Here is a 133,649-nt window from a genome sequence, read left to right as displayed (position 1 = left end):
ACAGAGTGAGTATTCGACGTTTAGGGTCGTCATAGCAGAAGTGATAGCGGATGTGTCAACGTTGTTGAAAGCGCCCAGGAAGCCAACCATAGTATATTCCTTTTGCTCTAGGGAGTATTCTATAGTTCTTACCAGAGTGTGCAAGGCTGTTTCTACCGATTTCTCTTTGCAGTAAGCATGCTGAGACATTGATAGTCTCTTTTTAATGCTATTACGTACATGGATATATTGGGAAGTTGAAATGAAGGATATGTTTTGAAAAAGGAAAGACGAACAGCAATTAAGCCATAAGCGTCCCAGGAGGGAACCAGTTTTTCCTCTTTTTTCAAATGAGTGAATGCATTGAACTAACGAATCGAAAAAAATCCATCTTCAAATGTTAGTTCACGCACTCACGTCCAGGTGGTGTGGAAAACGATCTGTCAGCTGTCAGGAGCTAATAGAAAAGTAAAATGAAGTAACCACTAGTTTATTATCTCCCACTTTCGGGTTTCGACAAATATCTGCCTGCCTCTGCTTTTCTGCTTTATGAAAATGCAGATACATGTAAATCCACTTTAGAAGAATATAATTGTTTTGATTTTTCTTTAATATTCTTATTCTTCTGTACCCAATTTCCCCTAGAAAAGTAAATAACTTACAGCACATCAGCGTTGTATGCTTAAGCGTGTGGCACAAAATTTTAAACGATTTAATAAAATGCTTAATCCATCTTTAGCAACTTACTTAGCATGTTTCGATGCTCGTTATTTAATAAAAGGGAATTAGCACTTTTTTAGTTAGCAAAACAAAAAAAAAAAGGTTGCAGCTTCTAACTTATGATTTCAACAACTGTCGTATCTTGAGAAAAAACATTGTACTAAAAAGATGTACAAAACCCTATAGAAAATACGCTACTGTATGGAAACCATATTTTTAAGAGTGGATTTTAAAATGTACCTTCAAAATAAGAGTGTCAAAAATTTAAGTGTCATTTGGTTGAATAAAAAAAACTTCTTTGTTGTTTTTAAAAATCCAAAAAAGAATACATTTTTTACCATCATATATTATGTAGAGAATATAAAATCGTGTTCAGAAAACAATATTTATTTTTGAGAATAAGGTGTCATAAGAATTTTTCAAGAAATAGGCATAGGTATCATACTCTAGCAAAACTTTTTAAAACAATAGCATTCTTCGAGAGAAAGTTCTTCGCGTAATCTTAGGCCCCCTAAAGATATAAGACCCAAGCTAGCCAACCCCTCATAACTCAGAGCGTCCCAAACCAATAACCCAAAGCGTCCTGAACCATTAGCGAGCCAACCCAATAACCCAGGACGCTAGGATTCCATGCTCTCGAAAACGATGAGACGAGACGATGCGAAAATCCAAGAAGCTATCCCCCAAGTGCTCCAACCCCCGATAAGATTTAGAATTATTGATACTCGGGCCTAATTATTCATCAGGGGCTCTTTTTAAAGTTTTTGAAAAATTAAATGTGTTCATTTTGCAATCGCAAAGAAAAAGTCGTAAGCCCAAAAGTTTAAAATTCTTAATAATTCGGATTCGATTGCTAAACGGGTTAAAGATGATAATCTTTCATCCAACATCGAAGATCGGTACATATTTTTTATTTTTTATGGACTGAGAAAGATCTTTCTGCTTCACAATTAGATATAGGTACTGTTATGTTTTATTTATAATGCATACAATTTAAATTGAAAGAAAATACATATTATTATTCAATATTCGAGAAAATTCTTTACGGAAAATATTCTAATTGAAAAAAACGGCCAACCTCTTTCACAGACGACGATGAACTGAAAAACTAGCAATAATGAGTGTACGTCGTATGTGTAATTTATATAACAGATTTTCATAGATTTATGTGCATGTATAAAGTGTATAACAGAATGTCATAGCAACAATTGAATGAATACAGGATACGTACTTAGCATAATAGTTAGCAAGATGGTATTTTAGAAATACAGTGTATGAATACATTATAGGTACTGTTACGAATATTCTAAGGGCTATAAAAACATAAACTAAACCTGAATAACTATAAACATAGAAAATGCTGTGTTCAAATAATTATTATCGCAGCCACATTTCATAAGTAATTTTTGTTCTTGCATAAAAAGTAATTCATGACAAATAAATGTTACGTTAACACTAAGTTCCACAAAATATCGATTGATATTGCAATTGCAGAAGATATGGATACTTTATATAAATATTCCCTATAAAGTGTAGAACTTTATTATTTCCGCCTTTTTTAATTCAATGTAAAATAATTCAATGCAGTATATTTTAGATAATACAGTAGTTAAGTTATTAGTTAAGGTATTACTATTGAAATAAACATAACATACATTTTTAAAAAACGTGTACTCGTGCATATGTACAATACAAATAAAATCCTCGTCTGAAAAACCTTAACCTTGTTACACTCTTGCTGAACACATCCTTTCTTGTTTTGGTTGTTAATGCCATCTATCTGTTACTCAGAGAAAGAAAAGGGGAAAACAAATTCACCACGATCTACCGTTATAAAGCTTACCGTAACTTATTGACAAACAAAAATGTTTTGCTAGAATTAATTTGTAAAAACGTTTTTGAGTAAAATTGTTAAATTTAAGTTTTCTTTCAAATTATTTAAACAAATATATTTATAAAAGTGTACAGTGAAGTGATACTTATATAAAAATTAGCAATGAAAAGTCGAAAAGAAGGAAAAGCGAATGTGAATTGAATTGCATAGACTTTCAAATGCCTGCATGGATTTTATTTAGTATACAGTTTTGGGTTAATAGCGACTTGGGCTTGGGTGGGTTTGACTTCTTCGATATCCAAGTTAAACTAGGTGTGTTAAAAATTCATGGAATTAATTGTGAGTTGGGCTATATGGGTTTAACCTTTTTAGGGTATATACCTATGTAGCTTTCGAGTTTGGATTTTGTGGGGTCGACAAATTTTGGTTTTTAATTTTTAAGGATTATTAAATTGTACAGTTTGAATATCACTGTTTTACGGTTTAAATTTCTTAATGGGATGGGAGATGGGACCCTCGTTTGCGCGGGGCCCAGGGCTGCAGTCCACCTTACCACCTATTAATCCGGGCCTGTGTACGTGCTATACAGCGACGTAGACTTAGCCAGATCACGTCTAGCTAGGAACTGAGCTAGAACTGGAGAAGTTCGTTGGTGAGGCTCTCTTTTACAAAGAACAGTAGCGCCACCTTAAGTAAGTAAGTAAGCCTTTATGCATATTCTTTGGAAAAAACATGTATTTTTTTGTGGTCCTAAAAAGTTGTAGTAGTTAGTCTTTCATATAATTTTGTTTATATTTTTACAGACAGTTAACAAACAGAAAAAAAGATATACATAACTTTCCAAGGGCCGTTCCTGGCAGGTTATTAAATTCAAAATTTACATTTTTATAGATATATGAAAATAAAATTAAATTCAAACATTTTGACCAATTTACCATCTAATAGGGGGGGGAGTATATGAGCTATAAGGTTTATACCGGTAAGTTGTACAAGTAAAGATTTCATCTGAAGATTGGTTAGTAATTTGAATAAGAAGATCGCTTATTTGATACTAAGTTGCCTTTAAATTCCTGAAACTTACCTTCAATTCCATCGTATTTTTTTACCTAAATTAGTTTTAATTAACAATTTTTTAAAATCCAAGAATCAAACAACATTTTTATTCTTCGTTTGTAAAGCTTTGTCAATGGCGGATCCAGGGGGGGGGGGGTTGACGAAATTTAAATTTAAAATGTTCATATATTTATAAGCTCTTTATTTAGTGCTTATACCAAAAATATTTTTAAGACAAAATTTAAAATGATTTTCGAAAAAAAAATAGGTTAAACTAGATTTTTTGACAAATAAAATGGCATTTAAATTGTTTGAGAAAAACTTATTTTGCAGGTAAACTTTTAAATCTTGAAATATAGGAAATATTTTCAAACAGACTTTTTGGAATAAATTATCAAGTCTAGCGACCCAGTCGTGCATTTCATTTCTTTCAAAGGTATGCTCTTGAACTGAGATTCAAACACGAATTTCAGTAATACAAATGTCCCAAAAAAATCAAGTGACACTTTTGTTAAACTAATGGCTAAGTGAAAAGCTTTAAAACGTGTAATTTGTGAGTACTACAAAACTATTTCCTTAAATTCAAGAACCAAACCGTTTTATCTCCACAATTTTTAAGTTTTGTTGACGTCTTTATAAGATCCAAATACGAGTTAGCTGATTGAAACCGATAGTAATAAGAGACTCGAAATTGAGTTCGAAAAAACTAGGTCAAAAAAGGCCGACATTTTCCAATTCAGATCCTTTCTCATTTTCTGAATTTTTAAATTTTTGCAGCGTTCTTCGCATTATTAGAAATGAAAACAAGAAAAGTGTGTTTTGTTTTTAAAAAAGCAACGTTTCAAAACATTTTCAATCAATAAGCTATTGTATTTTAGCTTTTTAGCTCTTAAATATGGCATATTTAGAAAACTGTTGGAATCTTGGAATGCTTTCATATGAGTCTTCCAAATTAAATAGTTAGACCATAACTTGCTGGACAACAGTGTTCTAAATAATTTGATAACTAAAGTTGTCATTTTAGCAATTAATGAACATTTTTAAGCGGTGAGTAAAAACTCATCTAAGTGTGTGACCCCCCTCCTGATGAAAAGTCTGGATCCGCCCTTGAGCTTTGTTGACTATGATCGAAATACGAGGCCGAATTTAGAGGCCCAGATGCCCCTCGCCCCAAATCATTTTCAAAATAAAGTAAACCATTTTTTTTTCACTCCAGTTTTTCAATGAATAATACCTTGTGAAACCAAGTAGATTCCTTTAGTATTGAACAAATACATATAAATAGAAACAAAATACATATCTGAAATTAAATTTTAGGGTTAACGAACGGAACCTTTCGAGCAGAAAAACCGTTGATGATTTCGTTGAAATCCAGTTTTCGGGGTAAAACGCTTTCAATGTTCAGGGGAGAAAGCTTTGATAGACGGTTTTGTCCCATCGTGGTTGGAAGCCTTTTTTTATAATTTTCATTTTTGAACTTAGCGCACTCCAGTGCAATTTGTTACCATCAAAACTTTATACATTCTCAATGCAATTTCGAGGTCTGGGAATGTAGCTCTAAAATTTTGATTTTCGAGAACTTGGTAAAATAGTTATGGTGATTGATCTGTTCCATAGTCCTTTTCCTTTTTAAATCATAAGCCAATCAAAGACAACCCATTACCAGGACTAGTCCTTAATCATCCGGATACACTTTCACCAATGCCTCCGCTACGTACAAATTTTCAGCATCCATCTTCTTGATGCTATTCAGTAATGCAAATCTCTTTCAGTAAGAGAGAGAGACTGGGATTAAAGTGGATACTTTGTATTTTGCTTGGGTTTGGATTGAACGAATGATTTTCATGATTGTGGTGCATGCATTTCCAATTCAAGAATCATTTTCGGGTCTTGCATCATCTTGTTTGTAGCGTTGAATCGCTTCAAGATATTGTTCCAAAATGTTGCAAACAAAGAGGATTCTACACCACTCATCTTCTGTAGAAGGTGCGTTGCTTTATTTCTTACGATGTCTTTTTGCTCTTTATAGGAAGATATGGTGGTTAGAGCTTCTTCGATTTCTGAATAGCCGTTGACAAAGGCTTTCGTAGCTTCAGCTTGACAAGACCAGTGAAATGTCGCTGAGCTTTTTCAAGACTAAATACTAGTCACTTTTCTTCTCTGATAATTTCTCAATCAGAATTCGGTGCGCTCTGTACTGGCTGTGAAAAACGTGTAAAAATTCTGCACGAAATCAAAAAATTGAGCAGCCGATGAACAAGAATTAGCAGCTGCCCTTCCCACTAAATTCAGAGAATGGGCACAACAAGGTACGAACACCGATAAATGATTTTGCTCCAAAATAAGAGCCTGAATTCCGTTGTATTTGCCATTCATGTTTGCCTGATTGGAGTGATCAAATATAGATCAATGATTTCTGTTGTTTAAGATTAATATAATTAAATAACCCTGTATGTACAAAGTCCTGTAGGCTGCTGGTAAATGTTAAAGAGCAAAAAATAATACATATCAAAGAAAAAGATGTTTACTAGTTGAAATAAGAAACAAACATTTTCCAAAGTCTCTATTGTGGAGGCCCCTGGTTTGTGGAGGCCCCGGGACTTCCGTCCCGGTCCCTCCGGTCCTGTCGAAATATTTGAAAAGCGTTCACTCAAAACAGTATTTTTTTAGGATTTGTCCTCTAGCAACTGCTTCAACTAACTAGTAAGCAGATTGACAAATGACAGTGAAAAAAGGCCTTCGAAAATTGAATCCGAACAAAATACGTCAAAAAAAGTCAGAAATCTTTCTCATTATCTGGGTTTCTGCATCTGAATTTTTGAAATATTTTAAGCTTCTATAGAAATATCAACAAGAACAGAATATATTATTTTTGGAAAAAAGCTACTTTTCAACATCTGATTAAAAGTCTGGATTCGTCCTTTAGTGACTTACAACTCCCATTCCTGGTGATGAAATTACAAAAACAACCCAAATTACCGTGAAAAGTCCAACATTTTTTTCAGAAGCGTGCCAATTTACTATTTTAAGCCTTGGTTGTTTTGGTTCAGCTGGAGGATACACATTATTTTAACACGCTTTAACTAAAATTACTGATTCTGATCGCTGTTTCAAGAACCTCTAGCATTGAGGCCCTTAGGAAATTTTGTACGGCGCGCGTGCACTTTCGAACAAAAAACAATTCTGATACTTGTATTTTAATTTATGATAAATCATTATTCTTAATTTAACAACGATACATTCATTCCTTAACTTTTAAATAACCCTCTGAAAAACGCTCAAAATTCAGACAGTTATTTGTACATGTATCTCCCCCCTCGCAATCGCAATATTGTGTGATACAAAATTTAGAAAGACAGACAGTGTTTTGTCCATTAACAATTGCACAAATTAAATTGAATTAAATTTTGCATAAGTTAAATTAAATTTAAATTATTCCCTTTAACAAAAATAACATTAAAAAAAAATATCCAATTCAGACTTTGAATAAATTTGTTACAAGTTGTTCTTTATCTTTTTTTTTAATAAATTTCGTTTTTGTTTACAATTTTATTTTCTTAAGTGCACTCACATCTCCTTCCTGACTTTTTAGTAAACAATTACCTTCGAAACTAATTTCAACTGCGTTTGCTATTATGGGGTCATTATTAAACGGAACTCTTGCTACTTTAGGGTTTATTGGGTAGAGGGATCTTGTCTTCTGGTCGAGTATAGGTAACCTTTATTATGTTAATGGAACGTTTAATATTACTGAGGCGTAAAATTGCTTGACAGTTGACATTCTGGCTGAACATCAGACACTTTGAAGACAATAATTGACGAGTCCTATTGTAATTATATGTTCCCTATTTGTTTTATTTTTGTTTTATACAATTTTATTATTTATACGTATTGCGATTTATTAAATAGAACTTGTTAATAAAAATATATGTAGGTACATACAATTGTAAGAAATTGGAACTTCTCACATAATAAGCGTTAAAACTACCCTTTGACGGAATACCTAAAAGTAAAATAATTATTTTGAATGAAGGTTTTTTCGCATTTTCGTTCGATTTTCTTCTTAACTTTTTATTATATTTTTTGTTCCCCAAGATGATGTTTCAGTTTTAAGATATAATTATCAAATCTCTGAATTGTAAAAATGAGCGGTCATAGACTTTTTGAAAATATTTTTTACGAAATAAAGAAACTAACTAAAATAAATAATTATAATAAAATTTCCCAATTATGGATACAATAATGGTTACGAAAAACATCTGGCTTACACTAGATTTAAGGCTCTTAAGATTCTTGCTATCTCTAAGCAGGTCGCATATAAGCTCGATAATCGGTGTCATAAAGCACGCATAGGTTAGGCTACTGTGTGTCCTATTCCATCACGGACCCTATCCTAATTCAACCTATACAAAAATGATGTGACACTACACGATTTCACCACTTGTGTAAAATTTATTTGCCTTTTTTGTTATCATTTATAAGCTATCAACCTTTCGTTAAGTTTAATGGAGATTTAATTAAGTGCAACGCTTAGTCAAGACATAAATGGCTGCAACAATAAACTTTTGATTTATCGTTTGCGTTTAATTGTAAGGATGGGTGCAGAGAGTCAAAAGGGGGTTTCAAACGCTTCCCATTAAATGAAATTTGTGTATACGTAGAATAAGTGCGAAGGTAGTTATAGAAAATAAGACTTATTTCTACTTATTTACTTAATTTGGTACAGGCCTGTGTGAACTAAGTGCCTCATCCAACAAACTTGTCAAGCATCTAGCTCGGTCCCTAGGTAGATGTCTGCATTTGGAACCAAGGTGGAAAATTTCACTCTCGACTTGTGTGCGCCATCTGATGTTTTAAAATAAATTTCTTAATTTTTTTTTTTTAATTTCAAATTTGTTTGATTTATTATATCAACAAAATTGAAAAACATTACAGCGAAAAAATAAGCTTTAAGTAACGGCTACGCAATGAGCGACCGAGCGACGAGCCGCTGGGCGATTCAAAAAATTAAGAACACATGAAATCGTACTTTTAATGCTCTGTTATAGCTTCTTGTTTGAGAGTTCTTGTTTTGCAAAAAGTTATAACAGGACCATTACAAGTGTTGCATTTGTTTTATAATAATATGTTTTCTGTTTCAAGTTTTTAGAAAATTGCCCCTCCAACCTAAACGAGGGACAATAGAACCTCCCTATATATAATATGTATGTACAAGGAAATAATAATTAATGCAAAAGATTCTGAGCATCTTCACTTAGTGGAACGGATTCCTTTGTTTTCGGTTCAGGCATTAGATACGTAATTTTGGGATCAGAAGCTGAATAATGTCCTCATTAGTTGCCAAGCGGGAACACTTCCTGGTGTTATGGATTCTGTATAGTGTCTATAATCTTTGTTTCGGCTTTCTTGTGCTTCCTCGAATGTGATCCTACTGGTAACGCAGCTGCTTTTATTATTTCAGCTCCGTGTAGTTAAATTTTGTGCACAGTGGCTGGCATATAGTACCAAGGATACAGCTCAAGCGCCAAAATAGCGGTTTTCCGTATAAGATCCAAACTTTTCTGGCTCAATAGGAAAAGTGATGCATATAGTCTCTAGGATTACACTTAGTCAAAGTCCTTAACTACCTCAAAGTTATAGCTGTCCATGGTGACGTTTTGTCCAAGACGTCGTCGTTCAGTGTCCTTTTTTGATGACAGCATATACTTTTTCTTGCCCTCATTGACCACTAAACCCATCTTCTTCGCTTCCGTCGCAATGCTCAAAAACGCTCCACTGACATCATGCTTTGATCTTCCAATTATGTCAATATCATCTGCGTATCCGAGTAATTGGTGATCTTTGGAAGATTGTGCCTCTAGTGTTGACGGTTGAGTTTTGCACAATTCTTTCCAGAACGATGTTGAAGAAGTCGCATGACAGTGCATCGCCTTGTCTAAAACCTTTTTTGACATCAAATGCATCGGTAAGATCATTTCCGACCTTGATAGAGCAGCGTGCATTCTCCATCGTCATTCTGCACAAACGGATAAGTTTGACAGGGATGCTAAAACTAGACATTGCTCGGTAGAGCTCTTCCCTATAGATGCTGCCATACGCGGCTTTAAAATCGATAAAGAGATGGTGGGTATCGATTTGAAGCTCCTGGGTTTTTTCCAAGATCTGCCGTAGTGTGAATATTTGGTCGATAGTGGACTTTCCTGGTCTGACGCCACACTGATAAGGACCAATCAGGTTGTTGACGAATGGCATCAGACGTTCACATAATACGGCAGAGAGGATCTTATACGCAATGTTAAGGAGACTGATGCCTCTGTAGTTGGCGCAGTTTAGAGGGTCTCCTTTCTTATGTATCGGGCACACTATGCTGAGATTCCACTCATCGGGCATGCTTTCTTTCGACCATATTTTGCAGATGAGTTGGTGCATGCTCCCTACCAAGTCATCGCCTGCTGCTTTGAATAGCTCGGGAGCGATGCCGTCAGATCCAGCAGCTTTGTTTGACTTAAGTTTAGATATAGCTATCTTCACTTCGTCATGGTCGGGTAGGCGGAATTGTTGATCTGCGTCGCCGAGGTTGAGTAGTTCTATCTCCCTTACAGCGGAATTCGGTTCGTCATCGCCGTTATATAATTTGGAGAAGTGATCTTTCCATATTCTCAGCATCGACTGCGGTTCTACTACGATGTTCCCCTGATCGTCTTTACAGGCTTCGGTTCGTGGCTGGTACTCTTGGGAGGTTTTTTTTACCTTTTGGTAAAATTTACGAACCTCATTCCTGTTGTGACATCCCTCTATCTCCTCGATCGCGCGCTTCTCATGCTCTCTTTTTTTCCATCTAAGAAGCCGGTGTTCCTCTCTCCTCTTCTGCTCGTAGAGCTCACGAGCAGCTCTAGTCCTTCCTTTTGTGCAGCGCCGTTTTGTATGCCTGTTGTTTAGCTGCATGCGCTTGCCGGCATTCGTCGCCAAACCAGGGGTTTCGCTGTGGTGGCCGTGTGAAACCTAGCACTTCAGAGGCGGCATCTCTGATGGCTGCAAAGCAATGTTGCCACTGGTTTTCAATGCTTAATGCAGGCAGAATAGGACTCCTTAAGAGGTTATTAGAGAATCGATTTGAAAAGGACATGGCTGTCTCTTGCGATTTAAGCCGTCTAACGTCGAAACTGCTCAGAGAACTTCCTTGTTTTGGCTTGGACCGGGATATCCGTAGCCGTACCTTGGCTACAACGAGGTAGTGGTCCGAGTCAATGTTGGCCTCTCGGAATGTTCGGATATCCTGGATACTGGAGAAGTGTCGTGCGTCGATCGCAATGTGGTCAATCTGGTTGACAGTTGATTGATCAGGAGATTTCCATGTAGATATTGAGATGCGTGAACTGCGTACTAGCTACCAGAACGTGTCGCCCCGCACCGAAATCGACCAGCCTGAATCCGTTGTCGGAGGTGGTGTCGTGCAGGCTGTATCTCCCGATTATCCCACCAAAGATGTCTTCTCTTCCTAGCTTGGCATTAAAATCTCCTAAGACAATTTTAATGTCATAGCCAGGGCACTGCTCATATGTCTTGTCTAAGAGCTCGAAGAATATGTCTTTGGTGTGTTCATCTTTCTCCTCTGTTGGGGCATGCGCGCATATTAGGCTTATGTTTGCGAATTTAGTCCACACTGTTGAAACTCAAGACTTTTTGCCTGAGCCTAGTTCGAACAACAAATCCACACCCAAATAGACGCTGTCTTTGTTCTCGGTAGCAGTCGCCGTAGTAGATATCGCAGTCTTATAGTTTGCGTTTGCCCGGTCCATTCCATCGCACTTCTTGGATGGCCGTAATATCTGCCTTGCAGCAGTTTAGGGCTTCCGCTAATTGTTCGGCTGCACGTGGTCAGTTAAGGGATCAACATTCCACGTACATATCGGAAGTTCGTTGTCCTTATTTCGTCAACAGTGAATCCGTCCGTATCCGAGGCTTGTTGGTGCTTCGAAACTTAAGGTATTTTTACGTGGCCAGGAAGTCACCCCGACGGCACAACCCCCAACCTGGAGGGCCAGGTTAGTATAACTTCAAGGAAGGGGAGCCGGATAAACCGCTCCTTACAGGCCTGGGCTCCGAATATGTCGAAGAAGCCCTATAAGGTGTTCACTAAGTAGTTCAACCTTACTGGAACTGTAGACGCCACCGTTGATTCTATCTCGAGAACTCGTCAGCTGCCGCCTGGGTAAGGAGGGGTGCCTTAGTGGAAACACCTCTCCCCCCCTCTCTCGTTTGCTGCCCCCAACAACTTTCCACTGGGGTTGGAACCCAATCTCCAGTTGAGGTACTAGGCACACGATGTTCACCGCGGGGAGGTGAGAGTAGGAGTTGATAGACAGAGGTTTCATATCAATAGTTGATTTTATGGTTCTCCAAGTCTTAAAATTTAAGTTTAAGCATAAATGCTTTATGCAAATTGTTCATATCGGTCGGCTTTGCGACACAAATAACGCAACTACTTAACGAAGATGTATTCGTCACTGCCTGATCCACCTTACCATCTATCATGGTAAAATGTAATTCATGCTAAACATTAATAACTTGGGAGTCAAAATGTATTATTGTTTGATGTAAATTGTTTAATTCATTTTCTACTTTTAGTTTTTCTTCGCGTTCAAAACATTAATTTTTATTTGAAATTGTAAAGTTTATTTAAAATTAAAGTTTGGTAAGAATCTTTTTTTGACTTCAGATATAATTTGGGCAAATTTATAAGGTTCTAAATTAGGATACCTTTCATTTAAAAAAATTCCGAGGGAGTTAATCTTTTGACTGAAAAAGAAATCACATAACACTCTTTTTTCTATCGCAAAATTAGACATTATGAGACTTTCAAAATTAATATTAACTCAACCAATGCTTAAGCAAAACTGCATGAAGATCCTATTGATCTATTAAACTCAACTTTGAGTGCTTTATGAACAATACGCTCGCCTGCACTCAAAAACATCTTGCGAGCAAAGTGACTAAAAGTGACGTTTTATTTTTGAACTATGCATAGTTCATGGAATAGTTTCTCAAGAAATGTTAGTGTCAACACTTAGCAACACTTAGCTCTTTATGTAAAGTCCAATAATTAACAAAAGTTACTCAATCTTGATGGAGTTCTATTTTAAAGCAATATATTTTTGTATTGGTAAGGAAATTTAACAAACGGTAAATGAGATATTGAAGCAAAGTATATAATTAATAAAATAAACCTTTTTTGTTAAACTAAAAGCGGTCATTATACTAAAAAAAAGCACATGAAAACCAATGAAAAAAATCTTTAAATTCTTTGAATCTAGAAAGAAGCCGCTTTGGGTTAACGGTTTTGCGAATTAGAGTGATAAAAAAAAAATACAAAATTGAGTGCATTCTTTATTTATGTGTATATATGCAGAATCGAAAAATCATATTAAATTTTGCTGTGCAAATTCTTTGACATTTGGGGTTTTTCCACTTTGAAACCACTGTGCGACGTCGATCTGCAATCAAATCTGTTTTAATTTTTCAGTCGATTGCTGAGGGACGTACGTGTTCAATGCTCAAATTCCCAAAAATATTGCACAAGCTCATTTCTTGTATTCAACCCATTGCTTCAGCTTCTGTTAAAACGGGACAGTTCTTCTTTTGTGGTTGCAATTGTTTGAGCCAAGCCATTTATGGAGGCAAGTTTTCTGTTTGACCATTTAATTTTCTCCTTGGATAAGGTATTAGTAAATAATTTTTCAAGGGTAAGCCTCATCTCCGATTAAAACATTTGGAAGAACACTTTTTGATTGTGGTAATGCTTGTGGAGGTGGAACGTTAAATTTATTGGCTTCAAGTAATTGTTAGAAACTTTTTGTCAGCATCAGCTACAGCTTGCATTACAATAGAAAAATAATGCAGGTAGGCAAAATAATGAGAGCCAGAATTCGTAGGACACTGAATTTGTAAATGTCTACCATCAATACTGCCAAAACAGTTAGGAAATTTCCAGCGCCGTTAGTAATCGTTAATAACATTTTGAAGGAAGTCAGTTTTAGGTGTAGGCATAATATTCTTCCACAAGTTGTTCCCGTATGATAACATAGTTACTAACTGTGCTTCTGCCCATTCGAAAAGCAAACGCTAAATCTCGAAACAAATGACCTGTTGCCAGAAATCTGAAAACATTGAGGATACAAAAATTGTAAATAGTATACGTATAATAATATTTAAAATTTCAGGAGCCAATATAAAACTAAAGTGGAAAACCCTAAAAGAATATTTTCGAAGGGTTCTTCCAAAAGCTCCACGTTCATTATCGGGATCCGAAGCTGCACCAACAAAACTGAGATGGCCATTTTATAAAATGATATCCTTTACGAAGCAGACAATTGACCCAGATTCAACTGAGGGAAATCTTCGAGAACCAGAAAGTTAATCAATAGTTCAAGATCGTTTTTTCTCTGAAACAGTATCAGAATTAATGGAAGAAGAGGATGTAACTCTTTCAAGTGTCAATACGCTTACAAACAACACTCCTGCTACGAGCACCAGCTGCCCCAAACCGTGCGGAAAAATAAAAATAAGAAAGCGTCAACATACAATTTGGACTTAGAATTTCTCGAGTAAAAAAAGAAAGACTCCAAATCTTAAAGCAAAAGGAGCAAAAAAAGAAGAGGATAGTGACGACCTTCAATTTTTCAAAAGTCTTACTCGACTTAAAAAAAGAAAGACTCCAAATTTTAAAGCAAGAGGAGCAAAAAAAGAAGAGGATAGTGACGATCTTCAATTTTTCAAAAGTCTTTTGACATTTATGGCTGGCACAATTTAACAATTTTGAAAAACTTGAGATAAGAACTTGAATTCAAAATATTATATTGGAAAAACTTAAGAATGCATATAAAGATTAAAAAAATTAAAAAAACTAACCTTAAATAAAACCAGCCTAATTGATTTCTTTTGTGTTGTTAATTTTGGTCGAACTTTTTCCAACGGCAAATCAAAAGATGGTACGACAATATTGCCAAAATCGATCTGGAAATCTGCGAAGATTTAGATATAAATGATGAAATTCACCATAATTTTCCCTTTCACGATTTATGGGGTGTATACCAAATCTACGAATTCTCGATCTTATTACAGATCTATTAATATGAACGCGACTTTCAACAAGTAAGCCATGGCGAACCGCCCATTTTTCCTACTAATCGCTCAGCGACGTGTCATTTAGTAAATGGCCACCTATTGCTCAGATTGGTCGCTCAGTGACTCGTCACTCATTGCGTGGCCGAAGCCTTAACACCTGAGCCTGCGAGTTGTTGATTTTTAAATATATGCGCCTTACAAAAATATATCTTTAGAAAATTTACAGAAGTATGGCCTCTTAAAATTTAAAATGTTTGATGTTTAAACCTTTAAGAATACTTTTAAAAAAACCCAAATTTTGATGTTCGCTAAAACTAAAATGATGGTAAAAGCACTTTAACCTTATAAGAACTACATGGCCCCATGAATTCTCCCTCCCACTGGATCTATACCATTAATAGATAGTTGGCGGTTAGTGCTCCTTATCAAGGTATTTGAGGTTCTTTGACAATATTTCAAACTTCATTAGTCTATAAAACTATATAATTGTAGTGTTAAGCTTTTTGCAAGTTAATGGCGCAAAATTTTAAAGAATCTATTGTTAAGGGCTTCACATTTTACTAAGTAGCAAATAACTAAATATTTACCAATATACTTAGAAATATATGGTTTGCATAGACCCCTACACAATCTCCTGATTTAAACATTTCTAATTGAAAGTTTGTTACAAAATTGGAATTGATGGTTAGTGCGTTGGACGTTGCGTTGCCAGAGGACTTGAATTTGATCCCTTCCTAAGCCATCTAAAGTTCTTTTCACGGGTTCTGCCTCTTGCGAGGAATTGAAAAATTCCCCAAGTGTAAATCTTTTTATGAAGTGTTTTCTAAAATTAGCGTTCGGATTCGTCTCAACATTGTAGGTCCCCTCCATCATTGTCAACATTACTCGCACCTAGGAATGGAGGAAAGTTGTTAGTCACTAGGCCCTAGTTCCTAGGCCCTAGTTCCTAGGCCCTAGTTCCTAGGCCATATATAAGGCCCAACTAAATATAATAGGCATAAGCTAGCATATGCGCGCATAAGTAAACGTGCGAATACAAAGAATCTCAATACGAGTGAACATAATGGAGTCTAGCTCCGTTTCGTTCAATTTTTCTCAGTTTCGTTAATTTAAGCACACTTAGCAAAAGAGCGATCCCAGTCGCTCGCCGCATAAGTAAAATCTGACATGTAGATACGTGAGCAAAATTGCATTATGGCTATGCAGTAATTTCGCAAACTTAAGTGAATTTTCGTTGGGTTTTTGACATTAGCTTATGTTTGCTTATGCCTATTATAGTTGGGCCTTTACCCTCGTCCAATACCAACAAAACTTATCGAATCGTTGTAGTTTTCGTTTTGAGCTATACTGAAATAGATGATTGTGACAGATGATTAGAAAAAATCTTCAATATTCAAACACCTGCTTAAGGAAAGGCTCCCAGCATCTTATATTAACTTCCCATAGGAAGTTATTGTAGTCCGTTCGATTCGTCACGACGTTTCAAGTAGAGTCGAAATAAAAGACTTTTAGAGAGATGTCTGTGCGTGCGAGTCTGTACGTTCCGTACGTTGGAGAAGTTTTTTCTTCGTCCATAGCTGAAGAACCAGTAAAGATATCGACTTCAAATTAATTTTGTTATACCGATAATAAAGCAGAAAGATGCAGAAAGGAGTCTCAGAAAAATTGAGTGGGTGGTGTTTTTATCATAGCAATTAAAAAAAAGAGTACAAATTAGTAAACCCAAAATATCTCATGAACCAATAACGCTAGAGACTTGAATTAAATTTTAAATTATATATTAACGTGATACAAAACAATAATATTTTTGGAAAAAAATCCAATTAACGATTTTTTATACATCAAAAAAACTGAAAAAAAATTGTCACCTCGAAAATTTTACCACTAAAATTTGATTTCATCTCCAAAACAATTTGGTGCAACGAAGAATAATATTTTTTGACATCTGATTAAATTTTGAGAAAAATCTAATTCGTACTTTTTTTATGAAAAATAAAAACCTAAACAAAGTTAATAAAAGTTGGTAAAAATTTGATTTTCGACTCAAATATATTTTCAAATCTCTGAGATTTTGGCTTTTAACTTTTTTTATCTTTTAAAAAATATTGTTGTAAACATTTAGTAAAATTTTGAGAATATTGAATATGCATTCCATCTACCACCCCAATTACACCAAGAATTCTTGATTTTTGTCAAAAATAGCATTTTTTACTTTCGTTTCTCTTTCTCATTTATTTCAAAATTCTACATCAGCGACAATTTCGATTGAAGTAATGAAGTCAAAACTTGGACAAGTATTTTTGACATGGTTTTCTGTGCAATTCCAGCGTTCTTGTCACCACCGATTTGATTTTGGTAACCTCCTGTTGCCAAAAAATTCAATACTGCTGATAAATTAATGATAATCGGAACAGCATTTTGTCTTCTGCGAGTAGTCATGTCGGATGATATGGTGTTAAGTAAGAACATAAATCCGTCTTTAGAAAGACGATACCTCTTAACAAAAGTATACATTTTTCATTAAGAATGCGTTCAAATATTTTACTGTATAATGTATATATACATACATACATATGTACAAACCTCTTCTCACTCAGCTCCTTTATTTTGGAATTATCTCTTATTCTTCTGCGTTCAATTTACTCGTACCGTTCTTCATTTCCTTGCAAATTGAACCAAATTCCAACGGTGTCTATTTTTGTAGTAATTATTCTTGTCCAAAAATTTGACGTTTTATTTTTGTTTTGTTTTTAAAACTTTCAAATAACTCGATACTCTTTCGGAAGTACAAATTTTCCGTTTCTACTTTCATACGTAGTACGATTTAAACGTAAAATCGGAAATGAATTTCAAATAGAATCAAAAGTAGAATCGAGTTACATAATAGGGCCCCAGAACTCCAATTTATATTTTGAATCGATTTCAATTTCATTTCGAGTGTAAGTGAAATGTAGAACCTCTCTGCACTAACCATACCACGGGCACTTTTAAATTATAAAAAATAAAAACCTAAAAAAAAAACATTACTAAAAGTACATTACTCAAATATATTTTCAGTAACTGGAGACATTGGCTTTAAACTAATTTTATCTTTTAAAAATATTATTTTCAACATTCAGTAAAATTTTGAGAAAAATCGAATAAGATTTTTTACAAAAAAATAAAAACTTAAACAAAAATTAATAAGAGTTGGTAAAAATTGATTTTCGACTCAAATATCTTTTTAAAATTTTGAGATATTGGCTTCAAATTGAATTTATCTTACAAAATATATTGTTTTCAATATTCAGTAAAATTTGGAAAAGTTAAATTGACAGTTTTTTTACAAAAAAAGAAAAATAAACTCTAAAAAAAAAAACAATACTAAGACTTGGTAAAAACTTTTCTTTCGACTTAGACATCTTTTCAAAATTTAAAAATATTGGCTTCAAACTATTTTCATATCACAGAAAATATCAGTACCTACATTTTTTATAAAAAAACAGTCAAAATTGGTTTTTAACTAAAAACAAAAATAGATCTTAAAATCAAACTATTTCATATATGCAAAATATTGTTGGTAATTGTTAGTTTATTTCTTAGAATAAATCAATTTTTATTTTGCGTAACGCCATTATGCTTCAATATCGATTTTTGTGAATTCCTAGAAATCGATTAATTGGGATCAACAGCATTCACCAACAATTGCATTTGAAACAGCAATATTTTTGATTGAGCGAGCGTGGATTACAAAATTGGATGATGCACAATGCATACGCAGAGGCCTTAAAATTAGGACTTTAGTAATGCTTCCACTTATGTTAAATTGCTGCACAATCCCAATTTGTCTCCTTATATCATTTTTATAAGCCGAGACTTATGAGTTTAAAGATAAAATATAACATTTCTGGCCATAAATACGTTTGCATTGTGTTAACCTCTCTCCATTTCAAAGCTTTAATTTATAATAAATTAAAAGAATATAGAATCAAATAAGCTTCCTATGGATTTTTAATTGTTTACCCAATTAAAGCAGCATTTATCAAATCGCAAACATAAACATAACATTTTTGTATGTGTCGATGACCAATTTTGTAGACCTAATGGCATTCATCTTTATAGCCTTCATAAAAATTAATAACAAATTAAAAAAAAAAAAACAAATCTGTCGAATTTAATTTGAATGCTACGCATACACAATTCAATTAACCAAATTTTTCCAAACATGAAAGTTAGTAGGTACTGCTTTTCGATATTTATCTTCGTTAGGTCTAATAATTTCCCGAATACATTTAGTCTCATTAGTAAACCGATTTATAAGCATTAACCGCAACCCCATTATACTTTATATGCATCATAGTTTTCAAATAACAATTTTGTTCGAGTTTTATCTTAAAAATTTCATCGGACATATTCTGTAGCATTTCTATGTTTCTATGTTCTAGTGCCTAATAAAAATATTTTTTCAATAGTACTGTGCATAAAACAAATTGTATTTTTTTAGCACGGAAGTATAAGAGCATTGTGAGGAGGCCAAATTTAGAGCTTGAAGATATAGTCTTAAAAGTTATTAGTGCGTTGGTTTGAAAATAGTGTTCCGAGCTTTAATGAAGTTATAATAAATGAAGCGATAAAATTGTGTTTACAAAAGCTGAGATTAAGGAAGAAGTAAATTTTCATCTCCTTTTAAATTGTAAAGTCCAAGTTTCTTAGTCTCCGGCCACATATAATAAGCGACGAGCGACTGAGTGACGAGTCGCTGAGAAAATTAAAACTCATGAAATAGTTTGGAGGTGGCGACATAAAGCTTATGCGACTGAGCGTTTTTTAAGCCTCAAATCTGTTTTAATTTGTCAGTCGATCGTTGAGCGACCGCCATTTATTACTTAATGAGCCAAATGCACATTTAACGTATTTTTGTTGTGATTGAAATTTTTTTGTAGAAGTTTTCTGTTTGAGCATTTAAGGTTTTTCTTGGATATGGTCTTAATACAACATTTGTAAGTGGGTTAGCCTTGTTTGATTCTGGTAATGCTTCTAAAGATAGAAGGTTATATTTATCGGCTTCATATTGCTTTGCTTTGCTCTCCCACCCACCTTAATTCTTAAAAACTTTTTACTATCGTCAGCTACAGCTTCCAGTACAATAGAAAAATAATGCCGGTATTAAGAATAATGAGAGCTGTAGCATGTGCTAAGCACACACTTCGTCATCAAGTCATCAATACTGCGAGAATAATTAGGAAATTTTCAGCACACGGGAGTAATTATTTAAAACATTTCAAAGGTGGTTATCTGCTGTTTATAGGCATATATTCTTCCACAAGTCCACTTCTGCCCAATCGAAAAGCAAGCCCGAACCAGAATATTATTCAATTGCTCAAAACTTTAGATAAACTTTATTTTTAGATAAACTTATAATAGCTTGCACACCAAATTATGATTACAAAATTTGAAGAAGTGTCCTGCTGATTTCGGCTCCTCGTAGTTATTGGATTTAAGATAAACCACATTACCAGAAAAATAAGTTCCACAGCTTACAACTTCAACTTTGTACGCCTCCAGTGACGCCTCTTAGCGTTGTACCGGAACCATTTCTTTTTTTAGCTATTTTTTGTTTAATACGAAACGATTTGTGGGCACCCATTTCGCCCGCTTTTGGCAAAGATAGGAAAAGAAAAAAAAAACTGAGCGTCAGCAAAAAATTTGCACTCAGAATTTCTAGAGAGAGGTAAAAAAAAGTAGAGGATAATGATGACCTTCAATATTTGAAAAGTCTTTTGCCATTTATGGGACAATTTAACAATTTCGAAAAACTTGAGATGAGAACTGACATTTGAATAAGAAAAGAAAATCAAAAAAAAAAACTAACTTTAAACATAAAACCAGCCGTTGTTAGGACTAATTGCTTTCTTGTATTTTGTTAATTTTGGTCGAACTTTTTCCAACAGCAGATTAAAAGATTGCATTCGAACTGGGAGTCTGCGAAGATTGTGATATGAAAGATGAAATGAAATTCATCATAATTTGCCCTTTCACGGTTTTTGGGATGTACACCAAATCTATGGATTATAGATCTATAAATTTAAACGCGACTTTCAACTAATGAGCTGCGACGAATCACACTTGAAGATGGAATTTTCCCGACGTCCGCGTCGTTTAGTATTATTAACTTATATTAAATGAATATGAAAATAACGTATAGCACTATGCACCAAACATTTCTTATACTCTCAAGACTATAAAGACCAGTTTTTGAACTTGTTGGACAAATAGAAAATGAGAATTCTGGTAAACTACATTTTAAAAAAAAATAGAAAAACATTAATTCTTTAAATCATTATAAATTCTGTGAAATGGAAGTTTATTATATACACGATAAAAAACATGGTAACTACTTTTGGTTCGAAATACCGGAAAAGACGTTTACAAAATTCCCAAGTATGCTGTAATTGTTACATTTTCTAAAAGATTTTTTTTAAAGTAATGTAAATGCTATATTCATAGAATTTCTCTTTAAAATAAGTATAACTTTTCACTGCTGGATTGTAATGAAAACTGGCCCCAAGAAGCATCATCAGGGGCTTCTGGTCTGGGCTTGAGGCCATCACTGACCTGTGATCTTCATTGTTCTTTGACAAGATGAAGTAAGTTAAAATTATATGTTTTAAATAAGACCAACTTATTTTTAGGGTAAGATATGCTTTGGCACATTACAGGATTTGGGGTAGGTGCGAGGTTGAGTGTAGCCAAAGTGTTTTGGATTTGTAGCAAACCATACTGTTCAAAGTGAAATAAAACTAATTTGGCTTTATTTCACTTTCTCTAAATGTCATAACACCATATGTTGGAAATTAGCTTTAATACACTTTACAAAGGTGAAATAACGCCAATTCTTGAAATTTGTCCTTATTTTAATTGCAATTATTTGACGACACCCTTCATGGACACAGTCCTTATACATTTCTAGCATAGAATCTATCCATCGTCTTTACTTCAAATTACTATTCATCATTATTTGTCTTTGTATTCTTTTTAAAATATCTTACGAAACAATAACGCTATTGACTTGAACTAAATTTAATATAATATATTGTGACGTGATTTCAAAGAAGTATGTTTTTGGATAAAATTCAATCAACGGTGTTGGTTAAGTCAAAAAACCTGGAAATAATAATTGTCACCTCGAATATTTTACGAACAAACAATTATTATTATTTATATTTATATTACTAAAACTTGGTAAAAATTGTTTTTTTTTTTGACTCAAATATACTTTATACTAAATAAAGATAGCGGCTTCAAATTACTTTCATCTTATAAAAAATATTAAAATTAAAATCTTCAAAAAATAGTACTCCAAAGTAGTGAAAATTGAATTTTGATTCTCGATATCTCTTGAATAAATGAAGGTATTGAGTTCAAAATGATTTCATATTGTGCTAATTTTTCTTATAAAAATCCCATCTGTGTTTGTTTTGTATAAAGAATATTACAAATTTTTTAGACTTTTGACTAAAAAACTCGTTAACAAAAATAGATTTTGAAATCAAAATATTTCATTATATGCAAAATATTGTTGGTAGTAATTTTAAGTTAATTTTTAGAAAAATTGAATTTATCAAAAATCGAAAACCTAAAAAAAACAACAAAAACTGATATAAAATGGTTATCGACTTAATTATCGACTTTCGTTTTGTGTCTCACACAAAATGTAGTTATTAATATTTTGTTAAAGTTATAAGCAAGACAAATTGACAGACCAGATCTATGATAAGTGTGGGTAACATCCCAGCTATGAAACTTACTTACGGATATTCACAAGAAAGCTACTTTCTGTCAAAAACAACTAAAATCTTTATTTCAGCAAAATTTATAATTTCGAAAAACTTTGGTAATATGCTTTAAATTATTTTCATAAGATCTTTTCTGAGAAAAAATCCTTGAATAAAAGATCACCAATTTGACATTAAGTTCACTTCCAATTTCTGAAACTCGTCTTCAATTCCATCTTATTTTTTTTTTGACGCGGCTTTAAGATCTCAAAAAATTAAAGAAATCAAATTTTTAAATTTAATTTACTTTGTATGCTCTCGAATTAAGATTTAAACACGAATTTCAAGAATATAAATGTCTCATAAACGGCTAAAGTAACACTTTCGATAAACTATGGCTGATTGAAAAACCATAATAAATAAAACGTTGATTTCAATTAGCAATTAACTTATTAATTTAATATAAAAGCTTTGAATATTTCAAGAATTGAAGTGAAAAGAGATTCTGCAATGTGTAATTTGTGAGTGCCACACTAAATTTTGCTCCCAACTTTTTTGTTTACTTTAATTTGTTTTTATTTGATTTTAAGAGAATTTATGTACTCAAATGCAACTATTTCCTTAATTTTAAGAACCAAACATTTTTTCTCTACAATTTTCAAGTTTTGTTGACTCCTTTAAGATCAAAATATTTTCAAAAAGTCCACGCAAAACAGTCATTTTCTAGAATTTTTCTTCTAGCATTAGCTCCAATCTACAAGTAAGCAGACTGATAAAGATAGTAATAATCAACTCTCGAAAATTGAGTCCGAAAAAAATACGTACAAAAAAGCCATATAATCCTACATATCAGATTCAGTTTTACTTTTCTATGGTCAAATTTTGTTGGCTAACTTTCTCATTTCCTGGGTTTTTGCATCTATATTTTTGTAGCGTTTTTCGCATTTATAGAAATGCCTTAGAGAACAAAATTAAACCTACGTTTCAACACAATTTCTAACATTTCTGCGTAAAATACACATAAAACCCTACTTAACTATTGTATTTAAGCTCTTAAATAGGGCATATTTAGAAATATACTGGAATCTTGGAATGCTTTCATGTGTAGGTAGTCGTCCAAATCAAATAGTTCGACCATGCCTTGCTGGATAAAAGTGTTCTAAAATAATCATTAAAGTTGCCACTTTACCCTTTAAAATATGAAAATGTAAGCTTTTAAATTGTCAGTCTCCTTTAGAGAGCATTAAAAAACGTTTTAAGCTGTTTTCAACAACTTGTCTTTATGTAGATAGATAGATGGATAGATAGATATTTATTATTTCCATATATAATTACAGTTTAGATGAGTTGCCATTGCACAGTGAACAAAGATATATGACATTACGAGGGTTAGGGGTTTGAGAATCGGAATAAACTTAGCTAATTTCCATTTGTAAGGACAGTATTGCAACTTTAAACAAGAGCTTACTATGAAGGCACTAAAGGCAAAACAACTATTTGGAAGCATGCCTAATTAATTCATCTTTAATTTTATTAATCTCAGCTGATTTTTTGTTTTGAAGATTGTAAGCAATATATTCAATATACTCATTTCACTCACTGGAAAACTGATTGTTTTTTTATTTTATTTATTTACACAGTCATTAACCATAATTTCAACCAATAAAAGTATCGGCAAGTAATTCATCTTTTTCTTTATAGCTGGGTAATTAAAGTATGTACTAGAAGATTCAAGATCAGGCATAGAGAAGTTTGCATTTCGTATTAAAATATATAAAAACCAATAAAAAATCAGTTTTGTCACAATATTTATGGAATAGTCAATGCCAAAAACATATCTACGATGCGACCAATCTTCATCGAAGAACGGGCCAAAGCACGGAGGGCTGATTGGGGTCTTTGTCTTGTTGCCACCAGTGGCAGGCAGCTTGTTGTGCAGGGCAGTGATTCCAAGAGTCTTGCATTTTTCAGCAACATCTTGAGCGGCCAACAAAGCAGCGTATGTTGAAGCTTAATCACGATCAGCCTTGACTTTTATTCCTCTGCCTCCGGTGACAAGGGCAATGGTTTCACGGCCCGACAAATCAGTAACATGGACGAAGGTGTCGCGTCGTTGGAATAGATGTGAGCAACACCAAATACGAGCTCACCATCGCGCACTTGGGGTCCTAGGGAAACCTGGACTTCCTCTTTTTGAACTTTGTTCTTCCGTATTTCGTATTATTTTGTTAATATTAAAAAATTATTTCGTGTTAGGAAATAGGGAACCCCCGCTCGATATAACGAAATGCGGGTATCTTTTCTGATATCAATTTATTGAGCAGTTTTATTTCATGCACATCATCCTGCTGTTAATATCGTTTGCCAGTTTCTTGTTACCCAATCTCGCGGGGTAAAACTATGCTTCTTTTGTTCACATTTTTTCGTGAAACTGCTATGTCAAAGCTTTCAATAATTATTTGAATCAAAAGCTGTACTCAACTTGTACTACCAAAATTGTTATTTTGCACAAATATTTCACAGCACTGTACTAAAGTAAAATTATGGACTGCTAATGTTATCGTAAATATTGCTTGAAAAAGTATCTATTTTACTTCTTTTACTAACATTTATCGTTATGTAATCAAGAAACTTTTACATTCAGATGAATTTTGTTAAGGTAACCAAAAGGATCACAGCAGAACTGTTCCTATATTCAAAAGAATCCCTAATCTTTTATTTTCATTGTGTATAATTATAGTTTTTCGAGTACAAAGTTAATTGTGCCTTATAGTTAAATACCTCCAAATGATCAAATTTTTCCAACTTACTTCTTCTGTGTTAATGTTAGGCATAGGGGTATACTTGCGTACCTACTTCAATTAAGTATAATTTGCCTGTCAATTTTTATCTAAATGTTTTTGATCTTTTCTAATTTGTCCCTTCTTTTTGTGAAAGTAAACGGGTAATTAGGTAGGTAAGGTATATGCTCATAGAAATTTAATCTTTTGAAAAGCTGGTTTCATTTCTAAAACAAAAGTAGTACCTACTGTATACGATATGCACATTAGATTTGAATAGTTTCAATTATTTCCGCTTATGAGAGAAGGAAATTAAATTGGGCCAGAGTCAGAGGAAAGAAAAGGAGTCCAACTTCAACTTCCAACTATTTTGTACATTTTTCCATCAAATTATTTTTTAAGAAGATACTAATTTCATATAATTAAGCAAGTTGATTATGATGATTAAATAAAACAGAATGAAAGATTAAATAGTTTTATTTTAAAATAATTATGGAAGAGATAGGGTTGTTAAGGCGCGTTCAATGACTTGTTTAAATTCAATTCGTTTTAATTACTAATATTTATTATTTAAAAATTTTGTTTACTGTAAGAGGTGTTTCACCGCCTTGCCTTGAATTGGCAGATATTCCTATTGAGGATGTCCAATTTTTATATTAAGCTTGGGGTTTCGAGCCTAATCTTTTTCGTGACAGTTTTATCCTCGTACAATCAGCGAATAACACGCAACGCGCAAATCACCTACAATAATTTGTATTGAATACTGAATATAGAGTGGGCAGTAAATTCATAAGTAAATAATATCCCATCAGCAACATGTACCTAACTAGGTTGGTTAGGTCCGTATATTGTATAATTTAGATCGTACGCAACTAATGCTAACTACAGCCAATTTAATTCACGTCCGAAAATAGTTTGCTCACGTCTTGAGAACTCAAGAAATGAAATGCCCGCGCAAAACATACATGATGCAGTTCCAGTTGCTTTACGAATAAGAATATGGTGCACTTACACGAAGAGCACTGCTTGTCACAGGGACAGCGTACGGACACATTGCGCAGATTGCAGCAAATGTTGCACGTACAATATTTTGCTGCAAGAGTTGATACTTCGATTGCAGAAACCAATAACGTAACCTTGTTTATCCCATTGATTAAATAAATAATTACGTGTATTCGTCAGTAAAGCCAGGACTTGCTAAACATCCTTCCTTGATGCCACCAGCCAGTCCAGCCACTCACTATAGGAAGGTTACTATCCTATACTCGACTTATACATATCCACCGATACCACTACACATAAGAGCTAAAAAAAAGACGTTTTGCGTAATGCATGAACCGAAAGACCGAAACTAATTTAAAATTGATAATTGAAATTTATGAATTATTCCTCAGACCCTGCAGTCTCCGTGGAATCGCATCGATCAAATCAAAACAAACAGAAACTTAAGATGAACAGGAAATAACGAAGCGCAAGTCATGGCGCTTGCGCCGAAGGCTCAATAAAAAACAAACTCACCCCTCTTCTTCTCTCCGACTTTTTCCTCTTCCAAGTTCTAATATTCAATGGCTCTGTGGATATGGCTGTAGCTAGCTATGGCATCAGGCTATATGGGATGGAATGGAACTGTTGACTGTTGAAGATTTCTGCATCGCGCAATCGGCATACAGACAGATTGAGTTTTGAAAATAAAAATTTACTCGCATTCGCGCAGTCCCAGTCGCAGTCTCAGTCTTAGTCTCATTTCTCTTAAGTCTTGAGTCTGGCTTGGTCTTGGGGGGAAACAAAATAATTCAATGAAACATACACACCTGTCCCTACATAATCAACATCTTATGGGTAATTTAATTTTCCATGATTGTTTTTCGAATAAATAGGCAGACAAAACCAATATAAGCTGATTAAACTCGGATATTAACACATTCTGATAGTTATTTATTGAATAAAACAAAAAGTGTAATAATGGAATTTCACCAATACTTATGAACGTACAGTTTAGTGGATGCCTTGATACTGAAGAGCCTGATGGAAAACCTTTTATTTTATGGCCTATTAAATAATTAATGGCTCCCAAAGGAATAGATTTTGGAAATGAATACATTTATAACATACTAACAGGCTATCCATTTTGCGGTTTCAAAAATATACGGCTAAAATTTAATATCTGTCAAACTAAAATGCTAAATCAATTTTTTTCAGTTGATAGCCAAAAACTTTCAAAAATGAACCATTTTAGTACCGCACAGCGCAATGCGATTCTGAAGTCAGCTGACCATTTACATCGTCTTAGATACGCGGAAAATGTTCTTCAGCGACTAAGCCCATTGCTCACTTGGTGTAGGTGGGTGTGTTAATAAACAAAATTGTCGTATTTGGGGTTCTGAAAATCCTCAATTAACTGTTTGGTGCGCTCTTTGGTCCAGAGGACCTTACTTCTTCGAAAACAACGATAAAACGACTGGTATAATATGATAACTGACTTTTTTTGCATGTTATTCAAGAATATGTGGTTTCAACAAGACGGTGCCACATGCCACACGCAACACAACTCGAGCGAATATGGCTTTATTGCAAGAGACATTTCCTGGCCCCGTAATTTCTTGTCGGGGCGATATCAACTTGCCACCAAGATCTTGCGATTTGACAACGATGGATTTTTTTTTGTGGGGCTACCGTGTTTATACATTTAAACCTTTAACTCTTCAGCACTTGAAAACCAACATTCGTCAAGTGATGGCTGAGATACCACCCAATATTTGTCAAAAAGTGGTCAAAAATAACCTCAAAAGAATCGATGCTTGTAACAATTCGCGTGGTGGTCAAATCAATGATGTAGTGTTTCATACATAATGTCAACGTTCAAACTTTATAATCAAGAAGAAAAAACATGAACAGAAATATTTTATATGTGTTTTATTGACGTTTACTTTTCAAACCCCAAAATTGAGATCTCTGTAAATATTTCCACCTCCGTTTTTAAGCAAGGTGTCTATTCGTGAACGGAAAATGAACCAACCTAATTATATGAATTTTTGTTTTGACAGTTGTTGTTGACAAACAAAAAATTGTTTTTGTTGATGTTTTTTAAGTGTTGTAAAAAAGTACACAAAAAACAATAAATATATTAAAATTCTAAGATAGCCATAAATGTCCTTCGGCTTCACCTGACGTTTACGAGTTCAGTTATATAGAAGTTGAATGCATGCAATCACAATGGAGCTTCGACCTCACGTTTCGTTTGACAATCGTAAGGAAGAGAACGTAATGTAACGTAATGTGACTCCAAACGGAAGCTCTAAATCAATTTTCTGAAAATTTGTTTTGTCTGACAGCTCAACAGCTGTAAAAAAATGTCAACAAACAAAATATTTGCGCTTTGGAGGAATGAAATAATAGAGATGTCATTAAAAGCAACCTCGAAGCAGGAACACAGTAACACATACGAAGCCGAAGCTGAAACGCGTTTGTGATTCAGCCAAAACTATTGTTATAATAAAATTAAACTTTCAACTTCACTTAACCTCTAATAACATAACTTTCCAATTTCAACAGCTTGAGGGAGTTACCAAGTCAACTTTAAAGTATTTGCTAGAGGTCATAACCACCGTACCCCTAAACTAACAATCTTTCGGAATTCCACCATCATAAGACTTGACGCTTGTTTGCTTTTTTTTAGAGAATGGATTACTTAGTTTCGATTAGGACAATCATCTGTGAGTGGCCTACTTTCCAAAGTTCTGAATATAAATATTTGAAGGAGAGCTTTGTCCACACTGGATTCTTTGGCCAACACTGGACGATACAACAACAAACAAAACATTTTTTTATTAAATAATTGCTAATAATAAACAATTTCGTCGAAAAACTTACATTATAGCGTTGTTTTCGTCCTCTTAGCCTCTAAAATTAAGTTGAAATTTTAAGCTGTCAAATGTTTGACATTTTGCAGCCCGAATTTAGTGCTCGTGATAAGAGGAATTTTTCGAACATGAATTTTATTTCGGACGAAACTTTAGGAAAGGGAAAATATAAAGGATGGAATGACGTTCGGGTGAAACTTCTGATAGGGCTGAATATTTATAAACATGTAGTAAATTCATAGCCTGTAGTGGTTATTAATTTTCAATTGAAACCACTATACCGACAAGATCATAGGAAAGTGATGCTCTTCTCAATCGAGCTATGCCGTTCAAAACTATGCGTTGGACAGTGAATATAATTGGATTTATTTTTACCTATATTCTCTAACACCATTAAAGTTTTTTTTTCTTTCAGAATTCGTGAAAAGTTTGCATAAAAAATCTAAACAGTTTAAGGACGAGAATTTTGGCTAGTATGTATACGCTTAATTCTTTTGAGCTTATTTCACAAGCGTTCGTCATGATAAAATCCGTGCCGTGAACCATTGATTCTAATCAAAAATACTTTTTATCAAGATAGCAATCCTTGGCAACCATCTTGCTGTGTCTATGAGCTAACTAAATATTTGATTAAGGAGTTAATTTTATGTATAAATATGCGTGTATAGTCGAGAAGTTCAAAGACACTTTATTTTTTGGTATTGACATTTTTTTATCAACAATACGAATACAACAAATGTTAAATAATTGATTTTGTTTTATGTTGTTTTTTTCCGGACACTGTCTAATAGGAAAGCACGCCACGCGGCTAGGCGAATTCTCAAATGACTTTCGCAGAAGCTGTATGGACGAGGAAGAGGAGGAAACAATTCTTCATCTTCTTTAACGATCTAAATCATATCAGCATAATCAGCCTCTCACGTTTCGTAAGGGACTCAAACTGGTTCCATTGAGCTTAGTAGGAAGCCTAAAGATTCATGTGGTATCACAATGGGCCATTAAACTGGCCTAAGTGTGTCCGTATCCATCATGGACAGCCACTTTAATCTAACCTAACCTATCCTGTTTTTGCTAATAATAAACTGTTCAGTTGCTTTTAGTAATTTATTACGAAAGCTGAGATGACCGTGTCTTCACCTTCTTAAGAGTTTTGTACATAAGACAATAAGACACGAACTAACAATGGTTTTGCATTTGTAATTTCTTGGCGAATAATTATAAACGCCAGAATCGTATTCAATTTGGTAGAATTGAAAAGATGATTTCAAGTCTACTTTTGGTAACCTCAGGTGTTCACCAAGGATGGCTATTGGGCCACTTCTTTTCCTAATTTTGATAAATGACTTACCTGATATTTTCAAAAATGTTGCTCAACTTTTATTTGCTGATGAGTTTAAGTTTTGTAGATGTACGTATATAAAGTCAATTACGGATTGTCATCCGTTGCAAAATAATCGTCGTAAATAATCGGAATGACGCATAAAATATTCCGGAACATACTTACACACGAACATCTAGAAATCTTTGATTTCAAATTTAGGAGCTTTGAAACTTAGACAAATTTCAACTGCAAAATTTAAATTCTATCAAATTTGAAGATCTGTTGGGGTTACCCCCCCAGCTTGTCGACGAACCAACCCCAATTCCTGAAGTCGTATTTCAATCCGCCAAATGCAACGCCCTTGAATGTTCTTTAATGTTCTGTAAAGGAGTCTAACAAAATTTTAATAATATAATGTGTATCTTAAACTTACATTTCTAGGGCTAAATTGACAACTTTATAGTTATTAGATTATTTTGGAACACAGTTTTCCAGATAATTATTTAATTTGGACGACTCCCTATATATAAAAAGCATTCCAACGATTCTACATATCCCATATTTAAGAGCTAATATACAACAGGGACGCTACAAAAGTAGAGCCGCTATTTTGAAATTTCTCTTCAATAAGGTTTGCCATTTCATGATAGAAAGATATATGTACGAGCCAAAAACGATTCGAAATTATTAAAATTTACTACCGAAATTCGAAATCAGTAGCCTCAACGTTAAGAGCGCTACGTCCAATTTATGGTCTAGGGGAAAAATTTGAATCCACAGCCACAGTATTATGACTGTGAGACAAAGAAGTGCCAGTAATGTAGAGAATATTGCTGCCGCTGAGGCTTCAAACAAAGCTCAGATGTGTCTCTCACACATCGTTCTTAAGCGTCGGGCATCTCTGTGACGTCGTTGGTGCGAATTTTGCAAAAAGATCTTGGCTTACGTCCTTCCAAGATTAAATTCACGCAAGAACTGAAGCTACTTGACCACCGGAAGAGTCGTATGTTCGTGAATTGGGCTCAGCAACAACTTGAAAATGATTCGTATTTTCATGGAAAATTCATCTCCAGCGATGAGGCTCATTGCTAGCTGAATGGCTTCATCAATAAACAAAATATGTGGTATTGGCCAGGCACCAATCCACACGTACTACATGAGTCATCATTGCAAAATTAAGGTTTGGTGTGGTTTAGGGGCCGGCTGCCTTCTTCCGTGATGATCAAGACCGGCACGTTACTTTCAATGGAGATCGCTACCGTTCAATGATAACCGAATATTTTTGGCCCCAATTGGATGATATGGACTTGGAGGACATGTGGTTCCAACAAGAAGGCGCCATAAGCCACATAGCGAATGTCACAATCAATTTATTGGAAACCAGGTGTGGAAAACGAGTTATCTCACGAAATGGGCCAGTCGCTTGGCAGCCTCGGTCGTGCGATTTGACGCCGTTAGACTATTTTCTCTAGGGCTACGTTAAGTCTATGGTCTACGCCAACAAGCCACCGACGATTGATGAACTTCTTACGAATATCGAACGTAAAATTGAAACAGTATACGAAAACCGTCGAAAGTCGGGTTTAGCGTCTGGACTTCTGGAAACGTGCCCGTAGTGGCCATGCAAAAGAAATTGAGTTCCATATACATATTGGCATCGAACGTACTTTCACAGAAATACCAAATTTCGGCAAGAGTACGGTAACTCAGGCTACAAGATATTATTACGGATTTGTATAGAACAGTTAAAAACAAGCGTTTTTTACTATGGGTGAGGGGGTCTATCTATCCCGTTTAGACAGGGGGGTAATTTAAAAAAAATATTACTTAAAATGGAAAAATAAATAGTTACAAAATAATAACAGTATAATACTTACAATTAAGTATAATACGTTTTTTAAAAGCCAACATTCAAATTCAACAATTAGTAGTTTTTAAAAAATTATAATTGTTTTCCATTTAACGTACATATTTTTTTAAATTGCCCCAACCACCTAAATGGAGGGAGATCGACCCATCTTCTATAAAAAATGTTTATTTTTAACTGTTCTATTCAAATCCGTCATTAAACTTTGTCGCCTGAGTTATCGTACTCTCCCCCAAATTTCATTGATATCCAGAACGTTTTTATTTCATTTAAAAAATTTTTTTGTAGCACTCTTATTGAAGAAGCCGATACAATAGCTTAGAGGATTTTTGATGCATTTCAGCAGAAATGTTTGAAATTATGTTGAAATGTGGCTTTTTTCCAAAAATAATATATATTCTGTTCTTGCCGGCATTACTATGCAAAGAACGCTACAAAAAAAATAGATACAAAAAAAAACAGAAAATAAGAAAGTTTCCAAGAAACTCGTGATCGTTGGAAAATATAACAGAATCTGACATGAGGAAGTTTCTGGCTTCTTTTTGACGTAGGTATTTTTTCGGACTCAATTTTCGGAAGGCTATTTTGACTATCGTTATGACTCTGCTTACCCGTAAATTGGAGCTGATCCTATAGAAGACAAATTCAAAAAAAAATATTGTTTTGCTTAAACCATTTGAAAATATTTTGATCTTAAAGATGTCAACAAAACGTAAAAATTGTAAAGACAAAAATGTTTGGTTTTTGAATTTAAGGGAATAGGTGCATTAAAGTACTTTTATATTCTTAAAATTTGAGTTTAAATCTCAGTTCTAGAGCATCGAAAATAAAAAATTAAATTGTGTGAAAATAAATATTATGTGTAGTTGGTATTGATATAGCAAACCGCTTCTCTACTTATATAACTTAACTGTTGACCTTTATAGCTCATATGATTTCCCTGGATCGTTTGTTGACCAGAAGTTGGTGAACTTGTGTTGAGCAATTGGAATTGGTCTGGATTTCGAACAAAAATTAAAAAAAAATAATATCCAAGGAGGTTCTTGGCTTATATACTGAAAACCTTTACGGTGTCTGCCGTTGTTCCAGGAATACATACAATCTACCATTTTCCACATAAAACATCACAATAACGTTAGCAAAAATTAGTAAGGTACTAAAGTGGGTATTACATTTCTTATTTAATTTATTTAGTTACTTGATTAATAATAATAAACATTCCAGTTGAATATCTTAAAAACTCATCTTTAGAATATAAGCAATATCTTCTTTCTTTTTACAACAACTGGTACGATTCCGCTTGCGTTCCCACGAGCTTTAATTAATCTGTTATATTTTCAATATTTAGGAAACGTGATGCTAGCGTACCTGGGAATTACAGAGGTATTTCAATACTAAATTCCATTTGCAAAGTATTTGCTAGAATTATATTCAAAAGACTTATCAATTGGGTATAGATTCAAAAGACCGCTAAAGTTTGTTTCAAGCTGGTATTCTTTAGGGCTTTTCAACGGTTGACCATATTTTTGCTTTATCGAGTATTGCTAACAAATTTATCCACAAGAAAAAGAAGATTTATGCTTGCTTTATTGACTTAAAAGCTGAATTTGATACCGTCAATCGACAAGTTCTCATTTACAAAATGGACTCACTTGGTATATCTAGAAAACTTCTAAATATATACGAAAAATGTGTATGTAAAACTTTTGCTACAGTTTGGGATGGGGCCGAGGTTTCAAATTTGTTTCAAACGACGCACGGCAGCTGTTCCCCAAGGATGTATCCTCAACCCAATCTTGTTTGCCCTTTAGGTACATTGATCATATTTCAGATAAATGGCCCGGTTGTTTTTCTGATATTCGTATAAAAGTACTTCTTTACGCGGATGACTTGGTTATGCTAGCGGAAAACTCATCTTCTCTCCAGCTATAAATCAATAGGGTCCAAACGTTCTGCAATATCTGGGATATTAAAATAAAGAAGCTAAAGTAGCTCTTAACATAATGTGGCCAACTTTCTTCTCAGCCTAAAACATAGAATTATTCAAGTTTTTTGACACACCTATTTTGAAGAATTTGAGTTGATATTTTGGTTACCTATAATTCGACTCCAACCTACGCAATTAATTTTGAGCCTGATATCGCGCCGATTTATATTAAAATTTTGAAATTGCATGCAGATTTTCTAACAAGAGTAATGAGTAAACCAAGTTTGAATCTTCACAACCCTATTTGAAGGTTCTTTTTCGAACAGAAGCATCGCCATATTTAAGGAATAGACTCAACTTAGCCGATCGCATAATGTTTCTCTTGAACTGAATGAGTTTAACATAGATAACTGGCAAGATATCTTCTCGAATGTTATCGCAAAAGTTGATGAAAATATACATCTTCAACATCTAAATAGAGCATCATCATCGTCAACAAGAGAAATATATAGAAATCTATGCCACTCTTAATAATAGACTTTCTGCGAGAGCTTAGGTACAATTTTTAGAGCAAGGGTTGAAATATAGAACTTTAATTATATTCCACATCGGTCAAATCTACCTCTCATTTGCAATAATGGTAACAGAAATGAGCTTGACGATATTTACCATTTCATAGCTATTTGTCCGATACTACAAGAAACTCGAAGGCTCTATTTTCAATGTATAGTGTCCTCTCTCTAGAACAAATGTTTGGTCTAATGAACGGATCCGTTGGGTGGACTTAATGTCGGATAGGGGGGGGGGGGGGGGTAGAACAGCAGTCCCAATACAATTTTTTTGGTTAAAACATGTGATTTTTCTAAAACTTTCTCTAAATTGTGTGTTCTTAATTTGGCTTCTTTCTACAAGAAAAATATTCGTATTGGTCCAGAAGGATACCATTCAAAAAACCTTAATTTTGTTTTTAAGTTTTCTCAAGAACTAATGTAACGATTTCAAAATTCTTCTTTTTCTGTGCAAGCTCTTGTCAATGATCAAATTCATGATGATTTTTATGATCAAAAATGTATTTATTTTTATTTTTAATAAAATACTAATTTTGTTTACAAAACTCGATATTTCAGAAAGGGGACAACATTTTTTGAAAATTTAATGCAAAATGTTCATATATTTATAAGCTCTTTATTTAGTGCTTATACCAAAAATATTTTTAAGACAAAATTTAAAATGATTTTCGAAAAAAATAGGTAAATCTAGAGGTACATTTTTAAATCTTAAAATATAGGCAATATTTTTAAACAGAGTTTTTGAAAGATATTATCAAGTTCTTGCGACCCAGTCATGCATTTCATTTCTTTCAAAATTGGTTTTCTTTTGAATACAAAACATCTTACAAAATTTAATAAATCTACTTTTGAAGTGAATTTGCTTTGGATGCTCTAGAACTGAGATTCAAACATGAATTTCAATAATACAAATGTCCCAAAAAAATCAAGTGACACTTTTGTTAAATGAATGGCTAAGTGAAAAACATAATAAACGATAAAAACGCTTTGAAACGTGTAATTTGTGAGTACTACAAAACTTTTCCTCCCAACTTATTTGTTTACTTACCTTACTTTGTTTTAATATAATTTTTTTTATAGGAAAATTATGTACTTAAATGCAGCTAAAGGGTGATTTTTTTGAGGTTAGGATTTTCATGCATTAGTATTTGGCAGATCACGTGGGATTTCAGACATGGTGTCAAAGAGAAAGATGCTCAGTATGCTTTGACATTTCATCATGAATAGACTTACTAACGAGCAACGCTTGCAAACCATTGAATTTTATTACCAAAATCAGTGTTCGGTTCGAAATGTGTTTCGCGCTTTACGTCCGATTTATGGTCTACATAATCGACCAAGTGAGCAAACAATTAATGCGATTGTGACCAAGTTTCGCACTCAGTTTACTTTATTGGACATTAAACCAACCACACGAATGCGTACAGTGCGTACAGAAGAGAATATTGCGTCTGTGGTTTGTACGCTGGTGGAATCATTGGACCGTATTTTTTCAAAGATGCTGTTGGACGCAACGTTACGGTGAATGGCGATCGCTATCGTTCAATGCTAACAAACTTTTTGTTGCCAAAAATGGAAGAACTGAACTTGGTTGACATGTGGTTTAAACAAGATGGCGCTACATGCCACACAGCTCGCGATTCTATGGCCATTTTGAGGGAAAACTTCGGAGAACAATTCATCTCAAAGAATGGACCGGTAAGTTGGCCACCAAGATCATGCGATTTGACGCCTTTAGACTATTTTTTGTGGGGCTACGTCAAGTCTAAAGTCTACACAAATAAGCCAGCAACTATTCCAGCTTTGGAAGACAACATTTCCGAAGAAATTCGGGCTATTCCGGCCGAAATGCTCGAAAAAGTTACCCAAAATTGGACTTTCCGAATGGACCACCTAAGACGCAGCCGCGGTCAACATTTAAATGAAATTATCTTCAAAAAGTAAATGTCATGGACCAATCTACGTTTCAAATAAAGAATCGATGAGATTTTGCAAATTTTATGCGTTTTTTTTTAATCACCGTTTATTTCCTTTAATTCAAGAATCAAGCCCTTATGGTCTCTACAATTTTTAAGTTTTTTTGACGCCTTTATAAGATCAAAATAAAAGTAAGTAGACTGATAACGATAGTAAAAAGAGACTCCCGGAAATTGAGTTCGAAAAAACTACGTCAAAAAAGTCCGACATTTTTACATATCAGATCGTCTCTCATTTTCTGGATTTTTAAATTTTTGCAGCGTTCTTTGCATTAATAGAAATAAAAACAAGAAAAATATGTTTTGTTTTTGGAAAAAAGCAACATTTCAAAACAATTTCCTACATTTCTGCGCCAAATGCACCAAAAACCCTCTAAGCTATTGTATTTAAGCTCTTAAATATGGCATATTTAAAAAACTGTTGGAATCTTGGAATGCTTTTATATGAGTCATCTAAATTAAATAGTAAGACCATACCTTGCTGGACAACAGTGTTCTAAATAATTTGATAACTAAAGTTGGCATTTTAGCAATTATTAAATTTTGCTAGCATCCTTTAAAAAACATTAAAGAATATTTTTAACCGGTGAGTAAAAACTGATCTAAGTGTGTGACCCCCCCCCTCCCTCATGAAATGTCTGGATCCGTCTGGTGGACTCATGTTCTGTGACCATGCTTAAATTATCGAAGAAGTTTTTCAACCCTTTTAATTTTTTTGTTAATTCTGTTTTATTAAAAATATTAATTAACAAGTTTCTAAAAAAATTTATAATATGAATTTAAAAACATAAACTAAAACGCAAAAATTAAAAAGATCTTTTTTTTCTGTCTGAGCAAATTGAAAATAATAAATTATTTTTTTTATAACAAGAAATCTAATGGAAACCTACCAAATATTTATTTTATTGTTATTTTCTGGCAGACGGCAATCTTGCCATGTTCATATATTATTTTATGATTTATTGTAAAATAAATTAAATTAATGAAATAAAATAATAATAATAATAATAAACCGAAGTTACCCCTACCTACCGCTTCGCTTTAACCTTGAAATACGTCTTTAGCTTTTCCATAGTCTTTTTTTTAAACATCGATTTTTTTTACTTTTTCAATATTTATTTGTATTAAACTTAAAGTTTTATGTCTATCAAATTTTAGAAACAAAATACCAATCAACCCAAATAGTCAAACTCTTTTACCTTCTTAATAGGTATAAAACTTTTATCTAAGTGCTTTGGGAAAGGGTGATTTTTATTTTCCTTACATAAAATAGACAAATAAAAGTCTGAGCTCACCTTCCCTTATAAGCTTATGATAAGCAGAGCGTGCAAATTTAATAAAGTGCCATCATTACCTACTACCATTTACTTATTAGGAACTGGGTTGCAAACGCACATAGAATGCAGACCATTGTCCGTCCTAAAACCCCCCACCCCTCCCATACCATTTCAACTAAAAATCTCATCTAATTTGTTTACCACTTAAACATTGCCTAATCTATAAAACCCCACACCCACGCCCCCAATAAAAACACACCACCAATTAGTGAGCTTGTGACATTTTTCCTCTCTCTCACTTACCTACACGACTTCTTATGGCTAAAGGTTTATTAAGTGACAATCTTGAAGTGATTCCAAAATGGCGAAACAAAGTTTTGACTTTCAATTCCTCTAAAGACTTATTACTCAATACACGCACCGCAAAGTGTCAACTTATAAATAATATAGAAAGAGTCAAATATAGTTCTCAAAAAAGATTCACTTACCATTGCTTTGATGGGAGGAGCAACAAAATATAAAAATACAAAACAGACAAAGAAGGCGTTCCCAATAAAGTCCCTCTCGCTTGCACTTTTATTAAAAATGGTTGTCATTTTTGTGTTTGAGAATATTGGCAGTATTATGAACCTGTTCTTTTGAATAGGAAGGTAGGTAGGTACTCGCCTTTAGTTTCAACTGGTTTAATTCAGCCAGGTGGCAGTTGATTACCTTGATTCGTTATTATTGTATGCAGTTAGCTAGCGGCCTTTAGAGCGTTCGGTTGTGTTTTCTGTTTTTAATATTCATTGCGTGTTTTTAATTACTTTACATTTAATTTGATATTTCGGTTTGTGTTTTTGTTTTTACTGCTGTAATAACTAATAAAATGAAATGTATTGATTTCTTGTGTGACGTATTTGACACTTATTGTTAGTTGACGTTATTTTGGTTTGTTTGATATCGTGCATTATCGCGCGGGCTTGAAACTCCTGCGTTCGTCTTCCGATTTCTTATCACGGGGAAATTAATTTTTAGTGTTTTTTTTATTTCTTAAATATCTGTAAATAGAAATAAGAGGTGTGTTAATCAAATTATACAACTGGTATACATTTAGGATCAATGTATAGGATTCTCTTTTTTTCGTCCTAGTTGAAAAGTTACTAATTTGAAAACAAAACAGTTTAATTAACGTCGTATAATTGAAACCTTCCAAAACTTATATTTACAAAAAATAGAGCGTGTTGTTCACTTTTTCAAAACAGTTTTAGTTTGACTTGTGTGTTGCATAAAATAAAAAAGAATATTTTTTCAATCAAGCTGTTTTACTATAAACCTGCCTAAGTACTGAAATTCTTTCCGACGGAATAATGATGAAAGATTTGAAGTTGTTAAATAAATAATAACGGAAAACATTGAATTCAAATTATTGGTGAGTTTTAATTAAGCGCATGTTGTGCTTGTTATAATTTTTGTTTTAATCACATCAGATCTCTCTGAAAACATTTATGCCATGTTATCTTAGGTATTCAAACGAAACTCTCAAGTGCTTATTTAATAAGATACCTATGTACATAGGTATCTATGTATAAATGTGTATAAGCGATAGTGATATTATTCAAGATCTATGATTAAGACTTATTAATCTGGTACAATTTAGTATAGTACCCGTGGCATGATGGTTAGTGCGTTGGACTGTCATGCCAGAGGTCTTGGGTTCGATCCTTGCCTGTGCCATCTAAAGTCTTTTCACGGATAGGTATTGCCACTTGCGAGGAATTGACAAATTCGCCAAGAGTAACTCTTGTCATGAAAAAGTGCTTTCTCAAAATTAGCCGTTCGGATTCGGCATATAAACTGTAGGTCCCCTCCATTCCTGACAACATTAATCGGATACAGGAATGGTTGAGAGGTGTAAGGCCCTAGTTCTCAACGGACTGTTGCACCACCGAATTTTTTTATTTTTAATCTGGTACAATTTTACTATACTCTACTACATTTTTGAATTTTTTTGGAGAAATACACATTGCATTAAAAAACATTTCCAAGCATTCACTAAAAATCAGCTTGAGAACCTGTCAATAACTTAATTCCTTCCTGGGAAAATATGAATAATTTATCACCCGTGGCGTGCGATGGTTAGTGCGTGGAACTGTCGCGTCAGAGGTCTTGGTTAGAATCCCTTCTTGTGTTACCTAAAACTTTTTTCACGGGTACTGCCACTTGCGAGGAATTGAAACATCGTTCAAGAGTAATTCTTGTAATAAAAAGTGCTTTCCCAAATTAGTCCTCTGGATTTGACATAAAATGTATGCATAGGTCCCCTTCATCGTAGACATTACTCGCTCACAGGAATAGTTTTTTTTATATTATGCGCGCACTAAAGGGGTTATGAATACCCTTATAATAATTAGACACTGCGCGAGCAGCTACAGGAAAGGATGATAAGATTAGAAAGAATGCACATTGGTTTTTAATATCTAATGTGGAATACATTCGTGTAGTGCGGCAAAAGAACTTAACAGTACGTCTGAAATTGGGCTCCGGGGTAAACTGGTGGGCATTCCTAGAAGTACAGGAGGGGAATGCAACTGGCTATTTCACCAGAGCATTGTTTATAAAAATAACGATAAAGCTTTGGTATGTATTGAATATTTTCTTAACCCCCAAAAGTAAAACGAGAAAGAAGAACCACACTGTAGAATTGACGTCCAAAGAATGCCTTTGTTATATCAATTATGACAGCTAGTATAGTTTAATATTAATTCACAATTGCATGTTAAGAAATTCATAATATAATTCACAATAATAATTCATATACATTATGTAACAGTATGCATGAAAATTTGTTCAAGATAAGCAAATGTCTCGCTGAGAGAACCATCGTCTATCACTTTATAGAGCTATCTTTCAATTCTATCCAGAAGACTTAAGTACGTTTTTAAGGCACCAGCCCAAATATGGGAACTATACTCGAGTTTGGGACGAATAAAAGCTTTGATAATTATAGCCAGATCAAACGCTGTAAAAAACTTCTTGCATCGTCGAAGAAAACTTTAACACTAAGCAACATTTTTGGCGAGTGGAATATGTGACCAATCCACAAGAACTGCTTTTTGATGCACATACCTAGATCTTGAAGCTATTCAGTCTCCTTGATGCAAGTACCACCCATGGATAGTGGCGTTGGGATAGGGTTACGATTTTGAGACAATAGACAGAATGGAGTTTAAGAAGCATTGTTATTATTACACCGTTTTCGATTCCGCATTGATTGGACAATGCTGTCAAGATTAGAATTTAATGAGTTTATCATACGCTGAAGTTGGTAATCCACGCTTGAAGAAAAAGGATAAGAGTCTTACAAACGAATATGAAAAGCAGAGGGTACTGTTATCAGCGAAACAATGCAGTGGGTTAGAAGTTTCAGACAAAAGATCATTTATGAATACAAGGAAGAGAGTCGGAGATAAAACGGAGCCCTGTGGCACACTAGCGTTTATTTTGTGGATATCAGATTTGAGCAAGTCCAATACTACTTGAATTAAACGGTCCGAAAGGTAATTTCTAATCCAACAAAGAAGAGATTCATCAATACCAAAAGCACGTATTTGCGATAAGAGAGCTTGATGACAAACTCCATCAAATGGCTTTGAAATATCAAGTGCAATAATTTTACTCCCTCCAAAACGATGTTAAGATTTGTTCCACTGTGCGTTGAGATAAACTATGAGATCACAAGTGGACCGGTTTTTTCGAAGGTCGTACTGCCGGTCATTTAGAAGATTTCCTTCCTCAAGATATTTCTTAAGCTAATAGTTATTCAGCGTTTTCATGACCTTAGAAAAGGAACGTAAGTGCAATTGGACAATAGTTAGAGGGGGAGGATGATTCGCCTTTTTTATTAGGGACAGGCTGGACAAATGATGTTTTCAATCCACTCGGAAAGAGACCCGTAGAAAAGTATAGACAGAAAAGCTTACGCAGTGGTTTTGCCAGCGTTGAAGAACACCTCTTCAGAACAATAGTGAATGTCAAGATCTTTAAGTTCTCTAGCAACTGAAAGAGTGCGAAAGAAGATTCGTCACATAAAATCGTTCACGTTTATTAATCCAGCTTACAAAAGGAGTGTCATTGGAAACGAGGGTAGGAACGTAGTGTTGCGCGCATTTTTTACAAATGACCAGACATTTTTAATACCTTTGAGACATTTTACAGGTCTTTCTAGCTTGTGTGAACTTATTCCCATTTTTCTCGGTGGGCCTGGCTTTATAAATCCAGAAACTTACATCTTTGATTACATGGTTTGATAGATTTTACCCTGTTCGGGGTAAAATTTCTCATTCCCCAAAGAATAAGATTTGTAGCCATTTCTGCTCTGGAATCCACGTCACTATATGAAGGAAGCATAGTCAGCAGTTAAAGTTCCTTGGCCTTCTCATGTTGCTATATGGTTCTCGTAGGTATTTTTACTTTAACTGGGGTTTTTCGGCATGAGAAATTAGCAGAAATGAAGCAATGGTCTAATTAGCCTAGAGGCAATAATACATTGATCGCATATTTATTAGGATCAGAGGTAAGAATTAAGTCAAGAGGGTTGGCGGACTGAACTGCAACGTCAGAGATCCGAGGAAGATCTATGTGCAGAAAATGGAATACAATTCTCTGGATAGAGTCGAACAGCGCATCTTATTCGTTAGATGTCGAATTATTATCAAGACTTGTCCTATACTATAAATAAAAAACTAATAAATAAACTCCGAGTGATCGGTGGTTTTACCAACCTGAGTTTCGCTTGGTGCCAAAACAAGCATGAACATTATTCCTAAGCCCACGATAGTTGCTGAACACAAAACTTACCAGCCATCACAATTGTAGTATATCCGTAGTCCGTCCAGTAATGAATAAAAGGTGTCATGTTCAATGTCTATAAGTCAAACTCGTTCTGGATCAATGAGCGCGTTCAGCAACACAACCGATAATCAATTTACACGTACTATTCAGTCCTAGTTTACATGGGGAAATATGTTTTTGTTATTTAAAACTCAAACCTTCGAAAAAGCCTAAGGACAGATTTTTGTACGACGGAAAAGTAATAAAATTTCTGTCAAAATCGAGTGAAACACAAAAGTTCGCATACCAAATTATTTCTCGAAATTTTAAATTATTTGTAAATAAATCAGTAATTAAGATGAGAAGTAGAGATAGTGACGATGATGAAAAAGAAGAAATGATACCATTTAAGGTTGGTACACAGAGCTTCTCCAAAGGCTTAGATCTTTTCCCTTAAAAAGCGGAACCGATGTCGTCGTTTCTTCCCTGCTGATGGTGGCTCTTCAGTTTCATGTTGTTGTTCCTGATTTTGTTCCTCATGTCCTTGCTGCAGAACTCCGTCCTTTAATTCACCGAAACTATCATTTGTATTTAAAGCAATCGCTTCTAAATATTGAAGAGAAGTGTCTGTATCCGCCTGAATTTGTGTCGCAGCGGACCCAGATGAAGTGCACAAGGAGTTCGAAGAGTAATTGGGATGAGATACCTACCAATTGGATTGCCACTTGTGTTTAACTACTTTTTATAACTTAACAAATCTGTTACAGCCTCTTCCAGTAGTCGGTTAAATGGGCCTCCCCCAGTTGGTCTTATTATTTCCTTTGAATTCTTGATAACTATCTTTTTAAGTTTAAATTTCAAGTTAGCCCAAACCTAATAAAAGCACAAGTAAAAAATTTGTGTAAACTAATGGAATACGCGATTCAAACCTTTTTCCAACCATTTGCAACTCTTATTGGAAACTCTTTGCTGATGTTCAGCTTTGGCATTCCAATTTGCTTTAAATTTGTTTGTCTATTTCCTTCAAAACACTTATAACCTAGTTCATCTATATCAGCTCTACGAGAGTTTGAAATTGATTTTTATTTGTCAACTTTAACTTAAAATGTAAACAAAATAACAATAAATTCAATAAAATAAGAATTTAACAAAAATGCTTAAAGTATTGTGAGCAGCAAACTTTTCTGACATATCAAAATTTTGAACGATCGTTTTCTTTCGTCTTATAGAATGTTGAATAAAAGTATTCAATGACCCAAAGCTTGACCTTTACGCAATACAACAAAACGGGTGACAAAAGCTGAAAACAACTTATGGATTGAAGGTTGTGACGCGTCGTAAATTTTGCTGTCATTTAAGACTTCGTGTGATTATGCAATTACGTACATTCATTGTAAACCGTTTTCAAATTCGTTTTGAGTTTTTAAACGCAATTATTTTTATTAAATAATTTTATTAAAACAAAAACTAAAGAAATGTAGTATAAAAAATTAACATCCAACTGCGAGCTTGCTCACAAACAGTGAGAGGTCTCTTATCATCGATACAGAAGTTACTCAGCCTGTGAAGACACTCATTCAACATACCTACCTACTGGATTTCAATAATTGAGAACCTTGTAAAGGATATTTTATAAATGTTTGGTACTAATTTTTACTGACAAAAAATATACTTAGTACACTTTCACTGATGCTTATAATGCAATGGGGACAGACATTTGACATCTGTCTTAATATTAACCAATGTTAACTATTTTCGTAAACAGATCACTTCAGCAATCTTACAACGTTAAAATTATTTAAACTTACTATCATCATTTACACTGTTGTTCAGCAGATGAGCGTCTTGGACATCAGTATTCAAAGACGAGCTTTTAAAATGATTGGTGACATTAACATCATCAACTCGAGATTACGTCAATCGAACATAGTCGTAAAGTTTCTTGTCTTACCCTTTTTAACGAACTATGCTCTAGCCAATTGTGGTACCCGTGGCATGATGATAAGTGCGTTAGACTGTCATGCCAAAGGTCTTGGGCTCGATCCCAGCCTATGGCATCTAAAGTTTTTTCACGGGTACTGCTCCTTGCGAGGAATTGACAAATTCTCCAAGAGTAACTCTTGTCATGAATATTGTTTTCTCGAATTAGGGTTCGGATTCGGCTTAAAATTGTAGGTCCCCTCCATCCCTGACAACAGTACTAGCACACATAATTGGTTGAGAGTTGTAAGCCCTAGTTATTTATTTGTATGCTCTAGTCAAATATTCACTTCCAATCCTTCGCTTAAACTATTTAACAGTAATATCCTCGCTTATAGGTATGCCCCTATTTTTTAGCTTGAGCCCAACTTCAACCGTACCACGAAGTGCAGAGATTGATTTTTTTGCAGTACTACGCGAATGTGGAATGCCTTACCACTCTCTTTCTTTCCATGATTTCATTGAAATGCTCAAAAATTCAAAATCAATGTACACCGACTCCTAACCTTATTTAGAACCGTTTCCTCTTTTCGTAAAAGGTATTTTAAAGGTATACAAAACGCTAAAAAAAGCTTGCAGTTGGGTTTGTACCTACTTGATAGTTTTAGTAAGAATACGATTCTTAAAATTGAAAACGTCTGCGATTTTTTGAATCGTTACAAAACCAAACGTTCGAGTTGTAATACACATTAAAGATGGTCAAATCCTCTGTTTAGGTATGAGCAGCTTACTGAAAATAATTGTGTAAAGAAGAATTAATGATGGCGATTGTAACACTAGTCAGCATATCAGGAAGACTAATAATTTCCCGTCGGTACCCTAAGTATTTTTTAGCCGTACGTAACAGAAAAGTTTCCTGTTCTTGTGATTTCTTGAAAAGTAGATCATAATTTTTCACCAATAAACTGTGATATATACAAATACAGCCTTATTCTGCTATTCACGTGGATCGTATATTCGATGCACCCTTTCACACTGCCTTTGCATTCTGCTATCCATCGGGTGAACTACATTATCCTTAACCATTTTGACATTAAAGTAAACAGCTGTTAATGTGACAATCTTGAGAATTTTGGATTAATTGTTTTGATTCATACAAATATTAAGTTTAATCAATCAAATTATTTAATTTGTGTAATTTTTGAAAATGGACAGTATTCGACTTTTTATTCCAATTGTTAACAGAGAAATAAGAGAATCCTTAAACAGAGAACTTCGGAGAAAGTTCTTTCCTTTTTGGTATTAGGAGTTTGAGTCTTTCTCTTAGGCTATTCCGAAATTCTCGGAGGTCTTCCGGGTGTGCTTTTGCATTATTTTTTGCAATATCTGTATTTTATTTCATTACAAAAATAATTTTTGCCAATTGTTCCTTAAGTGTAGTTTTTCAACTAAGGATGTTAATAATCTTTTATTTATAAAAAAATATTTTAAATTTAGCAATGAAATAGTTTTTACTTATATTTTGCTAACAACAATTAACAAACCGGACATCAAATGTTTATAATCCGCTTTAATTCTTGTTCGAATCTAAATGCGTTCAAGTGAATAGAAGAATTCAGCGCAGTATTACCGACGTTACCGACATATACAAATTCACTTCGAATGAATAGCAGAGAAGTCAAGAAAAATTCCCCTCGATGAAAAGCAGAATAGGGCTGATAGGGCTTTTGATACTCACCTGAGCAGAAAACCAGTGCTTAAATCAAACAAAAAGTTACTTTTGCTAATCACAGTTTATTCCGGCTAAGAAAAAAATAAGTAATAAGGCCTTCATATATAATATCCTTGCGGAAGCGTGGACCATAACAAAAAGCAGCAAGATAAAAGTACTTCAGGTTGTTTAACAACAGAAAATGGAACTTCCGGACTGACCTATAGCCAGAAGAAAAATCTCACGTATATACCTAGAGCGCATATAAGCCAAAGCTCCAGCCCGGAAACGCTTTAAATCCATCCTAAGGACAGAACCGCACAGTAGAAAAAGTTCGTAGATCAGATGGTGCAGAAAAATATAAAATTAACATCTCTTATCATATAAGTAAACAACGAGAAGCATCTTGATAGGGACCGATAAAAATGGTGAACTTTGTTGGGCGAGGACTTAGCTAACCGCAATTTATTCGATAAAAAACGTCTTCTAGTTCTAGTTTAAATAAAGCAAAAATATTAACATTTTGTTCAAATCCGTTCAAAACGTTACAAGAGCAAAAAGAAGCACACACGAGACTTAAAATTACCTCCGGGACCCATGCAATAGGTGACAAGATAAAAAAGAGAGTACCTGAGCTAGTTAACCCGACGTTTGAACTATAATTGTTTGCATTCATTTTTAAACGGAATTTTATTTGGTAACCATAAGAATAGCCTCAACTAACTATCTCTGATCTTTTTTGACAGCAGCTTAGCAGCAAAAAGCTCATAGAGCTTTTAGACCAATAAAAGGTTTATTTTCGTAGTAATTTATTCAATTTAAAAGTAAAAATGTTTATGGACAAAAATCTTTAAATGCAACAAAAATTGCTAAAATAGGGGCTTACAGTGATCGAAACTTCTTCGATTGGGTTATAACATAAAAAAAAGATCGTAGTGCAAATGCTATTAACATACACTAAAAAATAGCCTTTGTGATCAAAATTAATTTCTATAGTTTAACTCACTGTCTAACCTTTTCCAGATTTGTTTGCTATTTTTTCTGGAAATAATTCATAAACCTGTCATGTTATCCATTTATACTCCAGTACTTCACTATTTAACAGTCACAGTTGGTTCTAGTCGAAGTCTTTCGGGAACTGTTCGCAAGACCTCTTCCCATAAGGCGAAGGGCACCCAAAGTATTTCTCACTATTTTGCGTTGCATTGCAGGCTGTGAACGGTTATTAATTTCCCACTTCATGATAATATAATAATAACGACTCCACATTTGATTTTGTTGCAATCCAGTATCATCACAGGCTTCGAGTACCAAAAGTGACCTTCTCACATTTATGTTGCGTCGATAACAAAATAACTTGTTTGTTTGGTTTTGGAACATAAGTCACCAACATCGTTTTTTCATAAAATCTAAAGATAGGTGAGTGGACCGGCTGGTACTGCTTCCTGTCACCAAGAAATTCTTTTACTACGCGGTGCGCGTTTCATAAGATGGTGCAGTTTTTTATCGAGCAACTTCAAGTTATCGATTATAAGGTTGCGCTCGGTGTTGAAATATGATAGCGTCAACGACATCACCTAATTATGTCCACACCAGGTTAAAAAGGGAGATTTTTTAAAAGCTTAAGGAAAGTTTTTCAAAGGAAAAACACATAAAATTAAAAAAAAATGCATGAAATCTTTATTTGAACCGATAGCACGGTCCACATAATTTAATGTTCGAAAATGTTTGTATGCTAATGTTGACCTTGACAATTTTGGCATACTCTTTCCAACATTTTGGCCGGTATTTCACGATGTCTTCCACTACGTCAATTGAAGTGGGCTTGTCTGTATAGACATGAGCTTTAACATTGCCCAACAAAAAATAGTCTAAAGGCGTTTAATCGCACGATCTAGTGCGACCGGTCCGAACGTGAAATAAAATATTCACCGAACTCGCCTGTCGATAACTCCATCGATGCGCGTGCTGTGTGGCATGTGGCACCGTCTTGATAAAACTATGTCATGCAATCAAGCTCTTGCATTTTAGGCAATGTGACTCTTACAAAGCTTCTAGCTTACTCCAAAATCGATAATTCTGCTTATTAACGTACCCATTAAGATAAAAATTAGCTTCGTCGCTGAAAACAATTTGTCGGTAAGAAGCTCACGATAAACTTTCTTAACAGATCACACATTCCGCGGTACAAATGGACCCTATGACTCGATTTTTGCCGTAATGTAAAAAATGTAGACGAATGAAAATAAGTTGGATAATTAACAGTGCTGGACATCTGAAGTTGCTGAAACTAAAAAACCCCCACTTACAAAGTGCGAACACAACAGGGGCTTAGTTTTGTAAGATAACACAGCAGCCACTCAAATGATTGACGAAAAGTTGTTGAAACCTCGAAGGCCCCCAAGGATACAACAAAAATAATAAAAGTAAAAGTATTGACATAATTTTGTAAGCTATACATATAAAAAACATAAATAAAAACTTTGTTTATAAAAAGTAAACGTCTTGAAAGAATAAACTTCACATTTGCAAAGTATTTTAAGTAACACCCAAAAGCTTTCTTCCACCCCTATACGTCATCTTGTCTGCAATCAAATCAATCTTTAAAAATCCACTGACACAAATAAAGCCTATACAGTTTTAAGAAAGTCATTGGTAGGTATCTACTCCAAAAGTTCATATAGAGCTTTTTGAAATTGTTTAAAAGAATCAAAAATCAGCTTTGTTTCAAATTGTGTTTCAAATCTTATTATTTTAATATCGAAAAAATAATAACTATACGTCACCAAAATCCGAAGTATGTTAACATTCTGTTCCCAAAAGTGTAAAGCTCACTCTCCCACCTGCGTGTGCCAACTGAATTGCGTGCTTTCTCTATACTATTCCGTCCTTCGGGATTGGAATGCTGTCGATGTCCATTTTGCTCTACATGACTCAGCCATCTTAAGCACTATTCACATAAGCTCGACCAACGACCAACGAATGAACGAATATTTGTCGATTTTGACATTTCTTTCACATGAGAACATGAGAGCTTTTAAGTCGTCGCGAATGAAGTTTGACTTTGACAATTGTCACCACCATTTACCACCGAAACCAAAACAAGAATACTTTTTTTAGGTTAAGTACCTACGCGCGATTATTTTATTCGTTGTGAGTGTGGATAATGTGGAACGCGAATAAAGTTTGGCAGTACTCGTATCAACTACTTTCGTGACGAATAAATTTGTTTCTTAAATTTATTAACGTATGATATTGAAAAGTAAAAGTATGCATTATAAACAAAATATAAACTATCAGCCCTATTCTGCTATTCACGTGAATCGTATATTTGATTCACCCATTCGATTCCTTTTTACACTGCCTTTGCATTCTGCTATAACCATCGTGTGATCTACATTATCCCAAACGAATTTGACATTCAAATAAGCAGCTGTTCATGTAAAAATTCAATTCTATCCACCTAAACAGAATAATTTGTATAATTTTTGGAAATGGGCAGTTTTGGACTTGTTATTCCAATTGTAAGCAGAGGAATAAGAGAATCCTAAAACAGAAAGCTTCGGATAAATGTTAAAAAGTGTCTTCCTTCCCCTTAAAATGTTAATGTTCTTTTATTTATAAAACAAATATTCTAAGTTTAGCAATACATTAGTTTTTCACTTACATTTTGCTTAAAAAAATTAACAAAACACACATCAAATGAAAAATCCGCTGCATTTTATATGCGGATCTGAATTGTATAGAATGAATGCTTTCACCTGAATAGAAGAATACCGCGCAGTATTACCGACGTTACCGACATACACAGATTCTCTTCTAATGAATAGCAGAATAATGACTAGTGAAAATTCAAGTAAAATTCTCCCCGATGACTAGCAGAATAGGCCTGTATATTGCTATCGTTTTTTTAAGAATTTGTGTAGAAATATGTCTTGAAACGTATTTATATAAACTCACATTTTGTAATTCATTAGTCGTTCGTTGGTCGCGCTCATGTAAATACTGCTTTAAGCATCTTGCACATGAGCTGCGAACTGCGAACTCCGAACTGTGGATGTTCGCATATTTTGACTTTTCTTTCACATGGGCTTTATTTTTATTCGCAGACAGCGACGAATTGAATAACCCTTTTCCCCTTATTTTCCTCAACCTTTTACACAAAAACAAAACAAGAGTGGTATAATTTTGAGGTAATGTTGCTCGCGAACAATTTATTCGTTGCAGTGTGGATGGTATGTGGAACGCGAATAGATTTTGACGGTTCGTAGCAACCTCAGTGCAATTCGTTACTACCAAATTGTTTTTACCAAATTTTCTTATTTTAGAGAACAAAATGCAAATTTTATTATCGTAACATTAGTGCCAACTGGTTTTTTATAATTTAAATGTAAGATGTAAGTTTCCGTTGTTACAAAGCCAACCCGACTGAGGAAAACCGGAATAAAAACAAGCAAGAAAGACATGTAATGGTCATATTCGTCGAACCAAATTTTTGCATGATCAGAAATTAAGGCAAAAAATACTACAATGTCCCAAAGATAGTAAAAATTTCTGGTCATCTGTAAAAAACGTACGAAACACCAATTTGCTTGCAGCACAGTTTGCTATTAATTCGACGCTACCGAAAAGTGTCATGTATCCTGTTCTTGTGAGCGTAAATGATTCTATGGGATAAATCTTCTTTCGCACTCGTGCAGTAGGAAAGACCTTGCCATACACAAATCCGCTAGTCCGGATAGTATCTCCCCAATTTTTCTGAAGATGTGTTCTTCAACGCTGGAAAAACCACTGCGTAAGCTTTTCAATCTGTCCTATTCTACAGGTCTCTTCCCGTGTGTATGGAAAACTGCATTTTTCCAGCCTGTCCTTAAAAAATCCTCCCCCTCAAACTAAGGTCATGGAAACGCTAATTAATTATCAGCTCAAGAAATATCTCGAAGAACGGAAGCTTCTTAATGGCCGACAGTATGGCTTTCGTAGCAATAGGTCCACTGGTGATCTCATTGTTCATCTCACCGAACAGTGGAACAAATCTTTACATCGTTTTGGAGAAAGTAAGATTATTGCACTTGATATTTCAAAAGCATTTGATAGAGTTTGGCACCAAGCTCTCTTATCGAAAATGCGTGCTTTTGGTATTGATGAATCTCTTCTTCGTTGGATTAGAAATTATCTTTCTAACCGTTCAGTACAAGTTGTGTTGGATGGTTACAAGTCTGTAATTCATCAAATAAATGCTGGTGTTCCCCAGGGCTCCGTTTTGTCTCCGACACTCTTTCTTATATTCATAAATGATCTTAGTCTGCCACTTCTAATCCATTAACCTGTTTCGCGGATGACTAGCTGAGGGTACTAGCTTCTCATACTCGTAGATTCACATCCTTGTCCTTCGGATGTGGAACTTCAACGGCAGCGTATGATAAGCTCATTAAATTATGATCTTGACAGCATTGTACAATGGGGAATCAAAAACCGTGTAGAATTTAAAGCTTTGAAAACTCAATGCTCCAAAACTCCTGCCGTTAAAGCGTAACACACCCTCGATGCCACTATCTATGAGTGGCACTTGCATCCAAGAAACTAATCAACTGTCAGTACTTGGTATGTGTATCACAGATCACCTTTCATGGAACGATCATATATTTGATTTTGCCAAAAATGCTGCCAAGTGCTTAGGATTTCTCCGACGGTGCAGGAAATTTTCACCCCTTCTGATCTAATTGTAATTTACAAAGCCTTCATCCGTCTAAAGCTTGAATATAATTCGCATATCTGGGCAGGTGCCCTTAAAACAAGCTCTTGGAAAGAATACAAAAATGGGCTTTAAAAATGATAGGCGATAGAACTATAATCGAAACATTTACATTACTAGAACACCGCCGCAATGTTTCATGCCTTTCTTTGTTTTATCGATATTTTTACAAACAATGTTCTGTTGAACTATAGCTAGTTGCATTCCACCCCTTAAACGATTTAGCCGTAATACTCGCACTTCCAGGAATGCTCATCAGTTTACCCTTGAGCTCAATTTCGGGCGTACTGTCAAGCATAGAGATTCTTTCTTAAATCGCACATCGAGAATGTGGAATGCTTTAGCCAACTCTGTTTTTCCCTCCCATTTTGATGTTCAGAACTTTAAGACCAATGTGGCACCGGTATCTCATTTTAAATCCTTCCCTATTTTCCTAATGCTCGCACTGTGTTTAAATATTAACATATAAAGGGTACTAATAACCCCTTGAGTGCCTGTAAATTATAAAAAAAAAATGTGTTTTTTTTTTAATTGACCTTTGAAATGTGTAAAATCGCGTTTGTTCGTCCATTCTGTGCAGCTCGTAAATCACCTGAAAAATTTTCTCTCGAACCATCATAAGACGTTCTCATCATACGCCTCAGTGCCATAAATGAGAACCGGGATGATCAGTGTCTTATAGACGGTGACTTTAGAGATTCTCGGCAGAGGACTTAGATACTCAATTGCCTTCTAAGTTCAAAGAAGTAGCGATTTGCAAGTGTTAGCGCTGGTGTCGTTATCTGAATTTATATCGGTGAATTGTCTGACACTCGACGAGCAGCGGCCAACCTCCATCGTCATTTTGCATAAACGGATAAGTTTGACAGGGATGTCAAAAGTAGTCGTTGCTCTGTAAAGCTCTTCCCTATATGGATGTTACCATACACCGCCTTCAATAAAGAGATGAGTTTGTATTGATTCTGACTTGTTTAAAGTAAAGCTATTCCATGTTTTGAAATTTCTGACATCTGAAAAGCAAACATGTTCTTTCTGTATTAATTTGCGTGCAAAGAATGTATATGCTGTGCTTCATGTCACCTGAACGTACTCATTAAAATGTGTATGACTTATGTCAGCTTACCGACAGGCCATTCACATTTAAAGATCTATAACAATATTTTAAAATCTCATAATCGTTCTTACCCTTGGTTAAATGGATAAAATGAGAAGGGGAGACTTTCAAATTTGTAGATACAGAAATTCTGACGTAATTAAAAGTCTTAATTTTAGGAACCAAATGCTTGTTAAAGCTATATAGAGAATATATTTATACTTGCTATCAAATCAGAGATTTAATTAAATTATAAATCAAAAATGTTAACACTTTAATGTTTGTCAAGAACTACATACCTGTGACCTATCTCTCATTTTCATCTATACTTAATAAAAGCATTAAAAATTATAAATGAAATCTGATTATTCTAACTAATTAATTGGCAGTCAATCACTTTAAAGTTACATAAACCCAAATACCTAAATAGTGATAGGATTTTATTACCTACCTACTGTGACTTTAATATATACAAAAACAAATATTTAGAGGCTGTCAAGAATTCCATGCTGATAAGACTTAACATTACTATTCCATAGATATTAACTGATACTAAACCACTTTGTTTCTTGTCAACTTGATTGCGTTACTTTCAGAAAGTTATCGGAAGCCATTGAACACAAAACTAGCACCATAAATTAAAGTAAACATTACCTTTATTGACTTCTGCAAACAAATGAACGCTGCCTGCAACCGTGTTCTTTTCGATGTTTTGATAAAGGTATTTTGAAGACAAGTTATTTAAAAAATACAGATCTTTACCAGCAGATATGAAAATGATAGAAACAAAAAACATAAATCTGGATTGTGAGACTAAAGGCAATGTGCGGTTTTTCCGAATCAGATATCCCACAAACTTGGTTTTATGACCAAAGGCTGAAATTTAGCTGTAGCCATTTTATGGTATTTAAAACTCCCCTTTCTTCATTTTCATCGAAATTCTAATTATGCAGCAATGTCCGACTTTCCTACATGAGTAGCCTAAAAATCAAACGTCTTGTTTCGGGTATCCGGGCAATTTGCTGATCGAAATCAAGGACTCTATTGGTAACACTTATCGACAGTGATTCCAGTCCGACTTCAAAGCAAATTTGTCACATCAGGTTTTTGATTTATTCCTTTGTAAAATTCGAAAAAAAGCACGTTTATAAAGATTTGTAAGGCTTTTTTTCACTAAAATTCCTGGTGGTTTTCTAAATCTATAATTCATTTCTTCAATATTAAGTTGAAATATTAATATTATTTCCTTTAATGTTCGTAAAATCTGCATAAGTTGTTAGATTCCACCTGTCTTACAAGAATCTGACAGAAACGCTAAACCATTTATGTTAAATCGGTTCTTAACAGAAAAGAGCTAAACTCTTTTAAAGTAAGTTTTGTTTTTGTGATGCATCTGTTGTCTTAACAATTCTTTTATATCAAGTTTTTGAAAAATTTAAAAAAAAAATGTTGAAAACGGGTATTTTTAAAACCTAAGCAAATAGTTAAAATTAAAGTTTGGTTTTGAAATCAACCTTCATATTGAGTCAAATAAAGACTCAAATTACACTTAGTCCAAAAGGTCTCCGTACAGCAGCTAATTTCAGTGTTTTTTTTTAAGTACTAAAAATAAATGTAAAACCCAAAGTGTTATATTGAAAAAAGTTAGGTTCCACCTTCACCTTTTTACCTAATTTAAAAAAAGGGGAAAGATCTATGCTGGACTTTCCTTTAAAACCCCGTTTTTTATTGTATTTAGCATTTTTAAATGAAATATGCATTTTTAGGATATTTTAAAAATTTGATGTGATAGAAAAATGTTAAGGCGTGATTCGAATTGAGGACATCTTAATTTAAAAAAAGTGTTATTTTCTTCGTGCTCCCGAAAAAAAACATAATTTTGTCGACGAAGAAGAAAACATTAAATTAAAGGAACAATTTTTGGGTAAATGAAGAATTTCTTCAGTTAATTTTGATAACAGATCGATTTTTTTAACTCAAAATGATCAATCATGAATGTCGACTTCCAGAAGGCAAGAAAGCGCGACCTATTCGTGTACTTTATTTAAAGATCGATTACAATCATATTTTGTTGACAGAATAGGAAGTAGAAGCATTTATATTCCCTGACTGCTATAAGAAATAGTAGTATCAAAATTGAGAGTTACCACAAACAAACCTTATTTTCTAAATGGTTTTCATGTTCTCAGATTCTATGTTAATGATTTACTATAACAACTCAAGTCATAAAAATAGTACACACCTGATGAATCTTTTTTTTATAATCATAATGGACTTTGATGTAAAGAATATAGGATTGAAAACAACATTTTTGAGTAACTATTTCTTATGATTCTTGTTTTGAATAGAATATAGATAGATACCAAAATGACAAGCAAAAAATTAGTCGAAATATAAAAGATCCAAAGGAATAAAGACTCAAGTCCACTAAAAATGATTCCAATAAAAAATATTTCAAAAGTTCGCCTAATTTTGGTAGTTACAAACCATTTATATTTATTTCTTCTTTTAAAATTAATACCCGTGTTTTGTTGGAAAATCTATCCAAAGTTTAGTAGGATTTTACACGAACAACAAAAACAATATCCATAGTATGAATACTAGCGATAAAAATTAAAGTATAATCTTACTACGGATGTCTTTTTGACATTCATACTCTCGAATGGAATGTGATTTCGTTCTCAAATGTTGGTACGGCTGATATTGCATTTGTATCTCGATGGCTGTGTTCGTTTAGTAGTTGTGCATTTGGAATCATGTGTTTTGCATTGGGGAACGATTCAATCTGTTACTGTTGATATTATTTGGTTTTGTTTATGAAAATAGACTAACAGGACTTATTTTGCAAGAGAAAATAATAGAAAAGATTTATAAGTTTTACTATATTTCCACCAAAGGTTTATCTCAATTTAGATTAAATAAATATTTTTAGTGTTTCCACCACACAAGAAGATTTAAAAATTATTAAGTTTGACAGAACTTACTAAAATGCAAATGGTGTTTCGGTGTTTTTTATGAAGTGCAAGTGAGATTGTTTGATTCGTGTTAAACAATGAAGAACTGAATAGTTCAGCACCATATAAGAATATGCTTCCTACTTCATGTGCAATATTTTTTTTAAATTTGATTAAAACAAAACTATATTTTTTGTACACAAACATCCAAATAAACAGACCTTATAATGTATTATCTGTAAAACCAACTCCTCCACAAAGGATTTTCCTCACGAATTTTGAATCGACTCCGATCCCCGACCGGAATCGAGTCAAATCAAGCTCATATCCACTCGATTCAGTTATATAGAGAATTGAGACGAGCTTCAAGCTCGCTTCAACACCACATGTTAATGTAGTAATTTCTAGAAACAAACCCCCTTCTTTAGGTTTTTATTTTATGTAAAATTGTTTGGTTAAAACTCTGAAATATACTATCACCTTTACAGACGTATTTTCTTGATTTTGATAGTCAACTATTAAAAATCAGCTTACCCGATTTCACCCTTGGTCTGAATTTAGCTATTTTTTTCTTTGGAATTTTTTGATTATTTTTTCTGGAAAATATTCATTTGTATCAACTTTCAAATATAAAAACTGGACTAGTGGGGATCGTTTTTTTGGCAATTTCTCACTGTACTTTATATGGAATACCAAAACAACGCACTTAATAACATTCTTAAAAAAATCGAATTTGTCCGGAAATTAAACATTCTCTACAAAATGTCTTATTTTCTTACTTATTGAACACCGTCATTAATTTCTGATAAATTCGTAGAAAATTGATCTTAACTTTCAATGTGTGCAGTGTATTGGTTTAATATTAGATGTGTTAAATTAAGATTTAAAATCGCGCGCTAAAGGGGATATGAATACCCTTATAATGATTAGACACAGTGCTCGCAATTAGGAAAGGAGGATGGAATAAAAAGGAAAAATCGATGCACATCATGGTTTTGAATGTCTGCACACTGTAATGAGTGTTTGAGTTTGGGAGGGCGGGAATGCAACTGACTATTTCACTAGAGCACTGTTTTGAAAACAATGACCTTTAGTACCCCTTGTCATGATGGTAAGTGCTTTAGACTCTCATGCAAGAGGTCTTGGGTTCAATCCCTGCCTGTTCCATCAAAAGTTTTTTTCACTGCCTCTTGTAGTACCCGTAGAGCATTGAAAAATCCTCCAAGAGTAATTTTTGCTTTCTCCAATAAGCTATTTGGATTCCGCTTTAAAACATTTTAAATTTAAATCATTTGCGCTTTACATGACAAACATTCATTTTCTAAACTTCGTACAGAATTCAAGTTTCTCAGAAAATTCTTGAAAAAGAATTTTATTTCGAATATTGAGCTTGATTTGAAAAGCGATCCGGAAGGATTCTGGAGTTTTATTAATTCTAAAAGGAAATCAATTGGCATTCCAACTACTATAAATTTTAAAGCGGATATTTCTACTGACAGTAACAACACTCTTGATCTTTTTGCTCAATTTTTTGAATCAGTTTACTCAACTTCACAAGGAAACTTGGATTTTCTTTCAGATATTACCCCTTAAAGTAGATATTGGCTCAATACACTTAGAATTATCTGAAGTATTTAATGGTATTCAGAATCTTAAACCCAATCACATTCCTGGTGTCGATGGCATTCCTCCTCTTGTCTTAAAAATATGTTCTAGTTCTGTATGCTTTCCATTGCAAATTATATTCATCTTGTCTATATCTTCAGGAATATTTTTGGACAGTTGGAAATCTTCTTTTCTGATCCCAATTTATAAGTTTGGTTTGAAAAATAATGTTGAACATTACATAGGAATTTGTAAGCTGTCCAACATTCCTAAATTGCTCGAAGTTTAGTAAAGACCAAACTGGATTTTTTTTTTGTAAAAGAACATGTAAGTGATGCCCAGCATGGGTTTATATCAATTCAAATAGACGCTATCCACACGGATTTTAGTAAGGCATTTGATTCTGTATGCCATGTACATACTGCTTCGTAAGCTTCATAACTTTGGGATTCACTCTAATCTCCTTCAGAGGATTTCATCCTTTTTAACTGATAGGGCACAAAAAGAAAAACTTGACAATCAAACTTCGAGATCTATTAAATGTACCTCAGGAGTTCCCCAGGGCAGTCATCTTGGCCCACTTTTATTTATAATCTTTATCGATTATATTTGGAAAAAACATAAAATTTACCCAATGCCTCATATATGCTGATGATCTTAATTTGTATCGTTAATTTGTATTTATGCCCCGATTAGACCATTGAGAGAAAGATACGTTTTTTCAACTTAAGCATAAGACATATTTTGGAATAAATAAACCAGTTTCAAGGTCAATTAGAGAGTTCAACGAAGTAATTAGTCATATTGACAAAGCATGGCCTAGAAACAATTCAAAATTGATTTTATTATCTGTTTTTAAGAAATTAATCATGAATTTTAAATTATTTAGTTTTTGTATATACCTATGTATTTATTCTTTTTTGCATCTGTTGAGCCTGTAAATAAATAAAAACTGTAGGTCCCCTCCATTCCTGAAAACATTACTCGCACACAGGAATAGTTGAGAGTTGTATGACACTGGGCCCTAGTTCTCAACGAACTGTTGCGCCACCTAATTTATTTATAAATAATGTGTTCTCACAGAACCCTCGCAAAAGCAAGAATTATAATCGCGCTATATGATATTTCATATTATAGGATGATAGTTCTAGCTTAAAAAGCCCGTAGGAAAGTTGCATAGTCCACATGTTCCATCCAACATGCAACATCATCCGTTATCGTTGGCAATGCTTGGAAATGCAAAATCCTGAATAAGAACTTATTTTTGATCTCATTTGGAGAGAGAACAAAGAAATCCAAACTAGAAAACAAATAATTTAATAATGTTTTTATACAAATAAAATTGTAGTACTCTTGGCGTGATGGTTAGTTGGTAGGACTATTAATCCTTTCTTCCTTACTTCGTCTACCTCTTGCAAGGAATTCACAAATCCTCCACGAATAATTCTTGTTATTAATAGTTCTTTATAAAATTTGGCATACAAACCCATTTATCCCTGACATAACTCGCACGCAGATTGATACCTTAATTAGTAATTTTAAGCTTCGTACAATGTAATATTTCTCGTTCTAGCCTATATCGGTCTTTTTCTCTTTTGTATTTTCTCTTTCTCTCTTTTGTATTCTGGCCCTGGTCAGAGCAGCATTTATATGTCTGTCGAAATACAAATACTGATCTAACCAGATACCGAGGTGCTTAACTACACTTTTTCTCGCTAATGGCTGCCCGTGAAGATCAACGATGTCTATCTTGCGCCAATTCTTGCACGTATCCCTCGTAGCCCTAGCCAACGGAGTCGGGAACAGAATTGTCTCCGACTTCTGGACATTTATTTTTAGTTTCCAGTCGTCGCAATATCGCTGAATCTTGTCGAAATCACTCTGCAAGAGAATTCTAATAACTGCAACCTTTCGGGCCGTTCTGTTCGCAATTGCCTTTGTAAGACTGCCTATCAGATCGCTGGTGTGATTGCTGAAGAGAATCAGCGAATTCATCGCTCCCTGTTCAAGACCATTTTTAATTGAGAATGTTGTGGTAGAAGTTACATTGCCATTTTTGACAACAAACTTTCTACCGTTAAGCATATCATAAAGTATATACAACAATGGCTTGCTTATGCCAAGCCTGCTCATTCCAACAAACTAACCATCATGCCACGGGTACTACAACTTAAGAGTTGAGAAATACTAAATACAATTGCTCTTGCTATCTAGCCTCATGACGTACATAAATTCAACGTGTACATTTATTTAGAACATTTAAAAAATGCACTCACAGATAGTACACTTTTCAAACTTAAGTCTTTTGGAAAGAATTTAGAAAATCAGTTTTGTTCGTAAAAAAATTATGAAAAACCATTACTTTTTGAATCTTAGATTAGAATACAAAACTGAAACTTTTCATTGTGTCTCGCTCTAAAATAAGAATAAAAACGTCACATAATAAAACATAATATTTCAAGTATATTAACAACAAAAGAATGATTTGTTAGTGTTCCTAAGGTTCATTAATACTCGACATTATAACTAATAAAACCACAATGCTACTTATGCGTCCTGCATGTGGTTCCAAGCATCCATCGTTTCGGAGTGTGTTGGGTTGTTGTTTTTTAACTCGATTTATGAACCCATCAACATTTTGTTATGCTCAGGTGTCTGTGTCGTCCATAAACATCAGCAAACTGCTTGTTTGTCGTGTTTGCTTCATCTCACCTGAAGTCCCGAAAGTCGTCGTCGCGTCGTAACCGAAAGCGGAAACTGACTACACATGCTTTCTTAAGTCGACACAACCAACGACAGCGAGAGAGACAGACAAGCAAAATTGAAAGAAAACTATCGATTTAGCTGCCGCGGGACTTCCGATTTATCTGATGCTCTTTAATGTCTCGACTTTCAGGCTCTGAACTCTGATGGTTCGCCCATTTTATCTGCTGAATAAGCGGCATTTATTTGAATGATCGGAGTAATTAATTTGACACTCGGTGGTTTTTCGTCAATTCTTCGAATACATGTTATTTTTATTTCCCCTGGAAATGGTAAGTGAAAACTAAAATTGGCATAAATGGTTTAGCATGTCAAACTATTGGTAACTGCCAATTATTAAAAGCATCGATTTTAATTGATTCCTCGTTAATTACACCTTTATATAGTCAAGTCATGTGCTGCCGAAGTCAAGACACATGTAGTACCTGCGCTGCGGTACCCTCGATCTAAGAAGTGAAGATTGAAGATCATTTGCCTAATGACATACGTATGCATCATTATCTACAGCTACGACGTGACGACGTGAATTTAGTTGCCTTTTTATTGACCAGAGGGTGCAATTTTAGTTTGGTCAACTTCCACACTCTATACTGGCCACTGGGCTGGGACAGCAGCAGCCGGTGCGGAGCAGTGGTGTCTTGGCAACGCATAAAGTCATCGCCCCACTTATAGATTCATAAAACACTCGGCGCAGACAAAGTACATGCACGAAGATGTTAACATATGTTTGTGTGCGCCTATACTTCAGACAACTTGTCCAGAAAGATCAAGAGAAATATGAAAGGAAGGGAGTGGATTCTAATGTGATAAGTTCCATTAGTGACTGAGTTAATGGGCTTAAGATAGCGTGATGGCCCCTGAAAAGTGGTGAACAGCGCCAAGCAACGGGCATCTCTTAATATCCCCGGGTTTGTATTATTTTTGTTGTTGGTAGAATAGAAGGTATTGGTTTATTTTTGTTGTTGTGTATTCATATTGTTATTTGTCATCACGATGTTTTTTGTCTTCTGTAATATATGAGAAATATAATGTGTCATTTTGTCTGGATCTGGAATTTATCCACACCGAGAGGAGGTTTCACAAGTTAATAGCATGTAAATAAATTAAAGATATATGCAGGTACCTGTAATTCTTGTGTTGCAAAATAATTTGTTATAATATTCGATGCCAAAAGTGCGATTTCCCAAATTAATATAGACGGGTAAATTTTTACAAATTTTTAGAGATAGAGCGTCTTATACAAGTTGCTTGTTGGCTTCTCACTTAAAGTTGTTTGAAAAGTAAGTGAAAAGTTGGTGAATAGTCTATAGTTAAATGTATAAGTATTCATAACTCCATGATTTGAAACAACATTTTCCGATTCGCTATAGGTAGGCAGCTGTCAGTTTTGACATCTAACAAATAAAATCTTCGCAAATTAATGGTAGTACCCGTAGCATGATGGTTAGTGCATTGGACTGCCATGCAAGGGGCCTTGAATTCAATCCCTGCCTGTGCCACCTTAATTTAAAAAAATTATTTTTCGCGGGTACTGCCTCTTGAGAGGAATTGACAAATCCTTCAAGAGTAATTCTTGTCATGAAAAAGTGCTTTCTCAAATAAGCCCAAATTAGCCGTTCGGATTCAGCACATAAACTGTAGGTTCCTTCCATCTCTGACAACATTATTCGCACACAGGAATGGTTGAGAGTTGTAAGTCACTAGGCCCTGGTTCTTCGTGAGCTGTTGCGCCACCTAACTTATTTATTTTTATATTAATAATAATACTCAGTCGCAATTTTGCTAGAAGAGTTTCCTCACCATGTTATTGGTCACAGAGATCTTGTGAATTATACTAAGACTTTTTTCTCTGGGGTCAAGTAAAATGTATTGTTCAATCGATTTAAGTCCTTGTTAAGATGGAATTCGTAAAGTTATTCAGAATACATACGTTTATTATATCTACAATTAAAAAAATCATACAAATGATTATATAGGGTTATCCATTTGGCGGTTCCAAAAGTAAAAGTTAATAAAACACATATACAATATTTTTTTTCATGAGATTTCTTTTTAATTGTAAATTTTGAACTTTTAAATTATGTGTGAAACACTATATCGTTTAAACGACCACCACTTGAATTGTTGGAAGCATCGATTCTATTAAGATAATTATCGACCACTTTTTGACAGAGATTGGGCGGTATCTTAGCCATAACTTGCCGAATGTTGGTTTTTAAGTGCTCAAAAGTTAAAGGTTTATCCGCAAAAACAAGGTTTTTCGCGTAGCACCACAAAAAAAATCCAACGTTTGAAAAATCGCCGTCCACCGCCTGTTGTTCAAGCACCCATTCCACATATCTTCAACGTTATGATTTCATAATGTGCCGTAAGACAGTCCTTATTCCGGAGAACGACCAGGAATCGACACATTCGGGTACCCGGCAACATACTTTCACTTACTTCCTTACTAAAGGTGGCGCAACAGTCCTATGAGAACTAGGGCCCACCCAACAAACTTTTCTGGTAGTTACCAAACTAGCTCGATGTCTCCAGTTGCGCTCTCCAGGTTGAGTGAGCTCATGTTGCAATTGTGCGCGCCACCTGATTCGCGGCCTTCCTCTACTACGCTGTCCTGTGGGTGTGGATTCGAAGACTTTCCGGGCCGGAGCATTGGTTTCCATGCGCTCTACGTGATCCAACTATCTTATTTGTTGGACTTCTACCCTTCTGGCTAAGTCTACGTCGCTGTACAGGTCGTCGTTCCATCTTCTCCTCCACTCCTCTTCGATGCACACGGGACCGTAGATCACACGAAGAAATTTTCTTCCGAAATGAATCAAAGGTGCTTTCATCCGCTTTTCTCATGGTTAATGCTTCTGCAGCGTATAGCAGGACGGGAATGATGAAGGTCTTAGATAGCAACACTTTGATCCTTCGAGACAGGGCTTTACCATATAATCGTTTTCTTAGCCGTTCGTTTTATCTCAGTGGTGGTGTTTTTTTCTGCGTTTACAGCGGAGCCTAGGTAGACGAAGTCCTTGACTACCGCAAAGTGACGTCTCTCGATGGTGACGTTTTGACTAAGACACCGCGGCGGTGTTTTAGGTCCTTTCTTGACGACAGCATGTACTTTGTTTTGCCCTCATTAAAAGTTAAACCCATTTTTGCCGCCTCTGCCTCAATACTCACAAAAGCCCCATTGACATCACGCTGAGTTCTTCCGATTATGTCAATGTCATCAGCATAAGCAAGAATTTTGAAAGATAGTGACTCTAGTGTTAACGTGTAAGCTTTGCACTATTCTCTCAAGTACGATGTTAAAAAAATCGCATGACAGCGCATCACCTTGTCTAAAAAATTTTTGACATCGAAAGGTTGTGTTAAGTTGTTTCCAACCTTTATGGAGCAGCGTTAATTCTCCATGGTCATCCTGCACAAATGGACAAATTTAGCAGGGATGCCAAATCTAGACATGGCTCCATACAGCTCGTCCCTGTAGATGTTGTCATATGTCTTGAAATCAATAAAAATATGGTGGGTGTCGATTTGGTGTTCTTGAATTTGTAATGTGATTATTTGATCGACTGTGGACATTCCTCATCAAACCAGTGTTTCCTTGTTGGTGGCTGCATAAAACCCAGCACATCAGAGGCGGCTTCTCCGATTGATTGCATCTTGGCAATGTTGCCACTGGTTTTCGATACATTGTGTTGGCGGCAGAGAACTTCGATAGAGATTACATGTAACTCGGTCGGAAAAGGATTTGGCGATCTCTTGCGATTGTAGCAATTCGGAGATATAACTTCTCGCAGCACCCCCTTGTTTTGCCTTGGGTCTGGAAACCCGAAGTGCTACCTTGGCTACAACGAGGTAGTGGTCCGAGTCGATGTAAGCTCTTCGGAAAGTTCGGACACCCATGATGTTGGAAGCGTGTCTGCCGTCGATCGCAATATGGTCAATCTGGTTGACGGTAGATTGATCTGGAGAAGTCCATGTTCCTTTGTGGATGTTGAGGTGTGGAAAACGCGTTTTGGCTACCATGACGTTTCGCCCCGCAGCAAAATCTATGAGCCTGAATCCGTTGTCGGAAGTGTTGTCGTGCAGGCTGTTCTTCCCGATTATTCCACCAAAGATGTTTTGCCTTCCTAGCCTGCCATTAAAATTGCCAAGGACTATTTTAATATCGTAGCTAGGACACTGCTCATATGTTTTGTGTGGGAGCTCGAAGAACATATCTTTGGTATTTTCGTCTTTCTCTTCTGTGGGGGCGTGCGCGCATATCAGGCTTATGTTGCCGAATTTAGCCTTGATGCGTATGGTCATGAGGCTTTCATTTATGTACCTATAGATCAAGACTTCTTGCCTAAGTCTGGCTCCAATGACGAAGCCGCATCCAAATAAGTGCTGACGGTTTTCGTGGTAGTCACCATAGTAAATATCGCAGTTTTTCATCCTCTTTTTGCCCAGCCCATCCCATCGTATTTTCTTATAGGCCTGGGCTCCGATTAAGTCGAAGAAGACCTATAAGGTGTTCACTAAGTAGTTCAACCTTACTGGAACTGTAGACGTCACCGTTGATTCCATCTCGGGAATTCCTCCGCATCCGTCTGGATAAGAAGAGGTGCCTTAGTGGAAACACCTCTACTCCGCTCTCTCGTTTGTTCTTTTTAATAAAAGGCGATTCGAAATTAACTAAATAGTGAAACGAAAAGAAAGGTATAAAATTTTGGACTCCCTTAGAAAATTGTTATATATTTAGCTAATTGCGAACTAGTAAATTGTTAAACCCTTAACAATTTTTTTTTAAATCTGCGCATTTATTTTTAGGAACAAAGTTTAAAGCAATAAGTAACCATTTTATTTTCATAAATATAAAATGAATAATTAAAAATATAAGGGGGTAATATCCATTAACGCAATACGTTAATAATAAAAATCATAATCTCCCGTTGGTTGGGGGTTATGACCCCTACGATCCGTCACTGTCTCTAAATTCTAAAATCACCGAAAAGACTGCTCACACGATAAAAGACAAGAACCCATAACTTGTAAACGTTAATATTGACGAGCCTGAGTAAGAAGGTGATAGATACTCTTCAGGCACAAACACCTCTTCGAGATTTGTCTAGTGGTCAAATAAAATAAAAACTAATAAAGTTCTTATATCGTTTTACCAGTTTCTGCCACCATTTAAATTGGTGCTATGTCCTGATGTCTATTAAACCAAACTCTTATTTCTTATTTTGAATGCATAACTTAAAAAAATAAAAAAGATCTAGCGAATCTCCAGACTAATGTATGCATTCGTAAAAACATGACAAACAGACATCCGAAAGCCGTACGAGAAGAATATCAGAATCAGAACACAACAAGACCAAGATCAAGAACAAGAATTGTAAAGCTCATTATTGTTTTGGCGCCAATGCGGTTATCAGTCGTAAATGTTTTAATGTTTTACTGCTGTGCCTCTGACTCTGCGCCGAAAGAGACACAAAAACAAAAGTGCCTTGAGATACGAGAACGACATCAACTCAACATCATCATGACTCACATTCCCCACTAAATGAACATTCTCCAAATTGTTTAGATTTTAGGACTTGGGCTTCTTGGTTCCTTATGTAGTTCTTCTTATCGATCAAATTAAATTTTGTCGGTGCAAGTGGAAGTGGAAGTGTAAGTGGAAGTGGAAGTAGAAGTTCAAAAAAGTGTGGGTTGATCGTGCGTTGATGGTTGCAGATTTGTGTAATATCACGTCACAATTCACATTCACGTCCTTTTGAGAGCAGGAAGGCACGTTTGGATTTGGACGGATACCTTACCTATACTGACAGCTTGGTATAACTTTTATCCGCGAGTCAGTCTTCAGATCGCAGATGTTGCAAGGATCTCCATGATTATAGTCTTCAGCTATATGTACGAATGTTTCCAAATCAAGTTTTACTTGTTTCTTGTTCTATGGTTCTATTAGAAGGACGATCATAAAACTGCGCGCTCACCTGCTGCGTTGCGTGTTTCACATTTATAAGGTTTTTCTTTTCTTTTATTTTATTTATTTATTTTACGTTAACGTTTATTTTTATTCGTCTTCATTCATTGGTTATTTTCTTTTTCTAATGAAAATCATCACATAAAACAATTAAGTTGGAAACAAAATTTTTGAATGCATTTTGATGCCAGACAAAAGGAACGAACGAAATAAAAAAAAATAAATGACCAATTAAAATTAATTTAAGACCAATAACATAGGTTATTTAAGAATTCAGATTGTTGTTGTGGCAGGCGCAAGGCATCAGTGTATAGAGCTCGTACCGCTGGCTTTAAACTTCTGAGTTAAGGTTTCTTTTATATAAAAAGAAAGTGGCATTTCGATAATTTTGTTTAAGCAAAAGAACATAAAAATAAAAATAAAAACAACCAATTAGCCATTGGGTCGCGAATTCTTATATTATTATCATTCCTGTTGAATTGCTATACAAAAGGTGTTTTACTAATTATGTTATCTGAAAGGAGAGGTTGTTTGCTTTGTTATTTTTGAATGCAGAAATAAATGCGTTTTTCTTAAATAAAACCGGCGAATTTGAGCAATCTTGTAATTGGTCTATATGTCATGCAAGAATTTTGTATTTGGGTTTATTTTTTTATTGTTTAAAGTATTTCTTGAGGATTATTAAATTATAAACTCATTAACATTAAAATGTCATCGTGCTCGTTTTATTTGAGCTTCAAATGGATATAATAATCATGAAAATGATGTGAGTGGTAGATTTTGATCCCAGAAACTTTCTTCAAACAATTAGGTAGGACTATGAAGACACTTAGCAATTTTTGTATGAAGAATCCTTTGAGTTTATAGGCTTGTATCCAGGACTTCGGTGGGTGGGGAGAGTAGATCAAACTTTCGATTTTAAACTTTAACGGCCAATTCCTTGATAAAGTTCTAAATAAAATTCAAAATTCGATCTCTCGTAGTATTTAAAACTCAAGAATTTCTTCAATTCAGTAGTACCCGTGGCATGATGGTTAGTGCGTTGGTCGCTCTCTTTATACAAAAAGGCATTCATTATAAAGTCATATACAACAATCAATTGCGAAAGCTCAAGACGCTAGAGGTTTGCGTTGTATGCATCTCTCTCAGTCAAGGGAAGCGGATGTATATGATTGCGGCTGGAGCTCCGCAGGTTACTTACTTTGCAGAACTCGAGATTCTTTTTAGGAAACTGAAACTGAGCTTGGAAGAAAACTATTTCATCTTGGCCAGTGATTTGAACGCAAAACATGAAGATTGGGGAAATCAACATAATAATCCCAGAGGTAACCATCTTTTTAATGTGATGAATCTTTACAACGTTGAATATGGCGTCGACCTGCTGGCTACTGAAAAGCCATCGTATCCAAGAAGCGGCTCCTTTCTGGATCTTTTGCTGTACGACACCAGACTGACAGTTACAAACAAAGTGGGTAATCACCCTCGAAACTGCTTACAGACAGTCGAGTACGACAGTGATCACTGCGGACTGGCTGCTGTAATGCAGATTCCGAACGAACGCGTGGAATTGGAAGAATACGTTGCAACGCACTTTTACAATTACAGTAAGATGCGTTGGCCTCGTTTCACCAACGCTTTAGCGAGAGAACTTCGTTCGAGTGACATAGCCCCACCAAACAACAGAAACCTGACAAATACAGAAATTGACCAACATTTACAACAGATGGACAAAACAATAAAACGAACGATGGAACGGACAATTAATAAGTACAAAGAACAAAACCAAATGGACGCTTACAGAAACGCGACTATTGACGCACTACGTAGGCACAAGAGTGGCTTACTGACAAGACTCAAAAACTTGTACAGACGACTGACAGACCCACACGACTTGGAGGTTAGGACACTGAAGTTGTCAATAAAAAATGTCAATCTGTTGATTAAGGAGAACTACAGGCTATCAATTAACAAGTACTGGGACCGCAAGATCCGGTCAGTTAATTCGAGTGACCCTAGTATGTTCCCTAAAATCAACAAGATATTCAGGAAAAAGAACGACAATGACCTCCCTAATCTGAAACTCCAGAGAACCGAAGAAAACAGAGACGTACTCAGGACAGCACAAATAGATCCAGAAGAAGCCATCTTTGACGATGACTTTTATATAATTGAAGAAGGAAGGTGTGGAGGCGGTGGGAGCTGCTTTCCAGCAAGTGTACAAGGTGACAGAACGGCCCGAAAGGTTGAAGTTATTAGAATTCTCTTGCAGCGTGATTTCGACAAGATTCAGCGATATGGCGACGACTGGAAACTGAAAATAAATGTCCAGAAGTCGGAGACAATTCTGTTCCGATCTCCGTTGGCTGGGGCCACGACGGATACGTGTAAGAATTGGCGCAAGATGGTCATCCTTGATCTTCACGGGCAGCCATTAGCGAGCTAAAGTGTAGTGAAGTACCTCGGTATCTGATTAGATCAGTATTTATTTTTCTTAACGGGCTATTCATTTTGTGGTTTCAAAAGTGAAGTGCTATAGTAATTCGACATCTGTCATGAGTTACAGAAACAAAAAGATGATGTGAGATTTTCCTACTTTCACAGTTCTCTTTTGTTTATTTTCGCATTTTCAAGCATATCGTGGATTAAACTCGTCATGAAAATACTAGAAGTAACCTTTAGGCCGAACACATGGGGTCACATTCATAGTTCCTTGATAAGTTTTGACTTTATCTTTGCTAAATTAAACTTCAGTTTATGTTATTCAAAGACAATTTAAATCCATTTTAAAACAATAATCTGGAGTCTAAAAGTAAACACGACGGAACCTACAATTAACCTGTTTCCAAATACATATATTAAACGTCCAAACTAAACAAACTGAGTAAATTAATTTACGAGACAATTTATTTGAAGATTTAAAAACAAAAATTATAAAATGCCAAAAGACTTATGTATGTGTATAAATATTTTAATATTTTGCTGGTATTGGAATGCAACCAATTAACAAAAAACGAAAGCTGTACTTAACCTGATTGGACCCCTTGAAATAGATGAAGATGTATGAAAGGTATCAATTTTATGACTAACCTACTAAATATTATAAAAAAAAATTAACAAAATGTTTCTGCGTCCTTCCAAGTCTTAAAACCAACAGTCCGACTTCATGAAATTTCTCATCTAATAGCAAACAAAATAGTTTAAAGGGTTTCAAAGATTTTGGATCTCCAGCTAACGCAATTTATTTTATTACCCTCTACAAGCCATTTTGTATAGGTTTAAGTGAAAATTTTCAAAACTGTAGTAAAATATGCCTTAAACCTGTTTCTAACTAAACAGAGCTGGCAAAGTCTTTATAAATAGCAGCTGTGTCTAACCCATATGTTAATTTTAGACTCCAGTTCAAATAGACTCGGGTTTAAAATATGACTGTTAGCCCTATTCTACTTTTCATATAGTATGAATAGTATATTTAATTCACCCGTTTGATTCCCTTTCACACGGCCTTTGCATTGTGCTATTCATCAGGTGAACTACATTATCCTAAACCAATTTGACATTCACGTAAACAGCTGTTCATGTGACTATCTTGAGAATGTTGGATAAATTGTTTTGATTCATACAAAAATTAAGTTTAATAAATCCAATTCCTTAATTTGTGTGATTTTTGGAAATGGACAGTATATTGAACTTTTTATTCCAATTGTAAACAAAGGAATAAGAGAATCGTCAAACAGAGAGCTTCGGAGAAATGTTAGAAAGTACAAAAAAAAACTCAGCCACGTCTTTCATTGGTGGTCCTAGGACTTTGAGGCTGTCTCTTAGGCTTTTCCAAAATTCTAGGAGGTCTTCGGGTTGTCGTCTTGCATTATTATTTTGCAATATCTATATTTTATTTCATTACAGAAATAATTGTTGCAAATTGTTCCTTGTGTATCGTTCTTGGCCTAAAAATGTTAATAACATTTTATTTATAAAAAAATATTCTAAATTAATTAAAGCACCTACATTAGTTTTTACTTACATTTTGCTAACAACAATTAACAAACCAGACATCAAATGAAAAATCCGCTTAATTTCTTATGAGGATCTGAATTATATAGAATAAATGCGTTCACGTGAATAGAACAATACAGCGCAGTATTACCGACGTTACCGACATACACAGATTCACTTCGAACGAATAGCAGCAGAATAGTAATTAGAGCCAATTCAAGAAAAATTCCTCCCGATGAATAGCAGAATAGGGCTGTAAAAATATGACTCATATTGTTTTGTGTCTTACATTAAGGTATGTTTAAATTCGGAAACGCATTCAAATGGTTAAAAATATTGATTTTGAGAGACATCACGTAAAAATAATAGGGAAAAAAAGGCGACAAAGACAAACAGGGCTGCTGATTTTGTTCTAAAATATTCTTGTGTCACAATTCAAGAAGTGAAAAAAGTTAAGTTAAAAGATTTTTTGTTTAATTTACAGTTAAAACTAACATAAACACATTTTTTGTTTTCAATTTTTCATATTTAGCCATAAGAAACATGGCGAAAGAGAGCATCGCTGTGTAAATAATAAAACCTTACACACAGAAAAAAAACGCTATGTAAAATCAACATGCTTGATTTCGATAAAAAAGATGCATTTTTCAATCATTCGATTTCATTTTGCTTTAACACGCTTTCATTTTATTTTAATATTTCTAAATATTAATTTAAGGCTAAATCCTCTAAATCTAAGATTGTAATACATGTTAACAGGTATTTTATATTAAATTATATTGTTTTCACTTTGTTTTAACTTTCAAGTTTATTTGAAAATTAAATGATTCATGTCAAAACAACCGTTTTTCATGTAAAAACAACATTGCTACACTAAAAAAAACGTTTTTCATTTTGATTTTAAATGACTTTTGTTCAATAGGAACTATTATTAAATTATCAAGGTTTCATATAAAAACTAATTTATGTAAAGGAGCATTTAAATTAATATGAATGAAGTAATTGTAATATTGAAATGTAATATTTAAGTACTTCATGTTAAAAAAAAGCGTTTTTCATGTAAAAACAACATAGCTTGACTAAAACAACGCCATTCTTTATTATTCATTGGTATAAGTTGCAAGAAAATTGGAAAACCATACATTTCACACAAATATGTGAGATCGAACTTCAAGGACGATATGAAATAACCGGCTTTTTTTCGGTATTTCATATTATGATAAGTATTCTTATAAGATTTCAACAAAATTTTGCAAACTACAAGCAATTCAATAAGTATTTCCTCTTATCTTTATTTTCTTTGATGGAATTTTCGAATAGACTTTTAAGACGTAATAAATTATCTTTCCATTAATGTATAATAAGTTGACCTTTGTTGGTTCACCCTGTATCATTTCGTCATTTGTAAATCAACGTTGAAACCTATTAAATCAATTTGAATCTCCATGAAACAAAATGCATCCTTAAGAATTTAAAAGAAAATCATATACAAATATAATTGTTTATAGTTAAATTCTAAAAATTTTCAAAAAAAATCCGTTATTACTTCCAAGTCAACTAATTTTTTGGTTCGAAAAAGTTTAAATCTTACAAGCAATTCAGATGTAAATAAATTTTATTGACGGTGAATTTTTTATTGATTTGGTTTGTTTAATTGTTACTAACCTCAGCGGACAAAATTGGAAAATTTATGAAACTTCTTAAAATCTGCCTGGAGTGTGTTCGCTGGAGAATAAAAACTTTGAGATTTTAATATAGTAACTAGATACCTACTATATTATTTATTTACTATATTATTGTATCTTATTGTATCATAGGAAAAAACACGGTAATTTATTGAAAAAAAGCGGATGGGTGCTCGCCAAAAATTTTCAAATGATATTCCTGGTAAGTCAATTTTTTGGTTTAAAGACATTCAACGCGTATGAAATCAAAAAATTTAATCTAAGCTGTTTTCTAACTGTGTAATTGTTTTTGATTACGTTTTTAAGTAAAATCATTTTGTATAAGATGAATAAAGTTCTAGGTCAATATCGTTTTTGTTCCTAAAATAAATATTTGAGTCAAAAATCAATTTGAACCAAATTTAGGTACTTCTTTGTATGTAGATTATTTTTATTATTTGTAAAAACACTATCGAATAGTTTTTTTTTTAATTTTAACTAAATGTTAGGGAAAATATATTCTATAAGATACAATTAGTTTCAAAACGATACCTTTATTTATTGCCAAGATATTCGAGTCGAAAATCAATTTTTACCAAATTTCAGTAGTATTTTTTTAGGTTTTTATTTAAATTTGACCAAATTTCAAACACATTATTTTAAGTTGAAAACAATTATTTTGGTGTAAATATCACTTTTTGTTCGCAAGAAAAACAGGTGACAAACATTTTTGTTTTTGTTGGATTTTTTCTTCCAAAGTTGTTCAAAGTCGGTATAACGTTACAATACTTAATATAACATTAAATTAAAGTCACTAGCGCATCTGCTAAGTAAGATATTTTCGGTCAACCAAAAATTCCACTTTTTTAAAACTACTTAGTAAAAAAAACTCCGAATTAATTACTGTAAGAGTCCTTTCTGTATCTTTTGAAGTTATTATCTGTAAAACAAAATGCATTTGAAGTTGATTACTTAACTGATTTTTGAGATATAGTATTCCAAACGTACGGACGTACAAACGTACGAAGGTACAAATATTCGAATTGAATTAGCTTCATACAAAAAGTTGAAAACCCTTCATCTTCTACCTTAGTGTTGGAAAATGAAAATACAAAACATTTTAAGTGTCAGTATGAATGGAAACAAGCAAAATATTTTTCTTTATTTACCAAAAAAAACACACATTTATTGTTCTGATTTGGAAGGTTTGTGTTTTGTGCACAATTTCTATCACCGTATTTATTAAAATTTTAAGTTTGAGAATTGGAGTTGTAATAAATTTTGTACCAGTTGTGTTTTTTTTCTTTTGAACAATAAAGAATATTTGATTACTGCATATATTCTAAAATTTGTAGGTAGGGGGGGGTCAGATTTAACCCCCAAAACCCCCACTTGCGTTCGCCGCAGAGCTCTACAATCTGCTTGAGGCTCCAGAATTGTTTCCAGCTCTTTGTGATGCGTCTGTAGATTTCTTTCTTTTCTTCGTCCTTTAAGGATTATATTTGTTTTAATTATAAGTAATCTTCCACATATTAAATTTTGTCTCCGTCCATATTTTTCATATGATAGTGATTTCTATTGTCATCTCCTTTATGTGTACATAAGTTCCTACTGCTCTTGAAGAAATAAGGACTAAATCGTCTGCAAATATTGGGTTGTTTAGGATTTGTTCATGTATTCTGATATAACATATTATTATGTCTTCGAGTTCGTCTTTTAAAAAGCATTCTCAAAAACTGCACTAAATGGATGTGGTGAAAGTGGTTATCTTATCTCCTCATCTCCTCATCTTATTGCTTTTGGAATTCTAAATTAAAGCCCTGTACTCTCTGTTTTTATTTGTGCTACATTGTTTTTGATAGACTTAATAACGTTTGGATTCATGTTTAAGTTATTAGAATACCTATTGCAGTGGCGATCCTTAAGCGATAAAAAACTGGTACAATGATGCAAAAAATCGAGACATACATACAGGCCACCTTGGGAAAGGCTTATACAAATAACTAATCAAAACAATAATATTGAATTTCCATTCTAAAATTTTAAAGTAAAGCTACTAATCTTAAAGAACTACAATTGTAAAACATACATTTTAAATCAAAACTAATAATTTTTTATTTAATTTAATTTTTGTAAGTATGTATGTATATTCAAAATGATAAAAACTTTCAATTATACTTGTAAAATTAAAACTGTATACAATTTTAAGCACACCACGCGACAAAGGCACTGTACTTCGATCGATAGCAAACCACCGCACTAAAACAAAAAAAAGCACACTGTCTCCGTGACTTTGGACATTCTTCTGATTGCCCTGTGCTTATGCACGAACGTCTAACAACTAAAAACAGATCAATTTTGCAGAGCGCAATTAAGATAAAAAATGATGGTAAATTGTTTTCGGCATTTACAATGAGAGGATTTGTTTACGTTAAAAAGAACCGCAACGATAAATTTCTTCTGGTAGAGAACATTGATGCTCTAACTGATATTGCTAAGAAATCATTGATGACAACAAGAACAGCTGATTAACAAGACGAACCTAAGCCATCGATAGTAATTTTTTTTCTATTCCTTTTTAATAAAGCCTTCTGCTATTCTTTCTTTTTTTTTCTATATAAAGCTTAACTTCTTACGATTACCTTTCTTTATTATCCATTAACTGATATTTCAATCTTTCTTTATATAAATTGTTTTTGTAAATAATGAATCTCAATATTTTAAAATATAAATTTATCATCATTATCTTCTTCTAGGCGTTTCTGAGCTTTCTTCTTAATCTAGTCATGCAGTTTAGGACTTTTCCCTTGTACTGAACCACTATGGGTCCATGTCATTTAAACTTTTTTAACAATGATTAATCCTTATCCTAACAATATTAATAGAGTATGTTTTCGATAGTTGTTTTGATTCTACGCGGTCAATGATTCGCGTTTTGGGTGGACAGCGTTCTGGGCTTAAGTTCTGTCATATTAATGCTCAAAGTTTAAGTCCCAAGTTGGACGAGTTCCCATATTTGTTCGTAAGTTCTGAAATTGACGTAACTTGTGTTTGTGAAACCTGGTTGTAGTACCTAATTCTGTAGTTGATATGGAGGTTATAATGTATTTCGCTGCGATAGAAGCGGTCGTTAAGGTGGGGGCGTTGCAGTTTTTGCACTTAATCATTTAAATTGCAGGTTAATACGTAAGAGTCCTGCAGGTAGTGCAGTTGAGTATCTATATTCATTTAGATAAAATGTAACAACAATAAAATTCTGTTGGGATCAGTTTATCGTCCACATATTAATATTGATTTAGCACCATTGTTTTCAGTAATTGATGAGTTATCTTTTGTATCACCTTTCGTCATTGTTTCAGGAGATTTTAATAATAACGTTCTCAGATGCTTTGACCTCACGGATAGTATGAAATCACTTAATTTATTTCCCAACTAATTTTACAAGATACAATAGTACCTTACTGGATATGTTTTTTGTGAGTCATTTATATAAAGTTCTTCTTTATGACCAACTTTCTGCTTTCTGTTTCTCTCGACACGATGTAATTTACCTAACGTTTGAATGTTGGCCTCTGCAATAATCTTCTACGTTTAGCTAAAGAGATTTCAACAATGTTGAAAAACTGCAGCTAGAATATGATTTGAATTCAATTGAGTGGTTTCAAATGTATGGTATGTTATCTGTGTTGATGACCAAGTACAATTTCTTCATAATATAAATTATATCTTCAATTCACATGTCCCTCTTGTTACAAAAGAATGCCGTAATAAAAACCAGTCTTGGCTTGATAACAATATTAAGTCTCTAGTAAGAGAACGTAACCTAGCATACAGACGCTGGAAGACTTTTAGGCTTGATGAATTGTATAATATATACAAAGTTCTGAGAAATAAGGTAATTAGCAAAATACGTGAATCCAAAAAATGATTTTATGCTCCTAAATTAAACCCATCTCTTGCCAAAGAGAAGTTCTGGAAAAAACTCAAAGAAATTGCTACATCAATTGATTGTAATGAACTTAACCACAAATTCACTACATTAAATGCCTCATACTCTGAGAACCAAATGGATGAGTCACAACTATTTGAAACACCGTTAAACGGACTTTCTAGGTCTGGTTTTAGTTTCTCTTCCGTTGATGAAACTGACGTTTTACAAAGCATCTTAGCCATAAAGTCTACCTCCGTCGTTGTTGATGGCCTGCATCCAGTTTTTTTGAAAGCCATATTGCCCTATGTACTGAAATACATAACTCATATATTCAACTCTATTCTTATGACCAGTACATTTCCCGCGGCTTGGAAACAAGCCAAGGTTATACCTATTAATAAAAATCGTGAATGTGATGATTTCCGACCAATATCTATTTTACCGTTCCTTTCCAAGGCTTTGGAAAGGCTAATGAATATACAAATAAGGGGTTTTCTTAGTGCCAATGGAATGATATGCATCAACCAATCAGGTTTTAGACCTAAGCATAGTTGTACCATAGCCTTAATTGAGATTGTGGAAAACATAAGAGTGGCTGTCGATGATAATAAGGTTACCATTCTAACTCTATTAGATTTCTCTAAGGCATTCGACACCGTCAATCGTATCACACTTTGTAAAAAGCTTGAAAATCATTCTTTCTTATTTAACTGATAGGTCCCAGGCAGTGTATGCTAACGACTCGATGTCTTCATTTCTACCTTTGTGTAGAGGTGTTCCTCAGGGCTCTATTTTGGGCCCTCTGTTGTTTTCAATGTATATAAACGATCTACCTTCCTGTTCGCTGAACTCCTCCTTGCACATGTATGCGGATGATGTACAATTATATAATAGTTTTTCACTTGGAATGCTGGAGAATGGCGCATACGAAGTAAATGAGGATGTGGATAAATAGTTGTCTGGTCCCGTAAAAACGACCTTTGTTTGAATCCTAAAAAATCGAAGTGCTTAGTAATTTCTAGAATCAACATTGATACTTCCTATTTTCCGACAATTTATCTGAGCAATACTGCAATTGGTTTCGTTGATTCGGCGAAAAATTTGGGAGTAACGTTTAAAATAAGACTAACGTTAGGAAAGGTGTATGGTGGTCTTCGTATGGTTTGAACTTCTCATTATTTATTTAATTTTGTTGTGAAGTTTTCAGTAACTGTGACTATGAGCACAAGCGCAGACTTAAAGTTGCGTTCAATAGCATAGCACGTTATGTTTATGTATGGGCTTAGGAAATATGACCACATATCTCACTTTTCTAAATCTTTATAAGGCATCACTCTGGAAAATCTATTCAAACACAGAACTTTAACCTTGCTTCACAATGTTTTACAATCACGTCAACCGGAATACCTATTTAATAAAATTATTTTCCCACAATCTAGTAGATCTTGTGATCTTATCCCAATACGCTGCTCATATTTACTACAGTTTTATGTGTATGCTTTTCGGTTATGGAATTCACTCCCTCGAAGTACGACCCGGTTTCGAGGAGTGCTCAGAGAATTTTTTGAGAGATTTTGATGTTGATAATTTTTCTATTTGTTTTTTTTTTTTGTATTAATTTTTTAACATTTTAAGGATATGCTTAATTATTTTTCCTTTTCTAATGTTTAAGATACTTATGATATAAAAAGATTTTTTTTTCATTTTTGTTCTTGAATTAAATATCAAATGTCACTTGAGCAATTGTATAACGAATATACTTATAGTATTAAGGTACTGATGTTTACTCTAATTTATAAGATATTGTATCTTACTGAGTAAATTATAAGAAATAAATAAATCTAAATCTTAGGTAAAAATAAAAGATAAGATGAAAATATAGTAATATATATTTTTCTATGGGAAATATATCAAATTTAAACACACAGCTTGTTAATGTTTTCGCTGAATAAAATAGAGGAAGACATTTTTTTATTGTTTTTCTTAAATTGTTATTCAATGCAATGTTATTTTTTTATCCTCATTCTTTAAATTTAAGTATACATATAAGTAATCGTATTCTTATTAAATAAATCTTAACAAAACTGTGTTAAAGTTAACCCTTGCGGTGACAACTTTATCCAGTGCTAATTATTGTTGATCATTTACTTTACTCTTTTAATTACCTACAAAGCATAGGAGTTGGAAGCTGCATTGATATTCTTTAAGCGTATATTTCTCCTATTTCGGAGAACTGATTTGTCTCAATATATACATATATGTATATAAACATTTTCCAAATTTGGAAAATCTGCTCAAGTTAAGGCCTAAAAACTTACTTTATTGGCTAAACAAATTGATAATTAATTCAGAGAACCCATTTGTGATGTGCATCGTCATCTCACACTCAACCAATTTGGACATAAGTGATTTTGTACATGCATACAAAATAATGTATACGGATTGATGGATATGCCTTTTTTAAGACTAGGTTGCTCAAGAACTTAATTCCCCGCATGTTACTTCACAAATTCACAAAGAAATGCGTATGATTTCGCCATTGCGCGCATTTCACGTGAGAAAAAACTTTTCGCAACATTAATTACCTACATAAATTGTCATCAACAGCGATTGTGACAATGGCAGAAGAAGCAAACATGCAGAAATGTGAGGCACTAAGTTTACTCAATTGCATTGATACACGTTTCAGTCAATTCTCAGGGCAGAAAGTCTTCGTCTACCATCTACCATCCACTGTCGAACGTCCACGAATTGGCCAGGCCATTGGTCTGGTCGTCTCCATGCATCAGCATCAGAATCAACTGAATTGCTTAATAGGAACATGCTTAGCACGCGTGTAAATTAATTTATACGGTAACAATATCCGCCTACTTGGCAGAGGTATTCGTAAAGGTTTTTGCATAATTAACGATACAACGATCAAGTTTTGGAAAAAAGACCAATTACTCCGAACAACTCAATCAGTTGCTTAAAGTGGGAAAACTAAATTCAGGAGTTAAATAAATCAAATGTGTAAATAACGACTTCAGTTTGGCTGATGTGACCATTAAATCGTTCGATTTGCAGCTGAGCTTATACAGAAGACCATCATTCCAGCCCAGAGTACGAAACTGTGTTCAATTTGCATTCATTATTAAGAAACATTGTCATTATCAACGAGCTGGCGGGCGCAGGTCGCGAAGCACCAGCCAGCTATTGGCTTATGGCTGAGGCTGACTGGATGGAGCCAAGCCAAGACTCTAATTGAATATTCCCGATGTTGGATCTTGGCTTTTATATAATTCGAATTACAAATTAATGTTACTGACAAATGAAGAAAAAATGCGTTTTTTGAGTTGTGGAATTCAATGGCAAAAAGTAATAAATTAATTTACTGTTTGTGCAAAATAATGAATTTCAAATCAGAAGACTCTTCCTCTTTCCTGAAGCCCAGTCCAGCCCTATACCTGCCATATATATACGCGTTCACTTTGCCAATACCTCATGGGATTCAGAAACTAAATTGAGTGTGGAGAACATGGCGAAGGTGCTGTTCTTGCATCTTGCATTTTAAAATAAGGCATTCATTAAAACAGAACACGTTTTCACTAGTTCGACTGTCTAAAGAAACAAGCCACTGAACATTGACTTGAATATCTTTTTTAGAAGAGGATAGTCGTCAATTGGGAGGTCGATGGTGATGGCGATGGGGATGGTATATCCTGCATACAGTGGTGTGGTGACATCCCAGTGTAATGGATACAACTGATGGTGTGGTTTCTTAGAAAGGAGTTTTTAATAATATACTGGATAAAATATTTCCATTTCATATCATTGTTTAAGCACCAACAATTTGGAAGCCCAATGTTTGCATATTTATATGACGATCAAACGACTTCTTTAATCCAAAGCGTCAAAATATGACGTTAAGTATGACTTTCGAATTATATTATTTTCAAAAAATGTGAGAAATTTGATGGGGTGGGTTTCAAATATGTACAACAGCATAAACAAATGAGTTCTGAAGAATGATTCGGACAAAGGATTTATATGTCTTTGAAAAGAATGCAATCTTTTCTGAATGCAATATTTTATGACTTCATTAAAACGAATGCAATCATTCAATTTTTATATAAAGATTGAGACTCTTTGCAATTTTGCAATCTCAAATCATTTGACTGTAATCAATTGATTGCAATCATTTAAGACTTCTTGCATTCTTTTGAAGTCCTTGCATTCACTTGAAGTCTTTGCAATCTTTTGCAATCTTAAGCAGGACCGGATTAAGGGGTCTGGAAACGGGGGGCCCTCAAAATAGAGACTTCGGAAAATTTTTGTTTCAAATTCCAACTAGTAAACATCTTTTCCTTTGATATCTATTTTTTTGTTTCTCTTTTACCTTTACCTACAGCTTACAGTACATTGATCTATATTTGTTTACTCTAATCATGACAATGCTGAAAACATGAGTGGCAAATAAAAGGGATGCCGGCTCTTATTTTGGATTTTACTGTGGTAATTCTCAGAATTTAGTGAGAAAGGCAGCTGCTAACTCTTGTATATCAGCTGTTTATTTCTTTGATTTCGTGCAGAATTTGTACACGTTTTTCACGGCCAGCACAGAGCGGCACCGACTTCTGATTGAGAAATTATCGTAGAAGAAAAGTGGCCAGTTTTTAGTCTTGAAAAAGCTCAGCGACACTCGTTGGTCTTGTCGAGTTGAAGCTACGAAAGCCTTAGTCAACGGCTATTCGGAAATCGAAGAAGCTTTAACCAGCATATCTTTCAGTAAAGAGCAAACAGACATCATGAGGAATGAAGCAACGCACCTTCTACAGAAGATGAGTGGCATCGAAACTGCTTTGCTTACAACATTTTGGAACGATATCTTAGAGCGATTCAACGCTACAAACAAGATGTTACAAGACCCGAAAATGATTCTTGAATCGGCAATGCGTGCACTAGAATCATTGAAATCATTCGTGGAATCCACTCGAAATTATTTTGATAAATACGATGAAGCAGCCAAAAAATATCCCAAACTGATAAATATGTACAATCACGCACCCGCACTGGAACGATAAATTGTGAATTTGGATCCGCTCGATTACTAGAAAGCACAAGATGCGAATCTGACATCCAAGAAAAAAATACAAAGTATCCGCCTTAATCGCAGTGATTGACCAGATATCCGTTTCTCTTACTGAAAGATTGCATACGTTCCAGATTTGGATTCCTAAATCAAATCGAGAAGATGGATGCTGAAAATTTGCACCCTGCAGCAGAGGCATTAGTGAAAGTGTATCCGTATGACTTAGGGCCCAGTCTTGGTAATGAGTTCGTTCAATTTGTGTCTTTGATTGACTCATGCAAAAAGGAAAATGACTAAGGAACAGATCAATCGCCGGAACTATTTTACTACCAAATTCTCGAAAATCAAAATTTAAGAGCTACATTCTCAAACCTCGAAATTGCATTGATAACTTACTTATTTGGTTTTTATGGTAACAAATTGTACCGGAGAGCGCTCATTCTCAAAAATGAAAATTATAAAAAATAGGCTTCGACCACGATGGGACAAAACCGTCTATCGAAGCTTTTTCTCCTGAACATTGAAAGCGATTTACTCGGAGAAATGGATTTCAACGAAATCATCAACGATTTTTCGGGGAAAACATATCGAAAGGTTCCGCTCCTTAACCCTAAAATTTAATTTCAGATAATTCTTTTTTACGTTTATATTTATATGTGTTTGTTCAATACTAAAGGAATCTACTTGGTTTCACAATAATAAATATTGAAAAACTCGAGTGCAAAAAACTGGTTAACTTTATTTTGAAAATAATTTGGGGCGAGGGGGCATCCGCTCCCTTATTGCCCCGAAGCCTCTGGTTCTCTAAATCCGGCTCTGATCTTAAGTGAAATTAGACAACACACTTTTGAAATTTTGATTTTTATCTTTTGATGTCTGACATCGAAACTCAGTGTGCGACACCGAAAATTGGAGTGCGAGGTGTATGGTCCACTTCTAAATATTTTGTGCAGTAAAAATCCACTTTAGAATACGAAGACTTCAAGTGAATGCGAAGACTTGAAAAGAATTAAATTACTTCGAATGAATAAAAAGTCTTCAAAAGAATGCAAAGACTTCAAGTGGATTCATGAAGTCTCAAATGATTGCTATCAATTGATTACATTTAAATGATTGGAGATAAAATGATTGCAGTCTTTTCAAGGTGATTAGTGATTGCCAAATTTGAAGTTAAAATCTTTAGTTGAAACAAACAAGTTCCAATCTTTATTTGAAATCAATAAGTGATTTCTAAAGATTGCATTCCCAAAAGAATGCATTCTTTAAATAAAAGAACTTTCATAATTAGATTTTATTTTCAGGTGCAATAAATACCTCTTGGTATAACTTTATATTCTTTGTTATAAATTTATAACCATTTTAAATTTCTTCAAAATCTCAATGCTATTGGATGTTAGTACACAGAAAATGGAAAAAGATGATTTATCCATTGTTATTTAGAATTCTTCAATTAATCTTTAAAATTGAGAACTTCTTTAAGATTTTAAAGGGACTTATTAGTAAAGTTTTTAAGCTTGACAAAATTTTAATCTATTTTTGAAGAAATTGGATAATTTACAATTTTACGAACAAAGTATGAAGCCACATGGAAATGGCATTTCATATTCGATTACAAAATAAAACATATTTGAACAGTGGGGCCAGAAAGGTTTGCCAGAGCTCCAAAGTCACAAAAAAAACAAAAATTGTCATATTCGATAAAAGATAAATTGTTTTTCTTTTTTGTTAAAATTCTAATTAGTAATGTTGTTGTTATGATTATAGAGCAAAAAATCAAAAATAAAACTCCAATGATCCTAAAAATTATGTTGAATATGCAACTCTAAAAAACGTTCTTCCCTTTTATTCATTGTTTTCTAGTTTGATCTTGATTTTTATTGTGAATACACCGATAACTAAAATGCTTTATTCAAGCTGCATGGATAACTTTATCTAATTCACCAAGTAACTTATATCTATAAAGATGAGCCTGGTTAAACGGAAGAGTTTCTTAAGCAAGAAGTGCTTACATAGAGATCGAAAATGTTTTCGTTCAAATTGATATTCCGTAGCATGCGACACTTTTTGAAGTGTAAAGTTTTTTTTCTTAATTTTTGACTAAAAGTCTTTAGGAATCTGACCAGACCCCTGTTTACCACTGGACTCAGGCCCAGGGCCCCGAAATCACTAGGGGCCCCCAAATTGCTGAAACATAACTTAACCTATATTGGTCTATTTTCAGGAAAAAAAAATATTTCGATACAATTTTAGATGCATTAACAAAAACTTTCGCTGAACAATTTAAATCACATTCCCTGCGAAATTATATTCAAATTAAAACACATCAATGAAATAATTATGTCACATGAAAGCAGTTCTGCCCATAGACAATCTATGGTGGCCTACAAAGCACTACTAACACTAGCAGGTAGAGTAGATACCGAACTAATATCACAACATTAAAATGAAGTAAGTTACCGGAGAAATGTGTTGAAGCGGATTGTAGCTGTTGTAAAGTTTTTAGCTTCGAGAGGGCTTCGATTTCGTGGTGACAATGAGAATCGCGGATCTTCCAATAACGGGAATTATTTGGGATGCATTGAGTTGATCATTTAAGCAAATTTGGAAGTCCATGGAGAGGTCATGCGTGTTATCTTTCAGCAAATATCTGTAATGAATTTATTCATGTCTTGAGAAGGCAGGTTTTGAACAATATTGTAAAAGAAGTCAAAATTTCAAAATATTTATCAATAAGCGTTGATAGTACACCCGATCTGTCTCATGTTGATCAACTAACATTTATTATTCGTAACGTAAAAGATCACGAGCCTGTTGAAAGGTTTTTGGACTTTATTCCAGTTAACGAACATAGGTCTGATTATTTAGCGGAAACCATACTGAAGTTTTTGGAAGATCATGACATTTCAATAACAGATTGCAGAGGCCAAAAGCTACGACAACGCAGCAAATATATTAGGAAGGTTTTCTGGTCTGCAGGCAAGAATAAAAGAAAAATGTTAATTTTTTTTTTCTTGTATCATGTGCATTATTCAAAAATTTTATAACTTTTTTTCGATAATATTATCATCGATTGAGTGTGTTGAAAAAAAGTTTTAAAAAGTCGTTCTCAAACAAGATGGTCGGCGCGAGCTGATGCTCTAAGCGCCTTATATAAAGGTAATCAAGAAATTAAAGAAGCTTTGATGTCTATATATTGAACGATTTAGGACAGGCGTGAGAGGCCAGAGAGGAAGCATTTAGTCTTTGCAAACAAAATTCCAAAAACAAAATATTAACCTGATTGTTGCAATAAATTTGCTGAGTGCAATAGATGAATTTATAATTGGGCTTAGGGACAATTTTGATAACTTTGATTCATCAGCCAGACAAAAAAACCGGGTTCCAAATATAACCTTTCTGAAAGGATGAGGTGTAGAAGCTCACGCCAGACTTTTTTTGACGGCTTTGGAGCCTCAGTAATTCTGACTGGGAAAGAAAGATTTTAAATTGAAACCTTTCTTTCCATTGTCGACACACTAAGCGTTCATTTGAAACAGCGACTAGGTTTGTATACGAAGATTGGCCAACGTTGGATTCAGAAGACTTAAAAGAGAATTGCAAATCTTTTGCTATATTTTGCACCGAAGATGTAAACGGAGATGACCTACATGCTGAATGCCTGAATTCAAAAGACTACTTGAAAATTATCGACATGAAAATAAAAAAACTGACAACATTCTAGAGCTTTATTGAAGATGAATTTCCAAATTGCAGTGGGGAACGTTCCTTCTCTATGTTAAAAAGAATCAAAAACGACCTCAGAACTACAATGATTCAAGAAAGATTGACGTGTTTGTCGCTGATATCAATCGAAAGCGACATCCTCGGAGGCAATGGGTTTGAAGATTTGATCAATGATTTTGCTAATCTCAAATCAAGGAGAAGACCCCTTCAATAAATATTCCTTTCTTTTACCTGAAAAATATAGTCTGTGTTACTATATTGTTCTTTAAATTGCATTCTCAATAACTTATTTAATTGTCTGTTATTTAAATTTTGTTTTGTAAGGGTCTTCTTTAAAATTTGCCCCTTACAATTGGCGCCCACAGAGGACGGTGGAGTTTGAGTTACACTCGAGTGTGAGTGTTCCTTCCACCGCCTTCTGAACACACACACCTAGGCAACGTTTGAATCTTTTCTTTATGTCTACTTCATTAAATGTTAAGTTAACTATAGTTTTCATTGAATAAAACTTCAATATTTGTTAAATCATTTATAACAAAACCTTTGTCTTTTATTTTAATCTATGAGAAAGCTAAATCGACTCTAACAACTCCATTTGGATCATACCCTGTTGAGCGTCTACTGTTGTCCTTGGACAGCACAGAAAGCGGCAGCGAATAATAAGTTCATTTGCCTTATTGCCTTTTTAGCGTCTGCTGTATTCTTCGGACAGCACAGATAACACTTCTTTCCCGAACAGACTAACCCTTACTATAAGACCTTATACTCAACCCCCTTACAATTGGCGCCCAACGTGGGGCAAACCTAAAAGAAGCCCCTTACGGTTTTTTTTTTGAATTTTTATATGAAATATTTATTTTTTGTTTTATTTTTACATTGTTTATGTTTATGTTTTAAATGCTGCAATAACTATTTTTCTTTTTAATGAATTAAAAATATGTATTTATTTAAAAAATTAAAAAAGTAAATATCAATTCAAAGTTATGTAATTTTTTCTGTATACCTTTATTACACAACATAACATTTCTATATACTCATACAGGGCCCCATTTTCCAAAAGTGTCCAGGGCCCCTAAGCATTTCATTCTCTATTAATATAAATATAACACCTAATAGTGAAGCAAGCTCCCAGGCTTATAATATTGCACATGGTATGAATGAATTTCCAGCTCGCTATATCTTATTAATAAGTGAAACCCTCATTTTTACATCCTTGGGTTGATGATGGTATTTAGCTATCTTAAAATCTTGCAGTTATTGACCTTTAAGTAATGGCTTTATTATTAATAGTTACTCTTGTTTCTAGTTTTCAATTTCTAAAAACAGTAGAAACTGCCTATAATCTGACAATACTTATATTAAAAATCATGTTTTTATAATAAAAATTACCTTCTGATTAAAATTAACTAAAACTTAAATAAATCTTGTTACAGAATAATCTTCCCCCAGGAAATATTTTTCTGCAAACATAAGTCCTCTTTTATGTGCACTGCCCCCTATTATGGGCATATCGGAGAGAGTCAAACTGGAAGACTTACCAAAAGAACCCAAACTATCACATCAGGACAAAACTCCTGACCATTCGATAACATTTCTTTCAACTACAGCAAGTGGCGGTACAAATAGTCCCATCTCCGATGCAAATAGTGACGGTGAACTTGATGAGTATGCTCCAAAAAGAAAACAGCGTCGTTATCGCACCACATTCACAAGTTTCCAATTGGAAGAATTGGAAAAATCATTTTCGAGAACTCATTATCCAGATGTATTTACAAGGTTAGTATACAAATTTTCTTTTTACTAAGCCGTTTTAAATGCTAAAATGGCTAAATTAATTTAAGCTTTACTTCATATGTTATTGGAAATTATTAAAGGACATTTTTTATTTTCTAAGTTCTATTTTATGCTTATTATATCCCCCGAAGTATACAGCAAGTCAACAAAATGAGTGTCCTTATTCCACTGATTATGGTCCTGTGAAAATACTTAAATTTGCGTTTTTACAATTGATTGTGCAGGGCTGGATTTAGATTTCCAGAGGCAATAAAGGTACGGAGGCCCCCTCGCCCCAAATTATTTACAAAAAAAAGTAAACCTTTTTTTTTACTAGAGTTTTTCAATAAATAATTTATTGTAAAACCAAGAAGATTCCTTTAGTATTGAACAAACACATACGAGTATATGTATAAACGAAAAAAAAAATTATCTGAAATTAAATGTACGGGTTAACGAACAGAACTTTTCGAGCTTTTTTGTCCGAAAAATCGTTGATGATGTCTATGAAATCCAGTTTTCGGAGTAAATCGCTTTCAATGCTCAATGTGGTCTGAAGCCTATTTTTTATAATTTTCATTTTTGAAAATGAGCGCTCTTTTGTTACCATCAAAACCAAATACGTTCTCAATGCAATTTCGAAGTTTGGGAATGTAGCTCTTAAATTTCGATTTTCGACAATTTGGTAGTAAAATAGTTCCTGCGATTAATCTGTTCCATAGTTCTTTTCCTTTTTATATGAGTCAATCAAAGACACAAATTGAACCAACTCATTACCAAGACTAGGCTTTAAATCATCCGGATACACTTTCACCAACTCCTGTGCTGCATGGTGCAAATTTTCAGCATCCATCTTCTCGATGTGATTCAAGAATCCAAATCTCGAATGTACAGGTTCATAGGCATGCAATCTTACAGTAAGAGAAACGGAGAGGTGGTGGTCAATCACTGGGATGAAGGCGGATACTTTGTACTTTTTCTTGGGTGACAGATTTGCGTCTTGTGCTTTCCCGTAAACGAGCGGATCCAATCTCACATTTCTCGTTCTGGTGCGTGATTGTACACATTCATCAGTATGGGATATTTTTTGGCTGCTTCCTCGTATTTATCAAAATCATTTCGAGTGGATTCCACAAATGATTTCAATGATTCTAGTGCACGCATTGCCGATTCAAGAATCATTTAAGGGTCTTTCAACATTTTGTTTGCAGCGTTGAATCGCTCCAAGATATCGTTGTTAAGGAGTGTTTACTAGTTTGAATTTGAAACAAAAATTTTCCGAAGTCTCTATTGGGGGCTCCCCGCTTTTCAATCCGGTCGTGTGACTGTGTGTAAAAATCAAAATAATTTTGATATTCGCTCAGGTTCGTCGACTTGTGCAGATATTTTGTTGAGTAAGCATGAAAATCTGTACAACCGCTCATATGAAAACAAACATTCTGAAAAACATATTGATTTTGCTGACTTTTTTTTAATAATAATGAATTTAGAAGAATTGGATCGAATTTCTTGAGCAGTACAGAGAATATCTGGTTCTTTGAAAAGTAAAAAGTCCTGATTATGAAAAATGAAGGATACCACCATTTACCTCAAAAAGAAAACTATCCAAATGCGAACCGACAGATAGCCCTGATAAAGATAAATAATTTCCGGGCAAACTACTTTAAAGGGCTTAAGAAAGTCCAAAGCAGCCAGAGAAAGAATGACATTTATGAACCGTCGTTATGGCATAAATGTTTAAGTCTAGTAAATTGCTGAAAATGCCAATTCTTTTCAAGTTTTTTTCTTACTTTGGATTGTCTGTTTTTAATTTGTGAAATTTTAAATTTTGTTGAATTCTTTTTGATCAAATTATTTGCAGTTTTCTTGCATCAGCTCAAATCTACGAGAAAGCAGACTCAAAATGACAGTAATACATTCCCAGAAATTGCTTCCCAAGAAAAAACATCAAACAAAAACAGATAATTTTTCATATGATATTTTTAAAAAAAGGGATAAAATTTCTGGTAAACTTTTTCACACACTTAACATAAAGATAAGGCTTTGAGCACCGTTTAAAAATGTTCTCCAAAGAAGGCTGACAAAGTGTATGTAACATAATGTGTATCTTAACCTTACATTTACATATTTCAAGGGCTTAAGTAACAACTTTAATTATAAGATTATTTAAAAACACTGCAAGATACGAGTATGACTAACTAACTATTTAATTTGGACAACTCCCTAGTTTTCTAAATATGCCATAAATTATAATAGGTTAGATGGCTTTTGGTTAGAAATTGTAATGAAACGTATCTTTTTCCAAAAATAATATATATATATATTGCTCTTGAGTGCATTTCCATCGATGCGCAGAACACTTTGCAGAAAATGAGAAAGTTTTCTAGAAAAATGTGATCTTTTTTCCTAGGAAAATCTGTTCTATTTTCCTGATATCTGATATGAAGAAGTGTATGGCTTTTTTTAATATATTTTTTTCGGGCTCAATTTCCAAAAACATTCTAAAAAAAAGAGGCTGGGATGCGACCCACACTGATAACTTCCCATCCCGTCTGTCGATTTGTCTTGCTTAAAAGTTTGTCTATATGTACTCGTATCAATTTTTACCAAAATTGCGTACTATTTTTTGTAGATTTTATTTTTTATGAAAAAACGGACTGTTGGATTTTTATATAAAAATTACTGAATATCGAAAAAAATATTTTCTGTAAAATAAAATAAGTTTGAAGCCAATATTTTTAATTTTTGAAATGCTATTTGAGTGGAAAGTAAATTTTTACCAACTTTTATAATTTTTTTTTTAGGTTTTTATTTTTTGTAAAAAAAACTGTCAATTAGAATTTTTTAAAAATTTTACCAAATATTGAAAACAATATTTTTCATGAGATAAAATTACTTTGAAGCCAATATTTAAAATTTTTAAAGAGATATTTGTGTCGAAAATCAATTTTTACCAACTTTTATACATTTTTTTTTTAGGTTTTTATTTTTTGTAAAAAAACTGTCAATTCGATTTTTCTCAACATTTTTCAAAATGTTGAAAACAATATTTCTTATAAGATAAAATAAGCTTGAAGCCTAAATTTCAAGTTTTTGAAAAGATATTTGAATCGATATTCAATTTTTACGAACTTTGAGTAATGTTTTTGTTTTAGATTTTTATTTTTTATAAAAAAATTGTCAATTAGATTTTTCTCAAAATTTTGTCAGATGTCAAAAACATTATTCTTCGTTGCACAAAATTGTTTTAGAGATGAAATCATATTTCAGTCGTAAAATTTAAAGGTGACAGTTTTTTTTTCAGTTTTATTGATTTAAAAAAAACCGTTATATTGATTTTTTTCAAAAAATATACGTGTTTGGTATCATGTTACAATATATTATATAAAATTTAATTTAAGTCTCTAGCGTTTTTGGTTCGTAAGATATTTAGGGTTAACCAAAATTTTCACCTTTTTTTCAAACTGCTATGGTAAAAAAACCAACCACGCAATTTTCTTGAGAGCCCTTTCTGCATCTTTCTGCCTTATTATCTGTGTAACAAAATTCATTTGAAGTCGATATCTCTTCTGGTTCTTGAGCTATGGACGACGAAAAAACGTCGCGAACGTACGGACGTACGGACGTACGATCGTACGTACACACGCACGCACAGACATCTTTCTAAAAATCGTTTATTTCAACTCTAGGGACCTTGAAACGTCGAGAAATGTCAAAATTTTCAATTTGACAAATCGGACCCATTACAATAACTTCCTATGGGAAGTTAAAAATTAACACCAAAGTATGATACTGCTTCCACTATTCTTGACCATTTTGTGGATATATTTGGGATAAAGTTCTTTCAAAGGAAGCCTTCTAACGGTTTGTCTGCCATCACTTCCGAACAAATTTATCTTTGTTTCGTCCATCCACAAAACATTCCTCCACTTTTAGCCTCCTTTTGGACCACACAATTCAAAATGATCGTGGGCGAATTTAAACCGCGATGTTATATTTTTTTCCTTAGAAAGGGCACCAGTCTTGCGATCCTTCTGAGCTAGTTAGATTCAACAAGTCTTCTAAGAACAGTTCTGAAAAATATTGGAAGCTGTAGTTAGTTTTTTATTTTCCTCGAAAACTTCTTCTGTGTATATTTTAATGTCTATGTGAGTGTGTCCACAACTATTCCGTTTTCAAAGTATAAACAAGACGCGTTTCCTATTAGCGATCGACAGGTGTAAATCTCCCAAAAAAACGGCAAAAGTGACACTTTCGTTAAACTAATGGCTGATTGAAAAACATAATGAAGGTTTCATAATATATAAATTTATAATATAAAAGCTTAGAATCTCTCGAGAAGTGGAAAGATATTCTGCAGAATGTAATTTGTGAGTGCCACACTTAAGATACTTCCCAACTTATTTGTTTACCTTTATTTTTTACATACTTTCAAAAGGTTCACGCAAAACAGCATTTCGTTAGAATTTGTCCTCTAGCATTAGCTCCAACTCCGAGACAGCAGACTGATAACAATAATAATTTCTAATAATACTGCACATTGAGTCCAAACAAAATACGTTCATTTTCATACGAAAAAAAGATCATATTTTTCTGGCAAACTTTATCATTTTCTGGGTTTCTATATCCATATTTTTTAGAGTTTTTGGCATCTTTAGGAATGCTAACAAGAAAAGAATATATTATTTTTCTAAAAGAGCTACGTTTCAACACTTCTTCTAACATTGTAAAATACACCAAAAACCCTCTGACAAATTTGTAATTCAGCTCAGAAATATGGCATATTCCGAAAACTATTGGAATCTGACAATGCTTTCATATGTGGAAACTAGGAATGTCCAAATTAAATAGGTAGACCAAGCCTTTCTGGGGTATTGCGGTCTTAAAAAATCTGATAACTAAAATTAGCACTTAAGGCCTTAAAACATGAAAATTTAAGGTTTAGACACACATTATGTTGTTTATTTTGTCCACCTTCTTTACAGAACATTAAAGAATATATTTAAGCGGTGCCCAAAAAGTAATCTTTATGTTGAGTGTGTGACCCCCCGCCTCATTTATTAAAAGTCTTAATACGTCCTTAAATAAAGTAATACACTTTTACTTGTTCTTCATTTACCCTGCCATTAACGAAATAATAACTGAAAAAAAAAATTCCTGAAGAAAATAGGTTTGATAAATTTTTGTACTTTCCCTTTGGACACTTTTGTGGTGGTTTCTGCGAAGGACGCCAATTAGGCAGGGTTTAATCCCTGACTGTTTCACCTAAAGTTTTTTCAAGGTTAATACCTCTTGCGAGGAATGGAAAAACCTCGCAAGAAGAATCTTGTCGTGAGAGTCTCAAATAAGTCGTTCGGCTTCGGCATATGAATTGTGGGTCCCCATCATTCTTGACATTACTCGTATACAGAAATGCTTTATAGTTGCAAGTCACAAGCCCTCTACGAGCTGTTGCGCCACCTTATAAATTTATATTTTATTTTTAAACTAAACAACAGAAAGGAAGACACTGTTGCAATACACAGATTCTGCAATAAAACAAACAAGCAGTCAAAGGCCGACCTCGATCTTTCAATATTTGCGAACTAAAGCAGGCACAAAGCTTGAGGCACGAGCGAACGCGTGATTTATCTTGTATAATATTTAAGGCCGCTGAGGTTTTTAATACAAGGAATCTAAAATATTAATATGTAGCCCTGAAATCTTCAGGGAATTATTTTTTTTGACATTTTCAACAAATAATCACTATTTTAACAAAAATGTAACCCATCTGATCTCCATTTGTTAATCATAGAAGAATTGCAAGGTCATGTTCTTTGTCTAAAATGCAATGTTCAACATCTATTGTTTCCATCCGTTCCCCGTTTATCTGTTCGTCATATCATGATGAATATAAATTTGTGTAGTAAAAACATTGTATAGAAGATCAGCAACCCCAGCAACAACAACTTCTAAATACATATGTTTGTACGACATACCTGTGGTAGCAACTTAAAGGTAGTTTTTCAGCTTTCCGTTGTAATATAATGATGATGGTTGATGCATGATGCTTCAAAAACTGCTACACCATCACCTATAAGAGATGATGCCGACCAAGGCAATTATCATTAAATTACTTATTAGCTTGGCAATTTGCCATGTTTTCTGTAATTGAATTTGTATTAATTGAGTACACTTAACAGTTTAATATCTACCTAAGGAGAACACCACCACTGCACCGACTCGCAGATACTCGTACGTAGATAATCGTTTGTTTCGTGAAGAATGATTGCTTTCGTCGCTCCATGACAAACCACTAGATACATATGAAGGTATATAATATATCCGCCTTTGACCGGTAGATCAACAGGTGATTGACTAAGGTGCAATTTGATAATTGTATTATCTACCCGGGCTGCGGGAGAAACAAAGGGTCGGTCATTAACTTTGATTTGGCTAATAGGGGAAGAAGACCGATGGAACTGTGTTTGTCGAACGGATCGGCCGGTGGTGGTCGGGCGACAGCGAGTCGGTCGGTGGATGGAGGCGACTGCAGACTGACTCATTTTTGTTATGTATGATCATTTTTGTGATTTCCTTTCGTCACGATCAACGGCAGGTGTATTATCAACGCCAACTAGCATGGTCATTAATATTTCTTCACAATTTTGTATTGACCCTCAACCTAATCATAATCATCGGTCGTCGATCGTCTCTCTTCCAATCTGTTTTCTTTTTATATTTCAACAAAATCACCTTAATGGACAGGAAAGGCAGTCGAAAGTTATATGATTGCAAGGAACTAGACTGATTATTGATGGGTTTAGCTGGTTATGAATGAAAATAAGTTTTACCTTTATGAATGAGACTTGAATTGTTAACGTTAATATTGAATTCATCGTAAACATAACTAATTTAAGAATTAACGCATACAATCAGAATGTATGACAGTCGATATTATGATTTCCGGTGACCGCTCTCACGAAGACGCTAAAGTGTTTATACCAAAGGCTCATGGAGTTGCTATATATGAATATCTCTTCAAAGAGATTTGCCAAACAAAATGTCCATTTCCAAAAACATATCGAATTGGAAACTATTTCCAACTTACATGACATCAAGGCAATTCAATCACTGCATTCCCGTGGTTTAGTGAAGAAACAATTTGCCTGGAGGTATTACTACTGGCATTTGACCAACGAAGGTATTGAATACTTGCACTTGTCCCCAGAGATTGTCCCAGCATCATTGAAACACCCAGAACGGTTTGAGACTGCTCGTCCACGATCAACTGTTTCTGGTCCTCGTGGAGATTCTACAACGACCGGTGAAGATCGTTCTGCATACAGACGTTCACCAGGCTGTGCTGAAAAGAAGGGAGACGTTGAAGATAGAGCTGAAGATGTTATATCCACGCTCACCATAGGTTTTTATGTAAAACCAATAAACAAACGTTTGTTTGAACTATAATTCGAAGTCAGCATCAAAATAATTCAACTGCATCATAAAAGAGTAACAATTTAGTGCAAATTACAAATTATGGAGTGGTGCTATCATTCGCATCATTTTTTTTCGAAAACGAATCTGTGAAAAACGTTTTCCGAATGTTATGCACCAAATTTACAAATTTTGTTATCAGCCGATTTGATGTCTTCGGACTTTTTAAATAGTACAGTAGAAAATTCCCAAGAAAACCCATCGACAGTAGCCAGATTTTTCTATTTAAAAATTGGTACAACTGCGAGCGAAGACCTGTCAGAATAATAATTAAAAAAAATCTAAAGTTAAAATTAACTTCAGCCAAAAAAAACTAAAACTAATAAAATTGACAATTTTCAAGAAGAAATGGTAAGAAAGCAATTGAAAATTAATATTCTATAAGAAAAAGTTAGTTTAACAATTGCAGCTTTTGTGTGAATTGATCGAGTACAGTGCCAGCGGGAATGAGTTCATCCCGGAAATGTTTTTTAAGAACATACAAGTCTCGAAGACTCAACAGAAGATAATAAACATGCCACTGTAGATCAGAATGACTATTGAATCTTTAGGTGAAGAAGTTTCCCAAGTTTTAACCAAACAATTCGACATAAAATAAAAACTTCAAGAAGGGGGTTTGTTCGTCGACTACTACATTAACTTTAAGCTCGCCTCAATTTCTTATATACCTGAAACGAGTTCAAATGAACTTGATTGACTCGATTCCAGTCGGGGATCGGAGCCAAGTCTAAAATTGTGAAGAAAAGCCTGTATAGAGGAATTGGTTTTGCATTATGGTCTGTTGGCATGTGTGTGTACAAAAAATATAGCTTCGTTTTTTAAAAATTAAAAAAACTGCACATGGAGTAGGTAGCATATTATTACATGGTGCTTCAGTCATTGTTTAACATGAATCAAAATATCTCACTTGCACTGTCAAACTAACCTAATCATTTTTATATCTTCTTGTGAGGTGGAAACACCAAAAAGATTTATTTAATCTTAACTGTGATAACCCTTTGGTGGAAACATAGCAAAACTTAATTTTCTTTTATATTGTTTTCACTTGCAAAATAAGTCCAGTTAGTCCATTTTCATTAACAAAACTAAATAATATCAACAGTAACAGATTGATTTGTTCCCCAATGGAAAACACATGATGCCAAATGCACAACTACTCAACGAACACAGCCATCGAGATACAAATGCAATATCAATCGTACCAACATTTGAGAACGAAATCGCATAACATTCGAGACTCGTATATAAGTCAAAAACCCATCCTTTGTTAGATTCTACTTTAACTTTTATCGGTAGTACTTATACTGCGGATATTGTTTTTTGTTATTAGTCGTGTAAAATGCTACTATACTATGGATAGATTTTCCAACAAAACACGCGTATTATTGAAGAACCAATGTTATGTCAATAATCGGGAAATCATTCAGAACTTCACAACATACAAACAAAACCTGAAAAATAAATGTACATACAAATCATGGTTATGCTTTGCGTTCATGTCATTTTTAAAAGTAGATGTTTGCCCTGGAATTGAAAATATACAATGTTTGATATTAATTATTTATTCAAAACTATAAATATAACATATTTCTAAAAATGTCTCTAGTATATTGAAAGGTAAAAGGTTATATTAAGACAAGTTGACCTGCCAGGTACAAATCCAAGTTGGTATGGAGATATTGTTTCTTTTAAAAGATAACCGATCACAAACAAATAATGTTGAACTAACCGATAGATTACTAACTGGTCTATAATTCGAAATTAGTTGTTTTACGCCTTTAAATAGCGTTTTTTTTTGGCGCAGAAAGATTTTGGCCCCATTGGTGGCCATTTTGTTTTGGTGACATCTGTCAAATCTTTTGGTTATTATTCAGTTGTTTATGAAGAATCATCATGGCAAGTGACACACCTAAAAAGCACGTTCAAATCATAAAACTTTATTATCAAAACTAGCGGCTCGGTACGTGCTTCGCACGTATAAGGAATATTAATAAAAAAGAATTGTGTACTCTTACTATGGTGGGACTATATGGATTAGTCTAAAACAGTTGGAACAGGCAACTTAAAGCTGGCCATGTGAAAAACATTTTCCTCCAAATTGACACCACAAACGTGAAATGTTTGCCCTTGGGCCTTATTTATGAACAAATGATAAACGCACAGGATATTGTAATCTTTTGAATTCAAATGGCATATCAGTTGGAATCATAGGGATACTCGGTATTAAACACACTTCTCCTTTTGTTTTATCAGTTAAGATTTTAGCTTCAATCAAATTTGGCAATAACTTTTTCACTGCCAATCTGGTGCCATTACACAGTTTTGGTGGGTTAATGTTACGCAATAATATAATCAAAGAACCAATTTTTAGATTCAAGCAATGCGGTGATATATGAATTCCAATCCGATTTCAAAATTATCTAAATCAACACTATAGATAAACGGTGTTTTTTTAAGAACTTGAGAACTTTAAAAAAAAAAAAACGCATGCAATTTGCAAAATCTCATCAATTCTTTATTTGAAACGTTAGATTGGTCCATGACATTTACTTTTTGAAGATAATTTAATTTAAATGTTGACCGCGGCTGCGTCTTAGGTGGTCCATTCGGAAAGTCCAATTTTGGGTAAATTTTTCGAGCATTTCGGCCGGAATAGCTCGGATTTCTTCGGAAATGTTGTCTTCCAAAGCTGGAATAGTTGCTGGCTTATTTGTGTAGACTTTAGACTTGACGTAGCCCCACAAAAAATAGTCTAAAGGCGTCAAATCGCATGATCTTGGTGGCCAACTTACCGGTCCATTCCTTGAGATGAATTGTTCTCCGAAGTTTTCCCTCAAAATGGCCATAGAATAACGAGCTGTGTGGCATGTAGCGCCATCTTGTTGAAACCACATGTCAACCAAGTTCAGTTCTTCCATTTTTGGCAACAAAAAGTTTGTTAGCATTGAACGATAGCGATCGCCATTCACCGTAACGTTGCGTCCAATAGCATCTTTGAAAAAATACGGTCCAATGATTCCACCAGCGTACAAACCACACCAAACAGTGCATATTTCGGGATGCATGGGCAGTTCTTGAACGGCTTCTAGTTGCTCTTCACTCCAAATGCGGCAATTTTGCTTATTTACGTAGCCATTCAACCAGAAATGAGCCTCATAAAAAGCGGATTTTCTGCCAACTTTTCTAGGGCCCATTCACTGAAAATTCGACGTTGTGGCAGATCGTTCGGCTTCAGTTCTTGCACGAGCTGTATTTTATACGGTTTTACACCAAGATCTTTGCGTAAAATCTTCCATGTGGTCGAATAACACAAACTCAATTGCTGCGCACGGCGACGAATCGACATTTCACGGTCTTCAGCAACACTCTCAGAAACAGACGCAATATTCTCTTCTGTACGCACTGTACGCATTCGTGTGGTTGGTTTAATGTCCAATAAAGTAAACTGAGTGCGAAACTTGGTCACAATCGCATTAATTGTTTGCTCACTTGGTCGATTATGTAGACCATAAATCGGACGTAGAGCGCGAAACACATTTCGAACCGAACACTGATTTTGGTAATAAAATTCAATGATTTGCAAGCGTTGCTCGTTAGTAAGTCTATTCATGATGAAATGTCAAAGCATACTGAGCATCTTTCTGTTTGACACCATGTCTGAAATCTCGCGTGATCTGTCAAATACTAATGCATGAAAATCCTAACCTCAAAAAAATCACCCTTTATTATTTTTAATATTTTGGCTTGAATTCAAATAATTCGATAGGAAAAAATCAACAAAAGCATTAGAGCTATCAATTAAATTAGTGTGTTGCGAACCAAAGGACTACATACTCTTTGGAAATCCATTGAAGTTTTTTTTTTCGTTTTTCATAAGATAAACATATTTTGTCTGCAAACTGGTCAAACACACTTAGGCCCCTAACAATTTCCAAATCTTATTTTTTGTTATTTTTTAAATTAATCAATCCCTTATCATGGTGGCCTAAAGTAGTTCCTTATTTTAAATTTTGGTAAAAAGATATCAAAGACACTTTTAACGGTGTCACGAAAAATGTTTAAAACCTTAGTTTAATTATTATTATTATTATTTACGGATGGTAACCATATACGGTTCATATGTCTCGCTATGCCAAACAAATTTGGCTTATATTAAATTATATTTAATTATATTACCTGTATTAATTTTTAAATAATTTAATATTTTATGTTCAAAATTTAAATAGAATTCGAAAATATAGGAAAAAGAGATTCATTTGCTGACATCTTCAATTCCTTCCCCACAAATATTAAGTCCAATATTCCATTCAATTTACTATTATAATGATTGATTCAAAAGAATCGTAAACTACAGAAACATAATCATTAGTAACATTAAAAGGTATAAAATGTAATATAGAATCTAGAAAGGCGTGCATTCATTCTTCCGTTTGTTTTGGAATACATCCTGCTTGGTACCCTCCCACAAAGAAAGGATGCGATGGTTTTTTTTTTTTAATAAAGTAAATACACAATGAATGAGACTACCCCTTTACTTTTTAATAGAGGGCATGTAGCCGTCTACCCAGTTAGAAATGTACCCTATCTAATTATAAACGTTTCGTTTATTTGAAATCGAATTTTTCATTTTTTTTGTTTATTTCTTCAATTTTGTAGCAAAACGACTAATTTCTTGAACTCGAATTACATAAAAGTGAATTGTAGAAATGAAGATTCCTAACTAACCAATGCGTTTGTATGGTTTTAATTTAAAAAAGGCCTGTGATGGAAACGACTAAGAATAAATGACAGATGACAATTGGTCTGATACTTGTGATTACTTTAACCGCAGCCAAAATGTAGTTTTCACTTATTGTATTATTTTTTATTTAAATGTTGAAATAATGTGGGATTTTTGAAATTGGAATAAGAAGTTTTAAAATATATCAATTGTTCAATTGAACTGAGTCGAATCAATCTAAAATCCCAAAAGCTTCAGCAAGAATAATAATCAAATGTCAATCATTTGTCACATTATGTACTTAGATGAGTTCTTATTCTTACCCACGCTTCAAAATATTCTTTAATGTTTTATAACCAAATTTAAATAATATAATGTGGGATCTTAACCTTACATTTAGAGATTTCAATTGCTAAAGTGGCAACTTTAGTTATTAAATTATTTTAGAACACTCTTGTTCAGCAAGAGTCTAACTAACTATTTAATTTGGATGACTCCATCCATATGAAAGCATTCCAATATTCCAACAGTTTTTCAAAAATATGCTATATATTTAAGAGCTAAAACACAATAGTTTGACGCAGAAATGTAAAAAGTTGTTTTGAAACGTACCTTTTTTGGAAAAATAAAATATACTTTTCTTGTTTTCATTTCTAATAATGCGAAGAACGCCACAAAAGTTCAAGAGAGACGATCTAATATGAAGAACTGTCGGGCTTTTTTGACGTAGTCTTTTCGGGCTCAATTTTCGGGAGGCTATTATTACTATCGCTATAAGTCTGCTTACTCGTTTTTTGACATTAAAGGAGTCAACAAAACTATATATAGAGAGAAAAGTGCTTGGTTCTTGAATTTGAGGATATAGGTGCATTTAAATACATATTTTTTCTAAAAAATTAAATTAAAACAAATTAATGTAAAAAAAAAGTAGTTAAGAAACGTTTGCGTGGCACTCACAAATTACACGTTTCAGAATCTCTTTTCAGTTCAAATCTCAAGAGAGTCCAAGCTTTTATATCAATAAATATGAAACGTTTATTATGTTTTTCAATTAGCCATTAGTTTAACAAAAGTGTCACTTTTGCTCATTTTGACATTTATATTATTGAAATTCGTGTTTAAATCTCGGTTCTAGAGTATCAAAAGCAAATTCACTTCAAAAGTAGATTTATTTAATTTCTTAAGATCTTTAGCAGAAATTTTGAAAGAAATAAAATGCACGACTAGGTCGCTAAAACATAATAATGTCTTCCAAAAAGTCTGTTTAAAAATATTTTTTATTTTTAAAGATTTAAAAATGTAACTTATTTTGTTTTCGAAAATCATTTTAAATTTTGTGCTCAAAATATTTTTGGTATTCGCTAAATAAAGTGCTCAAGCTCATAGATATATAAAATAAAAAAAATGACATTTTTGATCATCAAAAATCATCATCACTTTGATCATCGACAAAAGCTCGCATAGAAAAAGAAGATTATTGATATCGGTCTATTAGTTCTTGAGAAACCTTAAAAAAAAATTAAGTTTTCTAGAGAAATACCAAAATATGTTTTTCTTGCAGAAAGAAGCCAAATTAGGAACGCATAATTCAAGGAAAGTTATAAGAAATCACTAATTTTTAAATTGAAGAATTTTTATTTTATGAAAGTAATTTAAAGCATGACCAAACTTTTTTCCAATTCTAAATTGAGTGAAAACTAAAACTTGAGTTATTTTTGAAAAAAAAAAACTTTTTGGTGAATGGCGTTAAATTATAAACAAATCTTTAAATGAAATCTTTACTTATACAACTTGACTGTATGAGCTTTATGGCTTATATGACCCTCCCCTGGATCGTCCATTAGTGAAAAGTTGATGAATTTGTGCTGTTTTTGGAATAAGGCTAAATATCCGATTCATATTATGTTATGTTTAAAGCAATACGATTAGTTTTGAATTAATCGGAACTTCTTCGAAAAAAAACAAGCAAATTATCGCCCGGAAGTTGGGAGGCACGACCCCTACATCATTCAGTATGGATCCCAATTAAGTTAAGACAAATAAAATTCTACATAAATTGTAAATATGTACATATGTTATGTATTTTACAAAATAGATGACATGTCATTTTTCTTTTTTCCCTTGAGTTTGGTCTAAAATATTTAAACTTTTTTGATGAAAAGATTTTTCACTAAATACATAAGTTTCTTTTTTATCTAACTTCAACTCACACGTGGAAGTAAAAAAGACTTCTTTTACAGTTGTGTAATTAGATATTGCGTTTTTTTTATTAACTATTAAATTTTTATTTAAAAAAAAATAACAAAATTCCTTATATTTTTTCAGGGAAGAGCTAGCTATGAAAATTGGATTAACTGAGGCTCGGATACAGGTAATAAATTTAAATATTATTGGTTAGAAACATGAATACCTACTATACAATGATAAAAGGTTTATAGAATAGGATCAGGTTGACCAACTTTTTTAATATAAATAAAATCAGTAGATAAGGTGGCGCTACAGTCTTTTGAGACCTAGGGCCTAGTGACGCACCACCCTCAACCATTCCTCTGTGTGAGTCAAGACAGGTATTTAGGGACCTAAATTTTGTACCCCAATTCTGAACGGTTGATTTGGAAGAATTACTCTTGGAGAATATGTCAATTTCTCGCAAGAGACGGCACCCGTCAAACTGTACTTTTTAAGTGGCACAGGCAGGGATTGAACCCGAGGCTTCTTTTATGAAATCAAGCCTACTACTTTTAAATGATGTCAATAAAATACCGAACATAGCTTGCCAGTTGATTCGAATACAAAGTTCTAGAGCGAACCTTTGTTTACAGTTTCAGTTTATTTATTTCTAAAGCTTTCACGGTAAGATAATAGGTATCTTATATATTTGTGAAAGCCTATTACTTAACTTTATATAACAATTCTTTACCTTGATAGATCTGATATTAAACATAACATTCAAGTTTAACGCAGGAAACGATAGATTCTCCGATACTTTTCAATAACGATGAAATAGTCTAACTCATAAAAATTTAAATTATCAACGGTTTTACTTTCAGAAATCCATAAAATTGTAGTCAAGTATCTTGGCATCTAGCTGGATCAGTTTTTTTGTTTTGACAGACTCCTCTTAATATTAAGGACAGGGCAATGTTGGCAATGACGAAACGGTTTGTTTTACAGAAGCTGGCCTGACAGTAGGGCGAAGATCATTTTCTACTACCTAGTGACTTACAACCCTAAACCATTTCTGTGTGCGAGTACTGTCAGGGATGGAGGGGACCTACAGTTTTAAGCCAAATCCGAACGTCCATTTTGAGAAAGCACTTTTGATGACAAGAATTACTCTTATAGCATTTGTAAATTCCTCGCAATAGGCAGTTCCCGAAGTACCCCATCATGCCACGGGTACCACACCGTCGGCCCGATCGGGACCGAAAATTTAAGATAAAGCAGTAGAATCAATTTTGGTAGTTTATTTCAGAAGTTCACAGATAAAGGTGCCTAGATCTTGGTCAACTTAAGTACATAGTGGTAAATGAATTAGTTTGCCGCAGCTGTTATAGTTTTTTAACAATTTTGCTTAGTAGTAATTAAATTAACTACAGGGTGCGTCAGACAAGTAGAGAAGACTGGACAAAAATTACAGCAATTTATTTGACAATTTTGTCCGTATTATAACAAATCACGAAGGAGTACTAGTTTGCCAAACAGGGTACGTTTGCAGTAGTACTTTTTCGCCATAGTGATTCTAATACGGTTAAATTTCATCAGACGCAGCGCAGGAGAACCCTTGCGTGATTCAAGAGAAGCCTCTTCATTCTTCGGAAAAAAAACGTTCTTATTGGAGTAGCGGTATGGGTTGTCATTGGTCCTTATTTTTCAACGGTAGGCTAAAGGCGGAAAACGCTACTGACAGCTGTTAAACGAGTTTGTTGAGGTAACGTGTAATACCGCCCACAAAATCATGGCTTTTTATTTGGTCTATTTTTAGGAAGGGCTGGAAGCTTCAATTGGACAACTTTCTGCCACTATTTCAACGGTTATTTGTTTTACGTTTCCGTCAAGATATAGAAAATTAGGGCCGTCATTTGAATGAAGTTATTTTTAAAACCTATAGGGTTCACAATTTTATTTCAACGGCCCTTAAAATTGGTTAGCACTTATTTTATTAAGAGCTAATTTTTTGTAAAAATTGAAAAAATGAACATTATAACAATTTGAGGCATCTCTGGCGTACACAAATTGAATGGAGCTCTTTATGGAAAACTTCTTGATAAATTGGAGCAAACATTGTAGATTTTAGAATAGCACACTTTTAAAAAAAAATGTGTGTAAATAATTTATAGAACAAATTTAATAAAGGAATTTAGTTTGTTACATTTTTCGATGATTACGAATATTATGCTATACTTCAAACGAAGGAAGTTTCGGTCTTATTTGATTCTTAAACAAAGCTTCAAAATTTCGTGAGGCTTTGACCAATCCTTGTGGTTCCTTTGAATTTCCGAAATAACTTTCAGAATCTACAAATTATCTTTCGGAGCTGCATAGGTATAAGCACCTTTTCATAGGACCACATTATGTCTCCGAGCATAGGTTATTGCACCATTTTCTAAATCTAATAACTTCTTTCAAATCAATCATAACAAATTAAAATTCATTGCATTAGTTAAAGATAGATTCACTGTTGTAGTTTGTGAAAACCACACAAACAAAGAAATGCAAACGTTAAAAATTGAGGAGAAAGAAAATTATTTTTATTAAAAACAACAACAACAATGTCGAAAACAAACGAACCCCAATGGCAAATTGGGCATCAATTCAACAGCTGTTTGTAATTTACACTCTCGAGGCATAGTGTATCAACAAAGCCCGAATGATGAACGCGAATGAGCCAGACGCAAAGACCAATTTACGACAGCAAACCACTTTTCTACGGATCTTTCCCGCCAGACACCTCCTGCTACCAATTTTAATGTTGAATCTCAAGCCTTCAAGCTAATTGACATTGAAATATAAAAACCAACAAAAATATCTTCATGGAATGCAGAAACAAAAAGAAACAAGATTAATAAGATGTAGAGAATACGGGACGGGACCGAATAATGAAATAAGGTTCCGATCCGAACACAGCACAATGATGATTCCAACCAACGGGCAACGATGACCAACCGACAACATGACAGACGTAACGACCGATGACGCCGACGTAAAAACAAAAAAAATATTCATTCATTCATGCGATAGCGATAAGTCTAAATTGAAATGTTTTATGTTTCTTCCACAATAATTGAATCGTAATAATCTTTAATTGTTTTGGGTACAGGGGAAGGTAGAGGTATAGATACAGCTTGTTAGTCATGCATACATATATAAGAAAATCATAGCTCCATATGATTGGTTCTAAATAGAGGCCTTAACTCTCAACTTGTTTTTCCTTGAGGTTTAGATACGACTGTAAATTGAGTATAAGAAACCAGTATCCAACAATGTGTATGCTTCGCATGAATCCCCGCAACGCGTCGGTCAGTCCTTTCTCTACTCCTCTTTTATATAGTAACGGGCTCAGCCTATTTTCTTCTGCCCTCTTGTTTCAGAACCAACCAGCTACAAATCGAGGACATCTAAATATAAGGACTTCACCAAATTTCAATTTTATAGAATATTTAAATGTGCAATTTTTGAGTTATGGCCCAACTATAGACTTAACCGAAAGTAAGCTAATGTCAAAACCGAACGAAAAGTTATCAGAAGTTATCGTCAAAACAAAAAGTAACCATAATGGATTCAAACAACTTAAGCAAAATTTGACATTTGCTTAAGCTCGAGCCATTTAAATGGCTCTTGCGTAATTGCGCGAAAGTTAGCGAAATTTAACGAAACTGAGCATAACGTCTATTATGGTTGGTGACATATAAGGCTGCGTATTGGTTCGTTCTCTTAAGCTGGCTTAAGCTCGGTTAAGTCTATTATAGTTGGGCCTTTACAGAACTTTAAAACAATGAGAAACCGTAATTCGGACATCATTGATTCTTAAATTTCACACAAAGGCATGCGTTGTAATGCATTTGTAACGAACGAACTCTTAGACCCAGCTTTTCTGTGCAAATCTGAGTCTACCATTCAAATCATGGCCAAATCTCTTAATAAAACCCAGAACTGTATTTGATTTTTTAACTATAAAGTTAATATGTTCATTGAATGTTAGTTTAGGATCTAAGACAACACCTTAGTCAGAAAAAACATATACGCTACTTAGAGGACAAGAAACATGTAACTAAAAACGATTGGAACTTTTTTGCGTGTAAAACTCATGGTTTTACATTTGTCAACATTTAAAACAAGACAATAATTATTGCACCATTCCCTGAGCAATATTAAGTCTTCTTGCAAGAGAAGACAGTCAGATGTAGAGTTAATTTTTTTAAACATTTTAATGTCATCAGCATATATTAAGACAGACGAATTTTGTATGATCGAAACAAAGTCATTTATAAATAAAACAAATAGAATAGGACCAAGGTGACTACCCTGGGTGATACCAGAGTTCACAACAAATGAACTAGAACACTCATAACTTAATTTAACACTATAACGTCTATCTTGCTAATATTAGGAGATCCAGTTTATGAAACAGTCGTTAAAACGTTGCTGTGATAGTTTTAAAAGTAATGTTGTATGACACAATTCATCAAAGGCCTTGCTGAAATCAGTAAAGATACAATATACTTGTTCACGTTTTTCAAAAACATCTAAACAAAAAGACGTAAAGTGAAACAGATTAGTAACAGTTTAACGCTTTTTAACAACACCATGCTGGTTATTACAAATAGTTGAACTATATATAATGAAGGTAAAGGAGGCGACATACTATTGACTCAAACAGTTTATATATCACAGATAGTTTAGCAAATAGTAATATGTCGGTAGTTCATTATTTTGTTTTAGGACCTTTCTTGTGTACTGGTATTATGAAGTAGCTCTTCCAGATAGAAGGAAACAGCGAGTTACTTAAGGACGTGTTGAAAAGAACACACAACGGATGTGCTAAATACGCAGCACATTTCTTTAAAATAGATGATGGTACACCGTCGGGACCAGGACTAAAACATTCGTCAAGTTGTAGGATAACGAAGTTGATAGAATTTAAGTGGGGAACATTTATAACAGTGTGTTAGGAAAACTAATAGTATTTTAATCTGCAAAAGCATCTTTGAAGTAGTTTGCAAACACGTTCGCAATTATTCTCGGCTCATTACTTTTTGATGTCGAATCAGTCATTAAGTTAGTGTACCCACATGTTTTTTTTCTTACGATTAACGAATCTCCAAAAACTATCAGGATTGTTTTGAAGGTTTAATTCAATTTTCCGAATGTAGTCATCATACAGAATGTTAGAGTAGTCAGTGAAAAGTTGTTTATTTATTACGAACGTCCTATAATCATATCAGTTTCTGTTTGATTATACTTTATCCAAGCTTTGTTCCTTTTGTTTTTTAAGTTTTAAACGTGAGAATCAAACCATGGTGTCAACACATATTGTCAATATTTAAGTTACAAGATAAGTGATCCCAATTGATCGTACGTAATAAGTTGAAAAGGTTTTCAAAATTACACCTACTAAAGTTGAATTCTAGTTTGTTGTTATTAGATAGCATATGAGGTGAACCCATGTTTAAATTAAGTACTGTGTCTAATTGCAGAATGATGGAGATCGTCGTCCACAATTTTGACAGCGAAAGAAATCACAGCTGATTCAGAGCATATGGTTTCGGAAAAAAATACCAGATCGAGTGTTTTTCCAAAACGGTTCTTCACACCGTTGAGGTGACTAAAGGTACATGAAGACATACCATCTGTTAATAAAAGCTCATTTGAAGATGACGAGTTTATTGGAACGTATAGAAGTTATCGTCGTCAATTTGAAACCAATTGAGATTGGCTAAATTAAAATTTTTGACAGATACTGAAATTCCATTGAAAAGTTAAGAAAAAGGCATTGTTCAGGATAGGGCAAAAACTACTGAGGTTTCTGCTGCTTTAAAGTCCTCTGCATTCAAGCCATCTGCTCCAGCGGCTTTATTAGACTTCAGCTTAGATATGGCAATCTTTACTTCGTCTTAGTCGGGAGGACGGGATTGTTGGATTTCGTCGTCTATGTTAAATGGATCGGAATTCGGTTCGTCGTCGCCGTTATACAGTCTGCAGAAGTGGTTTCCATATCCTCAGCATTGACTGCGCTTCTACTAAGATGTTTTCACTCTCGTCTTTGCAGCCTTCGGTTCTAGGTTTATGTAATTGTGACTTTCGTTTCACCTGTTCATAAAACTTTCGAACCTCATTCGACCGCACGCTTCTCATGACCTCTGTTTTTCCTTCTAAGAAGTCGGTGTTCCTCTTGCCGCTTCTGCTCATAGAGCTCATGAGCAGCTCTCATCCTTGTTCCTTGTTGGTGGCTGCTTGAAACCCAGCACATCAGAGGCGGCTTCTCTGATTGCATCTTGGCAATGTTGTCACTGGTTTTTGATACATTGTGTTGGCGGCAGAGAACTTCGAGAGAGGTTACTTGTAGCTCGGTCGGAGAAGGACTTAGCGAATTCTTACGATTGTAAGTACTCTGTTGTCAAAACTTCCTCGAATGTCATTTGTTTCAGTCTTGGTATCGTTTTTTTTAGTTCGGTTAGAAAATCGTTTGATGTTAGAGAACTTGCGTTACAAAATACATACATCAGTAATAGACTAATAGTATCTATCGTAGAGAAGATTAGAATTTGAGAGCCATACTTTGTTCAAATTCTAAATTTTCGGCCTTTTATTCTGTTGAAAATAATAATTTTTGTTATGTGATAATTTTTCTCAGCTTGTTGGAATGCCATTTTCTGTTGACATCTTCAAAAACTGCTTGTTTAAGATTAGTAATGTCGTATTGTTTTGATATGCGCGGTGCATTTTTTACAAAGTCCTTTCTTTTTTATGTCATTCGGTTGTTTTGAAAAAGACAGAATTTTTCAATGATGTACGAAAGAAGTATGTTTGTTGAAACAATGTTGATACTTTGTAAGATGCGGTTATTATAATAATTAGCAATTATTGACATTTCACTAAGGTTAGCTATTAGAAGTTTGCCTATAACGACCTTTTAGCGTCTATGCTTCTGCTATATTTTGTGTAACAAAAACAACTTTGTTGAACCATTGAAACAGTAGTATTGCCTTCACTTTTACGAAAAATAAAAGGCTTTCTTGTAGTAATCTTCATCAATCGCTAAGATATCATCAAAGCCATTTGTTCGGGACAATCCGAGACTTTCAACATTCCTCTAAATAATTTGGTCGAAATGGAAGGGCAGCCATAATATCAAATATTTGTTATTTTTTAACTGGGCGAATATTTCTTAAGGTTAAAAAACTATTGCAATATAATATGACAACGCATGTTTACAAAATTTAAAGAGATTTACCCAACCAATTGATCCGTAGGGGATATCAATAAACTCGTTCAAAGTCAAAAAACTGGATTGGAAATATAATCGCCTTATTTCCTGCAATATTGGCAAACTGCTATAAAATGGTGAGTACCTTGAAGTTCTCTTAAATTGCAGAGAGTGCAGATTTGTGATAGATCGGATCTATAATTCACAAAGTTTAGATTAAGTATTTCGACTCTAGCCCTAAAGATGATACCGATAGCTTCTGCAGTCAGTTCCTTGCAAAAAAATTCATATCAGATGACAATTGGTGGTTCAGGTTCCTGTAAATGTTTCTACTTTCTGAAGAAGATGCCCTTCGATATATTGTAAATATATCGCATTATAAGTTTTAGCAATCAGGTCATCAAGTAAATTCTGCGATTCAATAACGTTATTTTCAGTAAAAGGAAGCGATACATTTTGTGCCGCAGAAAGATAGTTCCATTCTTTGAAAGGTGTTGCGTTTCTTCGAAGTTGCCTTAACAGAATTGACTTATATAGTCCGTTTTCTATTTTCACTACTGTATCCAGATATTTGGCATGCGATTTAAAATTTTGCATGTATAAATCGGTGCTAAACCTGACTCCGCATGTAAAGAATACGTTGGTGTTGCGTTAGGTGATCGGAATAGTCGTTTGAAAAAGAACCTCTGGATACTTTCGAATTCCTCATATTGTGCTTACCCAAATGCTTGCACCCCATAACACATACAAGTATTGACTGTTGCTTTGAACACTCGGTACTTCGATGCTACATCAATGTTGCTGTTGCTGAAAAATGTTGGAAACATCAGATTTATAGCTAGTTTGGCTTCCCTACCTTTCTCCTTTGTATGTTTACTCCAGTTAAGGTTAGATGCTATCAATACTTCCATTGTTGATGGTCCATGATTCCTCCGGTAGCCTTCTTCGGTGTCTAGATTAAAAAATCATAGCTTTTGTTTTGCTTGTAATAATTTTTAGGCCCCAAGTTGAACAGTAGTCTTGAAGTCTGTTGAACATGGTGTATCAGCCAATAGCACCAGGTCATCAGCATACAGCAAGACTTTGACCAAGGAGCCCGCAAAAAAAGGTCTCACAAATCTCTTACAAAAATGTGGTCTTAAATTCATCAAGAGTAATATTTCCTGTGTTATGTGAGTAAATCGATTTCAAAATCTTTGAAAAACTTATTTTTGTCACTTACGATTCTCGAGGTATTTCTTTAAAAAGAAATACAATTATCTGATTTTTTTTCATTGAGCAAATTCAATTCTTCAAACAAACGAACCATTTTATATTCGATAGATAATTTACTTTCAAAAAATACTTCTTTTAAAATTTTAAGCTCATAGTTTTTTTTCGAGAATTCTTCCTATAATTTCATTTGTATCAGCTCTGCAAATTCCAATTCAGTCACGATCGCCAATTTAGCTATTTTAATATTAGAAGTTTTAACTTTTCAACTTCAGAAACTGAACAACCCTTACCTGAAATTAAAGTTGACACAAGATTTGCCATGGATGGAACGCTCCATCCATCTCGAAGAAGCCAAGGGATGAGTTAGGTTTGTTAATATTTTAATACAAATGGGCTTCGAAACTTAACTGAGTGTCAAATAACTTCTAGAGCGTGAATAAAAAAGACAATGAATTGTAACATCGCGTTGAATCATACAGACTGTAAGTTCGGTAGGGAAGATTTAATCGATTTAGGGTTAATATTATAAATTTAAATTTAACTACATTGAGTCCTCAAAAATGTTCGTCTCTCGATAATTAAATGGAGTTGAAATAACTTTTGTTAGTTTAAAGTCATCAGCGCAAATAGAGACAGTTGAATTATCAATGACATTGATAACGTCTTTAATAGATAAAACAATAATAACAAAGGACAAAGGTGGCTGCTTTGAAGAGCTTCTGAGTTTGCATAAATATTATCGGAAATTGAGAGCCTGAAATCAACTCTACATCGGTGATTTTGAAGGCACGATCTGAGCTATGAAACGAAAATGGGTAGGAAATCAAGATCTTTAAGCTTAAGATTAAAAGTGACAGATTTTTATCGAAGGTTATTACTAAAGTCTCTGAATACCCGTAGCGTGATAGATAGTACGTTGAAGTATCATGCAAGGGGTTTTGGGTTCAGTCCCTGCTTGTCCCTGCTAACTTTTTTCACGGGTACTGCCAGTTGCGAGTAATTGACAAATCCTCCAACAAAAATTCTTGTCATAAAAAGTGCTTTCTCAAATTAGCCGTTTGGATTCGGCACATAAACTGTAGGTCCCTTCCATCTCTGGAAGGCCCTGGTTCTGAATGGACTATTGCGCCACCTAATTTGTTTTTATTTTTACTAAAGTCTGTAATTCATTCCCTTTCGCTAATTCGTTTAGAGTTTTAGACACAAAATTCAATAAGATTGGTTTTTGACCAGCCATGTTGTTGGAAAGAAAAATTGGTCTACAATGAAAATAGAGAAAGTCAGTCGTAGGCAATGCTTTCGAAAAGCTTGACAATTAAAAAAAACTTTGCTGCAGGACTGTAGCTCATAACATCAATTGTTCCCCTTTTTATGAGGAGAGAAAATAAAGGAATCTTTCCAAATCATTTGGGAAGATAGCTTGACCAATGGAAAGAGAAACAGTACTGAAAGAGGTTTACAAATTTTCTGAATAATACTGTAGGAAAACCATCCGGACCAGGGGAGATCTCATCTTTAAGTAGGCTCAATTGTTTTGTCAGCATTATTACGATTTGGCATGATGTACCTTCTACAAGTAAGCAATCAAGATGTTTACTGTACGATTAGCTAAATAAAGTGCAAAGAGGTTTGTAATAGTGTTAGGGTCGGTAGATGTCATCGGATTTACGTTTAATATTTAATCAGGCTTGCATTTTGTCAAAATATCCTAGACATATTAATTTACAAAATGATTAAAATCTGTATTGAACTTTCTGATAGTTTGAGAAGTCAACAGCGGACCTGGTTTTTAAATATTTTCTCCATAATGAATTTTCGAGACTTCGTGGGTCTTTTTTTCCCTCCTTGGGAAAGAAGACACATTTTTACGATACGAGGTAAATAAGGTACGAATCGAAAGAGACATTCGTAAATGGACATATAGGCAAATTTCAGGGCGATATCTATTGATGTGTTGTTATAGAAGAATGAATTAATATCAATACTGTTGATTAGGTTATTAAGTTAAGCCAAGTCAGCGCAGTGGAAATTGAAATATGTAAAATGAATTTGTTTAAGAATATTAAAGACTTTAAAAAAATATATTTTCTTATGAATTTAATGTTCAATTTTGTGTTTCATTTCTAGGTATGGTTCCAGAATCGCAGAGCAAAATGGCGAAAACAAGAAAAAGTTGGTCCTCAATCACATCCTTATAATCCATACATTCAAAGTGGACCAAATCAAATGCAAACAATTGTTGGATCTACGCTACCTCCAAGTCATTTCGCTCACTTAGGATTTAATTTACGAAAACCTTTTGATACCTCTTCAAACCTTGTCGCTCTAAGATATCCCCACTTATCCGGTGGACCGATGATTCCTGCAGGATATTTAAATCAATTTCACAGGTAAGTTTAAAAGTTTTTGTTAAAATACTAATAAAAAATTCGGGAATTTATTTTTCTTCCATTAAGTATTTTATTGATACGTAGTTAAGTAACAAACAAAATACTTTCCTTAATTCCAGAGCACCCCCACAAATAATGGCGCACAATATGTCTTCTATGTATTCTCCATCGACGTCCTTTCAGTCCTTACTAGCCAATATGTCAGCAATGCCTCGCCCTCAAACTGCTCCTTCGAAACAAGTCAATACCGAAGTGCTATCGTGTAACCTAATAGATTCACCTACAATTTCCCCCAACGCTATTTCTAATTCCATCAATTCGGGTCTTCCACCTCGAAGACCCACACCTCCAGAAGATAGGCGAAGTTCCTCAATAGCTGAGTTACGCTTGAAAGCTCGAGAACATGAAATGAAATTGGAAATGCTGCGGCAGAATGAAGACGGTGATGTGATCAGCTAGTGATTGCGATTGCGCGTGAGACTAAAGTATAATATAATAACTAATGATAATAAACAAAATACAAAATATTAATTAATTCAAAGAACTGATTGATCGTCCTGTTAAACAATATTGTTAACAATATAGCCGAGTTTCGTTAAAATAATAAAAGTTGTGATAAATAAAATATATTACATTATATTTTTGTACTTGAAATGCTTATTCCATTTGAAATAAAGGTTTTAAACTCCTCAAAATAAAAGGAAATTTGATTTATTCCTTGAAATGGGTTGATCTTCAAGATTTTTTTTATTTAACTTCATTTAAGTTTCGACAACATGAATTTATCGCATTGTGGGCTTAAGTTCTATTTTTATCAAACAATGAATTGAAAAATATGATGAACGTTTTATGTGTGTGTACTGAATATAAAAGCTTTGAATCTCTCGATATCTAAAATAAGAAGAGATGATTACGTGTAATTTGTGAGCGTCACAAATTACAAATTACGTAAGGTTTCTTCCTAACATATTTGTTTACCTTAAGTTGTTTTTATTTAATTTTAATATAAATTATGTACTTAAGTGAACCTATTTCTTTAAATTCAAACATCAAATATTGTTCTTTCTATAATTTTAAGGTTTTGTTGACTCACTTAATTGTTCTTCTAGCATCAGATCTGTTAAGTCCGTTGGGGACCCCTTAAGGAGCGTATTGTCTCTACTACGCATACGCGCCATTGTGTACGGTTTCCGGAGTTGTGTTTCAGCTCCCTCCATCTCTTGCCTAGTGACGCCGTTTCCGCCTCGAGTGTCCTGCGCCATGTTCAGGTCGTCCCATTCTCCACTTTTTCCACCGGTTGAGAAAAAAAATATTTATTTGAGAGGTTCCGAGGCTGGTTATTTTTATTTTGTCGAAATCAATTTTCAGCCCCACATTTTTTGTCTTTCTCTCCACACTTGTTGTCATTTTATGGAGATCCATGATCCTATGAGTAAATAGGATTTCAAAGTCCATTGGATCCCTCCGCTACCTGACAGAGCTGAGCGCAGTACATCGCTTATCACCAACGAAAAAAATATTGGCGACAGAATACACTTGGATCCATCATTTGCTGCTTTAATAATAGCAATTAGTTTTTCTGGGATGCCTCTCCTGCGCAAAGCTAACCAGATATACTCCCTGTTAACGCTACCAAAGGCCTTCTCGAAGTCGATGAACAGCAGGTGTAGTAGTGATCGATATTCAACGCACTGTTCAATAATGATCCGCAGGGTATTGATATGATCAATACAGGAGGATCCAGCTCGGAATCCTGCTTGTTCGGCATCGAGCGTTCTCTGATGCGTTCCAGTATGACTTATACTTTTATTTTGGCAACAGCAGGTAGAACGAAAATTCCTCTCCAGTTCTTCTTCTGTTTCGTAATCCAAGGGACTGCTTCTAAAGCGTCGACTAATCGCAAAGTGGTCTATATGGTTGGAAGACGCTTGGCTGCTCGTCGACACCCAGGTAATTTTGTGACAGAGTTTGTGTTCAAAAATAGTGCCACCAATCGCAAGGCTATTGGCGTTGCAGAAGCCAATAAACCTCTCACCATAATCATTGTAATTACCGACTCCGTGAACACATGCCTGAGCCCGTTGTTGTTAACGCAAACCTTAGCATTGAGGTCTCCCATAACCAAAATAATATTTCCACTTGGAGTGTTATTGTAGGCGGATCCCAGTTGACTATAAAAGCATTATTTCTCTTCATGCGTAACACTGTATAATAGTGACGGGTCGTACTCTACTCTGTGACTTAGCTTTGATAACCTTTCTCTTGTCGTTTTTGTAGGGAATAACCCAACTCCAGCTTCTCGAGCGCTTCCTGGATCGTGACCAGAGTAGAGCAGTACAGTGTTACGTGTCGGTGACTTGTATTTGCCTGATCCCAACCATCGCACTTCGCTTAACCCTAAGATATCTATCCTGTACCGCATAAATTCTCTCTCCAATTGGAGAAATCTGGCATTTTACGGACCTTCACTCCCTGCGTCCAGAAGCATCCTCACATTCCAGAAAGCAATCTTTGTCCGGGTACAATAGCTAAAAGTCTCCAACAAGTTATCATTACAGCGAGTACAGCTATAAGACCCAACGGCTCGTCTCAATGGACCGACAACAATGTGAGGCACTTCATCATTTTGAACCTCTTCGGTTCTATACCAAAGTACATAGACTACACTATTCCAAAACCCCAATTTGGAAAAAACTTACAGGTATCCATTCCATCCAGAGATGAATAAGAAGGGTTAGTATGAACATAGGTGATAATCCTGATTCCAGCATAATAGCATAGTTGGGTGTATTTGATGGCAGTCTAAAAATTCGTAGATATTATATAAAGAGAAGTTTCTCAACTGTTTCGTATTTTCATTAACTAAGTCTGACCCGCGTAAAACATGACAGACTCAGATACCGCTTTAAATATCTTGAACTTGCTGCTATGTGCTATACTTTTGTTCGAAAAACATCTTTTGCATGTTGCACCAATTGGACCTTTAGCTTTAACTAGTTTCTCTCTTAGATGAATTTTCATGCTCAAATTTTTCGTCAAGTGAACTCCAAGGTATTCGAATTCGGTGACAACTTCAATGACCTCTCCATTATAGAACCATTTTACTTTTGTTGAATTGCGGCCTCCTCCTCGTTTAAAAATCAAAATTTTGAACTTATTAAGACTCACCATCGAACTCCAAAGCTGACAATATTGATACAAGCGGTTTATCATTAACTGCAATGATTCAGGTGATGCTGCCAAAAGAACAATGTCGTCCCCAAACAGCAATGCTTTTATTATTTGTCCGGCGAAGTCTATGACACCTGGTAAGAAGTCAGACTCAGAGTCAATGTACAGCCTTGTCTAATTCCCGATTGTGTTTTAAACCCTCTCGACAACTTTTCTCCATTCCATACCTTAGCAATTGCATCTGCATATAGATTCATTCAGCGATGTTTCTGCGATACTTTTAAGGGTAAAAATTTGTTCAACAGTCGAATAACCTGTCCTTAACCCTAGAAAGATAACCATATTTCATAACTCATAATAGATACACATGATTTATACGTCGATTCGACGTAGGTTATCTTTCTAGGGTTAAGCCTGCTTGAAACTCCTTTAAGAGCTCGTTGTCTTCTATTCATCTATTAAAACGTTTTTGCAAAACCAGCGTGAATATTTTGTATGAAGCATTTAGAAAGGATATTCCTCTATAATTAGACACATCGGCCAAGCTCCTTTTCTTATGAATTGGGAAAATGATGGACTCCTTAAATTCTAGTGGTATCATTCCTGTTTCACATGACATTGTTATATATAGTTGTCAGTCGATTGATTAGCTCTGCTGTGCAATACTTATAAAATTCTGCTGGTATGCCATTCGGTACGCATGCTTTCCCATCTTTAAGTTCCATTACAGCTGAAATCACTTCTTGGTGTCTTATTGCAGCATCAAGAGTTCAATTTTTAAAACCCGGAGTAGCGTATTGAAAAACAAGTTTCCCTTCTATTGGATTCAACAAACTCTGAAAGTAATCTGCCAGCTGATCAAAACCTATACTAAAATGGATTAAAAACTTTTTAAAGTTCAGCTGCTTTGGCAGGTTCCAAAAGTCCTAAAAACTATATATTATTTTATTTGTTTTGTTGAGAGCCATAACGGTGTTTAAAACTTTTGCTTTTATTATTTTTGTTCTTAAATGATTTATTTTATTGATTATCCTGAATATTGAAACACGGTATTGTATTTTGTTGGGATGAATTAAGAAAAGTGAAGTGAAAACTTATTTTATCATTTTTTTTTCAAAACTAACTAAATCTAGCTTACATCTACGCGTTCAAGGACCAGGTCCGGCCATTTGATCTCCACTCCATAGATCAAAAGCTTAATTCAAATAGATAGAAAATCACATGGCATAGAGTCTGGTTTGCCCTGATTATGCGCTAGGCTCAGCCTTATCAGGCCACCAATATTTATCCCGATTAAATCTTTCCGAAGTTATTTGTATCTCTTTCAGGTATGCTCATGCAGTATCTTGAGATATGTGGTTTTACCATCTTCTTTTCTAGTTGGCTCATATTTAATTATCTTGTCAGATGCTCGCCTTGCAACATGGCAACTGGTACGTTTGTTGAGACTGATAGAAAGCCTCTAGAAATAACAATGCCTCAAGAGGTATGTATCCAGTTTCTAATGTATATCTGAAAAACCCAAGGTTGGGATACAATAATACCGATATTTATTCGTTCTCAGTAACAGAAGGTGATCCAGAAAAGTGATTCCCATTCCTCACAAAGTTTTATTAAACACTAGCGGCCCGTGTCGTCCCGGCTTAACGCGGGTAGACATAAATAGATATTTAAGTTATAAGCATGCTAATTAAAACGACCATGAATCATTAAATTAGGAAAAAATTGTATGCATATCTTGAAACCTCCCTGTATACTACGTTGGCTGTAGTATTTGTAAGTGGCAACAAAACGTAATGATTTTCCTACTCGAGGAAGTGCCACATACAATTGCCCGTGGGAAAATAACTCTTTGCCTAAGTCGATACCAACTATGGAAAAATGTTGTCCCTGGGACAAACATTATTTGTACGGTCGGTACATAAGTACATCTGAAGCAGTGTGAAGGATATTAGAGTTGTCTACCCGTGCGAAGCCGGGACGGCCGGTAGTACTAAATATAGCCTATGTTACTCACTAATAATGTAGCTTTCTAATGAAAAAAGAACTATTAAAATCGTTATAGCACTTTTTGAGTTTATTTGTTACATTCCCGCCATTTTATCGTAAGCGACATTTTCACAAAAGACAACTTAATTATTAAAATTTGCTAGTAAAAAAAACATAGACCCTTGAAGGCTATTGGCATGTCTTAACTCAAGCATAATTATAAATTTCCAATACTGACTACGGGTACAATTTGTAACATGGACCAGCAGTAAGCTTTTTATTTGTCGTTTACGATCAAATTTATTTTCTCGCTTACCATAATTTGACGGGAAGGGCTCGATATTAGTGTAGATTATCAATTCTAGATATCCTGGAAGCACCCAATAGCTTCTTTTTCGAAACAACATGCTAGAAATTGGAATGTTCGCTCCTGTGCAGAGCATCTTCATACAAGCTCTAAGGCATTTTCTCTCAAACATTCTAAGTTATATGTTCCACCATACTGGACACGCATACATCAGAATTGAACGAACAAATGCCTAGTAAAAAAGGCGTCTGAGGGAGATATTTTTGCGGCTGTAGAATTCTGTAGATGAACATTTATTTGTTCGTTATAATACAAATACTTCATAGCAGTCTATGACCCGAAGACCATTTCAATGCATTATTTGAAAATTTTTCAAGTTACATCTCAAATCTGAATTTCCGCGTCTTATTAGAGTGCTGAATGGTATAGTTTTACATTTCGTATGGTTGATGCTAAGTTTCCATTCCAAGTTTTGTTTGCATTCCTTCTTTTTTTTCATACAGTGTAACGTCGTCTCAGCAAATGCCATTGAGTCATCCAGTTCCCTATGTATATCAAAAATATAAACATTAAATAGTCGTGGTGCAGTTACTGTACCCTCCAAAAGACCATTTCGGACTAAAAAAATTCAGCTCTTCATTGTTTAACACGAATTAAACTATCTCACTTGCACTTCATAAGAAACATCGAAAAACCATTTGCATTTTTGAAAGTGCTGTCAAACTTAATCATTTTTAAATCTTCTTGTGTGGTGGAAACACTAAAAGGATTTATTTAATCTAAACTCTCATAAACCTTTAGTGGAAACATAGCAAAACTTAAGTATCTTTTCTATTGTTTTCTCTTGCAAATAAGCCTAGTTAGTCCATTTTCATTAACAAAACTAAATAATTTCAACAGTAACAGATTGATTTGTTCCCCAATGGAAAACACATAATTCCAAATGCAAAACTACTCAACGAACACAGCCATCGAGATACAAATGCAATATCAATCGCAACAACAGTTGAGAACGAAATCACATAAGATCCACTCGAGAATGGTATAAATTAAAAAAAAAAAACAATCCGGAGTAAGATTCTACTTTAACTTTTATCGATAGTTTTCATACTGCGGATATTGATTTTCTTATTCGTGTAAAATCCTACTTTACTGTTGATAGATTTTCCAACAACAACAACACAGATAATGTAGAATTTTTTTGTTATTTCAAATACGAAGTTTACAATTAATGTTTATAAATAAAATGTATAGAATTTGGCCTTGGTTTGAACCGTCAATATTTCAATAATATATATAATTTCTATAAGTTTGGGGACCAGAAAATAAAATAGTAAATTTTCTTACACTTACTTGTTTACATTTCTGTAAAGGCTATAGAATAAGCTAAATGAAAAGATGCAAATTACTTCCTAATGGAAAAATAAAATCTTTTAAAACCTATAACTCGAAAAGAGGTTTAATTACGCTTAACGTAATTGCTTTTTAAGAAACAGAGATTAGTTTAAGGAAAACAATTCTTCGGGTTTTTGTTTTCAGCTTCCAAAAATAATTAAGGAAACGCCTTTCGTGTATTGGTTATAATAGACAAGTGTTTTAAATTAGTTAAGCCATTACCAGATTTCCACGACTATATTTCCAGAAACACCTATAACCAAGACTCCAAGTTGTTTGTGGTATTTTTTTTAATAAATTAAAATTAAATTTAATATTTCATAGAAACAATTATAATTAACTTAATGAATTATAACTCAGCGCAAAACAAATTAAATCAAGGTAAGGTACGTAACATGCATACATTCCATAAACATACTTCATCATTCTGTATAATAGACAGTCAAATTATGAACAATTTAAATACGTAAATGAATAGCCTGCCGTCAATCAATGTGGGAAGGTAAAGGTAGGTTTTGTATATGGCTATTTATAAAGTTTTGAGTTATTTACTTGAAAATCTGGAGGCGGGTCCAGCAGTCAACTGTTCTGTTGTAGTGTATCCTGAAGTAGAACCACAGTCCTCCACACGAAGACGGAACCAGGTCAGCGGAGAATTAGAAGACTTAACGAATAACATCCATTCATGACACTCATTCCGGCAAATGAGTTGCATGCGTACATTCACTATAAGGTGTACACTCTGAATACAAAAACAAAAACATCCATAAATGGCGTTAAGCTCAATTTTCAAGAAGCTATAGCTATCTATGGTTCAACCTTGCTCCAATCGCGAACGAACAGACTACAAAAGAGGAATCAAGCAGGCTTGCACCTTGCACTGACAGGTTTTATAATCGGACAAACAGCACTCTTTTTAATTAATCTGTTTGAGAATAATTGATGGGAGGAAATGAGATTCAGGAGTTAATTGATTTTTATCGACGTAGAAGAAGAAGAAGTAGATTCTTGGTTTGAAAAGCTGAAAACCTATACAAGATCATCATCTCATCGCTAGAAAACTACATACTGTAAATATGATGAGCTTGTTTGCTTTTAATGGTAATTCTGAAATAATGAGCGTGTTATTTCCTTACTTCAAGCTAATCAAAAATTAAATAATAATAATAAAGAAAACAAAATCAAACAATACATTTTTTGAAGACTTTTATTTTCTATTAGGTGAATAATTAGAAGTCATTACAATCTAGGTCCTTTTTGACGTTTCAGAATTCTCCTCACTAAGATACCTACTCTCCAGTTTAAGCTCGAAGCGCTACAAATCGTTTTTACAAATAAATTAATGTGGCAACATTTTAAACAACCTTTTTTAAAGATTTAACAATTTACTAGTTAGCAATTTGCTATAAATATTTAAAAAATTACTGGTCAAAAAATGTTAAAAATTTCTTTTCGTACATATATAACATATGTTTGAAAATGTGAGGAGATTAGTAGTAACGGTTGATCTTTTTTTCACAAAATCATGTTGCTGTTCGTAAATGATATTTTTACTAAAAAATGCTACAAACAACTTGTTCAAATACTTTAGGAATGCAAGAAAGCTTTGCAATGGGCCTGTAGTTGCTTATATCCGACTTGTTACCTTTCTTGAAAATTTGATGTTAGAAATGACTTCTTCCATATACTGTGAAATTTGCCTGTTTTTAGAGAAAGTTTGAATAAAAACGTAAGGGGTTCAACTAAAGCATTACTACACTATTTTAGTACTATCGAGGGAATACCATCGGAACCGGCTGAGCAGTCATCATTCAACGCAGATAAAAGATCAAGGACCGTACTCTGTAGCACAGGGAGGTGACTACAGCTAGTTTGCGAAAAGGAGTGAAGATTATGAAAACATAGGTACTTCATAAACTTCTTAAGGGCTAGTAACAAATGACTCACGGAAATTCATTGCGAAAGCGTTACAGATATCAAAAGTTTTATCTAACGGAAGGTTCCTGTAATTGAAGGTAACTGGAAAGCTATCTGATTTTTTCTTTGAGTTAACAAAATTCCAAATTTTGTTAGGATTCTCTTTCAAAGAGGTGCCCATATCAGTAACATAACAAGCATATACAAGATTAGAAAGAGACTTAAATTGGTTAAAGACTTCAACATTAAACGAGAAGTTGACTGGAGACAGAGTTTTGAGTTACGTTTTCCATGCCTTATTTCTTTTGTTGCGCAATAAACGCAATTCTTTCGTGTACCAAGGATGGCTACAGTTTGTATTTCTTGATTTCTTTATGGGTACATTTTTTTCAAAAAAATAATTAAGGATCCTATAAAAAGTTGAAACTGCTTCGTCAATGTTAGAAAATGCTAGTGTATCAGCAATTCCAGAAATGGTTAAATCTTCAGACAATTTCTGGAAATTTCCTCTTCTGAAATCAAAATTATATAAGCAATCAAAAGAATTACTGTGATTAGCAAGGTGATTACTTAAGTCAAAAAAAATGTCCAAAGAGGGGTGATATTTGTCAATATTAGTAATTCTTGATCTAGATTCTAGAACAGGAGTACTAATAGCGTCAGAAGAAAAGACTAAATCGAGAATTCGATTTTTTGAGTTTTTAATACAGCTTGTTTGCTGTAAGTCAATAAGAAGGACTTTATCGAGGAGAGATAGTTCCATTTGTGAAGAAGAAGGAGAGGCTTCAAGGCAGGATTAAACTTCGAACTCTTGGCTGAAAAGTTCTGTGTCGGAAAAGCTTGAATTAAGCCAAGTTTCTGTCAAAACGAATACGTCGTGTGGAAATGATTGGGAGTTAAGAAAAATGTCAGCAGTCTTGCTACGAAGTCCCCTTACGTTTTGGTAAAAGAGCGCAAGTCTGTTAAGTTTTCTGATTTGTTTTTCAAAGAAACACCCTGTTTTAGACTTTGAGTAAAATCTTTGACTAAAGTCTCTGCGGGCCATATATTTGAGGTGCAAATAGATTCAAAGTAAGTGGGATTCGTTATTAATTTAAAAGAGGAAACAAAGCTTTTTGGTTTACTGGAAGTTATATCTTCTGGCGTTGTAACTGGGTCCAGACGAAATATACAAATTATGTTTGGTTTCGAGACAGCTTTGATAGGAATGACGCTGTTTATTACAGTTCCTGTAACGCAGTCACTATTAGAAGCTAAATCTGAGACAACAATTTGAGGGATATTGGGAGTTCCGCTGGAATCTGTAGGTATTGGGGTGATGTTGACATTTGTTCTTTTTGATGGTGGGGTAGAATTTCTAGCAAGTTCATAGTTTTCTCGGCTTCTTTGCTTAGACTTTTTCTTTTGTTTCTCAGTTACACTTTCTGCGTTATTAATACCAGAACCTGATTGCGCGAGAATATCTTCATAGGATGTGCCAAATCATTAGTCGAAGTAGAACTCTCGACCATGATGTTGGTTACAGAGTATGCATTTAATTTGCAAAGTGCAGTGTTGAAAGACTTCAGTAGCTCTTCAAAATCTTTAGAAAGTTTTTAAAATGTCAGCCTTAAAAGAAGACATTTTAAAAGCTATTTGAGATACACTTATGTTAGAATAATACAATTGGCATTTTGTTCTCTAAAACAAGGCAATTCTGTAAAAACAATTTGGTAGTAACGAATTACATTGTGGTTGCTACGAACTGTCAAACTCTATTCGCGTTCCACATACCATCCACACTACAACGAATAAATTGTTCGTGCGCAACTTAACCTCAAAATTATACCATTATTGTTTTGTTGGTTGAAAAGGGTAATTAAATATTGAAAATTCGTCCAATAGAAATAAAGCTCATGTGAAAGAAAAGTCAAAATATGCGAACATCCACAGTTTGCAGTTCGTAGCTCATGTGCAAGATGCTAAACTACGCTTAAACGGACCTATTAAATGGAATCAACAAATTTTGACTGGACCATTCCATCCACTGCTCTCATAAGAATACTTGTACAGATGTCAAACAGATTTAGCAAATTGGCAAAAGTTTAAGTAGCCATTCCAGAGATAGTAAGATGTTAAAATCGATTAAAATTAGGTAAACCATCTTTTAAGCCTAGTAAATTGCTTAAAATGGTTTTAACATTTTACTAAATCGTTTAAAATATTGCGCCAATGATTCTAAATTTTAAACTGAACTTTCATGTTGGTTGCTCGGGCATTTGACACCTGTCAAACTTAATTGTCATATGAAGTGTCATAATATTAGTTCAATGTTCGCCATTTGCAATAAATGGGTCGCTTTACAATTGAACAACGCTTACAATTATGTAGTTAAAACTTACTACAGAAATGTGTTGGTTCAATTCTTCATAATAGGCCGACTTCCCAAGCAATCGGTAAAATTGTGAACAAACGGTTTTTTGACCGGCTTTGGATTGAATATCCAACAAAATAAAAATGGTACAAAAAGCCACAAAACTCAAAGTAATTCAAAATCTAAAAATCGGAACTGTTACAATAACTTCCAAAGGGAAATTAAGTCATTGAGTTTCCAGTGAAATGCCTTAGCCTTTATATTTATTATTGTAGGTGCATACGTGCCTTTATATGCTTATGTAAACCCCAAATAAAAAGTGGCAAATAAACAAGGTCTAATAAACGATCCTTTATCTGACACACCAATTAATTAATTGTCTAATAAATTCAATATTCTGACATTTTTAAGTTTTTATTTATTTCATTATGTTATATTATTCGTATACAAAGAATACAGGTACCTAACTTCTTAACGTAGGTATTCGAGCATAGGTTTGTGTAATGAATACCCAATTTGAACTGACAGAGTATAAGGTAGCAAAAAATTAACTTCACCTCCTACAAAGTCCACATTAAAGCTCCATCAGACTTCAAACAAGGGAGTTGGCACAGTCTACACGTGAAAAGGGCAGCTAACTGCTACTTCAACATCGATAAAATTAAATTGATTCTTGGATCTTGCTTCACACCACCACAATACATTTTAAACTTATATGAACGTTTAATGTAAGCCTATACGCGCCACGGTTGCAAAACAAAAATAAAATAAGATTAGTTAGAAAGGGTCCTGGACGCTATGCTGCGCTGGACCGTGTGTCTGATGAAAAAATTGATTTATTCTTACCCAATTTTCTGGCATGAATAAGTAAGACGGTTTTTGTTTTTTCTTCAAATTATCTAAACGCCAGTTGATGGCCTAAATATCTCATTTTCCCCATCTGTCCAGGGTGCATAAGCGTAAAGTGCAAAGCATGTTGTACATAATATGTATTGTATATACAACATTGAACGGCCGATATACTAGACATATGCATACATAGAAATAAACTACGCTATAATACTCACATACTATAAGAGTAACTGGTATTTAGACAGTTTTACAGGGACGGACCACAGACAAAGGCATAGGCGGCAGGGGTTTATAATATCGGCCAAAATATAAATTAGATAATATTTTTTTTTTATAATAAGTTAACACTAAAAGGGTTTTGTATACCTTTAATATGCCAAAGACACAGTGTGAGCATTAGGAAAAGAGGGAAGGGTTTGATAGGCATTCCACATTCGCTTAGTACGACTAAAAAAAGAATCTCTGTACTTCATAGTACTGCCAAAGTTGAGCTCAAGGGTAAACTGATGGACATTCCTAAAAGCGCGGTATTACGGTTGATGATGTTCATGTCACCAATCATTTTAAAAGCTCTTTTTTGAGTACTGTCCAAGAGCCTTAAATAAGTTACTGGAGCACCAGCCCAGAGATGAGAGTTATATTTAAGTTTCGGACGTATATAGGTTTTGTAGATTGTAGCCAGATCAGACGGAGAGAAAAATTTCTTGCAACGTCTCAAAAAACCTAGACATCTTGCGGCATTTTTAGCAACATCGCGTATGTGATCGCTCCACAAAAGGTGGTTGCTGATGCACATTCCGAGGATGTCAAGATTTTCCGTTTCGTTGATGCAAGTGCCACTCATAGATAGTTGCAAAGACGGTTTATCTCGCTTTAACGATGCAAGGCAGCATTGGGTTTTCGAAGCATTAAATTCCAATCGGTTTTTTATTCCTATTGTACAATGCTGTGTAGGTCGGAATTGAATGAGCTTATCATATTTTGTCGTGGCAGTTCCACATCCGAAGAGAAGGGTTGTGAGTCTGGAAAATAATATGAAGAGCTGAGAGTACTATCGTCAGCGAAACAATGTATTGGATTAGAAGTAGCAGACAGGAGATCATTTATAAAAATGAGATAAAGGGTCGGAGACAAAACACCAGCATTTATATTATGGGTTTCAGATTTGAATCCGTCCAATACTACTTGTATTGAACGGTTCGAAGAAAATTTCTAATCCAACGAAGAAGAGATTCGTCAATACCAAAAGCACGCATTTTCGATAAAAGACCAAGATGCCAGACTTTTTTGAAATGCCTTTGAAATATCAAGTTCAATAATCTTACTTTCTCCAAAACGATCTAAAGATTTGTTCTACTGTTGGGTGGGATTAACTATGAGATCATTAGTGGACCTATTGCTACGAAAGCCATATTGCCGGTCATTAAGAAGCTTCAGTTAAAGAAGATATTTCGTAAGCTGATAATTAATCACCGTTTCCATGACCTTAAAAAGAAGGGACGTTAGTGCTATTGGTCGATAATTTTTCGGAGAAGAAGATTTGCCTTTTTTTAGGATTTGCAGTTTTCCAACTACTCGGAACGAGCCCAGAAGAATAGGGTAGATGGAAAAACTAACGCAGTGGTTTTGCTAGCGTGGAAGAACACCTCTTCAGAATAATAGCGGCGATACCATCTGGGCAAGCGGATTTATGAATGTTGAAATCTTTAAGGACCATCGGCATAGTTCGAGTACGAAAAAAGATTGGTCCCATAGAATCATTTACGCGTTCAAGAACTGGAGGAGTCATGACACTATCTGGTAAGGTGGAATTTTCGGCGAACTGCCTTGCAAATAAGTTAGCTTTATCAATAGAGCTAACTAAAGGAGTGTCATTGACAACAAGCGTAGGAAGCGAAGAATATGAAAAATTCCTCATGTTTTTCACGAATGACCAAAAATTCTTACTGTCTTTGGGACATTGCGGAATTTGGTCATGTAAAAAGGCGTTGCTGGCCTTCCTGGCTTGCTTAAACCTTTTATCCTCAGTTGGGTTGGCTTTAAGGCAACGGAAGCTCACCTCTTTCTCCTTGATAACCTCTTTGCAGCTCGAATCGAACCATGATATAACCTTGGGTTTAATACTTTTAACCCTATTCGGGATAATGGTTTCCATTCCCAGATGAATCATACTAGAAATCATAGCTGCACTGGAGTCCATGTCGCTACCGAGGAAGCTAACGGCCAGTTAAAGATCCTGGAGAAATTATTGAGACCGTCCTATAGGCGGAGTCAGGTGACATAAAGGATTCGAATTGACTAGAAAATTAGTCAAGAAAAATCTCCCTAAATATCAAGTTAGCTGTCAAAATGACAGCTTATCATGAATTTTTAATTAACTAAAAGCTGAACTTTATTCTGCACAATCCTATTTAATTAAAAGGGTTCCTCGTCAAATAGGAAAAGTAATATTTCTTTAAAATACAAAATACAAGCAGAGTTGAACTTTTACCCTACCTGAGGAGTGTTTTGTAGACACTTATGTTTTTTGTAGTCTTTGTACGACTAACTGAATCTAAAGGTTAGTGAAGTAAAGTTCCGAGTTTGAAGTTTATGACACTTGATCAACGAACTAGTCGCCTTGGTCAAAATGTACGTTCAAAGAATGCAGTTGACAACAAATTAAGTCCCTTATGTTGTCTGAACCTAACTAATGATTTTGCACAGAAAACAAAATATTCAATCTTCTATGCAAAGAAATAAACAAAAATATTTGACATTTTTTGATCTGTCTGTATCAAAAACGATACATTTAAAAAAGAATTTCAAAATTTCCTTGTGGAATCTTAATGGGTGAAACACAAACACGCTTCAGCTTTGGCTTCGTCTGCGTTACGTTGGGCCTGCTTCGACATTGCTTTGAATGACCCTTCCAATACGACATTTTAAGCAGCTGTTATTAAAAATATGAGTTTTGAAATCGAAAGAATTAAATTTAACGAGGTAGTAGCTTACATAACCTATGGGAATCCCTCCAAAATCCCTCCAGTGCAGTATGGTGTACTTCACTGGAGACAAACTCAGCTGGGTTCAACGCACTGCATATCTCTGCATAAGCGGGGCATTAAGAACCACACCCTCAGCAGCGTTAGACACTCTCCTCCATTTGACAACCCTCGACATCTTAAGCAAACAAGTGGCAGGGAGTACAGCTATAAGACTCAACGGCTCATCTCAATGCACCAATAATGTGGGGCACTCCATCATTTTGAACCTATTTCTATTCCTAAACCTCAATTTGGAAAAAACTTCCAGGTATTCATTCTATTCAGGTATGAATGGGAAAACAAAAAACTCCTGGATGACAAAAGCATCTATTTTTATACAGATGGATCCAAGACAAATGAGGGACTTGGTAGTAGTGTGTTCTCAGAAAAGCTTAATCTAAGCATCTCTTTCTGCCTCAATAATTATTGTAGCGTCTTCCAAGCGGAAATTTTAGCGATCAAAGAGGTTCTCTCCCGGCTAAGAGAAAACGTGATATCAACTTCCGATGTCCGCATCTTCTCTGACGGTCAGCCGCTATTAAATCTCTTCACGGTGTCTCAACTAAATTTCAAACGATCGTCTCTTATGGAGATGGTGCAGCAATTTAACGTTCACCTCTGTTGGGTGCCGGGCCGCAGAGACATCACAGGAAATAGTAGAGCCGATGAACTCGCTAAAAACGGAAACGTCATACCTATTTCACCTGAGAGGGAGAAGATAGGTATACCGATAGCTACATGTAAACTTATGCTAAAAGAAGCAGCTTTTGCGATAACAAACTCTAGGTGGCACAATCTACCAACATGCGCAGCCACAAAACTCATATGGCCTTCACTGGACCTAAAGCGCTCTAAAGACTTGTTACCTCAAAGCAGACTTCATATGAGCTCCCTAATGGGTGTCCTTACGGGACACTGTCTTATAGGCAGATACGCAATACGACTTGGTGTAGCCTCAAATGACTTCTGCAATAGCTGTATGGACGCGGAAGAAGAGGAAACAATCTCTCCCTTCCTTTGCACTTGATCTGCTCTTTCACTAAGACTCAAACTTCATCTGGGAGACTAAATTTTTGAATATCCCAGTGAACTAGCTAAAAAGGATATCAAATATCTCCTTCGCTTTAAAAAAAAGCTCAAAATGGTTCGACTAGTGGGAAGTAATTCTCTAGATTCATGTGGTATCACAATGGGCCTTCTCTTTTGGCCTAAGTGTGTGGATTCTGAATCCGCAGCCACTTTAACCTAACCTAACCTACTCGTAATACCATCATCGATTTCTTCAATTCTTAAACGCCAGGCGAAGACGAAGCTTAAGCGTGTTTGTGTTTCAGTCATAAAATAAACACAGTATATACATCTGCCCAGTGACAATTCTGAAAGTTAAGCTAAGTTTAAGACACCTAAAATCAAAAAGTTAAAGTTCTGCCACATATAGCTCTTCTTAAGAACAAAAGAGAACTCGGCAAAACATCCCTGTCCAATTTAATTGCGATAAAATTATTAAATTGTACAAGAAATGTCAATGTCAAGTCAAATATCAAAGATATTTTCAAAATGTATAAAAAAATAAAAATTGTTGGTCTCATATCTCATTCTCCAGAATCTTAACATTAATATGTCATACACCACTATATGAAAAATTGACATTTGTACCTAAAGGGCATATCGCTAAACAATTAGCTGAATGGAATAATTTTTCTTTCGTCAAACGTTAAAAATGTCGTTTTCCTGAACGCACTTCTAAATGTTCCCGTGCAACATTTATTGTAGTTCTACTTTAGATATTTTACCCGAGATGTCAAAACCAGGACCCAAGTTATATAACTCAAATGATAACTTTTTTTTAAATTATTCTGATTTAACTCTGGTTTCTATGCTGTTAGGACTTTAACAAGAAATAAAATGGAATGAACATTCGAAAAAGTAACCTAGGACATGACTGAAAATAAATTGCGTTCTACTTTTTAACAAAGTCTCTCGATTTAGCTAAATTGGGCTATTTGTCGGAAATTGGGCTATCCCTTCCAAAATGTCAAATAGGATGACAACCAAATTATAATCTAATTTCAGGGGATTTTTTCTTTCGAACATATAAACCATAAAAACCAAGATAGATTACCCGTGTTTTGTTGGAAAATCTATCCAAAGTATAGTAGGGTTTTACACGAATAACAAAAACAATATCCATGGTATGAATACTAGCGATAAAAGTTAGAGTAGAATCTTACTAGGGATGGGTTTTTGACATTTAAACGATTCTCGAATGCATCTTATGTGATTTCGTTCTCAAATGTTGGTACGATTGATATTGCATTTGTAAATCGATGGGTGTGTTCGTAGAGTAGTTGTGCATTTGGAATCATATGTTTTCCATTGAGAAACAAATCATTAATCAATCTGTTACTATTGATATTATTTAGTTTTGTTAATGGAAATGGACTAACTGCGCTAAGAGAAAGCAATAAAATAGATAATTAAGTTTTGCTATGTTTCCACCAAAGGTTTATCTCAGTTTAGATTAAATAAATATTTTGGTGTTTCCACCACACAAGAAGATTTAAAGATGATCAAGTTTGACCGCACTTTCTAAAATGCAAATGGTGTTTTGATGTTTCTTATGAAATGCAAGTGAGATAGTTTGATACGTGTTAAACAATGAAGAACTGAATAGTTCAGCACCATATAAGAATATGCTAGCTACTCCATGTGCAATTTTTTTTAATTTGATTAAAATAAAACTATATTTTTCGTACAAAAACATGCAAATAAACAGATCATAATGCATTATCTGTAAAACACAGGTTTTTCTTCACAAATTTTGACTCGACTCCAATACCCGACCGGAATCGAATCGAATCAAGCACATTTCAACTCGATTCAGGTATATAAAGAATTGAGACGAGCTTCAAGCTCGCTTGAACACCAAATGTTAATGTACTTGTCTACGAACAAACCCTCTTCTTGAAGTTTTTATTTTATGTCAAAGCTGTAATAATTTTTAAATTAACTTTTTTTATGGAATTCAATCTCCAGATGTTTTCTTACCATTTCTTCTTGAAAATTGTTAATTGAAACATTTGATTTTTACAAAACTTTCTTCTATGTGTGTGTTTTTTTAAAATTATTATCCTGACAGATCTTCTTTCAGTTGTACCAATTTTTAAATACAAAAATGTGGCTACTGCGGACATGGTATACAAAAAAACGCACTTATTAGCTTTTGGTATCAGGAGGATAACAAAGATATTGCCGATAAGTGTCATGTGGATTTCATATTTCTAGACTTTCAACAGTTAAATGCGATATTTTTGAATATAAGGTTATATTTCTTGTTTTTATTAAATTTAATTTATTTTGAAGAAGTGTGGGCTACTTTTTCTGCTCTGATTTCGGGCTACCAATATTTTTAAGCTAAAAAAAAACAATACTAATATTTGGTAAAAATTTACTTTCGCCTCAAATAGCTTTTCAAAAATTAAAAATATTCGCTTCAAACTTATTTTATTTCACAGAAAATATTTTTTTAAGCAAGACAAATCGACAGACGGGATGGAAAGTTATCAGTGTGGGTCGCATCACAACCTCTTTTTTTTAGATTTTTCTTAGACAGGTGAAATCTAAGACTTAAGATTTTTGTTGCCGATAAAACAATTTTGCGAACAAAAATGTATTAAGTCCTCATTGAATTTAGAGTCGGCTTTCAAACAATATATGTATTTCGATTTAAAAAATAAATAAAAGATGAATAAATTAAGACTTAACAAAGATGTTTTAATTTAATATTTCTATTAACCTTACCCCATTAAAATTATTAAATCCTAGATCCGCACCTGTGCCTAAGTATGTGTACATACGTCATACATACATATTTATAAATTTGCTATTCAATTTAGTAATTCCCGCTGGTCACTTTTGGACTTACCTGGGACTCACCTTGGCAATTTATCCTAATCGAATCTGCTTCATGGGTATCGTAATGATTTGTATTTTAATTTCAGTTTGAGGTGTTTCTCGTTTGTGTATAGTCTTTTTTATCTTTGTTATACTCGCAGTCGCAAGTCTATGGATACAACCCGGTTGACCGCTCAGTTGGTGGATACGCCTCCAGATTTTGGGCACATAATTCAAATTTCATTAATAACATGCTGCATAGTGATTGACGGTGGACCATATATTTACATATTTAATTTGTTCTTAATTTGATTTTATTTTATGTTGAGTTATGGTTAAGGGCGCGGATGATGGAATGAAAAACAAATTCGTGTTATGAGTTTAAGGTTTTGTAATGAAGTCGATGATGAAGTTTTAACTCGATTATTAAGAAGATTTGTTTAATAATTATTTCAATTTGTGAAAAATGGCACGAGTGCTATAACTTAGGCGAAACAAAAATTGAATGTAATAGATTTTTATTGAGGGCTTTGCTCGATTTAGGAATTGGATAGAATCTACATTTTATATTTAGATTGCGAATGTAATTCTGCTTTCTAAATTCTGAGTGTCCAAACAGTAATTCAGCTTTTTTTCTTTTCGAGTTTTCACAATTGTTTGAAAACCGAAAGGTTTATTGGTGTACGAGTAAGATTAAAGACAAAATTTGTTTTATAATAGAAACTTTGGGTGCCATGTGTAGTGAATTCTCAGGACCTAAACTTTCTTTTTATAGTCTGTCCTGTTTACGCAATTTCGTTGCAATAAATGGATCCCAGGTAACAGAACATTGATTGGAATCACACTATTTAAAAATTTTAAGAAAGATCAGAAACCTACATTTTAAAAATAAGTAATAACTTTTAGAGTCGTATAGGTTTTTCTTAATTCCTTGCCTTCCTTAGGGATTTGAGTGTTAATTAGGAATCTTTTTGTAAAAAAAATCTTAACACTAAAAAAGACCATTTTAACTTAGGACAAATCTGATAGGTTGAGTTTCAAGGATTTTTAATCACGGTTTTATAAAAAAAAATGTTCTAACGAAGAATTTTTGACAATTAAGAAGACATTTTATCAACAAATCATTAAATATTTTTCAGGTTTGTTTTTATGGGTTAACAAATTTGTCATTTACTTTGGATCTTTAAATAAATTGTCGAAATTGAACTATTTTTTTTCTATTGAATGTTGCTTATAACATTCTTATTTATAAATAAAATAAATTGGGTGGCGCAACAGTCCGTTTGAGAACTAGGGCCTATTGACTGACAACTCTCAACCATTTTTGTGTGCGAGTACTGTTGTCAGGGATGAAAGGGACCTACAGTTTTAGGCCGAATCCGATCGGCAAATTTGAGAAAGCGCTTTTATGACAAGAATTACTGTTGGAGAATTTGTCAATTCCTCGGAAGAGGCAGTACCCGTAAAAAACACTTTAGGTGGCATAGGCAGGGATCGAACCCAAGACCTCTCGCATGACAGTCCATCGCACTAACCATTATGCCACGGGTACTAACTTCTTATTTGGTTTTAAAAAAATTTCAACGACTTGTATTGTTAAGTTACATTTTGTCCACGGTTAGAATTGTCCTGTCTATGGAATTTAAGGTTTCACAAATTGACATTTTTCCTTCCTGTAACGTCTGTAGACGTAATGTCTGTAATGTCGGTTGCAAGGTAGTCTTGAACTGTAAAGTGAGTGACGCTTATTGTACTCTCCGTATATCGTTTCCAATATAAAATGTGGACAAAGAACAGTTACCTAATTTAAATTTTTGTAAAGATAAGAACCTTTTGAGGTTTGAAGCTTTTTGCCGACATAGTGGCCATAGCTTATATGTTATATTGTGCAAATATTATGCCTTTGATTGACGTGCAAAAATCCAATAAAAAAAGTTTAAATGCAAGTACAATACTTTTGTTTAAGTCAAAAATCACATTTAACGTCCAAAAATAAATATCCTAATAATGTATAAAATACAAAACATTTTTTAAGCACGAAGTCCTAGATTTAAAAATAATTCTAAACCAGGTTCTACTTTCTTAGACCACCAAATTTGAGGGTCTTTTAGATCGAAGTTCCATCTCAAACTGAGATCTTTGTAAATCAAAGTTCTTATGCGTCAGAACTTAATCAAGAAATAAATTACAACTTAATTTAGTCCTAATTTTTAATAAACTGAGTTTCAGGGATTAGAACTTTGTCAAAAATTATCCGTTACAGTTATTATAGTTATACAAATATTTCTTTCTTCACACAAAAATAAGTCACTTTAAGGGGGGTTGTTTTTTTTTATCATTGAAAATTTTGTTTTGAGATTTAAAAGCGAGTCAAATTTATTTTGTTTGGTGTTGAAATGAAGCTGATGTGTTGTAGATTTGTTCTACCAAAATATACATATGCAGAACTTTTCTTTAAGTTCATTTTCAATTTCTCAATGACATTTCAATGGTTGCTGATTTCACATTTCAAAACATAATCGTTCAACTGAAAGATCTATTTATTTTCTTTTTGTATTGTCCCCTGACAGTTTTCCTTTCAATGATCAACTCTTACCTCAAATGCTGGATTCCAATCAGAAAATGCTTGATTCCAAACAAGAAATATTATTTATCAATTGACATAAAAATCCTCAATGAAAGCTATAACCGACCTCTTAAAAAAATTCCAATGGTTGGTTTCAAGTTTGAAGACTTATTA

At 34.1% G+C, this 133,649-nt stretch overlaps 1 protein-coding gene and 2 pseudogenes across 1 annotated transcript; 2 read left to right on the top strand and 1 right to left on the bottom strand.

The window, feature by feature from the left end:
- Nucleotides 1-24,273: 24,273 nt before the first annotated feature.
- Nucleotides 24,274-25,298, bottom strand: LOC129950654 (40S ribosomal protein S14a-like; annotated as a pseudogene).
- A 13,431-nt stretch (nt 25,299-38,729) lies between these two features.
- Nucleotides 38,730-112,688, top strand: LOC129952455 (homeobox protein aristaless). The gene is made up of 5 exons (XM_056065040.1): nt 38,730-39,452; nt 86,438-86,780; nt 101,299-101,344; nt 111,743-112,005; nt 112,125-112,688. The coding sequence occupies exons 2-5, from the start codon at nt 86,506-86,508 to the stop codon at nt 112,462-112,464; spliced, it is 924 nt and encodes a 307-aa protein (XP_055921015.1). The 5' UTR covers nt 38,730-39,452; nt 86,438-86,505; the 3' UTR covers nt 112,465-112,688.
- LOC129948915 (40S ribosomal protein S10b-like) lies at nt 93,716-94,226 on the top strand (annotated as a pseudogene).
- Nucleotides 112,689-133,649: the final 20,961 nt, after the last annotated feature.

Source organism: Eupeodes corollae, chromosome 3, assembly GCF_945859685.1.
Source record: "Eupeodes corollae chromosome 3, idEupCoro1.1, whole genome shotgun sequence".
NCBI classification, from domain to species: Eukaryota; Metazoa; Arthropoda; class Insecta; order Diptera; family Syrphidae; genus Eupeodes; species Eupeodes corollae.
The sequence above is the reverse complement of the archived record's forward strand: the minus strand, read 5'-3'. Positions and strand labels throughout refer to the sequence as shown.

Excerpts from the sequence above, each read along its gene's own strand:
- LOC129952455 (XM_056065040.1), top strand. The coding sequence starts at position 86,506 with ATGGGCATATCGGAGAGAGTCAAACTGGAAGACTTACCAAAAGAACCC. Across the intron at positions 101,345-111,742 it reads TAACTGAGGCTCGGATACAG|GTATGGTTCCAGAATCGCAG; the intron begins GTAATAAATTTA and ends TTTCATTTCTAG. Across the intron at positions 112,006-112,124 it reads TATTTAAATCAATTTCACAG|AGCACCCCCACAAATAATGG; the intron begins GTAAGTTTAAAA and ends CCTTAATTCCAG.